Source organism: Ipomoea nil, unplaced genomic scaffold (genome assembly GCF_001879475.1).
Source record: "Ipomoea nil cultivar Tokyo-kokei standard unplaced genomic scaffold, Asagao_1.1 scaffold0642, whole genome shotgun sequence".
NCBI classification, from domain to species: Eukaryota; Viridiplantae; Streptophyta; class Magnoliopsida; order Solanales; family Convolvulaceae; genus Ipomoea; species Ipomoea nil.
The window spans coordinates 4520408-4664586 of NW_017617070.1; the positions used below are offsets into that span (position 1 = coordinate 4520408).

Here is a 144179-nt window from a genome sequence, read left to right on the forward strand (position 1 = left end):
AAAATAAAAATAAAATAAAGCAACAATTCATAAAAATTATCATCAGGACTTTATTTTTCTGGGGAGAAATGGCTATAGCCCACAGACGTTGGCGCAATTAGCAAAGCAATTCTCCAATTGTGCACCATCTGCCAAACAAATCGCAAAATAAATGGCAACTTTAATAGTAAAAAAAAAAAAAAAAAAGGTGAAATGATTTTCCTTCTGAACGTCATTTTCAATCACTAAAAGTTGCACTTCATTAACATGCATGGTCCTCTTATCAAATTGTTTAAAGAGTATTGTATTATACATAATTTCTACTGTCTGTACGTACGTTTAACTACACATTTTGATTCAACTTAAAGAAAAGAATGTGCTACCGTTTTTAATATAAGTCGCAGTTCATTTTTAGTACTTTTTCAAAACATCTCTATTTGGTCATGTATTAATGTGATATTAGACCTGGTAATTATGGACACGACCCGTTAACACGACACGAAACCGGACATGAAAATAACGGGTTAGTGTTTAGTCTTAACGTGTCCCGGGTCCTTAACGGGTTGACCCGTTATATTTCGTATCTTAACGGGTCAACCCGTTAAACCTATTAAGAACCCGTTTAACCCGTTAACACGAACTCGTTTACTGAACATGTTTGTAACCCGCTAAGAACCATTGTCATTTAGGTAAGAACCATGGTCATGAATGAAATTAGAAAAGATATTATGAACATGACTAAGGATGAATTTACTACATTAGGCTAAGATCCTACACCATTCAACAATTAGAAATTTGAATTTGTGTTGTGTTCAATTTGATTCTAAAAACTAGTATGGACTCCTTTAATTATGATTTTTCGATGTTATTTTATCATTTTATGAATGTTATGGATTGAATATTTTTTAGTTTGTTTGATGATTAAACTGTAGGTTTTATTTATTTTTTATAGAACTTAACTTTAAATTTTAGTTTTTTTTTTTAAAAAAAATATATTAATAGAAATAGCGGGTTTAAACTGGTTTCGTGTCATATCGTGTTGACACGACTTGAAATATGTTAACAAAACGTGTCTATCGTGTCAACCCATTTAACCCGTTAACAAATCGTGTTCGTGTTCGTGTTAAAAATTTAAACCCGTTAACCATAACGTGTCGTGTCCGTGTTTAGCCTTATCGTGTTCGTGTCGTTATCGTGTCGACCCGTTAACGGACCCGTATACACGAATTACCAGGTCTATGTGATATGATCATTTTTTATCTTTTGTCAATAAGATCGTTGACTCTAATCGACAAATGACTACAAAGAGATAAATTAACTTAGGTTGCTTATAGCTGAACGACTCAAATTAAGATGGCTAATAGGTCACTCCTGCTAGAAAGTCAAACTCGTAACATTGAACTTACCAAGTCACAACTTAACTAACTTGTCTCCCAAAAAAATGAACATATTTTTTTAAAAAAAAAAAATTTTGAGTTAATAACCAAAATCATCTATCGACTATGTCATAATTCACAAATTAGTACTCGACGTCTATCAAATTTCTCAAATTAAGACATCAACTATTATATTCTTACTCAATAAGGTCATCTGCCAGTCACTTTATTGAGTAAGAAATAAATAGTTGAAAATTTAATTTGGTAAACTTAATAGTTAAAAATCAAATTGTGAATTATTATAACATAATAAAATGAGAATTTTGGTTATTAACTTTTTAATTTGATATTTGGTAGACATGTACACTTTATGTGACGTTTTACAATGTTAGATTTTTTTTATTTATTTTTTTAAATTTCCTACTTTGCTTGTTTTTTCCTCGGAGTCATTATAGGCAAGCAATGAATTGATAGCAATATAGTGATGTTATTCCACCAAACGATGATGATGAGTATACTTTCCTTGCTTTAAAGATTTTGATTATTGATGAAAAATATATATATAGCCATATAGGTGAAAATTACCTTATTGGTTTTAACACCTTGATTATTATTAATGACAACAAGTTTACATAGAAAATAATAATTAATAATATAAAAAATTAAATGACAAATAGTATAGTACGTACTAGTGATGGATGGAAAGCAAAGTTGAAGAGAGCAGCCGATCTGGCAATAGTTCTGGTACTGCGCCGCCGACTGGGGAACGCAACTGCTCAAACAACCAATATAGCATGGAAAATTCCCACCGCCGGCTACGGCGGAGCTCCGGCCAAGCAAAACACACTGATTATAACATCCTCCCCAACAAGTATACAAATTACCATTCTCTGCAAACTGACCTTCAACCTGCTGCATCATCACCAACATCAAACCCTGTATGGCCATCACAATTAGAAGCTTAAGACTCATTATTCTAGCTCGCTCCCACATTCCACCACTGCACCTTTTAGTTTTTGTGCATGCATGCTTGGGATGAGGCCGGTGCATTAATATATATTGATCGAAGGCCGGGTAGCTAGGGGTATGTACATGCAACTGTTTGGCTTTGTATTGCATTATTGTTCCAAAAATGATGTGTTTGCCGTTAACGTATTTTGTACCTGATGGTAATTACAGATATATAAATTGTAAAATGCAAGTACAGAATAAAATATTAATTCCAGACGCATAAAATGTTGGTGTTATGTAGTTAATAGTTTATGTGTATATAGTTATCATGTTATGTGTGTGGAATTACCATATAATGTGACTTTGTTTATAGCTACATGCAGAATGGATTAACTGTAGGTACAGAATTTGATAATTATTTTGAACTATGGTCCACAATGCAAGATAGACATTGGTTTATGGTATAATTTGTCGTATACATTCTCCTTCTGAGCCAATTACTTTTGGTGGGCTTCAAGCAACACGTGGACCATAGTCTTTTGGCATGGGTCTGATTCTGATACCAAATTGAAACATATGTTCCGTCTCAACTAAATGACTAAGTTGATATATAGTTGGACTACACATTTATACCCAAATTCTACTCCCTCACTTTTACTCATGTCATCTCCAACTAACCCAAAACACCAAATTCTGCACCAAATTTTACACTAAAATGAATATTCTTAGCATATTCTTAAACCAAATTTTTTTCATCTCCAACCCATTTACACCAAATTCTGCACAAAATTTTATTTCATCTCCAATCTATTTACACCAAATTCTATTCATACACTAAAATAAGTTGTATTCTTATAATTTAAAACTTTAATTTTGTTTACTTTAATTATTTTAATATAAAATATAATTTTGATATAAAAAATAATATTTTGAAAAGAAATTTATGTTTTTATGTGTTTTAATTTTTTAAATTATTTTATAGTCGATATTGATCTCGTTTTAAATGTTTTAATGATATCTTTAAATCTTTATAATTTATTTCAAATAATATAAAATTTTAAAAGGAAACGATTAAAAAAAAATTAAAAAAGTTCTACACCAAAATGGCGTAATTGAATAGTCTTTTTACATTTATCAGCTCTTAGCTTATAACTTTTCAACTTTCAACTACTTTTCAGCTTTATCTACCTTTTCAGCTAGGTTTACCAATAATATTTTCTTATTATATGCTTAATACGGAGTATGTCTAGATCATTAATTAATTAACATTCACCCCAACTAACTTTATAAGCCGTATGCGCTCGCTGCATTTATGATTGCCTCTCGATCTTCTCTGAATATCAAATCCGTACCAGAGAGTAATAATTTCTTACTTACTTTCTCATCAGTTGCTTACCTAAGTTGTTGGTGAAATTAAAGCTTTAATGCTGGCCAAGCTAAGATGGACATTATATTCGACAATGAATTAACTGTGCCCCATGCTTCAACTTATCTTCATCGACCTAGCACTTATTTTCTTGTCCTTAATTGCAGAGATCCCATACACGTTGTCGTGAGAAACTTCAGGGCAGGCCCCCTTCAATGTACCAAAAAAAAAAAAAATAAAAATGGAATAAGAGTCAAATAGACTATCCAATTACACACTAAATTACAATTAGGTCAATGAACTAAAAAAAATAATAATTGAGTCCCTCAACAACACAAATTCTTACAATTTGATCTAAAATGACTTGTTTACCTTTTAATATGATGACATGTCGATTTTTTTTTAAACTAATTTTAAAATTTTTTAATAATTTTTAATTAAATTAATATTTTAAAATTTAAAATAAAAAAAAAAAAAAGCAAACAAACAGACACAGCCAGAGACCCCTTCGTCTCCGGCCAGCCATGGAGAACCTTTCGTCTCCAAGGCTGGCCGGAGACGAAGGGCTCCTTCTCCCCCATGGCTGGACGGAGCCGGAGATGAAGGGTCTCCGACTGTTTTTTTTTTTAATATTTATTTAATTAAAAATTATTTAAAAAATTTAAAAATTATTTAAAAATTATGAAACCGACATGTCATCATATTAAAAGGTAAACAAGTCATTTTAGATTAAATTGCAAGAATTTGTGTGGTTCAGGGATACAATTATTGTTTTTTTTTTTGTTCAGTGACCTAATTGTAATTTGGTGTGTAGTTAGATGACCTATTTGACCTTTATTCTAAAAAAAAAGAAAAAATAAACTTCAGGGCAACCAAGAGGATCCACATTAGTATGAGTTTTTTGTTGGTTTTTTTTTTTTTTTGTTGGTTTTTTTATTTTGTTGGTTTTTTTTTTTTTTCCTTATACATGTAAGAGAGAAGAAAATAAAGAAGAGAAAAAAGGAAAAAAAAAAATATTGGACAACCTTGGAAATTTTTTTTGGATCCATTTGGATTTGGAAGTCCCAATGGAGTTTGTTAATTTTACAAAATTAATTTCACATTATATACGTAAAATGCAAGTAGGCATGTGCATCGGACGAGTTCGGACGGATCGGATTTCTCAACCCCTAATCCGATCGGATTTCGGTTTTACAATTCTGCATCCAAACCGTTCATTTCAAACATTATAACCATCAGATTTTTTAATGTTTGGATTTCGGTTTAATTAATTTCAGTTTGACAAAAATATTTAAAAATTTAAAAATATACTACAAAAGCAAGAAAATATACATCCTGCAAAATGCAAATTACAAGTAACTTAAGCTAATATAAACCATATAAGCTAAATAGCTAATTAGCTAAAAAAATACAAAAATACAAAATACAAACTGAAATTACATAATACAGTTCACAGTTCACAGTTCATTAGTTTACACTTCACAAGTCACAACTGCACAATTTTGAAATTGCAACTTCAAACTTCAAAAATTACTTAATGTCTTCATTAAGCAAAACTGCAAAAGCAATAAAGCACCATTCAGTCACTCATGATTCACTAATCACCACAGTCTATAATTTCTCATCTTCCTGTTAAGAAATGCAAATAGGCTCAGATTGCTAATTTTTCAAATCAAGATACGATTGAGGGCAAATTGCTACTTGAGTTTTGGAACAAAATTCAAAACTCATGAGCACATACCAACCCAAAATCCTTTGATTCAGACAAAGATGGAAGCATCATCATAGCCAAAGGAAAATAACCATTGGGGAAGGGAATAGGGAGAGTGATATACCAGTTCAGATTACCATAACACCTTCACTGAATCAAGGCAAAAGGCTAAGGTCCATCGAACTGATAATCCGGGGATATTAATATACCTGTTTTTTCTCAATGATTGAAAGGGTCAATGATTCAAGCGCAATAAAAAACCAATTGATGCCAAGCCATTGTCAAAAATTCAGCATTGAATCACAAAAACATATGACCATATTATCCAACATTACCAACATATAGGCTTCCACAGTATAAATATTCATGCATTTTAATCACAAAAGTGATAGAATCACAAAATGAGAAGATATTTTTATCACTTTTTGTGATCAACAATTCATATGGCCATATATCCATATTATTATCCAATACTTTCAAAAAAAAAAAAAAATGAATACTTAGTGAATTGAGAAATCCGATCCGTCTGAACCCATACAATACACAGAACTATATAAGCTTCCACAATAATGCAGTATATATATTCATGCATTTCAAGCACATAATCACAGAATCAGAAGATATTCTCATCATTTTTTGTGATCAACAAATCATATGGCCACATTTTAAGCAGAGAGAACACAAATTTCAGATTATATTTTCATCATTTTGTGATCAACATTTCATATGGCAGTAAAGTCATATATCCATAAATCACAAATATTACCAAGATGTCAAGATGCATAGTAATTCAGATTCTTAGAGCAGAAAATACAAATCACAAAGTATGCAAAGTCTGATCTGATTTCCATTTCAATATTTCTGAATCATTCATTCCTCACGCTAATCATCCATTGAACTCATCTATTAGCAATACCGCAACAAAATAACATCAGAAAGGGTAATATACTTGAATGTAGAAATATTCAAGCCCTAAGCAGATTGGAGCATATACCTAGCATAAACTGCAAATACGAGTGTAAAAATCCTCAAGCCCTAAGTAGATCGGAGCATATCCCTAGCATAAATAGCAAAGCAGGGCAAAATCTACAAAATTCAGTTCCAAATATCACAATAAAATCAATAAATCAAAACTATAAAATTAGGGTTTGCTTTTCTCACAAATATTTCCCAGAGAACAAGGGCTTCAAGCCTTCAACAGTCACACTCGCTACGAGCTACGGGGCTAGGGCTTCCACTAATACCACCGGATCACTAGAACCAAGATTGTGAGACTGTGAGAAAATAGCAAACTCACAAAAGAAAGAACGGGAGGGTCGAGTTGTCGAGAGAAAAGAGAACTTAGATGCTCACCCTCACTCTCTCAGAACTCAGAGAAATCAAAGAATTAGGTCTGTGCATAGGACGGGGTCAGATTGCAAGAGACTACTCAAAGAGAGAAGAGAGAAGAGACTAGAGAACAGAGAAGAAAACACAGAGAGAGGATTATTGGAGAACCAGAGATTCGCGACGGCGCTCCACCTCCAAGGCTGAAACAATGGGTTATGATTAACACACACACACGCATGCATACACATACACAAAGGCAAACCCTAACGCCCTATCTTCTTTCAGATATTTCGGATATATATATATATATATATATATATATATATATATATATATATATATATATATATATATATATATATATATATATATGTATGTATATGTATATGTATATGTATATGTACATATACATATATATATATATATATATATATATATATATATATATGTATATACATACATATATATATATATATATATATATATATATATATATATATATATATAGGCTTCGAATCTGGTGCAACCCCTATACTAGATGAGATCATGAGATCTCATGATATCCATTGATTCATTTTCAATAAATGGTTGAGATTATAAGAGATTGTGAAAGTAATTAATGATATATTTAAATCAAAAGGATTAAATTGTAATTGTAGATATATGTTTAAATATGGATATAATTCAATTGGAATCTTAAGCATTATATTAGGGAGATTATGAATGGAAATTGATATTTTAAATTATTAGGGACCCTATCAATGGTAAAAATTAATTATGTTTTGTACATCTGAAATTTTAAATTATGGGAAATTTTATGGTGGTGTGTGCATGGGTGTAGAATGGTGTGTGTGTTTTATAGTTTGCCATGGTGTACACCTCCTGTTACAGAAAACCGCACACGTCATTCTACACCCGCGCACACACCATCGTAAAATTCCTCACAATTTAAAAAAAAAAAAAAAAAAAAAACAAACAAGTCCAATACTATATCTACTACGCACTGATTATCTACTCGAAATTCAAACGCCGATACCCAAATTAGATTCGTATATTTTTATTTTCTTTTTGATACGTTTCGCACACGCCCGAAACTAGTAACACACAAACCAAAATGTACATGCCTGTATCATGAAATGCACATACCAAAACGCATAATTTTATGAAAAAAAACCAGCACGCCATGGTGTACGAGCCTTGTTACAGTAAAACGCACACACCATTCCACACCCACGCACACACTGCCGTAAAATCTCAAAGAAAATCACAAAGAGAGAGAGAGAGAAATATTAATTAAGGAGAGCTGAAATAACGCTACAAATCTCTATAAAGATGGAAATAAATGAAATGGAAAGTATAAATATAGTGCTTAAGGACAAAAAGACCCATGCTTCATATAAAATCAGTATAACATGGATCCAAGTGGTAATCAATCTGAATCGTCAAAAAAATTAAAATCAATGATCAGGGAATGTGCTCAGGGGCTCGGCTGACTAGGGGGTGTGCACCGGATTCAAAATATATATATATATATATATATATATATATATATATATATATATATATATATATATATATATATATATATATATATATATATATATATATATATATATATATATATATATAGAGAGAGAGAGAGGGATGCACTCAGGTGCGAATAAGTGCCCAGGAAGGAATATGCGAACGAATTAGCGCGCGACACGTGTCCAGATCTAATAGATTAAAAAAACGCGGTGGCATTTTCGTAAATAATTAAACATCAAGTGCAAGTAAAATCACTTACAAGTGCACCTACTTTCACCTATAAGTGCATGTAATTTTGCCTTGTTAACATTCCCTTCCCGCAACCATTCATTCACCTAGGTGCACCTACTTATAACTATAGGTGCAACTACTTATAACTATAGGTGCAACTACTTATAACTATAGGTGCACCTACTTTCACCTATAAGTGCATGTAATTTTGTCTTGTTAACATGCATTCACTTCCTGCACCCATTCATTCACCTGGGTGCACTTACTTATAACTATATGTGCAACTACTTATAACTATAGGTACACCTACTTTCACCTATAAGTGCATGTAATCTTGTCTTGTTAACATTCACTTCCCGCAACCATTCATTCACTTGGGTGCACCTACTTATAACTATAGGTGCAACTACTTATACCTACAGGTGCAACTACTTATAACTATTGATGTAACTACTTATAACTATAGGTGCACTTCGTATTGATGCTCAGTGTACATTTTACTTGCACCTATAATACATTTTACTTGCACTTTGATGTTCAATTATTTACGAAAATGCCACCGCATTTTTTTTAATCCATTAGATCTGGACACGTGTCGCGCGCTGATTGGTGCGCATATTCTTTCCTAGGAGCTTCATTCGCACATGAGTGCAATTGTATATATATATATATATATATATATATATATATATATATATATATAGTGCCGGTTTTTTGATTTTGGTGGCCCCGTTCTAATAAATAAATGAGGCCCTACGACCCCTATCAAAAGTATAAGCAAAATATTTAAAACCAATACCGTAAAATATATGATTTTTATTTATATATTATTTTTCAATATAAAGAAGAAAAATTCAAACAACTTTGTTTATTATAAATAAAATTCTAACATAATGCAAACTAGAGATCTTTTATTTAAAAATAGATGTCCTTCTAGCATTCTTTGATGCAAATTCATCGATCAACTCTTCATAATCTACTTTATCTAAAAGATCATTTTCGATAGATATCATTGCTAATCCATTGAGTCGTTCTTGTGACATTGTAGAGCGTAAGTAGGATTTCAACAATTTCAACTTGGAAAATTTTCTTTCTGCAGATGCAATAGTAACATGAATAGTTAATAAAATTCTGTATGCAATAACCGCATTAGGATAACAATCAAACAATTTTAAATCTTTCAAAATTTCAATGGGTCCTATTTTTTTTTTTTTTTTTATGTCCATACAACTCTCTTCTTAGTTTTAACTCCACATACACCTCATCTCCATTAATATCTGAATGTCCATTATGCTTAAGAGCATTTTCAAGACGACTACAGGAAGACTTCAAACTCATATCATCTAAAGAATTTAACCTGTCAGAATTAAAGAAGAAACCAAATATTTTCTCATATTCTTGAAATTGCTCAAACCTACTTTTAAGAGAAACAACAGTCTGATCAACAATGAAAAGAAAATAGTTAACTCTAAATGAATCTACTGCAGGTAATGAAACTTCTAATGATGCATTTGAATTTTCATCAAATTATTTTTTTGCATGGATTTCAGAAGAAACTTGTGTTGTTTTAATTACAAACTTATCTAATGCTTCTCTTTGTAATCGTTGTAACTCTTCAATTTTTTATTTTATTTTTTGTTTCTTACGTTTTTTATAGCCAGATTCATGTTTTCTAATGTTGGGAGCCATATATATATATATATATATATATATATATATATATATATATATATATATATATATATATATATATATATATATATATAATCATGTTTAGGTGCGAACTGCCCGCTCAGGAAAGAACTCAGAATGCATGACATCCGTCCACGTGTCCAGATGTAACGGATGAGAAACACTGATTTAAGAAAAAAAAAACGCGATGGCATTTTCATAGATAATTGAACATTGAAGTGTAACTAAAATGTATTACAAGTGCAAGTAAAATGTATTACAAGTGTAGGTAAAATGTATTACAGGTGCAAGTAAAATTTACATTGAGCATCAATACTAAGTGCACCTAACGTTATAACTAGGTGCACCTAGGTGCATGAATGTAAACAAGGTAAAATTAGGTGCACTTGTAAGTGATTTTACTTGCACTTTTTACTTGCAAAGGTGCACCAACTACTTATACTTATAACACATTTACATGCACAAAAATTCGAGTTATTTACGAAAATACCATCGCGTCGTTTTTTTAAAAATCACATCTAATTTGTTGATATGGACACGTGGACAGCGCTGAATGGTTCTTATTTCTATCCTGGGCAGTCGTTCGCATGAGAGTGCACACACACACACACACACACACACACAGAGACGAAAAATGGAATTTAATTTTTTTAGAAAAGTAATTCCAACCAATGTTTGGTACGAAATCAAATATATTTATATAAAATATATAAATAACCAGAAGATGGTTTTAAAACATGAGGTTTAAACCCAACGAGAAGAAAGAGAAATTTGAGTCGTGTGTACTCACACCCTCCTTAAAATCAATTCGTTAGCTCCCGATGGTGCTAGAGACGTTGTAGCGTCAGTCTCCAAGGATAAAACAAATTATGACTTTAGTGTTTGAGAACTCAAACATAAAGTCCGACGAACTAAAATAAAGATCGAGCACTTTGTACAATTTACGAAAATGTTGGCAGATATTTTTCGTGTAAGGAAATAGTTGAGAGAGGAAGGAAGAAAATTTTAGATTTTGAGAGTTCAAAATCCACAACTTAAACACCTGCCAACAACCAGGCAATTTGTAGGAGATGATGGATTTAATAGCATTAAACCATGACATTAACAACTGAGATAAATTCAGCTTTGTAACCTTCGTAACTGGCAACTTAATCTAGTGTTTAACACAGCTGTTACGAACATTGATTCTCTGAAATTAAATTAGAATTAATTCGAAATTAATTCCTACAGATCAGAATTAGCACTGTCCAGAAGGTACTCTGAATAGTACTTCAAGCAGTACCCACGAATGGTAGTTCGAGCAGTTCCTACAAATAGTTGCATGAAGGTTACACACGACTAGTTAACTGTTTGGTCAAACCAAACAGTCATGTCTAAAAGGTAACTACTGACCGAATAGTCAAGTCCGAATGATGACAAAACTAAATGATGACTATTCGTTCAACGTTTCGAATGGTAAAACAAAGTTTACACTCGGACAGTAGCTCTGAGTTGGAAAAAGTATATGAAAATTTGGCATAACTTAACTTACAAGGCCAACCAATTTTCCGAACAACATTTCTGCCCGCATGTGTCGGTATACACGAGTCAAGTCTTTTCAGGCTCATTTTGGGATTTGATTTGCATCCCCCTGCACGCGAGAGAGAACCTTTATGCTATACAATTCAACATGCCTCTGAAAGGCTCTTGCATTTATAGGGTGCAAACTCACTTCCCAAACCAATATGAGACAAGTGCTTTTACAAAGCATTTCCACCTTCATTTCCAACTTAAATGAGTCTACTTTGAGAATCAATTTTTCATTCACCTATTATCCATTTTGAGCATACAATATATCAATCTCTTCGTCTTACTACGAAGAACCCGAATCCACTTTGACCTGACGCAAATCGAAAGTGGACCCGATATATATTTCTACCACAAAATAGTCACTTTCTATGTCATTTTATGCTAAAAATTCAACAATCCGCAACATGAATGAAAATTAATTTCCGAGATGTGGAAAAAACGACAAGAATGCACTCAACAGTCGATCCCTGCATAACATAGCTAGGTGTTACCCTTTGAACTTTGCCTTGTGAAGATATGTGTACTCTACTGGCTGTTCGGTAGAACTTAATGCCTTTGAACTGACTATCATTTGTGTAGACGATGGCATATCCCACACACAAATCTTCCAACCCTTATGTTCTCATGGGTGTGCCCGGTTTGATCATGGGTCACCGTTCCTAGTTCTGCAAGAGTTTCTAAAGAATTAAGCCCATCAATTCTCCTTTGAAGCGACCTCACTTCTCTCTCACGTAGGTGATTCTTTTATGAGTATCCCGCATACTCACACATGTCAACAAACATTCGAATCATTAAAGCATCAACATGCTATCTTCGTGCGGGACTCACTATTCTAATGAGAAATAGTAGGGAGTCCAGGACCCCCATAGTGACACACTTCGTTCCATAATTTAGTTTTCCCATTGAACCTAGGTGCCAGCAAGGTTGGGTGGCCACTATAGAACTTTCATTCCATGGGCTTTAAACCCATTCCTCGTGCCAACTTCTCAGCAACCTCTTTGCTCAACCCTTCGATTAGCGGATCTGCTATATTATCCTTTGGCCGTACGTAGCCAACGGAGATAACACCCGTTGTGAGAAGTTGTTTAATGGTATTGTGTTTGTTTGTCCCGGAAGGTTTGAGAACAAGTCTGGGAGAGAGAGGGGGGGGGGGGGGGGGTGAATAGACTTGTTAGGATTTAAAAATTTTAATGCTTCGTCTAAGTAAACCAAAAGTTACTTCAACGAATTGTTGAGAATGCACATCGAAAATGTTAACCCTTTTAAATGTTTGCACGTATTTTTTCTTCTTAAAACTTATTATTTGTGTGTGATAGAGTATGTAATGAGCAACAAAAATAAAGATAGAGAGAGATAGAGATTTTTATAGTGGTTTGGCTAACTCAGCCTACTCCACTCTTCTCCTTTAAACTCCAAAGGAGGTTTGCACTAATCCTTTAGTACAAAAGGGATGTTCAAGCCTTGAACACAAAGCCGGCCTTGAACTCCACAGGTTTTTCAACTCAACCGAGTTTACTCCGCCTTTTTCTACTTCAACTGAGTAGAGTTACCAATGGTTGAAGATAAAAAATTTTAATCTCCAACTAGAAGTCTTGGCTGTGGATGTTCTTGATCTTCTCGGTTTGAGCAGAACAAGTTTCTAAATCTGGATATAACTTTGTAGTTTTTGGATCTCTCTCACTGGTCATGAGTTGTAAAGTTTTTGAAACCTTGAATACTTAATAAAATTATTAGAATGACTAGCTTCTTCTTCAGTCTTGGAAGAGGGTATTTATAGGCGTTTATTGTCCAGTGAGTAAAGACCAATGTGTAATACGGAGGTTAGGTAGACTTGTCAGACTTTTCGGTCGTTAGACCACTTAATTTGTGCTGAACATATCTTTTTTGCTCTGCACAAAGTGTCTAGGCTTTTAAAGAAAAATCTTCCTTGGGATGTTAACCTAGAACTCTCTTTGCCTTGGTCACATTGAAAGTGTGTTTAAGGTTTCAAACTGTTAGCTCAGAGAATGTCATCGAGCAGTTCTTTTCGAATGGTTAACTGTCATTATCCTAATTAACGTTTCAAGCCTTAATGCTATACAACTTCTCGGGATACAGATGGCTGACCTTACCATTCGTTCCACTTTTTACTTCAAAAAGTAGGTCCTTCCATCATTCGGCATTTGCAACCTTTCGGTCTTGCAATCTTCTACTCTTCCCTCGAATCTTCATCTCGGACTCTTTAAGTCTTCAACTCTTTGAGGTCTTCATCTTCAAGTTGTTCGAGAGGTAACCATTCGAACTTTTGTTGAGATTGTCTGAAGCGTAACCTTTAGAGTTATCATTCAGATTCTTTTGTTCATCCAAAAAGTTGACTTCTCGAATTACTATTCGAAGTTCAGCAGAAATAACCTACATCTACAGGTAAAATAAATAGGGGACTGAAATTTCTAATTTTTTGTATCATCAAAATCTAATTTACAAATGTTCCTAACAATTTCCCCCTTTTTGATGATGTCAAAACTTATACCCAAATTATAAGGCTGTTTTTAAACTTGAATTGATTTTTCCATTACAATTCAACCCATAATTGAGTTTGACAAAGATTTTCTAAGGAATTTAAGTACTGAAAATTTAAAACACTACGCAACTCACACTGAAAAATCTTTTATTAATAATCTCAAAATCATTACAGATTATACTTAGTGCAAAAAGCATAAGTAAACATTACAAAATTTTAATTGTAGAGTCTTTCTTCTTCTCTTCAATTTCCCTTCTCATTCTTTCCTTTATGTTGTACAACATTGATGGCGATTCTAGTAGAGTATGTGTTGCCAGGGATTACATGAGGCTGACTTGAGATCCTCATGTCCAAGTAATTATGAAAAGCCTTAGTCATGGTTTCTCCTTCCAGCACACCGCATATCCACCAAGCTATGGACTTAGTGGATTTCATGCCATCATGTAAATAAATGCTGACATTTTAATAATGTCATAGAAGATTAGCCATGACTTCTTATTATCACCAAGTTTGTAGCCTTGGGTAGTAGGTACTATCCTCTCAACTATTCGTCTTTCAGCCGAAATGAACCTCTCGTTGAGATGTCTTTGGCCTTCAGCTTATTCAATTCTACGCTGCTTCTTAACCCGTTCGACTTCTTCAACTCTACCCTTTTCTTTGATGAACAGCTCGTTCTTGTGGGCGATGTGATCAATCTTTCACTTTGCATCCCACTTCTTTGTATACTCGGGTAGGTTCTTGGTTCTATATTCTTTGCCTTTATATGGCCTATAGGAGACTATTTCTCCGGTTGGTGTGATAGACTGATAGTAGTCTTCTCATGTCTAGAACTCTTATCACCACCGCCTCTTGAACTTCTGGTCATTTCCCCCTTTATGGCATAATCTGCCACAGATAAGTGCAATGTGTCGGCCAAGGCATGAATGGAGTCAAGCATTATCTCTTGATTTTTGCCCAAAATGAGCTAACTCTCAAGTGTTAAGTCAACATTTTCCTCAGTGAGGTAAACTTTAGCTTTCATCTCTTCAAGAGTGTCCATTTTCCCTTCAATATATGCGATCTTTTCTCCAATAACGTTGAGCGCAGTTTCTACCACGTCTATCTTGTTGGTGAAGGATTCGCACAATTACCACATCCTTTCCAACATTTTCCTTGCCCATTTGAGAGTCCGGTTATGATCTTCATGATTTCGGATTTGGGCAGCGGTTAGCTCTTCAACAGCTTTGTTTTGATTGTCAACCAGCGTATGTGTCTGAGAGGTGCTGGTTGCTTGTGCTTTGTAGCTCTTTTTCATCCTTTTGAAAAAGATCTTTTGTTCCTTGATGAGTTGTTTCTTTATAGCCAACGTCTCATACTATTGAGTCGAGTTTGAATCGTGAACATGTACCTGCACAGGCTCAACAAACTCAGTAAAAGTTTCATCCATGTGAGGTGCTTCCAAGTTTCCACCATCAGCATGGGTATCATCAGTGTCATCAGCCATGATAAAACTTGCCATTTCATCAACAACCTCTACTGCATTATCTTCTCAACGAGTGGGTAGTGACCTAATGGGTGTTGCTATACGAATGGTTGATCCAATCAATGATTTGGTCACTCCCTCAGCATTAGCCTCTCGGTAGAAAACTGTTCGTCTCTAGAAGCAACAACTTCATTAGGCGAACCATTCAGAGCATTTACCACCTGACCTTCTGGTTGAATGGTTTCTCGACCTCTCGGTTCAACATTGATTGGATCCTTGGCTGGCTTAGATGATTAACTATTCGGTTCATCATCCTCAACAACCCTTCGAGCTATCTATTGTAACCCTTTGCTACCAACCGTGCTTTAAAACCGTCAATCTCTCCATTTGACTTGTATTTCGTTCTGTAAACCCACTTTACTCCAATTGGTTTCTTTCCAGGAGGTAATTCTGTTAACTCCCAAGTACCATTCTTTTCAATGGCATGTATCTCCTCATCCATCGCCTTAAGCCAATGAGTTTCTGTAGCAGCCTCCTCAAAAGATAAAGGATCACAATCTGCAAAAAGAGCAAATTGAACAATTTCTTCATCAGACAGGTCATTATCATGACCCAAAACATAATCTTGCAAGCGAGCTGGTAAGTGGCGCTCACGCTGAGATCATCGAACTGACGACTCTGGCTGTGAAAGAGACTGGACATTATCTGGAATCGGTTGCTCATCAACAATATTTTCAACAACAGGAATAACAACTGAACTTTCATCTTTAGCTAACCAGTCCCAGACACCATATTCATCAAAAGTGACATCACGACTTATAACAACCTTTCTAGTTTCAGGATTGTACAATTTATAAGCCTTGGAAGCGTCACTATAACCAATGAATATGCACTTCTCACATTTATCATATCATCCAACTTCTTTTTCAATGTATCTGGCACATGTGCATATGCCAAACATCCAAAAACCTTGAGATATCTGATAGAGGGTTTTTTCCCACTCCAAGCTTCTTCGGGTGTCTTATCACCGACACTTTTAGTTGGACACCTATTCAACACATAGACAGCACAAGCAACAACTTCTGCCCAAAAAGGCTTAGGCAGATTCTTGGATTTCAACATGCACCTTACCATATCCATGATAGACCTATTCTTCCTCCCAGCCACTCCATTTTGTTGTGGAGTATATCTAGCTGTCATCTGGTGCTGAATACCCTTCTCCTTCAGAAAATTATCACAGGCAATATATTTTGTACCTCTATCAGTTCTCAAGATTTTAATTTCATAACCACTTTGCTTTTCAACAAAAGCCTTAAATTGTTTGAAAACATCACATGCTTCAGACTTTTACTTCAGAAAGTAAACACATGTTTTCCTACTGAAATCATCAATGAAAGTAATAAAGTACTTACAACCTCCATGTGAGTGAACCTGGACTCCAACGAACACAGGTCTGAGTGAATAATCTCCAACTGTTTTGTGGCTCTCTTTGACTTGCCCATGGGAAAGGGATCTCTATGCTTCTTCCCAATCACACAAATCTCACAGACACGATCAGGGGCATTCACAACAGGTAAATCAGAAACAAGTTCTTTTCTCGCAAGATAGTGTAATCCAGAAAAATGGAAATGCCCAAATCGCATATGCCATAACCAATTATCATCACAAACTTCAGAATTAAAGCAAGCAAGAAGTGTATGCTTAATTTTCAAAGAAAATAGTCGATTTTGAGACATATTTACCTTTGCAATCAAAACTCCTTTAGCATCTGCAATGGTACAACACCCTTGAGTAATATTTATCTTATATCCTTTTTCTGACAATTGTCTCATACTCAACAAATTTTGGTGTAGTTCAGGAACATAGAACACATCGGATATAAAATTGTGAGTACCATCCTTCAACTGAATAGAGATTTTACCTTTTCCCAAAATTGGCACCTTTGACTTATTGCGAAATGTCACTTCAGATCGAACTGATTCATCCAATTCAGAAAACAATTCTTTCTTCCCACACATATGGTTACTACACCCAGTATCCAAGAACCATATGTTCTTATCTGCAGAAAAACTATCGCTGGACAAAAGTAAGGTTTCATAACTCTCACCAGATTTTCAGTAGTGTTTTCAGCAATGTTTGCTTGATTTCCACGATTGTCCTCATTATACCAACAATCTGCAATCTTGTGTCCATACTTGCCACAATTGTAGCAATGAAATGGAAATTTACCTTGTTTGGTATTACCTCAATCTCTTCCTTGGTTGGAGTTACCACGTCTTCCTCCTTGGTTGAAGTTACCACGACCTTTTCTACTAGAACCTCCTCTTCCTCTTCCACGACCTCTACCAGATCCTCCACCTCTTTGATTAGTGCCAGTCACATTAAGGGTGACTTGGCTCTTCAAAGCTTCTTCTGCTAGTGGTTTCGACTTTGACGCAATCCTGTCAATATGACTTTCTACAATACCTTTCAGCTTTGCAATTGATAAGAGCTCAATTTTGTGTGACTCTGTGATCGAAGCCACCACATGGTCATACTTTATCGGCAAAGTTCGAAGAACTTTTTCAACCACTGCACCATCTTCAACCGTATCTCCGTACAACCTCATCTTATTCACCATATCAATAAGACGAGTGAAATACGTATCTACTGTTTCTACAGAGGTCATCTCACAATTATCGTACAACATTCTCAACGACTACAACTTGGACTTATGTGTCCGATCGACTCCTTTGTTTGACACATTTAAGATGTCCCAAGCTTGCTTTGCTGTTTGAGCACGAGCTAATTTCCCAAAAATTGAGTAATGAACACCTTGGTGAATCTGTCCCAATGCCAATTGATCTCGCCGGGTAACGGCTGCATCAGCTCCTTTGGGTAGACCAGGATCAACAAAGCTCCAAAGATTTTGAGCTTTCAAATGTGTGGACATCATAATTTGCCAATAATTGTAATCGAGTTTCCCGTCCAATTTGAGACCCGACCATACAATATTGAAATTTGCGGCCATAATTCACTACGAAAAATACCTTGTGGTTGAAAGGTTGACTGACTCTAATACCAAATGTAAGATATATTAAATAATACTATATCTATATAAGGTATATATATATATATATATATATATATATATATATATATATATATATATAATTAGAAGAGAGAGAGGGGGAGATAGAAGTAAATGTTTATCGATAATTGAAATGCATTACATCCTATTTATAGTGAAATAACAAAGCTAAGATTTAGGTCCATGAAGCCAAGAAACACTGCATCCATCCCACGTAATGCTAATGCTAAGCATGACCCATGTAATTTCTAAATTCTAACAAATTAATTTTTAATTTCAAACAAACTAATTACTACTTGATTTAACAATTATAATATTATTATTATTATAACAGCAACTAAGTTCGACGATCTAGTGACTAAACTAACTGAACAATTCATAAAAGAAGCCATGACTACTCTACAATCATTAATAGCAAAGTCAACATAGGAGAAGAGTTCAATATGAGTAGACGTTAAATAACGATGAAGATTGGAACAATTATTGAGCAATTCTACCGAAGACACTCCACGATCCTTAAGTCCTAACGCCTCTATACACTGCACGCCAATGTTTTTGCCATTAGAGGAGAGAAGTAACCTGATAAATGCCCGTTCATTGCCGTGATGAAGCCACAGCGCCCACCGTGGCTCTCCTCGTTGCTGGGATGTATCTTGCGTCGAAGTAGCATCTGGCTGCGCGAACTGGAGAAGCATCCACGGCGGATAAAGACCAAACTCTTTACCAGAGTTAATGAAAAATTAAGTTTAATTTATGTAGGATTTAATTTCATTTTTTGTCCTAGATTTATATGTGGTAGTTCATTTTTAGTCTTTTTTAATCAGAATATCCATATTTGGTCTTAGTATTTTTGTGGAATGACTATTTTTGGACATCCTCTATCAACAGAACAGTTTTAACGCTGTTAAATACAAAGATATTTCGATCTTCAATTATAAATTTTTTCAACAAAAAAAAAAAAAAAAAAAAAAAAAAAAAACCAAAAAAACATAAAAGTATAGCGGGGTGGGGTCAACTCACTTTGTATATAAATAATCAAAATGCCTTTATATTTAACAACATTTTAACAATTTTGTTGACGGATAACCAAAAATTGTCATGTCACAATAATACAAGAACCAAATGTGGATATTCTGATAAAAAATGACTACAAGTAAACTGTCACTTATAAATTTAGAATAAAAAATGGAATTAACTCTTTATTTACCACACAATGTAATTATATGTAATGAATTACATACCCGCATGGGCAGCTCAACTGGTCATAGAGGTGAAACTTTAGAAGAATGACCAAGGATCGTGTCTCACCAGCCACAACAATCTCTCAAAGTGAGGGGGTTCCTTGTGCGCAGTGACTTTCATTTGGAAGAATGTATTGAATTACATGAATTATAAGTATTACGTGTGCGCAGTGACTTCCATTTGGAAGAATGTAATGAATTACATGAATTATAACTATTACGTACTATGCCGACTTCAATTGCTTGCCTAAGTAATGCTGTGGAATCAATAATTTGCTCTCTACTAGTCTAATGCCCTTGCAAACCATAAAAATTTAAGTAGGTAGATTTGTGGATAGGAACTTTTGAATTAATGAGAGAGAGAGAGTGTGTGTGTATTAGAATGGATAACTTCTTTAATGGAAAGAAAATTTGTTCAATTAAAATCAAAGACAAGAAATGTCCTTTGTCTGCCCATTTCTATCTTTCATTTGCAAAACAAGCACATTCACGCAATATAATATACTATCACATAAAATAATTGAGAATTTCAATAATTTTTACACCTCTAAATATGTCTATATCAGATTTTGTGAAATAATCTTACTTGTTTCCCCACCACCCTCTCTACCTTCATAATTACATTGATATTGCTCGCATGGGTAGCTCAACTGGTCATAGAGGTGAAACTTTGGAAGAATGACCAGGGATCGAGTCTCATTGGTGACAGTGTGGGAGCAACTTCTCAAAGTGAGGGGGGCTCCTTGTGCGCAGTGAACACCGGTCTAGCCTCTATGGTTCATGTTTAGTTGAGTTACCATGATTTACATTCTCCCAAATGCTCTGTCGAGCCGGGGTGTGGCGGGCCCTTAGGGGGTTGAGGTTCTTTCTTTTGGAAGAATAATTAGATTTATAGAAGGGTTGATTTTGTAATTTTAATTACACATGAATATGCCAAGTACCTTTTAATTTGATGATATTATCGTTAGTTGTTATTATTTTAAATGAAAGATTGTTAACACGTTTTGAACCGTTGTTAGTACCTTATATTTTGATCTCATAACATGCAATTATGATTTAATTTTTCTAACAATAATTAGAAGTATGTAAGTGTTGATAGAAGTCACACTGAATAATTGATGTCAATCCTTCCCTTGAACTTTCACTAAAAAAGTGCCTACTATACAAGATATTTAATAATAATAATATTAATAACAATAACAACACACATGTAATATATATATATATATATACATATATATATATATATATATATATATATTACATGTGTGTTGTTATTGTTATTAATATTATTATTATGGTTAATTCAATTTTTTGTCCTAAATTTATATATGTCATTTCACTTTTAGTTTCTTTTTTTTTTTTATAACATTCCCGTTTGGTCCTATTATTATTGTGGCATGATCATTTTTGTCATCTATCAACACCTATTTAAATAATGATGTTAGATACAATGATATTTTGGTCTTTTTTTATACAAATTGGGTTGACTTGCTAGAGTCACCTATGTTCTTCAATTGCAATTTGTGCCTCTACAACATGAGCATTGCAACCGTGAAATGACACATATAAAACTAGGACCAAAAGATAAATTAGAACTTAATATACTTATATGCTCTCATATTAAACGTCATTTAAACAAGTTTTTTGGTGGATAACAAAAATAATCATACTAGAAAAATACTAGGACTGACAGGAAGTGTTCTGAAAAAGAAGACTAAAAGTAAAAAGTCATATATAAATCTACAACAAAAAAATGAAATTAACTCTTAAGGGGTTGTATTCAATCATGACTTTCATAGAGTTTTAAAGACTTTTATGAACTTTAAAAGTTTGGAGGTATTCAATTCAAACTTTTACAGTCTTTAAAAGTCAGGCGGTATTCAATCAAGATTTTTAAAGAGTCTTTAAAAGTCGTGTGGTATTCGTTTTTTAAAAGTCTTAATCGAATACCACACAACTTTTAAAGACTCTTTAAAAATCTTGATTGAATACCGCCTGACTTTTAAAGACTCTCTAAAAGTTTGAATTGAATACCTCCAAACTTTTAAAGTTCATAAAAGTCTTTAAAACTCTATGAAAGTCATGATTGAATACAACCCCCTTAGATTTTCAATGAGTTTTGTAGACTTTTTAAAATAAAAAGTTGATAAAAGTCTATGAATGTTTTTTATATAGATTTTTATAGAGTCTTATAAAGTTTTAAAAAATTTTGAACGACTCTATGAAAGTCAATCAAAGTTTATTAAAATCTATCATTTTAAAAGTCTTTAAAACTCTACAAAAGTCATGATTGAATACACCCTCCTTAGAGTTAATTTCATTTTTAGTCATAGATTTATAGGTGTCAACTCACTTGTAGTCATTTTTTTCAAAACATCCACGTTTGGGCCTAGTATTATTGTGGCATGACCATTTTTTGTCCCCCATCAACAAAATTGTTTAAATGACGTTAAATACAAGGACATTTTGCTAAGGACCTTGTGGTCCAATGACACCAAGTTGCTCTATCATATGGAAAGTTGTGAGTTTGAGCTTTAGTGGAGTCAATATTGACTCTTTGTGCTACATACTACTAACAATTTGGTCTATTTAGTATTAAGTCATTTTCATTTCATTTTTGGTCTTAGATTTATATGTATCATTCTATTTGTAGTCCAATTTTTTTTAAACAGCTTTGTTGGTCCTAACATTATTATAGCACGACTTGGTCATTTGTCAACAAATATATTTAATTGACATAAAAAATAACATAATTAACCACTCAAAATCCTTCGTTTTTTTTTTATTGTTGGTAATAGAACCACATTGAGTTTGTGATTTTTCAATTTTTTTTTTTAAATTTTACAGTAGACTTATGTATTGTAATGATTTTATTGTCACGAAGAAAAAAAGAGAAGAATTTTGAGTGATTAATAACATCATTTTTAATGCCATTTAAACATATTGGTTGGCGGAGGATAAAAACGGTCATGCCATGTGGTAGGGAATATCCCGACCGACATAGCTTTACCCCGACCGAGCTGCCTTTGTCTTTTCCTCTTTGTCTTTGCAGATAACAGGTCGGGCTTCATGTGAAGAACTCGGTCGGGGTCCGACCGGGAGTTGCCCGAGCGATAGTGTCGACCACCGAGCAGTAGCCCTTTGGCGAGAGAGCTGACAAAGGACAAGTGGCGGCTCCTTGCAATGACAAACAGGGCACCCGGGAGGGTGACACGTGGTGGCTACGTGGAGAGCATGCCGAACGACCGGATTTGTGTCTCCGGTGCAGCGGCTATAAATACCCACAGTAGCTACAGTGTAGGGGACTTTTGGACGATCGATAGGTTGTTACTAGAGAATCCCGACTGCAGTCAGTCGGCACTCAGAGCAACCAAGTAGATTGTACTTAGGGTCTTTACCGTGATCAATAAAGATATTTTCTTGCTTTAATTGGTCTCGGGTATTATTTAAATATTGCTTACGTAGAATTAGCAGTATCATTTTGGCGCCGTCTGTGGGGAACCGTGCAAGAAAGCAACGTCTTGACGAGCACTCGGTTCCTTTGCAACGATGTATCCGTGGGTGTACAACAATTTCGCTGACGACCAGGTGGATGCAGCGAGTTCATCCGATCACCACGCTACCCAACAGCAAGGTCAGACGGTGGACTTGAATCTTAATCTCTCACCACCACATCCATCCAACACATACCCGGCTGCCCAACAGCCGGTGAACTACATTCAACCGGGATACCCAACACCCGGTCAGCCGTATCCGCAATAGCCGGCGATGTATCCCGGTCAGTATCCGTACCCGGTCCCACCTCCGCCGTATGGGTACTGGCCTGGCCAACCGATGTACTACACTCCCCCGGTTGGATATCCACCATATACGCCTGCTTACACGGCTCCAGCCGCCGCCCCTCCAGTTTACCCGACCGCACAGGTAGAGCCGCAGCATCAGTCTGCTTCCCGGGCTCGACGCTCGGCTCGTTCGCGGTTGGGGTCGGGGGGTGCTGATGCGATGGAGGCACCGTGGCAGGCCCAGCAAGCGGCCGAGGTTCCCGCCCAAACGGAGGATCCCGAAGAAGTTGCCCGAGCAGCAGCTTTCAATCGTCTTCCACCGGAGATGCGTCAGCGTTTGGGACCCCAAGACCCGAACCGCCAGCAAGAAGACGTACAGATGCAGGAGGCCTGCCAGGAGGCTTCATCCGGGTATAGCGGGTCGAGATCTCACCGACGACGACGCGCTCGGGACACAGCTCAAGCTGCCCAAGCCGCCGAGCTCAACGAGACCCGAGGATTGCTCTACAACCTCTAGGCGAAGTTTGCGCAGTTCAGAAACGCGCACCCTGCAACACCCCCGGTCGACCAATCGACCTTGCACCAGACGCCTTTTACAGCGGCGATGATGGCGCAGCCTTACCCGCTTGATTTAAAGGTCTCTGGAGAGAAAAGTTATGATGGTCGGACGGACCCCGAGGTCCACGTTAATGACTTCTACAGCAATATGATGCTGAAGGGCGTGTCAGACGCCGTAATGTGTAGGGCATTTTATTCCACACTTACCGGTCGAGCGGCGGAATGGTTCCGGACCTTGCAGCCGGGTTCGATCGACAAGTTTGACACCTTGGCGATCAAGTTCGTGAGGAAGTTCGTCACTTCCAAAGTCGTAAGGAAGCCCTATATGTATCTGGAGAAGGCCAAGCAGCTTGAAGGGGAGAGCTTGACCGACTTCCTCGTCAAGTGGAAGGCGGCGGTCAGGGAGGTCGAGCCCATGGATGATGCGACCGCCACCCATATGCTTCATATCTCTCTCCGGGCGGGATATCTGTACCAGGACTTCATTCTACACCCCCCGGCCACGTATGAGGAGGCCCTTCGAAGGGTCACAGATTATGCCAACGCCGGTGAAGCGAATGCCGTAAAGCGCTCGCAGGAGGTCGGGTCTTCGTCCCGTAAACCGGCCGGCCGGGCGGAACACCGATCGGGCGATGACCATCCCCGATCCCGCACCAGGCCTAGTGAGTTTACGGCCTTGAACCGATCCGCAGCGGAGGCCATGCAGTACGCCCAGTCCTGCAATCTCATCAAACTCCCCCACCCCGATCGAGACGGCCCCGACAAGAGTAAGCATTGCGCTTACCACCGATGTGCCGGGCATGACACTGAAGAGTGTACCCACTTGCGCCAACTGTTGGAGGACTTGCTCAATCTTGGGAAGTTGGACAAGTGTGTGGGGAGGAGAGAAGACCCCAAGAGGAACACCGATCGGAGAGATCACCGGCGCTCCCATCACCGTTCCGATCGTTCTGATCATGAAGGACGCTCCGATCGGTCAGGTCAGGATCGAAGAGACGATCGAAGAGATGATCGTCGTGATGACCGACGGGACCCTGACCCTCCGTCTAGCAACCGACCAGCAGGAAAGCCGACCATCCACGTCATTTTCGGTGGATTGGAAGACGCTTCCCGACCGCGGAGTAATTGCCCGGTCGCCATAGTGGATTCCCGGGAGACCGGGAAGAGGTAGAAGATGGAGCCCATAACCTTCACCCTCGAAGATCAACCCAGCAGCGGTGACCACGGTATGGAGGCGCTCGTGGTCACGATTGATGTCAAAGGGACTGACGTCCAGAGGGTTATGGTAGACCCTGGCAGCAGTGTAAACGTCCTTTATTTGGACGTGTTCGAGAAACTTGGACTTGACAGGAAGGAGCTGACTCCGGTCGGTGTACCACTGTCGGGTTTTATCGAGGCTCTCATTTACCCCGAGGGAAAGATAACGCTCCCGGTCGAGATCGGCACGTCCCCGAAGTCGATCAAGACGGAGTTAGAGTTCGTTGTGGTCAACCTCCATTGCGTCCACAACATTATCTTGGGCCGACCCGCCATTATGAAGATCGGTGGGATAATTTCAATGCCCCATTTGTGCATGAAATTTCCCACCCCCAACGGGGTCAGCGTAGTCCGCGGCGACGTTCAATCCGCCCGGAAGTGTTACACCCGAGCGGTAAATAGACGTGATTCCGGTCAGTCTTCCCGGGTGAATACTATAGCCAAAGAGGAGGCTAAGGATCGGAAGGAGCAGCCTGAGCCTTCCGAAGAGATCGAAGAAGTTCCCCTGTCCGAGGACCGACCGGACAGGAAGATTAAAATTGGTCAGGCCCTCACCCCCGAGCTCCGAGCGGAGATCTTAGCCATACTCCGGGAGTACGCTGACATCTTTGCATGGGGGCCTGAAGACATGCCCGGGATCGATCGATCGATAATTTGTCATAAGCTAGCCGTCGATCCCGCAGCAAAGCCGGTCGTGCAAAAAACCCGGCACCTTTCTTCCGATCGCCGTGAGTTTGTTAGAGAAGAAGTTAAGAAGATGGCGGCGATCGAGCACATCCGACCGGTGATCTATCCCGAGTGGGTGGCCAACATTGTCCTTGTTCCTAAGCCCCCAGCTTGGAGGATGTGCATTGACTTTACCGACCTCAATAAGGCCTGTCCGCTCGACCCGTATCCTCTACCGAGTAACCACCAGATGGTCGACGAGACGGCCGGGGCCGAGTTGATGAGTTTCATGGATGCATTCAAGGGTTATCATCAAATCATGATGCACCATGAAGATGAGAGCAAGACAGCCTTCGTGACCCCGGACGGGCTGTATTGCTACCGAGTGATGCCGTTCGGTCTCCGAAACGCGGGAGCGGCCTACCAGAGAATGGTCAATATGCTCTTCGCCGATCTGTTGGGCCGAACGATGGAAGCTTACATTGATGATATGCTGGTCAAGAGTCGGGACCGATCCGACCACACTCGAGACCTTCGGGAGTGCTTCCAGATCATGAGGAAGTACCAGTTGCGGCTGAACCCAACCAAGTGCACATTTGCGGTTCAGACCGGAAAGTTCCTCGGCTACATGATGACCAAGAGAGGAATTGAGCCAAACCCGGCCAAAGTAAAAGCGATTCTGGACATGCAACCACCTTCTACCGTTCGGGAAGTCCAGCAATTGACCGGTCGGTTGGCAGCCCTCAGCCGATTCCTCTCCAAGCTAGCCGAGCGCGCTTTACCTTTCTTCAAGGTATTGCGGAAAGTTAATGGATTCGTCTGGGACGAAGAATGCCGAGCGGCTTTTGATGAGCTGAAGGAGTATCTCATGTCCCAAATCGTGCTCTCAAAGCCCGAGCTCGGAGAAGAGCTAGACGTGTACCTCGCCGTCTCCGATCGTGCAGTAAGCGCAGTATTGTGCCGAACCGATCCGGAGGGGGTCCAGCGACCGGTGTACTATATAAGCCACGCGCTACATGGTCCCGAGCTCCAGTACTCCCGGTTAGAGAAGGTCGTCTACGCCTTATACATTGCCGCGAAGAAGTTGGCTCCCTATTTCCAGGGTCGAGCAATTCGCGTTTTGACCGATCAGCCGATCGGGACACTCCTCCGAACTGCTTCATCATCCGGTCGCCTAGTCAAGTGGGCGTTGATGCTGACCCAGTACGCGATCGAATACCGACCAAGACCAGTCATCAAAGGTCAAGCTTTGGCTGATTTCTTGGTCGAGTGCACCGCCCGGGATACCCGACCCCCCCGAGGTCGCGGATCCCGAGGCTGAGTGGTGGTCGTTGGCTACTGACGGGTCGAGTAGCAAGAAAGGGGCAGGAGGAGGAGTGGTGATCACGAGCCCGGAGGGATTCAAAGTCTATTTTGCTCTCATGTATCAGTTCTATCCGACCAATAATGAAGCCGAGTACGAAGCCTTTGTTAATGGCTTACAGTGCGCTCGGGACTTGGGGGCTGAATACATTCGAGCTCAAACAGATTCCGCGCTCGTGGTCGGTCAGGTTCTCGGGGACTATGAAGTCAATGGAGAGCGTCTACAGCTATACCGAGACCTAGCCATGGAGAAGCTTGCTCAGTTCCGGGGGTATACCATCCGGCACATACCCCGATTGGATAATGCCGACGCGGACATCTTGTCTAAGTTGGCTCAAGACGCCCCGGAACACATGTCAAAAATTGCTCGGATTTTGGTGATCCCGAGACATAGCATCCATCGCCTACCGGTCAATCCAATCCAGCCGGTAGAAGACAATTGGATCACCGATCTGAAGGAGTTCCTCGAGCACGATCGACTTCCGGACGACCCTCAGCGTGCTCGGAAGGCCAAGCTTAGAGCCCCGAGGTTCCAAGTCTTGGACGGTCGTCTCTATAGGCGATCGTATGGAGGTCCTCTTATGCGTTGCTTGACCGCATTTGAGGCCGATCTGGTTATGAAGGAATTGCATTCGGGGATATGTTCTTCACATCAAGGAGGTCGATCACTAGCCCGTCGTATCATGCTGATCGGGTACTATTGGCCGTCCCTCCAGCTAGACTGTGAAAAGTTAGCTCGGGAATGTGAGACGTGCCAACTGTTTGCCCGGATGCCTTGACGACCGGCAACCTTCTATCAGCCGGTCACGACTGCAATTCCCTTCGCTAGGTGGGGGGTAGACATCTTGGGCCCCTTCCCTCAGCCATCCGGTCGGAGAAAGTTCGTGATTGTCGCCATTAATTATTTCTCTAAGTGGATAGAAGCCGGGCCTTTAGCCACGATCACTTCTCAGCAGTGTGCTCGCTTCCTTTGGCGCAATGTGATTTCCCGCTTTGGTGTGCCCGTGCATCTCATTAGCGACAACGGCCGCCAATTCGTAAGTTAGTATTTCTAAAACTTCTTGGCCACGATCGGGACGACTCACGTCCGGTCGTCGGTGGCTTACCCGCAGGGGAATGGTCAAGTGGAGAACGCTAACCGGACGATTTCGAAAGGTCTAAGAAAGAAGCTGCACTCGGCTGGTCGTAGTTGGGCCGATGAGTTGCCATATGTGTTGTGGACTTATCGGACGACCCCGAGGGAGGCTACTTTGGAGACCCCTTTCGCCCTGGTTTATGGAGCGGAAGCCCGACTCCCGATCGAGGCTTGGATCCCGACCGATCGAGAAAGAACCTACAATGCGGAGGAGAACGAACTTGCGATGGTCGTGGATCTCGATGGGGTCGAGGAAAGGAGAGAGTTAGCCGCTCGGCGGATGGCCGAGTATCAGAAGCGAGTCAAGAGTTCAAAGGACGTCCGGGTCAACCCTCATTATTTTCAGGTGGGAGATTACGTTTTACGACGAAGGGAGGCCAGTCAACCTTTGGAGGGCGGAAAGCTAGCTCAAAATTGGGAAGGGTCGTACATCATCAGTGCTATTATACGGCCGGGTACATACCGACTGGAGACAACGACCGGTCGAGTAATCGAGGGGACTTGGAATTCCGAGCACCTCGTTATGTTTAGGCATTAGCCTATTTTTTGTAATCTTTGGACGAAGTGGGGGCTCGACCTGTGAGTTAGTCCCGGTCGTCAGTTGTAATTAAATTTATGGTTGTAAATATTTATTCAACCGCCTGCGTGCGGGAGGTTTTAATGTATATACGATCGGTGATTGCTCGACCGTTTGCATACGGCGGCCCAGTCGGTTATTTTCTTTACCTACATTGCATGCAGTTTAATTCATCGTAAAGATACATCGACCGAGCGACCCTATCGACCGGTCAAATGCGCTCCTCTTCGACGGACATTCGAGTCACGCCACTGATCGGGGAAGCTAGGAGCTCTCAGCATAATTCCCCGATCCACTCAACTTCTTTACAGTATCGCACTCACTCGTGCCTCGAGAGCACAATAGTGTGGGGGCTGGGACAAGGAAGTATCTATAGGCCCGTCGCTCGGGAAAAACCCGACCGTGGGGGCTTACCCATTTTCAAAAATTTCGTCAAGGCCTGGAGATCGGGTTGGCCAGTATGATGTTGAAATTTCAGATGCACGACCGGGCCTTAAGCCCATAAGGTCGGGTGTCAAACGAATTCGATTGCTGCATGACCGGGCCAAAAGGCCATGAGGTCGAGCAGTTAGGGTCGGCGCATGTATGGCTAAAAGTTAAAAACGCGAAAAGAAAGACGAACGGCACAAGTTAAACAAAATACAAGTTTTATTGATTGAAAAGAGTGCCTGGTACAAATTCGGGACCGGGCTCCCGATTAAGATCATTACAGAATAACGGAGCCATAACTACTTCTTCGTCTCCTTCGCTTCATCCCTCTTAGAAGTACCCGCCTCGCTCGGGGTGGTTCCCGTTGACGCAGTCGGGTTGGCCGTAGTCTCCTTTGAGGCAAAGGGGGAAGGACCGGGATCAGCGAAATCGGGAGGGAGTGCAGACAGTACGAGTTGGAGGTCGTCTCCTTCGAGAGCTTGCCCCAATCGCTTCTGAGCTTTCTCAAGCATCTTCCTTTGGCCGGCCTTGAAGGCCCACCGACCAAAGGATAAAATTAGATCCTCCCCGATCTTAGTCCGTCGAGCGGCTGTGAGGAAGGCTGAGCCTATTTTGTCATCCTTAAAAGCTGACTGGGCCAGCTCGTCCGGATTCTCCAGTTGGGTTTTCAATTCCTTGTTTTCCCTGATCGCCCGTTGGGCGACCTTCTCCGCCAGGACCCGGTCCTCTTCACTCTTCTTCAAGGCCTTCTGGACCTTCTCCAGCTCGGCCTGGATGTCCTTAACCTCCTGAAGACGTCGAGCAGCCATCTTCTTGTGACGGTCGACCTCCTCGGCTAGCATTGCCCGACCTTGTAAAAGTTGAGCCGCTCGGGAGATCTGCAATGAAAAAAATGTTTATAATCAGCTCGATCAGAAGCACTTGCATAAAGTTTAGAAGAAGAAGGTGCTTACCTCGGCCAGGTCGTGGCCAATCCGTTCAGCCACTTGAGTTGGGGTCATCTTCCCCAGATCTTCTTTAACTGGCCCGGCGTTGCTGATACGGGCCAGTATGGACGACTTGTCCTTGTTTCGCCCGGTCGATGGGCTCGGGCTGTGCTGTTCTCGGCGGCGTTTGATACCGCCCACCTCAGTTACGCCCCGTTCCGGCGCTTTTTCTTTGCCCCGGGCGACTTCCACCCGGGTAATCAGTACGTCGCTCGGCTCGACTACAAAGTCCTCGGTCGTCGTGATGGTCGAGGTCCCCAGGGGTCGGGCCACCGGAACTTCCTTTTGCCCGGTTGGTTTCGCCTTCGGTTTTTTCTTACCGCCAAGGGAAATCTTGGCGGGTGGAGGAAGGGAAGTGTCGTCATCTCCGAATTCGGCCATTTCTGCCAAAAAGAAAATAAACAGTTAGGTTGGGAAGATAAAGAGCAGTCGGGATATTGAGGGTCGGGGAAAGTAATTAGCCTCGAACCTTTACCCTTCCTCTTGCCCGAAGCGGGCATCCTTGCAATTGTTACACCCGCCGGCTCGGGTTTGTATGAATTTTCGGCCAGGTCGTAAACCGGGTCGGGAAGCTGGGCCGCTTCGTAGCACTCGGGCGATTTGAAGATGCGATACTCGTAAATCTCGCTCGAGATCTTGGTCACAGCATCTATGAGGGCCTGGGTCTCGACTGGGATGACTTGCCTTCGAAAATGTTGGCTCCAGACCCTCTCGATCGGGAGGATCCACGGATCATATTTTACCGAAAAGATCCGGTTTTTCCACCCCCGGTTGTTCCCGGGCAGCCCCTCAATCGAGCACTTATCTGCTCGGGACTGCGTCATCAGGAATCCACCCCCGTATGCGGCTGCCAGCACCTTCACTTGGTAGACGAAGTTGAAGAGCTCCATGGTGCAGGCTAAGTTGTGCCGATTACAAATTTGGGGGAAGCACGCAATCATCCGATGCGCGTTCGGGCAGATCTGACCGGGTACGACCTGGTAGTAACCCAGGAATGCGGTGAGGAGGCTAGAAAAGGGGAACGAGATCGGGGCCATTAACGAATCGTAATGCATCTCGAGCCACTTCCCCCGGTGCCGCTCGATGATATTCCCGAGCTGCCTGCCGGTGTCGAATTCGACCCGACCGGCGAGAGTTGCCACGATTCTGCTTGCTTCCCCTTTCGTCAGCAGGCTCATCTGGCCTTCGACGCTCTCGCTGTTGAGGAATTCAAACCCGTCCCCGCTTGGTGCCGCGAGCCCGGCCGGGTCTTCCTCGACCGCTTTCGCTTCGTTTGCCCGGTGTCCCACCTCGGGCTCAACCTGAGGGTAATCCCCTATTACCCTCGTAGGCGTTTCCCTAACGCCTTCATCCGGGGAATTTCGTCCGCTCGTGGACGTCTCATTGCTCCCCGACCCGCTGGAGCTCGACCCCGATGTCCCCGACGAGCTCGATGGCCCTTCTGGCTCGGGGGCTCGGTCGGGTATGTGCTGTGGTCGTTGCTCGACCTCTGGAGAGTAAGACATGATGTCCACCTCCTCGCTGCTCTGCACGATCATGTTGTCGTAGTCTGCGACTGAAGCGTTCTGGCTATCCGAATCCGACATGTTTTTCTACCTAAAGGTTGGTCGGGGGTTAGTACAGGGTTCGGGAAGTTAGATCGGAGTTAGTTCTACCCTACTCCTACACAAAGCTAAAAACAAAGCAAGAGTTAAAAGAGTAGAGACGTTACCGATCGAAGAAACTTGGCTGAAATTTGTAGATGAGTTGCTCGGTTGGTCTGCTGAATAGCTCGCTCGGGACTCTTTAAGGGTGCCGATTGGATCAGAAGATTGAGGAAAGTTCAAATGAAGGCCTCAAGGGCCTATTTATAGGAGAGCATTTGGGCGGGAAACCAATCCACTTGCGCGATGTGACCCGCACTGACTCCGAGGCGACCGTTGCAGTCGTAGATGCCGGCAGTCGCCGACACGTGGCAAGAAGAGGAATGACAGCTGGCCGGTCGGTTGGGTAGCCGACGGTTGGGCTTCTTCATCCCGTCCCGTTTTTTCCCGGACGGTCAAAAAGGCCCGAGCTGGGGGGCTTTTGGTAGGGAATATCCCGACCGACATAGCTTTACCCCGACCGAGCTGCCTTTGTCTTTGCAGATAACAGGTCGGGCTTCATGTGAAGAACTCGGTCGGGGTCCGACCGGGAGTTGCCCGAGCGATAGTGTCGACCACTGAGCAGTAGCCCTTTGGCGAGAGAGCTGACAAAGGACACGTGGCGGCTCCTTGCAATGACAAACAGGGCACCCGGGAGGGTGACACGTGGTGGCTACGTGGAGAGCATGCCGAACGACCGGATTTGTGTCTCCGGTGCAGCGGCTATAAATACCTACAGTAACTACAGTGTAGGGGACTTGTGGACGATCGATAGGTTGTTACTAGAGAATCCCGACCGCAGTCAGTCGGCACTCAGAGCAACCAAGTAGATTGTACTTAGGGTATTTACCGTGATCAATAAAGATATTTACTTGCTTTAATTGGTCTCGGGTATTATTTAAATATTGCTTACGTAGAATTAGCAGTATCACCATGATAATGCTAGAACACGGAGATGTTTTGAGAAAAAGACTAAAAGTGGAATGATACATATAAATATAGGACAAAAAAAAAACTTAATACTTAAAATTAAATACACTAAAATGTCATTATATTTAATGGCATATAAAATGATTTTGTTATCGGATGACCAAAAATGATCCTACTACAATAATATTAATATTTTAAAAACAAATACCAAAAATAAATTGACACATATGAATCTAAGAAACAAATAATGAAATTAACTCTTAACTGTTATTATTATTATTGACACATTTAGAACGCCCCGAGTCAAATAACACAAATCAGACAATTTAAAAAAGCGCGCTTACCTCTTTATGTTTGACATCACTCCTTCCCTCTCTGTTCAATGGAGGCTTCCAAAGTTCTAACGGTGTCTCCGCCAGACGTTCAAATGGCTCCGACTTCGGACATCGATTCTCAGCTCAACTCCATCGTCTCAGGTAATCTCTCTCACTCTCTCTTAATCTATACACGCACTTGTAAGCCCTCCATTTATGCTTCAATCAGCGATTAACGATGTTGCTTGAAGTAAACATGTACCCAACAAGCTTTATTCCTAACAGTAAGCTAAAAATCTCCGTTATAAGTGTTTCGAATTCTCATCTTTTTTTTTTTTTTTTGTTTCTCCATCGTGTATGTGTAGCCTTTTCAATTCGAGCGATGATGTGCTCAATTAAGCTGTGATATTTTATTAATCACATTTTATCGGAGGATTTTATAGAATGTATTATTCTAGCTGCTATTTGATTGATAATTCGGTATCTAAAATTTAGGTTTTCTTTTTTGATTGGAATATTTTCCCTAACTTATGCCTACTGCATTATAATCTTTATTTTGTATTTTATTATTAAACTTTTAGCCTTGTACATTGATACATTTTGAGCATTCGGTTGAATAATTTGTATTGGATTTAGTTTCCTCTCGAAGTTATAGGTCATATTTTTGAGTTTTCGCGTACGTAATTCATAATTCTGTGTTCTTTCAGGGTTTCTTCCGTGTTTTTTTTTTTTTTTTTTTTTAAATATTTATTTTATTTTAAATTACCTCTGTGATATGAGAAATCAATAGATGTCATAGTAACCTTTTTGTGGTCGCTCAAATTAGTGTGTTATTGGCTGTGTCAATTTGATAATTGTGCAGATTCCCTCAACTGAGAGCTTACTTCTTATGTTAAAACAAATATTAAAAACAAATCTCATTAGGCTGTTTACTATCTATTTTGGTCATGTAGAAGCCGAACTATTTTGATCAGTCACCATTGAAGTATTGATGCCTAGTGTCATTGATAGCCTCTAGTTTTGCTTGTCATTCAAAACCTGGGAAATCGATTGTGGTGAATTTTCTAAAGACTTGTTATGTATCATTAATGGAATAACCAGGTAAAAAGGTGCTAAGATGGAGGGAAGTGTTCTAGATATTATGCAATCATCACTTTTTGCCCTGGTCTTGGCACTTCACTGTGGCATAATTCACCTGTCCTTTTCTCATTAATGTAAAATTAATAACTTTTAGTTACTGGCAGGCCTTGAGTTTTATGTTTTGTAGCTCAAATTAATTAATAGTGGAGATTACTTATAACTTTGATAGTTGGCAGCCTCTGTTCTTCTATGCAGGCTTTTAATAATGTAGTGTTTTTTGTGTTCTGTATTTTTGACAATGATATTTTGAATGTTATAAACCTGCAGATCTCTCACAACATGTGCAAGTTGTAATGGAGAACATGGTCAAGATGATAAAGTGAGCTGCCTCCACTATTAATATTGGTTCTGTTTGTTGGAACACAGAAACAGAAACAAAACAAAATGTTTAAATGAAAGTGATGGGTTTGAAAGTTCACCGGTGTCCCTCTTACATGTGCTGCACTGTATCTCCATAGTTCTCCAGCATCATGTTGTTCTATAATTGGCATTCTCTAGACATTAAATACTTATGCTGACTTTCTTTTTAGTTTTTGTGATTGAGTGCTATTCTAGTCTTGATTATGTATTTCACTTTTCTTAACTCTAAATTACTTATTCCTCACTTGTCCTGATTTAGTCAACACTATTTCTTCTTTGGCTTATCACTTATCTTCTTGTGTGCCTACTACAGGGAAATCGACCAGAACTCAACTGACATAGTGGAAGATATAGAAAAGTGCAAAGACACTGCTCTTGAGAGGAAGAGAAGTTTAGAAGAACAGAGGGAGCATTTTCAGAAAGCTGCTTATGCTGTTCTAAACATGCTGAATAATGAAGAGATCAGCTGATGCTGTAAGTTTTAGCCAACTTATATTTTTAGTCTGGATGATTGATAGTAGGACATATACTTAACAATTTGACGTTGCTAGTGCTACATGTAAACCACATGGAAATTATGTTCAGGGCAAACAAATTTTCTCTAATTCTTGACTTTCTGACTCCTAATAGTTGGCTCAAGTGTTGTTTGCTTATATTTTTTCTAAAATAGAATGTAAAGAATAGAGGAATTTATCATTGTCCACGAAAAACTTGGCCTCTGAAATTTTACTCCCTTCAGGACTCATATTGTTGTGTAGTTTCAAGAATATTGATGGCCAGAAGACCACTCTCTTTTATAGCTTGACCTTCTAGTTTCTATGCATCTAGTGACTTTGCTGCTAGAACTACAACTTTTATCAGGGAGTTTTGGGCACTTTAATTGTTTCAAGAAATACATGAATGATCATTACATTTTCTTGTAATGCACTTAAAGCCACTTATGCAGTGAGGACAATAGTTCCTCTTCTTCCCAAATTTTCTTTTCTGGGAAATATCCACACCTACCAGACCACATATAATATGTTATTTGATGTGGCCATATAATGGTTGTTTCTCTACTATGCCATTCTGATATTTAGTTTATGCATAATTCACAAATACATGTAAGCACAGACAAACTTAACTTGATGCTTAAATCTATTTAGCACTAGCAACTATTATTAATAATATTATTATTATTTTAATTTTATTTTTCTTTATTACCTGAGCAGATTTGTGTGACCTGTGACCTGTGACCTGTGACCAGACCTACCTTTTTGTTCTGGACTGATTTGCTGTTTCTTGAAATGTGACTGAGCAGCATAGGCCAACTGTGTAAAGAAGATGTAAAGTTGTTAAGTAGTGTTTCCTTGTTGATATTCTATGAGTGTAATGTTCATGGCTTCGACTTTAAACTTTCCACTTATTACATAGTGCTTTAGATCTTAAGTCCATGGTGTTGAGTAGCAGTAAAAAGGCCTGCTATACAAAACAGTTTGGGATTTTGAATGTTAGAGTAAAAGATGTAGTGATTGAACAAAGAGCTAAAATGCAAGGTCTTGGAAAGTATTGGTCTAACATTTAAAAAAACAATTGAATATGAAGTTCAGTTTTTAAACAGCTTCACATATTCTTGTAATTTGAAATTAAATTATAACTTTGCATCTTGGGTGCTATTTTAATGAAATTTGAGCCTTATAATGGGGCGTTTCACGTTTGGTTGCAAGGAGGGAATTATGAAGAATAGAATTGCGCACACATTCACATTGAAATGCACATATACACCATTAGCAAGGAAAGCAAGAATAAAAAATTCAGTAAATTCACATACTTGACTAGTGTACAAACACATAATTAGATACAAATAACACTACAAACAAATGCATATGTATATGTACTATAGTGTACACATGTCACACTTATACATTGCATTGTATACACGTTCACATTAAAATACACATATACATCATGCATCACCACTACCAATAAGGAAGACAGATCAAAAACCCTAATTGATTGACATACGTGATTAGTGCATAAATACATCATTAAATACAAATAATATCACAGGTAAATGCGTACGCATATGTATAATACTACACACACGCCAAGTTTACAATGCACTCACAAATCACATGAACACAAAGTGCACACTAGTCCACTACAAGGTGCATACATATGATGATAATCTAGCCGAGAGAAACCAACCGTGCAAATGCATACCTACGGAGGCCACAATGCACACTAGTACATTGCCTGTGAAAATTATACATATGTCAATCACAAATATAGATAATATTATACTCAAAAGGTATATAATTAAAAAAACACAAAAATCAATTTGATTCCATGGCTGAAAAAAAAAAACATAGAAGAAGAAAAACTCAAAATAAGATAGAAAAAGAACCTCACACAAAGGAGAGTACATTAGTAAGAAAATCTTAATTTATAATAAATTCAACTCTTAAAATCAAGCATAAAAGATTTAACATCGGTGTATAATTATTCCAACCTTCAAAACACAAACCAAAATTAATAAAGCACTCCTATGTAAATAAAATGGTGAATAAATTTGAAAAAAAAAAAATTAAAAATCACATGTCCAAGATCGATAGACCAAAGTTGTCCACAGTTCTCATGTTAGATACTCTATATATATATATATATATATATATATATAGGATCGCGTTCAGGTGCGAATAGCACGTCTAAGAGAGAACTGAGAGCCATCCAGTGCACGTTACGTGTCCAGATCAACGAATCAATGTAATTTTTAAAAAATGACGTGGTAGCATTTGCGTAAATAATTTAAATTTTGGTGCATATAAATATGTTATATGTGCAAGTAGTTGGTGCTCCTTTGCAAGTAAAAAGTACAGGTAAAATCACTTACAAGTGCACCTACTTTCACCTACAATTGCATGTAATTTTGCATTGTTAATATTCATTGATCTGAGTTCGTTCTGTTTGGCATAGTTTTTGTTCTTGCGGGGTAATTCAACAGGTAATTAGTACCCGTGAAAATCACCCGCAAGATGGCTTGAGGGAGGGGTTGGTGGGATAAGTGCACCTTGTTGATGCTCAGTACAAATGTTACTTGCACCTGTAATACATTTTACCTGCATTTGTAATACATTCTACCTGCATTTGTAATACATTTTACATGCACTGAATACATTTTACTTACACTTCGATGTTCAATTATTTACGAAAATGTCACTGCATTTTTTAAAATAATTAGTGTTTCTCATCCCTTAGACCTGGACACGAAGCGCGCACGGGATGATTTTCAGTTCTCTGCTGGGCACTCGTTCGCATGAGAGTGCGCTGGTGAGCTGTCGTAGGCTCCCAAATTAAAACCTTACAAACGTAGTAGCGAGAGTAAGGATCGATCCCACGAGGAGTAACTAGTTTAACTTTTGTGCTCAAGGAAATAATGGGGGGTTTGGAATATATCGAGAATAAAGATTAAGTAAAAGATAATTTAATAAACAAGAGATTAAATAAATCGAATAAAGCAATGAAAATAATATATCGAAAATACTTATAATAAGGAGCCTTGGTTAGTAAAGATCCACCACCGGAATTCAACACTGATCATTGATTAATAAAGTAATTAATATGCAATTGAATATTTGTCGTGAAATTATTTCATTTCTGTTTTCCCTTAGTTGTAGGTAAATAAAGCACAAGCGGTTTAATTACCCCTAACTACTAAATAACCTAAGACAAGCGCTATAGATTTAATTTAATAGCAGCAATAGGAACTGGGAAAACCGACAAACTAAATAACACAAGCACAAGCGGTTGCATTTAATTTAGGAAAATATTCTTCCCGAGTCCAATTATCACTAAGCCGTCAATAATTAACCCAGTTGCTACTGAATATTAGAATAATTTGTAGCACAACATTATCTAATATAGCAAATAATTATATCAAATAAATAACTAGTAGGCCTCCCTAGCAATTAATTGACACAATTATTTCAAATAACTTAGAAGAATATTTAATACTCAAATGCATAAAAAAATATATAATAAAAATAAATAAATAACCTTACAGCGTAATGAACTCCGGGGCTTCAATTCACTAAACCAAACAAGAAATTAGCCGCGAATGGGCATTGATAACAACCTTAAAGAATATTCGAGAGGGGAAGAATGAACGTGAAATTGTCTCCCAACAACATAATTCATCTTACTATTTATACATGTTTCTAAGCATTTTCCTTCCACTAATTTTCTATGTTTGCGCCATGATGCCGAAATGGTCTTCCGGACAATTGCACGCCATTTCCTCCTTCTTCGCCCTTGAAAATTCTTCACGCCACAAAAAAAAAGAAGACAAAATATATGTTTCATTTGTTGTTCAATGCTTTGGAAATTAAAGTGAATGTGGGCCACTTAAATAATATATAATATATAGATATACATGTATAATGCATATATATATATAGTAGTACATAATATATATGTATATATAAGTATAGTACGTAATATGTATTATATATTATATATATTATATATTATATATTAAATATTATATATATTAAATATTATATATAAAAAGAACTAATTATTAGATAATATTAAATAACTAATGCAAAATTATTATAAAGATGTATCTAAAATATGAGTGTAAAATGTGCCCATCATGCGCCCATATATATATATATATATATATATATATATATATATATATATATAATAGTGCGCTCAGGTGCGAACTGTCCACCCAAAAAAGAAATGAGAACGCATGTCATCCATTTACGTGTCCAGATTCAACGGATGAGAAACACATTTTTAAAAAAAATACACGGTAATATTTTCGTAAATAATTGAATATCAAAGTGCAAGTAAAATGTATTACAAGTGCAAGTAGCACTTTCATATATTGCACATATATGCAAATAAAATGTATTACAAGTACAAGTAAAATGTCAATACTAAGTGCACCTAATGTTATACCTTGTTGCACCTACCTTTATAATTAATTGCACCTAGGTACATAAATATTAACAAGATAAATTACTTGTACTATTAGTGAAAATAGATACACTTGTAAGCGATTTTACTTGCACTTTTTATTTGCAAAGGTGAACTAACTACTTGCACTTGTAACACAATTACTTGCACCAAAGTTTGAATTGTTTACGAAAATGTCACTGTTATTTCTGAACATGTGGACAACGATAAATGGTTCTAATTTCTCTTAGGCAACCGTTCGCATTATAGTGTGCCCATATATATATACTAGTTTTTTACGCGCATTGCGCGATTGGGATAATGCCCAATGCTTTTTTGTTAAATAAGTACTTTAAAGTATATTAAAGCAGAATTATATTGAAAATTTTCATGCATAGATAATTGAAGGTTAAATTTGCGTATTTAAATAGGTAATTCTTCTCCCAAAGGTTGAGTCCCCAACACCAAGGGCCCCCCATACTCCGACTGGATAGAGCATTGTGGGAAGTTGTAAATCACGGTGACTCAATGGTTCAGCAGACAGGATCAAATGCTGATACGCACAAGGAATCTGCCCACTTTGGACATAATTCCCACACTGCCGCTGCCGAGGTTCAAACCTTGGTCTCTTCTCCCAAATACTACCCACTATACCATTGAGCTAAGCCCGTGCGAGTTAAATAGGTAATTCTAAGTTTACAAATGCAAGATAATATAGTCAAGATTGATTATAATTGTCAATAAAATAATTGTATAGGTATAGTTGAAACCAAATACGGGACATAAGGGAGAACAAATAAAAATTAGGGCATAAAATATTAAATATATACTAATATTGTTTGAGGAGATTCCGACATTAGGATTTGTGGTTAAGTTCTGTTAAGACTTTAATATTAGAATTAGATTAATGGTGTAGTTATAATACTATAATAGACTTTAATATTAGAATTAGACTAACGGTGAATTAACGGAAAAGTTAAATGGATAATCATATAATTAAGGATAAATTAGAAAATCTTAAAAGAAAAAAATTAAAACCTGAACAATATGAACCATTCATTTATTTTAATAATTTGGCGGTCATTTTTTCTACCCAATGTTAATAATTAAATAAATTCGCTGGTCAAATCCGCTAGTATAATCCGCTAACGCTAACCGCTAACTGTTGATTGTCAAACAAGGACATTGCGAGGTAGTTCTCACTTCAATTTGTTTTGTGATTTGAATACTCTCTTTGTCACAAAATCTCTCAAGTAGTTAATATGGTTGGCTTTATTAATTATATTTTTTTAATTTTTTCATGGTATTAATAAAATACTTGGTAAATAAATATATAGCATTATTTTGTATTATAACTTTGATATTTAATTAGAAAAATAGTGCACAAAAAAGATAATAGATAATGTAGTGAATATAATCAATTAATGAATTTGAATGTAAAAATTTTTACATTTGAGAAAAATTAAGACAATATAACTAATGAAAATATTTCTTTTAATTAATTTATTAATAATTAATAATGTTTTTTTCACTGAATAAAGACATTGTAAGGACAATGTAGCGAATATAATCAATTAATAAATTTGAATATAAAGAATTTTTTTATTGAAAAAAAATAAAGACAATATAACTAATAAAATTATTTCTCTTATTTAATTTATTGATAATGAATAAATTTTTTTTTTTGAATAAAAGCATTGTGGACACATAATTCTAAATTAAAGAAATGCATATGTATTATTTTTTGTTGTAACTACTAAATTATTATTATTATTTATATAATTTAATAAGAGTAAAATAGAATACTAATTATGCCGCATTCAAAAAAAAAATAATAATAAAAAAAGAATACTAATTATGCCAACTTTAATTGGGATGAGGTTCGAACCAAAGACTTTTTTTTTATTAAAATCAATGAGTAAGTTAACGGTGAACTAACGGCAATTCTTAAAATTTTAACGGAATTAGTAACGGTGTGTGGGTATTTTAGAAAATTTTAGTGTAAAATTTAAATCTGATCAATCTTTTAATCAATCTGAGCCATTCATTTGATTGAAATCTGTGACCGACATTTTTTCTACCCATTATAGGTCTAAGTCTCTTGGACTCTTATTAGTATAGTAGATATAGTAGATATATATATATATATATATATATATATATATATATATATATATATATATATATATATATATATAGAGCGAGAGAGAGAGAGAGAGAGAGAGAGAGAGAGAGGCATGTGGTGATCAAAATGATTATCATTTTATTATCCAATCCAAAACTTAAATTATAATATCAGATGCTCTTGAGTTGCTTCAAATTTTCTGTTCAACTCATATTCTGCTTTCCACACACAAACAACAAACATTTCATAGTACGTACTACAATTTGTCTCCCCTCAGCTTGGGATGGAACACAAAATCACCTATCTTTTCTCCCATTCTATGATTTCTATCCTATTGTATTACCATTGAAGCAGTCCAACAGATGAGTAATTACATGGAGAACAAAAAACCCTACAAGAGCAGGAAACCAAACCATTTCCCTGAAAATTAAAGAGGGAGGATCAAATAAAAAAAATGAAGTCCACCCCATCCCTGCCTGCCCTGCCTGCTTGCTTCTACACATTATTACTGTTATTCATCATTCATGTATATTGTGACAAAAAGTACACAATCTTTTGTTTCAGCCCCAGTACTTGAGCACCTGTACATCAAACCTCGACTTCATTCATTCATTCGTGTCTTCATCAACTACGCCGCTACAACATGCAACTTCACAACTGATCGAAATATTAGATGTGGAGAACAAGTGAAATTTTACTTGAGCCATAACTACATGTACTGCGCTAGCCATTGTTTGCACATATCAAGAACAGGAAGTGCATTAGCATGCAATGCCTGCATAACACAAGGCCAAGTGTGAGTCGATTTGTTTTGCACTCGATTAAAAAACAAAACATAACACTGCATGAAAGATTGAAAGAATAAAAGTGAAAGGATAAAAGGATTGTCAGGCAAGCTGCCAAAGATCCAAATTTCAATTACTCAGGTTTGAGAAGAAATGGACCTGGTGTGCTACATATTGAACATCAGCTACACTTCCACTTCTAGAGGCAATTTGGAATGCACTTTTAAGACGACCGCAAACAACGCAGGCCAGTACCTTTCTGCAACAACCAAGCCGAAATGTGAGAGGGTACTCATATAATGAGAAAATAAGTATGCACAATTGTATGATGGCAAACTATCATAAAACCACAATTTTCAGATGATATCGCTCAAGTTTAATCTGCCACTTTTTGAAGTCCAGCTGTTGCAAGTCTCCAAAACAATTGTATTATGACAAGCTATTATGAAGTCAAAATAATTCAGATATTACTTTAAAGATACTCAGTAATCTTGTGTTTTAACTTTGTACTGGTGATATTAAGACACTTCAATAAGGGGCTATGTAGTATACCATTTTGTAAAACCTTGGAGAATGCAAAAACATAAAATACTCTTTATGAATGAACAATTGAACATGCCAAGTGGATAATGAGTATTTTATTCTTTTTAACAGACTGGTTCCTTCATTTTTTATTTTAATTTTGGATGTCAATACTTTATCACAAGAGGCATTTTTGCACATGGACTCCAAAGGAGGCAAGCTGTGCTTTGACTCCTTTGAGTTTATAACTTCATGAACTACTAAACCAAAATCAGACTCTTTGAAACACCAAAAAACCTAATCTCTCAGACTAGTACATATTTTTCTTTATTATTTCCAATTGAGTTTGGATACACAAAAAAAAAAAAAAAAAAAAAAAACCTCTCAAACTACCATTTCCAGTTGAGCAAAAAAATTGTTTGACTGGGATATACTAGTTTCTCACTTTCACTTAATTTTACGTAGCATGATAACTGTTTCTCAAAATTTATATCTTGACTTTTGATTTCACTAGTTTTCTACCGTTGTTTATTGTTATGTTTTTACAACTTGTGACTTTATTATCAAGAGGATACAGAAGCTGGCTAATGTTGATTTAAATCTATGGGAAAGATGAATATCAAGGTATTTATTCTCTACTGTAGAGCAATATTATAGAGTACATATTATGTGCATACATATTTTATTAATATTGTTGTTAATGTTATTATTAATTGATATTAAACCATGTTTGCACCATACATTTTTTAAACTTGTCCTGTTTGCGTATGTTGCATGACATGTATTCACATATTTGAATTTTGTTGCCCACGAGCACTACATTATTCCCGTTTAATCTTTCTTCTTATCTTTAATTATAGATGGCACATCATATGCCGAATATGAGGAATCCAAATGCACCCAAAAAAAAAAAAATCATATGCCGAATATGGTTCACATGAACTGCCCTAGGCAATCAACCTGTTTTCAGGAGAAAATCAGAATACACATAAATTGGTACCTGTGGCTACTAGTCAACATGTCAATAAGGCGGTCTGGACGCTCTTTGTGTTTGTTTGCATAAACATTGATAGCAGCCCCCAAAACCTGCAAAGTCCATGTATAATAGATTATCAACTTAATGATAATTGAATAGCTTGAAAGACGTATAAAAATGCCATATTGATACCTCATTTCGTTAAATTATAAAATGCTTCTATGATGGATGCGTGGGACTATAGGGAAGACATGATAGTGCAATGGGTTCGGATCATATATGGGCTAAATATAATCCATGTAGCCAATCCAAACTAGATTAAGACCTAGTTAAACTTCCATCTTCATTTTCAAGTTAACATATAAATTTTCCCTTCAAAGTCAAACTCTCAGATTGCTGATACTATTTCTAAATTTTAGGATCACAGGTGGGTGTGTTTAATATCTCTAAAGTCTAAACAACTCACTTCAAATAAATAAAGAACAGGGCTAATTATATTAATCCATAAACCAAATTAGAACTATGAAATCTAGAAATCTCTTAAATATTTATTTTTATCCACCATAATTCCGGGGCATTTGCTTCAATTTATTCCAAAGCTTTGAAATTTTCTTTTGGCAAGTGTTAAGTTGAGAAAACGGGTAAAAGAGATAATATTTTATAAGTATAGCATAGACAGCACTAACATTACCAACAAAGAACAAATTGAAGAGTACCTGATCCCAATCATCATCGTCAATTGTTCCTTTAATGTTTCTAAAAAATTCTGTTAATTGCCCTCCCTTCTTCCTCTCAGCAAGTGATGCAGCAACTCCAGCATATATGTCGACAGCTAGAATCATATTCCATAAACAAGGCGTTGTAAGACAAAATATTTGATAGTCCATTGCAATTCCATAAAAGATTAAGAAAGGTTACCTGGAAGATTGAATTCGTAGATCACTTGAAATGCTAAATCAAAACTCCTCTCAGCAAGAGTCTCTGCAATCACGCACCTCCTCCTGCATGAAACACATTGTTAAGTTACTAAAAATTTGACTCGGAGGCACTTGGACAGAAGAAATTCTTCACCTCCTACCCCCAAACCTCTTTCTAGGGCACACTATTATCCATTACCTTTATCACATTGTTACACTTACTACAACTTCAAACTGCTCAAAAGTCACCATTAAAAGATTTATTTTACTTCTAATTGTTAAGGCTTCTAAAGTAAGACCAAAAAGAAAAAGAGATAGAGGGTGTTAATAACACAGATCTAATCTAAGGCAGAGTAACTGTTAACTAATACAGAGTAATATGTCGAACAGTCCAGCTAGTGATGCTACTCCAAGGCAGAACCAAGAAGTAGTAGGAATTAGTCAAATTACAATGGAGCCCAGTATTTATAAAGCTTATTTATACAAGTCAAAAGACTCCTAGATATGCTAAAAGTTTCCTAGAGATATATAAAATGTATTTAAATATTAATCACATTCTCTTTTAACTCACTCCCACTTAAGTTGGAAGGTATCCAACTTGCACAAATAGGCAGTTGAAATTCCATAAAAAACATCCCATACTCCCCCTCCAAACATAAGAAGTTTCACTATTATAGAGAACCACTCAACAACACTATTGTGCAACCAACTTGCCTATCTCCATTCACAGTATGCCAACATTACTCTCATGGACCACTCTCACCAAACACTCACGCATCACAACATAGTCTCTGTTTGGTATTCAACCATCCATCAAGAGAGGCTCTACCAAGAGCCAAACCCTGATCACCAAGAATTCACATAACATGCATAGACTTTGTAACGACACAATCTAAATATCTAATTCCCTACGGTCCCCATATCTAAAGTCTCAACCTGAGCCCTTCTTTTTTAATAAAAACTACATACTTTGTAGACAAATATCCAATATTGAGCCTAAAATCAAAATGAAATTCCAGCCCAATTCATGAAATCAAATGCACTTCTCTCTGTGTTTTTCTTTGCACAACCCCTCAAACACCTTCCTCTTCAACAAACTCATAGACCACAAATATACAAAGCAGACTTCTTCCTCAACATTTGATCCAAACCAATAAAAGAAAACACCACACACATCAGCAGAACTGACTCAAGATTCAAGAAACAAGCCCACCCATACTATTTTCAATTGGAGCTCCATTCTCTACCATCCTCATGTGCAGGTACACTGCCAGAGTACAATGCCCAGTGGCACCACTTAGGGTTCCGACCACAAGGAGGTATAATGACCTTGTAAAGCTCTAATACCATGTTGAGTAATACAAAGTAATAGATTGAATGATTTGGAAACTTCCAGCCATCCGTAAGGTGAAAGCAATGAGCAGTAGACAAGAGAAAGAACTTATATTGATATAATCTGCGATATAAAGATTACAATGGAACCTAAAATTTACAGGCTAATCAAAATGAGTCAAATGACCCCTACATAAACTATAAATCTCCTAAAGATATATAAAGGCTCTCTACATATTTATCACATTCTCCTTCTTCAAAATAACAAACTTGTTCTCAGCAATGTTTAAAAAGGTGGTTTTGAGGCATGGCTCAGTCTGAGGCGATGGTGTTACGCCCCAAGACCTATGCCGTTGTCTCAAATCAAAGGGCGTACGCCTCATGCAGGTGAGGTGCACAATGCACACAAGGAGGTTTTTGAGGTGTCAATGCGTGGGCCGAGCAACTCTACCCTGAATGGCGAGTTCGAAGAAAGGGATATTAATAGTTTGAACTACTACGGAAGTCTAAGAGACAAGAGACGTTAATTACGCATTCTAGAATCTCTCAAAACTAAGAGTTAGAATTCTAGAACTTTATAACTATCTCAAATATTAATTATATAATTAATAATTGATAATAACATACACACACACACGTACACATAATTTAATAAATCACATATTTTAAGTTTAATTATTGGGTCTATTTTGAGGCTTATGCCTCAAAGCACCTTGTGGCTTACGCCTCGCCTCTCCAATACAAAACACCCTAAGGCCCGTTTACACCTTTTTAAACCTTGGTTCTCAGTGGGTGAGTGAAATCGTGAGGTAATAGAACAAAAGTCCTATCCATTTGTAATGTAACTATAGATGACCAATTCTTCGGAATGAATTGTTGAAAGGCTCTAACATTCATGATTAAAAAGTACTTATCTATCCCATTTTACCTTTTACCTGACATGTTTACTATTCATTAGTAATACAAACACTTCCTTTTTCAATTATTTTCTTAATTTTTAAAAATAATTTTTAAATTCAGATTTCTGTTTAATAATACTTCTAATATAGTTTCTAAATATATAGATTTAATATAATAATACTAAACTAAATATTATGAAAAATTAAATTGTAAATAACTTGAGTCAAGCCTCATTAACTGAACTAGACACACAAAATGGGAGAGGGAGTAATAATTAGAGTGAAATTAATAAAATGGAAAGCATGAGTGTGATTGAGAAATGACCAAATACCATATGCTCTATACATGATTCCATCCATCTTGTGCCCGATGGAGAATAGGCACGTGACAAATTTCTTTCACATTCACATTTAAATTAGTCTAAGTATACAAGTTGGAAAAGAAGTGTATGCAATTTATCCTTACCCACCTTCATGGCTTGGGAAATACATCACGATTTTCAATGTTCTAAAGAGGCCCGGTTGAAAGTTATAGATAAAAGTGAAGAATAAAGAGATGAAAGTAAAAAAGACTCAAACCTGAAAGTTTCAAGGTCATTTGGATTCCCAAAGAGAGAATGCTTCCACTGCGGTCCCTCTGCATCATTAAAGCATTTCACAACATCTATCTGCAAATCACACAGCATGCAACAATTTACAACTCATTCAAAAAATATAATCTATTTATCTCTAAGAGATACCAAATAACTTCCATTGATAAGAGTTTATTCCACTTTTGGTCCCACTATAGTGTCATTTCAACTTTTAATACTCAACTTTTAAAACATTTTACTTTTAGTCCAAAATATCCAAAATTCCCATGTGAAAATCTCAAAAAAACTCCACCCTACTGCAGTCAAGGGCATTTTAGGTATTTTGGAGTAAAAGTGGAATGTTTTAAAAGTTGACTAAATGTAGAAAAAATCAAAGTTGAAAACCAAAGTGAAAAAACCAATATAGTTGAGGGACCAAACATTGAATAAACTTCATCAATAATTACAAGCAAATTAAACAAGCAACAAGAAATAAAAATGAAAGAAAAACCAATTGTTTAATTATCTAAATCATTGTGCTATTATGGCAGTGTCGGAACTGCACACCCTTGGGAAATAATCCGACATATTGATAGTAAACAAGAAATCAAACACAACAATGCCAAAATTGAATACCATTGGGGAAATAAACACAGCATATCAAAATCAAATGACTGGAAAGGCAACAATACAGGAAATGAAATTACTCGTTCAAAGAGGGCAATATGTGGTGCATGTGGCAGAGTCTAGCAGTCAAACTACAGACATTGAGTCACCTTGGCCCACTCTTATATTCTAACAATAATAAATAGATTTATTGGAGTTCTCATGGGCAAAATTTGGCTGTTGAAAGTCTTGTGCTATATCCCCCCTATGGAGTATGGAATACTAAATGAAGAATTGTATAACACCCATTTCCCATTGCCCACCATATACAGAGCATAGCACATAGGATTTATGAGATAATAGACTTGAACAGCAAGAGCAAGGCACACTTAAGAGGTGAAGTTTTATCCTCTCTATGCAGATGTAACACACATACATACATAGCATGCGTACTAGCATGATATAATTACCTGCATGGAAACTCTAGCAGCAAATTTGACAAGTCCTTCTTCAGTAAGCTTCTCAGAGGCACTTTTCCCTCTTACACCCTTGGTAACAAGTTTAGTAGATTCTCCTGCTTTAGATCGAGCTGACAGACCATCATCAAAATGCATCTACGTTACACAAAAGGATTAGAATCCACAGGTAATTTAAAAATAATAATAATAATAATAAAATAATAAAATAAAAAACAAAAACAACAACAAAACACAAAAAACAAAAAATAAAAAAATAAAAAATGAGAACTATACATGTTTCCTTCTGTAATCCATATGAAAAATAATTGGCTATATTGTTCCATTCTGGTAGATATATATGTATCTTAATGTTGTGAACAACCGTTCACCCCAGTATTTTAAAAATGACCAGTGTAGTCTTTCATAAAATACTTCTTGTTAAGCTAGCATTTCCAAAGCCTTCATATATATATATATATATATATATATATATATATATATATATATATATATATATATATATATATATATAACCCCAAATCAAAAATTGATTTTACTAATTGTTTATGTGATTCGTGATTTTGAAAAATTGATGATATTAGTGTTGTAAGTTATTTGATTATATTATGTGGTTAGATATATGAGTTTAGATGTTTTGAAATCCCTGCATATGTAATATGGTGATTTTGTGGTGATTAAAAAGGGAAAAATTTTACTCTATCTGATTATTGCCTGAAAAATTCTGACTGGCGCAGCTGGAAAGAAAATTTCGTGAAAAATACTTTCTAAACATATTTTTACTTTAATATTTTTCTGGAGAACCTAGACTTGTTATATTTGATGTTTGTAAAAAGTTTTAGTTAAAAATATGTCTCCGTTTATATATATATATATATATATATATATATATATATATATATATATATACACACACACACACGACCATTGAAAGTACAGTAGAAAACATTGGAATCTAGGAGATCATATGTGCAGCAGTTAAAAGGTGCATAAACTGTGGTATCTAAAATGATAACCAACCTTGGCATGTTCTAAATGTCTTATAGCTTCCTCTTGAGAAGATGAATTCATAAATAACTGAATACAGCAAAGCCCAACAGCTACATGGTCTTTCGTGATTACCTGAGTAATTTTCAATAATTACAAAATGGGATATGAAGCAATATAAAATTTGATGTAAAAATTCCAGAGAAAAATAAGACAAAAAATGTAAGATAGAAACTAATAAATTCATATTTCAGTTGTAGCAGCCTAACAGGTCTTTGAAACACTTGGGGAACTAGGCTTTACAAATTTAAATCAGAAGAGAAAAAGAAAATGTCTTCTGTTAAGAAAATGGATAATAGAATCTATTAAAGATGTAAATTTGTACAATATATTCAAAATAGAAAGAAAAAATGTGATTACAAGATGCACACAATAATCTATTGATTAAAAAAAAAAAAAAATCATTTTGTGAATAGATAGCAATTAGAAAGCCAAACATGATTACATGATTAACATCATTGACAATTTTTCTAACCCAATCAACTGATAGTACGTAGTAGTAATCTATAGCTTCTTCATGATAACTTTATTTTAGGAAAATGCAGACACATTTTCCATGGCAAACAGGCAAACTATGGGAGCCATCTAAGCAACGTATTAAATTGACCTCCAACCTCAAATTCATATATTGGGTCAATTTGGAGCATAAAAGCTTCCTACAGCAACATCTTGAAGTCTTTTTTTTTTTTTTTTTTTTTTTAAAATCAAAATGTATAAAATAGAAGTGGTACTATGTAAGAGATTCAAGAATAATTCACCCATAGTGGCATATACTTTCCCCTTTGTGATAAGTTTATTTTAGGGAAAACGCTAAAAGCACAAGACACAATAATAATAATAATAATAATAATAATAATAATAATAATAATAATAATAATAATAATAATAATAATAATAATAATAATAATAATAATAATAATAATAATAATAATAATAATAATAATAATAATAATAATAATAATAATAATAATAATAATAATTATCACATTTGCCAAAAGCTAATCTCTGGTAGTTTGTACCAAAACATGGAAAATTACATTCGACACAAATAATACAGGCATTAATGTAAATTTTGGTATCCAAGCACATTAAGAAATCCCATTTGATATCTAATCTTAATTCAAACAGTGTTATTCAGATGCATAAACTTTGCTCATCAGAATTCACAACTGTTTATTAATTAAATGCAGAGGCAAGTGGTAATCTCTAAACAGATTCAAGCATGCAAGTGAAGGATCCTGATAAGAGTATGATACATATCTCATTAACAGCAAAGAGTCAAAAGAAAAAGAGACGAATTATACCTGAAAATTGTATAGATAGTTGAAATGTTTATGAGTCTCACAATAGTTACAAATGCGGGCAAGAGCAGCAACAGTGTGCTGATTCACTAACGGGTCTTCTGATGCTGTCTTTGAGGTTCTTGCTGACAACACCTCCTCCAATACAGGCATGGCCCCATAAGCAATGCACAAATCACACAAAACATCAAGGGTACCATAATCTGTTGCCAGAGAATCTTGTCTTTGAGGGGAAGTAGATGAAGTAACCGTGCCTGAAGATGGCTGAGGTGGTGGAGGAACAGAAGTCGGAGGGAAAAATAACAAGCAAGCATCCTTGTAATGGCCATGCCTAAACATGAAATCAAGCAAAAGCTGACGAGCATACTGCATTGTTTAAATAATTTGTCAGTACTGTAATAGAAATTGAATATCCCCTTCTCTCAGACCAAAACATTTGTAATTGTCTATAAAAGTTGAACACTCCCACATTCTATAACCTCTCCGTGTGTATGTATTAATATATATATTAATATTTTGAACATATTCAGAGACACCAGAGCTGACAAGAAAGTAGAATAAAAGAAGTAGAGAGCCACAAAAGGATGAGTAGAGTGATCTAAAACTCATGCATTATGGTCAGTGGTACATACCCATATTACAAAAAGAACACCAATAGCTGGATGTACATAGAAGTAATGTTCACTTTCATAAAATAGGAAAATATGTTCAGATATCAACAAATCAAGCATGCTTCAATTTCAATTTTCTTCTTTTATAGTCATGATCAGGATAGTTTCTTGTTAGGGATGGCAGTTGTATTTCTCTGTGAATAAATTTCTGTGTACATGAGTTGCACCTCCGTTTTGCGCTTACAGTAATACATATTTTATTCACAAAATATAATCTAATCAAACATTGCATATTTGCATAGCAAAAAAGGATGTATCAAGATATATGAAATGACAACAACATACATCCAACTATATTGAATGATGTGTTCCATGACAACTAAAAGTTTAAATAATTAGTGAGGATAACAATTAATTATTTACAAACTGATCTAGATACTTAAACTATTCATGCCAAGAAGGAAGGAAGACAACTGAGAATTAGAGAATAAAAAGAGAAATGGAAAAAGTAAAAAGTAAAATGAAAAGGCAACTCCAACTTATGATGAGGTAACTTTGAACTTACTTCTTGAAAATAATTTACACACTCAAGGTATCTAACACTATCCAAGTTGCTACGAGGTCCATCTTCAATGGCAGCATCATTAGCAGCAGAATCATTTGAAGAAGGTTCCTGAGATCGCCTGGATCTCTCTGAACGTGGAAATGTTGATGGCATATACAATATATTAAGATAGGAATCAGCAGAAAGAGAATCATCTAGAATAGCAGGCGCACTTCTCGCCAAATGTTCATACCTGTACAATATTAAAAGATTAATGCTACAGTGCTACACATTTACTGATTTTTCAAAACAGTGCAATGAAGCAGTTCACTGGGTTTTCAAAACAGCCAAAGATATATGAAGTAGTGAAGTACTATATCATTTTTTAACTGTGTACATATATTGACAGGCAAACAATACTGATAAAAAATTCAGAAATCCTTGTGAGAACATATATCGTCAATTTTTAACCAGGTCGAGCAACTTTACTAACAAGCTAGTCTTAATACTTTAAGGTAATTCATGTGATTTATGCATAAAGAACGTTTCACAGTGTTATCTTAAAACATATAGTGACCATATAACTATTAACAAATGCTAACCCAAAGGGGTAGCTCAAGTGGCAAAGGAGCTTCTTTGTGGGGACAATCCTAGGCATAACCTGGGTTCGATTCCCACAAGTGACAATTCCCTTGGGCCAGCTCCCATGCCTCCCGGAGTGGGATTAGTCGGGTGGACCTAGACCCGAAACACCTCGTGGTTTACACCCAAAAAAAAAAAAAAAACTATTAACAAATGCTTCAAAAGCAGCAAACAGAACTACATAAGAGTTTTCAAAAGCCATAAATTATCTGCTTTTTACAAGAAATCATCACGGGCATAATCATCCTATACACTGTTCATATTCATGGCTACAGCACTGTTGTAATGACAGTACACAATCATTTGATGTTACATTCTGTATTAAGCCACCAACCCATATTCTAATAAGGATGCAATACATTAAGAAAGATGTACTTATCTGCTTCTATTTGACCGTAAAATAACCACCATATAATGGATGGATAGGGAGAACAGAAAAGTTTGGTGAAAGATGAAATGTATGCAACTAAAGTTTTACTATAATAAGGATTTTTCAATAGTAAAAAATCATAATGCTGTAGAAGATTTGACATCTTACATTGACCGTGCAGATGAAACATCAGCAGGTGGGCCTCCTTCTATTGTATTAATAATCTCTAGAATCACATTTGCAGGATCACCCTTGTGTAATTGAAGAGCTTGCCTATACATTATGAGCTAAACAGTAAGGAATACAATGCTTTCCAGAATACAAATTATTCTTCTATTAAAAAACCATTTTGCAATTATCTTTGTGAAGCAAGAAGAGGGACCAAAATACATACTTAAATTTTACTCGAGCTTGTGCATAGTGCTCCATCCGGATTAGTGCATGGCCCCAGGAATTCCACGCGGGAAAAACATCAATCTGATGGTGATTGATGTCAGTAAGCACTAAGCAAATTAAAATATATAATATGGCTGTAACACAGATTCAACTAAACATGAAAGGCAATATATCATGTACCTTGCACTTCTTGGCTGCGTATACAGCCATACTGTACTTTTCATCTAAAATTAGTCTGTTTCGAAGATGTTCAGATGACTCTTTATCAGCAATATCATCAAGTGACACAGCTATTCCAGAACCAAGAAGGCTCTGCAGCAATTCAGCACGTACTAGCCAAACCTCAACTTGTGACAGTGCCTCTGACAGCTCATCTGTTGATTGACTACCCACACTAGAGCTGCCAGCATCAGAAGATGCATCATCAGTATCTCTACTTCTTTCAGAGTTAATTGACATGTCACTACCCCCTGCAAGCTTCCTTAGCAAGGATTTAGCAAAGAACAGGCCCTGCAAGAGCAAAATTGAAGACATTATATCAGCAGTCCATGAATAATTTAATTAACAAAAGTCTCAAAGGAGTACAGAACAGATACCTGTACAAAAGTTTCTGTCGCATGATATGCTTGACCAATAGTTTCCATAGATGCATTTTCAGGTACTTGTTTGGAGGTTAAGACATTTTTCATTTGATTAACACACAAGTCAAGAGCCCCTTTGGCAGATGCACTCTCATCCGAACATAGTGAAAGCAGTGCCTTAAATACAAAGTGCAAAAATAAGAGTCAAACCTATAATTAAATCAGCACAACTAGCATGCAAGTCATGAGTGTTTTTGGAGTTCCACAAAATGCATATACATAATGAAAACATTAAAATAGTGAAAATACATACATTGTGATACGAGCAAAACCTAACACAATATAAGCCCTTCTACATAAAAAACCTCAATAACACTACTTATTCAACATGGTAACATGAGGACATCGTTCATTTGATATGCCAATGCGGTGCTATCAAATATCATGACACTGAACAGAAGATGAAGCAATGTAGACAATATTCTGTTGAATAATCAGAAAAACCTCTTGATGTCTTACAATGAAAGAACTCCCAACTATCTAATCCTGTTTTGGCAACACAAAAAGCAAAAGACTTTAAAGCTGTTAAGAATGATCAACCTAGTGTTGTGTTTAACACCAAGACATGTGTCATCACATGTTACCGGTAAATTAGGGAACACCGGCCATATAAGCACAGCTCACATCATAATGATAATAGCATAACTCAGACTTGACACAATTATGTGCATATCCCTTGGGAGTGAATAGTTGAAATATTTTAGTCATTTTATTTGTTCTGAAATAATATCATTGATTGCAAATTGCAATTAAATATTGTTTACTCATGACTGAAGTAAAATTCAAGAATAATCTCTAAGTAATTATTCTTGAATATTTTCAATTGTTCTAGTTGCTGATCAGTCTATAAACCCAGAATGTTCACCAAAATGACTATCAGATCTCAGTAAATGGCTACATAATAACTGAAATATGGAGAGAAAATAAGTTAGAATTCGAAGTGACTAAAACCTCTGGAATGCTAAGAGACATTTACTCTAATAAATATCCTTATATTCTGTCTCTTCATATTCTAAAGGGTTTTAGATTGAAAATAAAAGATAGAGAAATGTTCCCTCAACCATCACATGGTCAGGTGGACTGAGTGGAGGAAATCATGTGGTAAGATGGATGGACTAAGGTAGAAAACTTGGACTGTCATTGAGGCTACACAATTCAACACTGAAGGACTTGTCACAGTACATGCAATAAGCATTTACCCCTTTAACTCAATGAAAAATTAATTGAAAAATCAAGAAGCCTAATTTATCTTTCACACTTTTGTATATTGTACTAACTCAACAAAAACTCTAATACCTTAAAGAGTGTAATGTCAGGAGCACTTTCATAACGATGAGAAGAACGAACAGCTTCATCCTTCTTTAAATCACCTGTGAGCATCCACTCCTCTGCAATAGCAACGGTAGGAAGTCGCTCTTGACCATCTGCAGAAAATGATGAAACACGATCTTCTTGAATACCAGTCATTGCCTCCCAAGTCACTCTCTCAGATTGCACTAATCCAGAGGTCTTTCTCTTCCTGTATGTATCTTTTGGAGCAGATTTATCTCCACTATTGCGTGGAGTCCAAGAAAAAGCCCTTCGAGCTTCTTTTTGCAAGTTACTTAGGCTACTTGTAAAGGATGACCGTGCAGGTGTTACATTTTTTGTCTTCTGCCTAGACCTTTGCGCTGTTACTGAAACTCGGGGCTCCCTAGGTATATTAATGCTGATAGCAATAGCTTTGACAGCATATGCAATAATCAGACTGTTATCTCTCAAAGAGGGGAACTCTTTAAGAATCTACAGATGATTAAAAAATAAACCATTTAACATGTTATTTGATAAACTGTAAAGTAACAATTTATTAGTGAATGAACTGTAAAAATGAATAATCAATAAGTAACATTATTACCAAAGAAGCAGACTGGAGTTGCTTCCTCATCAGTAAAACTTCCAGAATCAAATGAGGGTGCTCATGCAGAGAAGAGCACCTTTGCTGCCATGGTAATGGTAAGGCAGCCAAGACCCGAAGACCTAATGCCCATGAGTTGAGCCTGGAAACCTCCACCTCTGATAAATTATTATCCTTTCTCTTCAGAAAAAAGTGAACCTTCAGAGAAAAAAGAATTAAAAATACTTGGTAAAAAGTTTCAAAACAATTTAATTATAAGGGAATGAGCAGTAGAACAATGTATTACAAGAAGCTGTTTTGATCGAAGGTTTGGCAAAAGCTGCATTGCACTCATTGCAACAGGTAAAGCATCAGCTGTGTCACACAAAGAAGAAAGAAACCGTGATGCTTCTGCAGGACCCCCACCATTTAAAGGATCTGCAGTCAAAAGCTTCACAAGTTGACGGCCCTGCAACTCTCTCCGTAGTTCAATGGAAAGTCCTTCACTTTCAGCAACTTCTAAAGCAGCGGAAACAGCTCCTTTCTCAGCCAATTTAAGTGCAAGGCCCTCGGGATCTTCCTTGCAATCTGTCTCAACCTGAAAAGGTCAACAGAGTTGTTCCATAAAAACTGAAGACAAAAACCCCAAAGCTTAATATCTCTCCACCTATTTTACTATCATGAAATTTATTGAACAAGAACTTATTACCTGCTGCCAACTGGTGTAGTGGTCATCTGCACATAATATATGGTTGTACCTTAGGAGAGCACGCCTCATTTGAACCACCTTGGCATATGAGCAGTATAAAGACAAATATTAGTGTATTCCAGATCATGTGACATTTGGAAGTTAATCTAGAGTCTTTCACTTAAACTATTTTATCGTAAATACAAGCAAAATCTATATTCAGCTATTTATATCCATATTCTTCTATGTTTCTGTTATTCCACACTCCCTTCTGCTTTAGCAATTCATATGAACTCAAAAGTACCTTCAAAACAAAGGGGGCTTAACTTATACAATGATTTTAGAAGGCCTTTGACTTCACTAAAGGAAGAGATGCTTTTTCTTTGGCAATTTGTGCTAACTGCTAACTTTGCACAAGATTTTCTAGGCTTCAGTAGGATAGCTTTCTATGATCTTCAAAAGATATGTGTACATGCACAAGAAGAGAGTGAAAACAGGGAAGCAATAGGAAGATGTGATAAACAAGTATGCCAAAACATAGTTTGATGTCAATAAGAATTCTAATTCAAGGGCACTCGAAGGATTTAGCACTTCATAAGTTCATAATATTGAATGAGAAACAAAATGCATGATTCCATGAAGATTATCCAACAAGAAAAAATAAAGGATTAGGTTGAGTTGAGATAGAAGTCTACATCTAACTATACACTATCACAACTTAGAGCAGTAGAAGATAAATCTGAAGTCTAGTTCTAAATATGCACCATCACAACACTTCACAGACCTTATCTTTTAAAGAATCCTTGTCATGCAAGTGGCAGCTGCACATAGTAAGGACATCCAAAGCAGCATCTAGCTCCCATTTGTGCAAATATCTGAGACCAAAAAAAAAAAAAAAGTAATTCTTAAGAAAAGTCGGTCAACATTGACATAAATTGAGGAAAAAAGTAGCACATCAAAACAATTAGAAGCATTTTTGTAATCCCCATCCCAGTGTTCAACAAGGCAACTTGAAGTAAAGGCAATTAAAGAATGTAAATAAAAATGTAAAATATCAATTGGATAGGTGAAAGTATCAATAAAATACTAAACAGGCCCTTAACATTTAATATGTCTCTTTATCAGGGAAAATATAAAAACATGCACATATGGCTTGCAGTTTGAATTTTGAAATGAAAAGAGTTAAAGGAACCCAGATCCTTTCCAGGTATACAAAGAAGCTACTACAAGTTCTAAGAGAAAGTAAAAACCAATGAGTGTAGTATACAACTATACATTAGTTCAGAACTAGAGAATAATCCTCTCAAAGAATTGGCATCCAAATGTTTATAGTTGAAAGAACCATAATTCATTTCAGAAACCAATTCTGGCAGTCGTAACCCCTGAAGCTGAAGCCAAAGAAATTTAGCCGTATCAATCCTACTAAAATGTACATTACATAAAAACTCATAGCCAAAGTACGCATTCACATCTAATGATCCTAACAGTAGATAAGAATGAGAACCATATGCCCAACTCTTCCAAACTCTCCATATATCTCATTCAATATCTATATAGATCACAAATGTAAGAATAGGAAAGAGAGAGAGAGAGAGAGAGAGAGAGAGAGAGAGAGAGAGAGAGAGAGAGAGAAATAGAAAATACAACAGCAAGACCTATAATACTCCCACCAAGCACATTTAAATCATGAGCTTACCATCATCATATAAGTCGTTAACAATTATTTTCCACAATAGAAAATCAACTTCACATGCCAGACACAGAACATTAACAACAGGCAATACTTTTGAGTCCATCCCATAAGATATTCTAAAAATAGAAGTCTGGTTCAGATTTGATTTTGTTGAGTAGTTTAAGGGTTGGACAGTACTGTCCAATCATCCAGTTGATATGTTCTCACTTAATTGGATTTGGTAGCCTTGGAGTCTTTTCTTGTTATATACACGGATATATGTGTAAGTGTGTACACTAGTACTATTGTTTTTTATAGTGGTACTGTGTATTTTTTTGTGGTAATTTGACCTCATTGAAAGGAAAGACCGAAAGAAGCTGCTGAACGTCAATAAATGTCACTTGGAACATGTGAACTAATAGGGTTAAAGTGCCTTCTTAGTTCTTAGAGCGTTAAGATTTTGTGAACTAAGTTCGATCATTTGTGACAATCAGGCAGCACTAATATTGCATCTGACCCAGTCTTTCATGAGAGAATAAAATATACTGAAGTTGACTCACTTTGTTCAATAGGAAACCCAAGGAGAAGTCACTACCTAGTCTATTAGCTCAAATAACAAGTTGGCAAAAATATTCAATTAATCTCGTAGGCGGCCTAAATTGAATACATCTGTATCAAGCTTGGAGTTGATATACCACTCCAACTTGAGGAATATAACCATACAACCATCCTGTTTGTTGAAACACAAAAGTTGTGTCTGTAGAAATATAGCTGTTGAAGTTGTTTAGGGTTGTGTCTATTAGGATTGTGTCTCTTAGTCTGTATATATTTATCTATTGTCTCCTCATTGAGACAAGCAAGTAATAAAAACTTCTTCTACATCTTTCTCAACATGGTATCAAGAGCCAAAAGTCAAAATTTGAAAAAAAAATTCCGGTGAACAGTACATGCTACTGTTCATTAGAAACTAATTTTTCAAATTACTTGCTATTGGTGAGATATTTTATCAAATTAGTACTACAGCCGCCTTACCCATCCTCCGGCGACCATTACCCATTAATTCCGGTCGCCGGAATCTCCTCCACGCGCCACCGCGTCGCCGGCGCTCCGACACCACGCGCCGGCGCGTGAGGCCATCTCCGGCGGCCTTTTCCGGCGATATTCTCCAAATCGTATCGTCGGCTCTTCTCCTTTCCTTCCGTGCAATCAGATTTATTTTTGGTCACGATGTCTTCCGACGGAAATTCTGATAATTCGGGTACTATTTCTCCTGCCAATAATTTACCTACTTCTTCGAGCTCTGTTTATGTGCATAATCTGTCTGGAAATCCGGTAATCACTTCTGAAAGATTATGTGGTTCTCAAAATTACCACTCTTGGTCGGATGCCGTAGAATTATGGTTTATGGGCCAAGGTGTTGTTGACCACTTGCAAAAAGAAGTGGATATGATACCGGAAAAAGAAAAGACAGTTTGGCAAAGGTTAGATGCTCAACTTTGTAGTCTCCTTTGGCACACACGAGATCAGTGTTGGAAACTTCATGGGAGACCGGTACGTACGCAAACAAGTGTTGCTCAATCTCAACCTGGGGAACCAAATTCTCGAACCATTTCCGCTGCTGAGTATGAAGAGTTTATTCGATTTAAAGCCACTCCCAAAGCTTCTGGGGTTTAACTCCTGCAGCCTACACTGATGGAACTCATACTGCCCTTGTATCACAATCTGGCCTGAGCGGACCATGGGTTATCGATTCAGGTGCCTCTGAGCATATCTCTGGTAACTCATCTTTATTTTCTCATTTCACCAAGTCTAAGTCCCTTCCATCTATTGTTTTCGGTAATGGGTCCAAGAGTACGGCTACTGCAATTGGAAAGGCTTCCCCCCTTCCTACTTTGCCTCTCTCTTCAATTCTTTATATACCTAACTGTCCTTTCAATTTAATTTTTGTTCATCAACTTACAAAATCTTTGGACTGTACGGTCACTTTTTCTTCTGATTCTGTCATTATGCAGGACCGTCATTCGGGGAAGATGATTGGCTCGGGGTATGAATCAGAAGGACTTTATCGATTATCTACCCCAAACCCTTCTACAGTTTGCACTGCTACCATTCCTCCTTCCCTTGCCCATGACCGACTAGGACATCCTAGCCTTAAAAAATTACGGCGACTTGTCCCTAGTTTGTCTCACTTATCTACCCTAGAGTGTGAAGCCTGTCAGCTTGGCAAACATTCTAGAACATCGTTTCCTAATCGTGTTAATAAAAGAGCTGCTTTCCCTTTTTCCTTAGTTCATACTGATGTTTGGGGACCTTTTCGTTATAATTCAATTCTTGGTTTTAAATATTTTGTTACCTTCACTGATGATTTTTCTCGTTGTACATGGGTCTTTTTAATGCAAAACCGTTCTGAAGTACTTAATGTTCTTCAAAAATTTGTTAATGAGATAAAAAATCAGTTTGGGGTGTCTATTAAAACTTTACGAAGTGATAATGCTGGAGAATACTTTACAACTTCTTTATCTAACTTTCTTGATTCAGCGGGCATCCTCCATGAGTCATCTTGTCCCGATACTCCACAACAAAATGGGGTATCTGAACGTAAAAACCGACATCTCGTTGAAACAGCCCGCACCATGATTCTCCACTATAAAGTTCCTCCAGAATTCTGGGCAGATGCTATCCTTCATTCCTGTTATTTAATAAATCGTATGCCTTCATCTGTTTTACATGGTAAGATACCTTATACTATTTTATTTCCCGATAAGCCCCTTCATACTTTTCCTTTAAAAATTTTTGGGTGCACCTGTTTTGTCCGGGACACTACCCCAGGGCGTGATAAATTTTCTCCAAAATCCTTAAAATGCATGTTTGTTGGGTACTCTAGGTTGCAAAAGGGTTTCAGATGTTATTCCCCTGATAAGCATCGATTTTATGTATCTTCTGATGTTACTTTCTTTGAATCAACACCTTTCTTTTCGTCTAGTTTACCGACCTCCATCTCTCATTTTCCTGATGTTCTTCATGTTCCTACTTTTCAAGGAGGGACCGAGGTAAATTTACCTCAAGATCCGTCATCACCTAGAAATCTTAGTCCCTCACCTACTGAACCTCCTTTACAAAACAACGGTGTTACCCCCTTTCCTTACACTTATCATTGCCGCTCTCGACCACCCGCGACAGTTCAAATCGATGAAATCCCAACTGATTCATCTCTCGAGCTATCTATGCCCTCGAACCCGGTTCCGGCAACAAGCTCTCCTATTGCAAGTCGTGTAGGTAACAGGTCATCACGAAATCCCTTTCCCATATACAACTTTATTTCATATGATCGTCTCTCACCTTCATATAATGCTTTTATCACATGTTTATCTTCTGTTTCTGCCCCTAAATCTGTTAAAGAAGCCCTTTCCCACCCTAGTTGGCGTCAGGCTATGGTTGATGAAATAGCTGCTCTTCATTCATCGGGAACTTGGGAGTTAGTTCCATTACCCGAAGGTAAAACAACTGTTGGTTGCCGATGGATCTATACTGTGAAAGTTGGGCCCAATGGACAGGCTGATAGACTTAAAGCTCGACTGGTAGCTAAAGGATATACACAGGTTTTTGGGATTGATTACACTGACACCTTTTCACCAGTAGCTAAAATTGCTTCGGTCAGAATCTTTCTTTCTATGGCTGCCGTTCATCATTGGCCCTTGCATCAGTTAGATATTAAAAATGCCTTTCTGCATGGAGATTTAGAGGAAGAAGTCTACATGGAGCAACCTCCTGGGTTTGTTGCTCAGGGGGAGAGTAACTTGGTTTGTAAGCTCAAACGTTCTCTCTATGGTCTAAAACAATCTCCTCGTGCCTGGTTTGGACGGTTCAGTATAGTAGTGCAAAATTTTGGTTTAAATCGAAGCAAAGTTGACTATTCCGTCTTTTATAGACATCAACATGGTAAGAGCATTTATCTTGTTGTATATGTTGATGATATTGTCATTACAGGAGATGATGTTGAAGGAATACAATTGTTGAAACAACATCTATTCCAACATTTTGAAACAAAAGATCTGGGGAAGTTAAAATACTTTTTGGGAATTGAAGTAGCACAATCCAAGCAAGGAATTTGCATATCACAAAGGAAGTATGCATTGGATATACTAGAAGACACAGGTATGATGAATTGCAAACCTCTTGACACTCCTATGGATCCAAATATCAAACTCCTACCAGACCAGGGGGAGCTTATCCAAGATCCGGGAAAATATAGACAATTGGTTGGAAGATTACTTTATTTAACTGTAACTCGACCTGATATCTCTTTTGCGGTAAGTGTTGTTAGTCAGTTCTTGGCATCTCCACGTGAAAGTCATTGGGAAGCTGCCATTCGGATTTTACGATATATTAAAAAATCTCCAGGCACTGGTTTGTTATACAAAGACCATGGAAACCTTGAAATTATTGGGTACACAGATGCAGATTGGGCAGGTGCATGGGATAGAAAATCAACATCTGGATATTGTATCTTTCTTGGTGGCAACTTAATCTCTTGGAAAAGTAAAAAGCAAAATGTTGTTGCTCGATCAAGTGCAGAAGCCGAATATCGATCTATGGCCGTTGGAACATGTGAACTTGTGTGGTTGAAAAACCTCCTTACCGAACTGCAGATTTGTACAAAGGAGTCCATGAAGCTCATTTGTGATAACCAAGCAGCTTTGCATATTGCATCAAATCCAGTCTTTCATGAAAGGACGAAACACATTGAAATTGATTGCCATTTTGTTCAAGATAAAGTTACTTCTGGAGATATTACTACATCTTTTATAGGCTCAAATAATCAATTAGCTGATATATTTACTAAAGCTTTAAGAAGTCATAGGATTGAATACATTTGTAACAAGCTTGGTGCATATGATATACAGGCTCCAGCTTGAGGGGGAGTGTTGAAACACAAAAGTTGTGTCTGTAGAAATATAGCTGTTGAAGTTGTGTAGGGTTGTGTCTATTAGGATTGTGTCTCTTAGTCTGTATATATTTATCTATTGTCTCCTCATTGAGACAAGCAAGTAATAAAAACTTCTTCTACATCTTTCTCAACACTGTTGATATGTTCTCACTTATCTAGATTGGGTTAACAACAATAATGATAAAAATGAAAATTTAAAGCAGTAAATATTCCCCTAAATTCCAACTGAAATATATTTTTGCAAAAAATTATTTCGGAGAAAATAATCTGTTCCAAAGAAGTATATGTATGCAACAAGTATTAGAAGGAAGAAACAAAGTGTGATATAAATAAATATCCATGGGGAACATAGCAGAAATAGTTTAGATGAACCAACATTTAGTGAAACATACTTGAGGGCAAGTCTAGCAGCTAGTTGTTTATCCTTCAACCTTAGACAGTACTGCCAACTGTTGCTCCAGATGCGGTTGCCTGAGTAACTGTATGACTGCCCTGAGTTATTTTCTTCTCCCCGTTCAACTAGGAGTTGAAGCAGCCGGTCAGAGGCACCATTGCGCAAGAAGCGATCAGAAATAGCAAGCGCATCCATTAACTTTCCTTCATCAATTAAGCTGTAGCAGAAAATAAATATGAACATCGAATCTATAATCCCCAGAATTTACAGTTATGTAATCTATGAAATTTTGACACCAGTTCAGTTTCTTTCAAAAGAAAAAGAAATAGCAATAATAATAGAGTTTCGCTTGACACCCTTCATCCCTGAAAGGCTGAAACACAAAATGAAACTAAAACTTGAGGGGAGAACCACAAGTGACTAGATACTCTTCATAATAAAAAGAAAAGACCATCATGGATTCATGCTTGGGATGAAAAAGACTTCAGTAAGCTCATTCTTATACACTAAGATGAAAAAAAAAAAAAAAACTTCAGCAAGAAAAGGACTAAAATAAACTTCTACTGTTGTGAAAGTGCTGAAACAAGGTAAGAACATACCGCTCCACAGCTTTTTCATAGGGACCTTCATTTTCCCAGTCAAATGAAAGGATAACTGAATCACGTTCAGCAAGTGCAGACTTTGGAGGTTCAACCCAAGCATCAGAAGAAATAGTTTCCTCATTTTTAACCTCTGGTGATCTTTTTATGATGTTATTGCCTACTGCATTTTCATCAACTTCTGATTCAGTATCACTTTCACAGTCACGAAGCCGTTTCATAGATGCTCTACTTTCAGTTTCATCTTTATCATTCTTTGATGCATGCTCAGCCATTACAGCAAATTCTGACACTCTATGAAGGTTGGTTTGCATCTGTATCCAGCGATTCAAAGTTGGAAACCTGTTTATCAAAATTGCAGAGAATTACATGCATAGCATACAAAGCAGCAAACTAGTACAAATGTCTATAAGTTATGCACTAACCTCTCAGATTGATCAAGTGCAAACTCATAGAATAGTCTATTTGCATCAGATGGTTGTAACAAGCCACCATGAAAAGATCTGGAAATGGCATTTTCGCTGCCACGGTGAAGTATACTACTACCAAAGACACATGCCAAGACAGCCCTTACTGGGGATAACTTAATAAGATGCTTTATTATATCTAGATGTAGAGGGTACAAAGGTAATCCAGTAGTGGATGAAGACTGGCTGAAAGAATCAAGCTTAGCTTCTCTTGAAGGAGAAATTACTCTGCTTTCAAAGTAACTCTTAGGATATGTAGGAACCAATGCGATACTAGCCCAGCCATGACCATATCTTGGAGGGTACACTGGAGGTACAGATGCAGAAATTACTTCATGCACAAAATCGGCAGACATTATGTTTGCAGCCTTTTCAGCTGCATCTGTGCTGCCTCTCTCAAAAACCAGACGAGTTAAAAGCTGCAGAAAATAATCATGAGAAAAATTAAGAAATAACCACCTAGAAAAACAGAATAGACAATCATAGAAAATCACATTGCACTTTGTTTTCTTGTTTACCATGTTGGGAGGAGAAAGGTTGAACCCTCCCATGGACCATGGTGCAAAAAATATAATAAATAAATAATAAATAAATAAAAATAAAAAAAAGCCAGGCAAAACCTCAATCAATCCTCCTCTTATGAACATGCATTTAAATATCATTTCCAAGACTGCTTACTTTGCTATAAAAAGAATCCAGACAAAACCTCAATCAATCCTCCTATGCACATGCATTTAAATATCGTTCCAAAGACTGCTTACTTTGCTGAAAGCATCCTCCTGACCCAGTTCTAAGTTTGGTAATCATTGTCACAACATTTCAAACAAAATAGCCAAGCAAGGAAAATATGGTGCTGCAGTATTTCAAAAAAAAAAAATAAATATTCATTTGTGCCTCCCTCCTCTTCTTCTGTTATACCTAGCATGATGGTTGACTTGCCAAACCAAAAAAATAAGGATTTTCCCAAGCAGTAATGTAACAAGCCACACGTCTCATGCATACATAACAAGTTGGACCGAAAAAGTCAAAACTATTACAAATTATGGAAGTGTATATATTTCTCCATAAAATATAACCAGCAAAAGTGCTTGTTAATATTTTACACTGGAAAGAAAAAGGAAAAGATGATTGGTGTAGCACATTAGAAAAAGTCAGAATAAAGATAAGCCATTTAGGTAATGAAAGTCAGCAGAAGGGTAAGAATAGACTTTGTTTACAGATCAATGCTTTAATCACCTCCACCATTAACAATTCCTTGCAGGACTAGGATTTGAAAAAAAAGATTGGTAAGACTCATACTGTTCTTAGCTTGATTTCAGCAGCTGTGAAAGTAAATCAATATTTAGCCAACATGAATGATGTTTACATGAACTATATTACATCATTCTATTGGACTGCCCAGATAATAGAAACAAAAAGTAGCTCATCTACAGCTGGTTATGCGGGAGCTTCCCACTTCTACCCATCGATTGCATTTTGAATGTATTGAATACATTTACCAAATGGACTAGATTTATAAGTAACAAACTGGCAAGTCAAAAGAGTACCGGAACAGAAGACCTTACAGCGTAATCAATTAATGACTAACTGATGAGAGTGCCAAAAAAAAAAAAAAAAAAAAACTCACATCTTTAGGCCATTCATAAACGAGTGAGAAGTAATTGAAGTCATGAGTTGTGTCAGTCCCATCAACAATGTCACCAATTGCAGCAATATAGAGAACAAATTGTGAGAGATATGTTACTGCCCTGGCGCTTAAGGGGCCAAATAATCTCTTCCCTGCTTCTTTGCCATCATAGTTGCCAGAATTTATACTATTTTCACCAGCTGCAAAAGCTAGTGATACTTTCAAGGATTTCAATCCAAGCCCAAGAACACCATTTCTGTCACACATTAGAGACCCTTTCCTCTCAGAATATGAACTTTCCCCTGTAAAGTTATCTTTTTCTGTTTCTTCATCTGCCACTGCTCTTGCAAGATTATGAAGCTTACCTGAAATCCAAAATAAGTGAGTATTAATCATGTCTACTCTTGATTAGCACATAAACAAGAAAGGAGTAAGAAACTTACCACTAAGAAACTGCCTTTTTCCAATATGAGCATCTTCAATCATTTGATGAAGCATAACAAGAGCACGTTCCCTATGCCCTTGCCGGATAGACTCCTTTGAGAATAAAAGGAGCATCTCTCCAGAAAAAATAACCTGAAGAGCTGAAGATTTATCCTGAAATTAAAAAAAAAAAAAACTATCACCCAAGTATTGCCTTGTAAAGCAATCTACTATCAAAGAGATATAAGAAACATTGTCTGAGAAGCAACCAACAAAAAAAGGTAGCCTCAGAATAATGGGAGTGCATAGCAACAGAGAACTGTTTAACCATTCTGATAACATAATTTCACTGCTGAATAGGCCTGAATGCCTAGCAGCAAAAGAAGCTTAAAGTGAAATATTATTCTCTTTTTTTTTTTTAAATTAAAATTATAGTTTGTGCTAATTACTGTTTACTAACCATGGTGTCCACATTTCAACGCTAGAAAAATCAGCAATTCAGCAACAAAATGTTACTTCAGTGTACTTGGATTATAAAATCTAGCCCCATTCCACCCCAATGGCATTCCTTTGGTGTACTGGGATAAAAAGGAATTGAATTTCATGATATTTAGAATAACTATTTCTTTTAATAATTGGCGTACAAATAAAAGACAACCTATTCTCGGTTACAATAAATCCTGCTAAGATACACCAAATAGAAGCCATAGAGATCACACTACTGTACACAGTCTGCAACATGTGAAGAATTCAACAAAATAAACAGCTTTCCCAGTTCAAGTATGAGCATAAATGGGATCTCAAAGTGCTACCTGTTCAAGTAGCTCCTGTAGATGTTTAAGGACGCGCTTAACGACAGATATCATAGCCATATCATGAATATGATCCCAGTACTTTGACCCCATTCTAGGGGAGCTACCAGGATAGATATCTGAAAGGATAATCTGAGCCTGCAAGAGAATGAAATCATATTCACAATCTAAACCCAGTTTGAAATTCCATGATTAGTATCAAGATCCAGAGCACCTAATCATAAAGCTCTATGTTCAAAGAGTTTCCAGGGCTTGAGCCCCCTACTCAGAAGGCACGGGGTCCTTCAAAGCATTCAAATCATGCAAAACAACATATCTCACAACTTCATTAACACATACAAGATTGGGATACAGAAAGGGTGTGCGATAGTTCCTTCAATGAAAAGCAGGAGCACTACAAAGAAAGTCACTAGACATAGTGACACAAATGCTTGTTTCAACGCATAAAAGAAGTGGCTTTGATAAAAGGAAGGAAGAAAAGAATAGTCATGGATGATTTAGAGAACTCCCTAAAGAATTACCTAAACAATAACAGCATGTTTGGTTCACGGAATGAAATTTGGATGAATAGAAATCCTATTTCAAAAGGAATGGAGGATATTAAGAATTCTATTCCATTGTTTGGTTCGCCAAAGGAATAGACCTCAAGAATTATATTCTAGTGTTCTGTTGGTTTAAGGAATAGGAATGGAATAAGCATTCAAAGACAGAAACACCTCTACACGTGTATTTATTTATTTTATCTATATACAAATATATAATTACATAAATAAATAAATATAGATATGTATATATAATAACATATATAAGCAATATATGTGCATGTGTGTATACAAAAAGGGTATTTTCAGTTTTATGATCAAATAGCTATTTGTAAGAACTCGAGAATAGCTAATACCAAGCCCCCTCAAAATGGATATTCCCCTTACAACGGGAATAGCTCATTCTCAAGAACATTATTTCCAGGAATAAAAAGCTAAACAGCTTAAACCAAAAGATGGAATAGGTCTGTTCCGAGGAATAAATATAGCAAATAAATTTAAGAAGAAAGTGAATTTGAAGGCTAACCCCTAAAAACAACAAGAAAAAGAAAATGCAAACAGAACTCTTGACTGTAAATAACTAGCTATAATATCAAATCAACGAGAAATATAAATTCCTTGAAAACTCTCCAACAAGATATATTCAAGTAAAAATGTACAAATTATTCATGATTTAGAAAGGAAAAATTATCTAGAAATTAATCACCTAATTAAGAGCTGCATTTTCCGAATTCTCAAAAGAAAACCACAAAAAAGTCACAAAAAGAATTTATACATGTTAGAATCTAAGATTGGACCAAGGACACTCAAGTAGGTTGTAATGCACATGGGCCAAACCACACTAAAAGATTGAATCCAATCAATAAGCTAGTCTAACTCAAGGTCTTATAAACTCATATGTTTGTCTCTTATTTTATAAATGTAGAACTCTTAACACTCCCCCTTGTTCTAATCTCTGTATTCCATACAATTGAGTCAAGAGGATACACATATTTATACTAGGCTATGCACACTAACTATGGTAAGGATCAATAATATCCCTAAGATATTATACACACTATCCCTAAGATATTATACTGAGATCATATCAAATATTCTTCTACCATATAATGTCTAACACTCCCCCTCAAGTTGGAGCATAGATATTGATAATGCCCAACTTGTTACATAAGTAATCTATTCGAGGCCCATTCATAGCTTTTGTAAAAAGATCTCCTAGCTGTTCTCCTGTCTTCACAAATCCAGTAGAAATTAAGCCTCGTTGTATCTTTTCACGAATGAAATGACAATCAACTTCAATGTGCTTGGTTCGTTCATGGAAAACAGGATTGGCTGCAATATGGAGAGCCGCTTGATTGTCGCACCATAGCTTCGCAGGAATAGATGCCTTGAGCCCTATTTCATCGAGAATGTGATATATCCACAATATTTCACAGGTTGTCTGTGCCATTGCTCTATACTCTGACTCTGCACTCGATCGTGAGACAACATTTTGCTTCTTGCTCTTCCACGAGATCAAGTTTCCACCAAAGAAGACACAAAATCCGGTTGTAGACCTCCGATTCTCCTTAGACCCTGCATAGTCTGCATCTGCAAAGCACTCAATGTTCATATGTCCATGGTTTTGATATACAATTCCACGTCCTGGAGCACCTTTCAAGTAGTTCAGGATTTGTTCAACAGCTTTCCAATGATCAATAGTTGGAGATGCCATAAATTGACTTACAATACTTACTGAGTAAGCAATATCAGGACGAGTTACAGTCAAATAATTTAGCTTACCAACCAATCTTCTATATCTTTCTGGATCATCAAATAGCTCCCCCTCTGATGTCAACTGTGAATTAGGGATCATTGGAGTATTGCATGGCTTAGCTCCTAGTTTCCCTGTTTCTGTCAATAGATCAAGTATATATTTTCTCTGGGAGAGAAGTATACCTTTCTTACTCCGTATTACCTCAACACCTAGAAAATATTTTAATGTACCAAGATCTTTAGTCTGAAATTGACTATGAAGAAAGGTCTTAAGAGATACAATACCAGCGGTGTCACTTCCAGTGATGACAATGTCATCCACATAGACAACTAATAAAATAATGCCTTTCTCAGAGCGTTTATAGAAGACAGAATGATCAGACTTTCCTTTTATCATGCCAAACCTCTCAATCGCTTGACTGAATTTCCCAAACCATGCACGAGGGCTTTGCTTAAGGCCATACAAAGATTTGCGAAGTCGACAAACCTTACCATACTCCCCCTGAGCAACAAACCCAGGTGGTTGCTCCATGTAGACTTCTTCTTGAAGCTCACCATGTAGAAAAGCATTTTTAATGTCCAGTTGATGTAAAGACCAATTAAATGTAGCAGCCATAGAAATAAGCAATCTGACAGAGGTCAATTTTGCAACAGGAGAAAATGTGTCAGAGTAATCAATACCATAAGTTTGTGCATACCCCTTAGCAACTAGACGAGCCTTCAACCGAGCTACAGATCCATCAGGGTTAACCTTCACCACGAACACCCACTTGCACCCAATGGCCTTCTTCCCTACAGGTAAATCTACCAAGTTCCACGTACCATTGAAATCCAAGGCATTCATCTCCTCAATCATAGCGTTACGCCAACCAGAATGGGACAGTGCTTGTTTGACAGTTTTAGGAATTTGTATAGAGTCAAGAGAAGCAATAAAAGAGCAGGAGATATGGGGTAAGTGGTTGTAAGAAACAAACGATGAGACAGGATAAGTACAAGTTCTTTTACCTTTGCGTAGGGCTATTGGCAAGGTAGCTGGATCAGACGACGAAGAATCCGGCTCAGGACATGAATCTGGCGTATTGTCAGGAACCAAAGTAGTGTCGGGATTCGGGTTAACCTCTTTTGGAACAAACTGGTGTTTACGAGAATATACCTGAGTGATTGGTGGTCGTGAAGGTGGAATAGAAGCGGAAGCGGTGGTAACTGTATAGATGAGAATATCATCATCACTGTCGCCATGGCTTTCTGAATTTGAAGAAGGTGAGAAGGAAACATCTTCATGGAAGGTTACATCAATAGACACGAGATATCTTCCCGTTGACGGACAATAACACCTATACCCCTTTTGAACACGAGAATATCCCAAAAAGATGCACTTTAAAGATTTAGGATCTAATTTCGTGATATGGGGCCTTACATCTCTCACAAAGCAAGTACATCCAAATGTTTTTGGTGGAATAGGAAATACAGATTTGTGAGAGAAAAGACACTGATAGGGTGTTGTACCATGTAAGACCGAAGACGGCATACGATTGATCAAAAAACAAGCAGTAGAGACTGCATCAGCCCAAAAATGTTTTGGAACCCACATTTGGAACAGGAGAGCCCGAGCAGTTTCTAGTAAGTGCCTGTTTTTGCGTTCAGCAACCCCATTTTGAGATGGGGTGTCAACACAGGAAGATTGATGTAAAATTCCATGTTCAAGCATATAAGAGGAAAAGGGTTCAGAAAAATACTCTTTAGCATTGTCACTTCTCAATACACGAACAGGTATATTAAATTGTGTTTGTATCTCAGCACAAAAAGCACGAAAATGGGAAAATAATTCAGAACGACTTCTCATAAAATATAACCAAGTCATGCGAGAGAAGTCATCAACGGAAGTAACAAAGTACCGAAACCCGGTTTTGGACATAACACGACATGGACCCCAAACATCAGAATGAACTAACTCAAAAGGAGCACGTGCTCGTTTATTGACTCTAGGACTTAAACTAACTCGATGATGTTTAGCAAATTGACAAGACTCACAATTTAAAGAGGACACCTTACTAAATTGCGGACACGTCTTTTTCAACAATGGTAAGGATGGGTGCCCTAAACGACAATGGACTTCCAACGGAGTACCCATCCCAAAGCAGGCAATAGTTCTCGGTATACTGGAATCAAGAATATAGAGGCCACCAGACTCATGCCCTTTACCAATAATCTGCTTCGTCGTAAGATCCTGGAACATGCAGTGAGTGGGAAAAAAGGTTATGGAACAATTTAGAGCATTAGTGATTTGACTAACAGAGATCAAATTAAAAGACAAGTTGGGAAGGCTCAAGACCGAGGATAACGGGAGATCAGGAGTCGGATTAGCAGTGCCAATCCCAAGCACCCTAGAAGTGGATCCATCAGCTAGAGTGACATGGGAAGTTGAAGGAGAAGATTGAAAGGTAGATAGGAGGCTAGAGTTACCTGTCATATGATCCGTGGCTCCCGAATCAATAACCCATTTGGAAGCTGAAGAGACGAGGCAAGTGTTGGGATTACCTGAGGTGGCAGCCGCTACAGTTGAGGGAGATGATGAGGATTCTTGGTACATCAAGAACTTAGCATACTCATCTGCAGAGAATACAACCGTTTTCTCACCATGAGTATCAGAAGACACCATATTGGCAGACCGATTGCCCTGATTTCTATTCTGAAGCTTTCGGCAATCCTTCTTCATGTGCCCCGGTTTCTGACAGTAATGGCAAATGATTGGATTATACTGCTGGCCATGAGGATCCCTATTGTGATATGACGACTTCACAGGCTCCTCCTTTGACTTCTGACTGACAAGAACACTACTCGACTGAGGGGGTTGATAGGTCTCTGTGCGTAATACTCTAGAGAATACATCAGATAGGGATTTGAGCTCCTCACTGGACAATATCTGGGACTTGGCTGGTTCTAGTCGAGGATGAAGACCAGCCAAAAAACTCATGATGGCCATTTGTTCTCGCTGTTGTTGCTGCACCTTTATATCCGTTGTGAACGGCATTAATTCATTAAGAGCCTCATATGTTTTCTTGAACTCCATAAAATAAGTCTGCAGAGGTTTGTCAAGCATGTCGGCCCTATAAAAAGTCTTACAAACATCATAGATTCGAACAATGTCGCCCTTACCCGAATACAAAAAATTAAGATAGTCTAAGAGCTCTTTGACAGTTTCACAATGACTAACAAAACCAAATATTTCAGATTCAATTGAGTTCCGTATTTGAAGAAATAATTTAGCATCATCACGCAACCAAGTTTGCTTAGCTTTGTCATCCTCGGGTGGGGTGGCAGTCATATGGGCATCTTTGTCAATACTACGTAGATATATTTTAATGGTTCGTTTCCAATCCAAATGATTTGTGTTCTGTGATTCTTGCATTAAAATACGTCGAAATAACCATGGCGTGGACAGCCGGCGATGGACGAAGGCGGCGCGTGAGGGCCACTCGCCGGGCGAAATTACGTCGAATTCAGCAGTCCGGCCTATCGGCGACTGGCGACTCTGCTCCTGATGGTGGTGACGACAAACGGCCGGCGACAATCCCGACCCAAACCTCCACCGTGCGCAGAAGCAGAAAGAGGAAAAAAAAAAAAATTCTGTGTTTTTTTTCTTTATGTGGCTCTTGATACCATGTTCTAATCTCTGTATTCCATACAATTGAGTCAAGAGGATACACATATTTATACTAGGCTATGCACACTAACTATGGTAAGGATCAATAATATCCTAAGATATTATACACACTATCCCTAAGATATTATACTGAGATCATATCAAATATTCTTCTACCATATAATGTCTAACACCCCTCAAGTGGACAACCGGGCAATTCCAAATCTAACCGGTTGACCACTTGGAATTGGATTGGACTCTCCACTTGAAATAAAAGCTTTGGACGCCACCAATACCACAAACAAGCAAGTGACTCAAAGTGGACCAAACACAAGCTTGGGATTGAACCCTCCCCCTGAAACGGAAACTTGGATGCCACCGATATGATGAGCAGACAACCGGATGAAAACTAAGTGGACCAAACAAGCTCTGATACCATGTTAGAATCTAAGATTGCGCCGAGGTCACTCAATTGGGTCGTAATGCACATGGGCCTAACCATACTAAAAGATTGAATCCAATCAATTAGCTAGTCTAACTCAAGGCCTTATAAACTCATATGTCTCTCTCTTATTTTTCATGTACTCTTAACAGTATAGAAAAAGTAAAATTCTAGTGTAATAAAAATGAAAGTGTGTTATAATTATACGGCACTATTGAAGTTCCTACTATAGAAGATGGTACATAATAGCAAATTAAAATTGTATGCACAATTCAGTGAAAAATAATTAGCCTACACAACTTCACAAGATATGAACCAGGACTGCAGGACATACTAGTAGCAATAATGGCATGTAGAAAACAATTGTCAGAAAGTTATTGCTAACAAAACAATCTGATAGTGAAATCCATCTTCATGCTTTCACAGAACACTGGCAAATATGCCAACACACTCAATTTCAAGAACAGAATGAAAAGAACTCAGGGCCTCAAAATACCCAACTATATGGCCAACCGGATGGGCAGGCACTAAGGCCAAAAGAATGTCGATGATAGCACTATAATTTGATCACAACAAAAATGAAACACAGAATCTAAATTTATCCCTATTATTTTTTGACAAGAAATTGATGTATCAAAGATTCTGGGTGTCAAATGACTTGAAATAACAATCTCTCAAGGAAAAGCAGAATCTCTGGATTTCAAGGTAGGATATAAAAGTTGTTGAGAAAAGAGAATACAAAATCATAAAACTAATCATGACAGTAATACATATCAGTTATACTACCTCATTTAGCAGTTTCAGAGATATGGTCTTTGACTTTGCCAACGTTGCAGCTACATCAATGCACAACAAAATCTGAAAGTACAGTTAGGCATATCATGATACAACTTAATAATAAATAATAAACACAAGAAAGACTATGAAGGACACTCAGAGAGATGGAATAGTGAGCAACAGAGGCTTACAGCAGGTAGAGGGCCTAATTGAGCACGCAAAGAAGAAAAATCTAAATTCTGAACAGCAGAAGCTCCATCAGCAGCACGGGTCACAGCATCCTCCACCTGAAAATAGATAATAACCAAAATTTGAAAACAGTAAAACCTATCAAGTTAATGTAATACTATGCCACTGAAAATTCACCTTTTTGGTATTTTTTTAATAAGTCATGCTTCATATTAAAAGGTACCCAGGGGTTACCACCCATAGACACCACAGCTAGAACAAATGAGGGGATTCACAAAAAAAGTCCACATAAGTTTAAGACTCTCTAGACAAGTAACCAAAAGAAAAAGCATGATTAGGAAACTTCCCTTGTAACAGTAAATGTTTATAAATAATTTAAAAAAAAATAAAAAATAAAAAATAAAAACAGAAGATCTTTAAATCTATCATTTGGCAACTGTACATCTTTAAAGAAATTTTTACTTCTCTAAATTCCAAATCAATCAAAGTAAGGGGCTTACCTAAATCTATCAATAGTCTACTTAAAGTTATAAAGGATCACATATCAGCAAATAAACGTTTAAAATTGCTCTGGTAAAAGAGGAGCATACAGTTGCATAGCCATCCCAAAGACACCAAGAATCATAATCAATGTCCATACCTGTGAACTGTGAGACATGAACCTTCAAAAAAAAACCACTACAAAAAGCCATGCCCAATATCCCACATCCTAATAAATAAATGAAAGAAGAGTTCCAAAATTCAGTAGGAAGCATCCTACATTAAAGGATCTGCCTACAAAAACTTATAACGGATTTCATAAGTGGTGGAAAAGGAACAAACATTTATGATCTATCCCTTGGTAATTAAGAGGGTTTTGCTTCCCTTCACGTTTCAGCTAACCATCCTATACTATTACAACACCCTAGTACCCTACCACTTCTACTATACATAAAACACTATTTAATATCTAAATTTTTCAGAAACCTTTCTCCATTCAGGAAAATACCTTTAAAATTTATACCATTGTGATAAAGTCCTGCCATCATGAAGGGTCTAGCAAATACAAATATCCATGAAAAAGATCATATGTTTTATACTAAAGAATCAAACTCCTAAAGGATTTCATAACCCTTTAGGACGTTATCTGCAGCTGCACCAGCACCATAACCTACTTACCCACCATCATAACATCTGAGCAAATATACATATCCTCAAAATAAATAAATAAATAAATAAATAAAATCATATGTTTCGACTCTTATATAATCTAAGATTGGATCAAAGTCACTCAACTGGGCTATAATGCACATGGGCCAAACCACACTAAAAGATTGAATCCAATCAATTAGCTAGTCTAACCCATGGCCCTATAAACCCATACACTCTTATATTATCAATGTGGGACTCTTAACATCTACTAATGAAGCAAACTCCTAAAGGATTTCATAACCCTTTAGGACATTATCCATGCTTAAACCATAACACACTCACCCACAATTGTTGCACACTAGCATTTTATACATATCCTTGAATAAAAAGGTATATGTTTGCTACTAAAGAATCAAACTGATAAAGGATTCCATAAACTTTTTAGGAGTTAGGAAATTATGCATACTTACACCATAACCCACTCATCAAAGTCGTAGCATCCATATATTTGCTGACAAAGTTTATAAAAAAAAAAAAAAAAAAATATATATATATATATATATATATATATATATATATATATATATATTTGTTTTTTTTTTAAAGTATACAACTCAAGAACATCCCAAGAACTTCAAGTGTCCCAAATCATTTTTAACTTAACTAGCCTTGACTTTTTTATGTTGTCTAGATTCCAGAAGGGAGGGTTGTAAAACAGAATTAGCTGGAGAATGCTACAAAGATTGCTGAGGGAAAACAGTCAACACATAATCAACCAGAATTGGATTATTGGAAGGCCTAGTAAATAAAGGATCTAAATAGTGTCCAATAAAAAGCAGCACAATATTATTGTTATTCTAAGATCCTACAAGTAGTTAATAAACCGAAGTGCAAGTATATAAGGAACATACAGAAGCTCTTTTGAAGGCCCCATCTACCCATTCAACTAAGTCTAGAGTAGCTTTGTCTTCTGGAGGTAAAGAGAAACGGTTAACAGCCTCTCCTCCAATGTCATACTTTGCCCTCTGCATACAACTGTAAAATTAAATAAATAAATAAACAGGAAAGGAAGAAAGAAAATTTCCATTCAAATCTGATGTATCATGTATGTTACATCATGTACACAACACATGATAGAAGATAGCATCAAAATATAAAATTATCATTAATATTTAAACAAATATATACTTAAAAAGGAGGGGAAAAAAATAAATAAATTAAAAAGGAAAGAAAACATAGTGAATGATGTGACTATCTCAAATAAAGCTGATAGAGGAGACATTTACTAGAGATGATAGAGAGAGGAGACATTATTTTAATATTATTCTCAACACACCCCTTCATACATGGAAACATGCACCACATAAGAATAGTTAGCCCTCCCATGAAGCATGAATATGGGCATGAGCTTCATTAGTCTTTTGCCAGGAACACAAACATGATGATACAAAATTACCCAATAAAGGGAAATGCACATAACAACATAATTTTTGTAGTAATAATTACACCAGGCATTTATTACTGAATGCAGCCACCTCAATTTAAGAAGCACATAAGTGTCCTTTAAGCAGACAGGGCTACACATTTTTTGGTCATCAGGCTTTTCAAAGGACGGGTTCAAACTGGACTGAAGGGAGGAGGAAAAAAAGACTCCGATCCTCCTGGGGTTTCATCACTGGCTAGTGTTTTATAGGCCATGTACCAATGCTGACAGTACCATAAACAATGAGATATCATGTACATCAACAAAGAAAACTTCAAATAAACAAAATTCTTGAATTTGTTGAGCAAATCTGTCGCGGGCGAAAACAATTCCAAGTCCTAAGAAGTAAGATCTCATACATTCAGCACTAAATTCCATTTATCAGCAGTAATAGCAATATAAGATCCACAATACCCTTCTAATCTGAATCAAAATAATGATTATTGAACTTAATGAACCATCAGAACAACTTTCTCATTTTAAATTAACAGAAGATAGCTCGGTTTCTGACTTTTATTTAATAATTACTTTCAACAAAAATAAATAAATAATGCTTATGCACCAAAATAACTAGAAGAAAATAAGAATTGCAAATTAGGTAAATAAAAATATTTAGGGGGCGCTTTCAATATATATATATATATATATATATATATATATATATATATATATATATATATATATATATATATATATATATATATATATATATATATATATATATATATATATATATATATATAGGGGGGCATATAAAATTCTCATTGTAGGGATAGGTGCAGAAGGTACCGGAAAGATATCAGCCTTAGCCCTACTCAGTTTAGAATAATCAGAGAACCATGTTAAATAGATAAGTATATATGTTAAGGACATGTGTAATACTAGACATGTAAACAGTACTTTGGATATCCGTATGTGTCTCTTGTTATGCCGTAATGCTTAGGCTCATCCTTTCGGGTACATATATGGGTCCTTGTACCTTAATATAAATCAAAATTCTTCCTTCTCTATCAATTTCTACAGCACACATATATTACTAATTATATAATGATAGAGATATGTGTGCTGTAGAAATTGATAGAGAAGGAAGAATTTTGATTTATATTAAGGTACAAGGACCCATATATGTACCCGAAAGGATGAGCCTAAGCATTACGGCATAACAAGAGACACATACGGATATCCAAAGTACTGTTTACATGTCTAGTATTACACATGTCCTTAACATATATACTTATCTATTTAACATGGTTCTCTGATTATTCTAAACTGAGTAGGGCTAAGGCTGATATCTTTCAGGTACCTTCTGCACCTATCCCTACAATGAGAATTTTATATGCCCCCCTATATAATATATATATATATATATATATATATATATATATATATATATATATATATATATATATATATATAAATTCTGTCAAGCTTGCCATAGAGAAGGGAGGGGGGGAGAAAGTGAGGACAAAGGTCCTCCAGAAAGATACAAAATCATCTCTAAGTAGATACATAAAGTTGGTAAATAAAATGATGACCAGCTTTTAAAGCTTTTATCATGCTATGTCAAGAAAAGGAGACAGGAATGTATAAAGCTGTTGGAAAATATTGTGTTGGGAACATTTGTCTTGGGCAGCCTAAAATTTACTCTTATGCCTTGAGAAGGGGATTAGGTTTCTTGGGCTGATTAAGCATTTATTGTGTACTTTTCCAATGCCTTTTTATTTGCCTATATATTTGGTGTGTAATCTGAAGCTTGATATGGAAGTATAATAAACAACTTTTCTATTTTTCCCTTCTACTATTCAACATGGTATCAGAGCCACCTTTTTGGGGCCTGAGAAATACTCCAGTTTCATACTCTACGTTGTTCATCTATCCATCTTCAAGAAAACATTTCCTTTTTGAGCTACATTGACGATATGGTTCAGCAAGCCTCTGGAAAAATCTCCGGCGACCCTGGCCATCATTTTCCGAGCACCAAGGACCTCCACATGCTCCACCGCAACGAAGCAGCTCCGACGCCACACGCCGGCGCATGAGCTATTTTCTGGAGACTTTTTCCGGCCAAATTTCCAGATCAACTCGCCTTGTTCCTGCGACCCTACAGTGTTTTTCTCACATTTTTATGACAACTATGGCAGAACATAAAATTTCAAGCAGTGCACTGAAGTCTGCCTGGGTCACCAAAAATCATACTCAGTTTGGGTCTTGGATTCTGGACCAACTGATCACATATCTGGTAACCTTTCTTTTTTCTCCCATATTAATTTCTCAGACTCTCTTCCTGCTGTTACTTTTGGTGATGGATCAAAAGGGAAGGCTATAGGAATTGGAAAAGTCACCATTCATTCTTTATCTTTATCCAATGTCCTTTGCATTCCCGGGTGTCCCTTCAATTTGATTTCAATTAATCAACTTACTCTCTCAAATGCCTTGTTACCTTTTCTTCTAATTCTGTGATCATTCAAGACCGTCAAACAAAAGAGACAATTGGTGAAGGATATGAATCACAAGGTCTCTACCACCTTTTATGTTTTACCAATACCAAAATAGCTTGCACTGCTACTGCTTCACCTTTCCTTAACCATTGTCGCTTAGGACATCCTGATCTCAATAAATTAAAACAACTTGTTCCTGGTCTGTCAAATTTAAAAACCATAGAGTGTGAATCGTGTCAACTTAGGAAACACTCAAGAGCCTCATATCCTAGTAGAGTGAATAGGAGGGCCAATACCCCATTTTCTTTAGTTCACTCCGACGTTTGGGGACCATGTTGGGTCTCATCCACTTTGGGTTTCTCATATTTTGTTGTCTTCATTGATGATTTCTCTCGGTGCACTTGGGTCTTCTTATGGTAGAAGAGCTTTGAATTATTTAATATGTTTCAAAAATTCTACAATGAAATTGTGAATCAATTTGGGGTATCTCTCAAAATCTTACACAGTGATAATGCAAGAGAGTATTTTTCTGACCCTTTCACTTCTTTCTTTTCCTCACATGGAATACTTCATGAATCTTCATGTGCTAGAACTCCTCAACAAAATGGAGTTGCTGAACGAAAAATTTGTCATCTTGTTGAAACAACTCGTACCTTGCTTATTCATAATAAGGTTCCTATGAATTTTTGGGGGCATGCTATACTTCATTCTTGCTATCTCATAAATCGAATGACTTCTTATGTTTTGCAAGGAAAAATTCCCCTTCATATCTTGCACCCACAAGAACCTCTCCATAAGTTCCCGTTGCGAATTTTTGGATGTACTTGCTTTGTTCATGATAATTCTCCAAGGAGTGATAAACTTGATGCCAAGGCAATAAAGTGTGTTTTTCTTGGATATTCTCGCCTCCAACACACCATTTTTATACCTCCTTCGATGTTACCTTTTTTTAACACCCTTTTTCTCTTCCACCTCCGTTGAATCTGATTTCTTAGGGGAATCCATTGAAATCACAAAAACCCTCCCTCTTCCTACTTTTTCAGAACCTTTTATCTCCCACTGTTCCTGAAAGGACCATACCTATTCCTGAAAGAATTATACCAACTCCAAACATCCAAGAGGAAGGACATCTTCCACCATCGTTGTACACCTACCAACGACGCAATCATCAAGATTCCCAAGAGGGTAGACACCCAGTTGAGTCATGTACTACATAATTGATACCCAATGATACAGTCCAAAACACCACAACACACTCTCCCATTGCCAGTCGAGTAGGTAAAAGATCCACTTGAAATCCTTACCCTATCTATAATTTCCTTTCACAAAAACGTCCGTGATCCGTCTTCATCATATTGTGCCTTCATTACTAGTTTGTCAACTATTTTTGTTCCAAACAATGTCACGGAGGCATTAACTCATCCAGGGTGGACTCAAGCAATGGTTGATGAAATGGAAACACTCCATTCTTCCGGGACTTGGGAGTTAGTAACTTTACCTCCTGGTAAAATTGTGGTTGGTTGTAGATGGGTGTATAATATGAAGGTTGGTCCAGATGGACAAGTTGATAGACTCAAAGCTCAACTTGTTGCTAAAGGATACACACAAGTTTTTGGCATTGACTACACAGACACCTTCTCACCAGTAGCCAAGATCACTTATATCCGCCTCTTACTCTCAATGGCAGCCAATCGCCACTGGCCATTGTATCAGTTGGATATAAAGAATGCCTTCTTACATGGTGATTTGAATGAGAAAGTATATATGGAGCAGCCCCTTGGATTTGTATATCTTGTTTGTCGCCTTAAACGCTCTCTCTATGGGTTGAAGCAATCTCCACGTGCCTGGTTTTGGAGATTTAGAGATGTGGTCCAACAAGTTGGCATGATTCAAAGCAAGGCCAACCACTCTGTCTTCTATAAACATCTACTTGGAAAAAGCATATATCTTGTGGTTTATGTTGATGATATCGTCATTACAGGGGATGATAGTGAAGGAATAAATCAGCTTAAGAAACATTTATTTCAACATTTTGAAACAAAAGATCTTTGAAAATTGAAGTATTTTCTTGGTATGGAAGATGCTCAATCCAAACAAGGTATCTATGTGTCTCAAAAGAAATATGTTTTAGATATTCTTGAAGAAACAGGAATGACAAATTACAAACCAGTTGACACACCCATGGATCCAAATGTCAAACTTCTCCAAGACAGGGGGAGCTCTTATCCAATCCGAGTAAGTATTGGAGATTAGTTGGCAAACTACTGTACTTGACTGTAACTGGACCAGATATCTCCATTGTTGTAAGTGTAGTTAGCCAATTTTTGCAAGAACCATATCAAAGTCATTGGGATGCAGCCGTCAGAATATTGAGATATGTGAAAAGGTCTCCAGGTACAGGATTGCTCAATAAAATCATGGACATACAGAAATTGTTGGCAATACAAATGCAGATTGGGCTGGATGCCCTTGGGATAGGAGATCAACATCGGGATATTGTATTCTATTTGGAGGTAATCTTGTTTCTTGGAAAAGTAAGAAACAAGATGTGGCTGCACATTCAAGTGCAGAAGCAAAATACCGAGCTATGGCACTTGGAATATGTGAGCTAATTTGGGTTAAACAAATTATTACAGAACTCAATTTCTATAAGCCCGGTACTATGAAATTAATTTGTGATAATCAAGCAGCGCTGCACATTGCATCTAATCCTGTCTACCATGAAAGGACCAAACATATTGAGGTTGATTGCCACTTCATACTAGAGAAGATCACATCTGGAGATATTGTTGCCACATTTGTTGGGTCAAATGACCAACTAGCTTATGTTCTCACCATCCTGATTGAATACATTTGTAGCAAGCTTGGAGCATTTGATTTATATGCTCCAGCTTGAGGGGGAGTGTTGGAAAATATTGTGTTGGGAACATTTGTCTTGGGCAGCCTAAAATTTACTCTTGTGCCTTGAGAAGGGGATTAGGTTTCTTGGGCTGATTAAGCATTTATTGTGTACTTTTCCAATGCCAATTATTTGCCTATATATTTGGTGTGTAAATCTGAAGCTTGATATGGAAGTATAATAAACATCTTTTCTATTTTTCCCTTCTACTATTCAACAGTAGCAAAAACAATAGTACTCACAGATTCAGTAGCTTAGAAGGTGCTGCACGTAACACAGTCAATGCCTCCTTCCATCTCCATTGTCGTTCAGACAATGGCAAAAGGCATTGCAGAATAGACAACCGCCACTCCCAATCTTCAATAAAATGCCTGGCATTCAAAATTCGCCATTCAAGGGCTTCTTTTCCACCAGAAGAAATATTCTCATCCCGGGCATTCTCCTTCTCAGATGATGGTATATTGTGCCGCAGTATGTCAAGTAGCTGTCTGATAAACAACACAGCTGTCTCATTCACTGAATCTTGGGTTGGAGCCTCCGATTGTTTTCCAATGGATGTAGTGGGCATTTCAGATAAATTCCTCGATGAGGTAGAAGATGCTGAATAGAGAGAGAGACCATCCATATGAAGAAGAGAGATGATAATGTTCACCATAAATATCTGCATTTATTAAGATGAATAAGACATAGCATTAATACAAGAAAGTTGGTATTTCAGCCTTATTGCAACTCTGGCAAAAGCAACTAGAAACACCTTAAAATTTTTCCATGAATATACAATTACAACTGTACAAAGTAAAAATATTTTCTTCTGGAATTGTTTCTATATTTGCAAATTCTGACAGCTAAAATCTAATATGTCATATTACATAGAGCATTGTAGATATTAAAAATGCAGGACATCATATTTGATTTAATTTTGACTATTTATATATTGCTAAATTTGGATTCCTAATTGAAAACTAACTGCCAAGGAGAAGATAACATTGAGTGTTTCATGAGTATTCCAAAGACCAATAGTAACCACTCAAGTCTTAGCCTAAACCAAGCCCTAGTTATGTAAATATAAAACCATTATAACAAATTAATTGCATAAACAATATATATAGGGGGGGGGCGAGAGAGAGCAAAAAAATAAAAAGAATATAACCTTCCGGGGAACATTATTGATGGCATCCAGATGGCTCTTCAGGTCTTTCAAGTAGCACATATTAGCGTTCCCCTTTCCCTCTCCTACTCTTGTGTCATCTTCCATCGCCCCCAGAGAAAGAACAGCAGATTCCAAAGCATATCTCATGTGCATAAGTTCAATATCTTGGACCCTACCAACGAAATATAAAGCAGAAAACCAAACTGTTTTTGTGAGCTTATCATTCTCCAAACGCTCACGCTTTAAAGGTTAAAATTCTCACCTTTTAGGAAGTGAGAATAGGAATTTTATGTTAGGTTTGCCAATGAATAAAAGAAAATAGAAAGCAACAAATCAATAACTCCATGCATGTATACAAAGCTTAAATTTAGGAATTGCATAAAGTATGAAAATTAGTAACAGATTACTTTAATAGAAGAAAAAGAAGTATCCAAAAGAGTAGTCATGAAATGATGTGAGCACAATAAAACTCTCAGAAAAACAAGTAAACTCAACTGGTGCTTCAAGGGAGCTATAAGATATCAACCAGCAACGAGGAAAACAAAAGTAAATATAGCAAATCAGATCAACAAAACCAGCGTCATATTGCAGGAGACTCATAATCACACCTCTTCCAGGCTGCTAGTGTTGAAGTAATTGGCTGCATGCTAATCAGCTCTATCGCATCTTGAAATTTAATGCTTGGAACAACATCAAATAATACCTATAAAGCCACTTCAATTAGTCTCCAACACTAGCAGAAAGAAATAAAAAAGAAATTAATTACCTAAGAAGAAATTTTAAATAAGATGCATGGACATCATTTTTAGATTAGCATTTTGGCAAAAAAATGTTGGTGCATCTTTCTTGTGAACTCAGAGATTCAGCAGACCATACAATTCAATGTTGGTAAGTAGTACTATAGGCCTATAGCAATCAACAGTTATAATTTCTTTAATGCACCTTATAGTAAGCCAAATCATGTATGCAGCAATAACAGATAAACTCATACTGGAGAAGTGCTCCCACAATTAGGATAGACCAACAAATTCATTTATCCATAGAAATCCACCACACACCCTCACCCCCACCCCCAAATTAAAAAAGAGAAAATGCAGTCCCAATCCAGAAGATATTGTTTTTCCACTCAAATCAAAGGTGCAATACTATGGAAACATAAACATATTTATCCTATTGATGAAAACTGTGCACATTTTTCAAGACAAACTAAAGCCTGACATCATACCCGAAGTGGACTCTGCACAGATAGCCTTTCCAGCACAAAATTTTCAACAAAAGGATCCCATTTGATGCCTTCATTTCCTTGTTCTGAACGCTCACTTCCATACAGAAGTAACGAGGATTTAGAACTCCATGATTGACCAGAATTCACAGATGAAGCAAAAGAAGCAAGATCAAGCCGGTAACATAATAAATCGCAAAGATGTTCAACACAAGACACCTGCCAAAATGAGGGTTGACCGTTAATCAAGAAATGCTAGGACGTGTTTATGTACAAGATATTGAGGGAATCAAGATTTCCAAAGCATGTACCTCATTTAATTTGGAACAATAACGAGGAGAGTCTTGTAAACGAAATTCTTGTGATTTGCTAGTCCACAAAAGTTGCATCAATTTTCTCCTCAATGTTGTTCTACCAGACAACAAGTCCCAACCAAGCACAGCCACAAGAGGCTGAAGTCGGGGAAACAGCAAGAGAACCTGTCATAAGACAGATGAACGAAACTGATGAGTTATTACCAGGTAGTTGAAAGCAAACTGATGTGCCAATATGTTGCACCATAGTACTTTTTAATCCAAATACATATATGTTTCCTCCCACCAGGCCACAATTCATTCGACGGTCTGAACTCTTGACTTGACACCTTTGTTAGTCTGATGATCTCTTTTAAGAAACCCAAATAGATATGTTCAAATTATGATACACTTTTTCAATAGGTAAATCTAAATTTACAATACATACACTGCTAGCTTCTTGAAGTTCTTCCTTCCGCAGAGCAGATAATGCAGTATGCATGACACACTCCAGCACATGCAAGCCACTAACACGAGCATAATGATACATTTCTCTCATGCCTGAACTCACGGCAGTGTCCAATAATCTTGCCCTTTCATTTGAATCTGTATCAGGTTTCAGTTCTCTTATAAAATTTTGAAGGCGCAAAAGGGGAGGAGTAATGTGTTCACTATCACAAGTTCTCAAAATCTCCATCTCTGCAAAGAGCAACTCATCTTGAATGGCCTGTTTAACACCACATATCAACTACGTACATCAGTATTTTATGAAAAGTTAATACTAGTACTCACAGTTAATTGCTAACCAATTGTACAAGCCATCTGCTGCATTTTCTAGCTTAGCAAAGATTAACTTCTTCATATAACACCAAACTCTAGAAAACTTTTAGGCAACTTAAAATGATAAGTTGAGCTGGTTACAATGGATATGGAAGTATTAGTAGCATTGCCACTCTGAATTAAGAGATCCCATATATGGGGAAGGAAATTGGAATTTCATTATACTTTCCTAACCAAGCAATTTGAGATGTTAATTAGGATCAATAGTATTAATTGTGGGAAATTTAGTGATTTACATATTTTCATTGTAAAAGGAAACTGAAACTTTAAATGACTCAACCAAGGTACACAGATCATTTAAAAGCATTGAATTATTATATCAGCAAGAAAACTTGCAAGAATAAACACTTAGCATTATCAGCACCTGAATCATTTGAACTAGGCGTGCACAACATGATGAAAGTGCTTCTCTAAAAACTGACAACAGCTTATGTCTGGATGCAAGCCAGGCATCTCCATAATCATCCTTCACTGGCAAAACCCTCTTGAGAATATCATGCAAAACCAGGCTATTTAAGACATGAAAAGGGGGAACATAAATAGAGATGCAACAATGAGAAGAAACAAAATGGAAATATGCATAGCATGCTTCATTTTTAAAATACAGTTTCTTCTTATCATGTCGCAGGCCCAAAATATTGGATTGTCACAGTGCAACACACCAGAAAGATACATAACATTGCTTCAATTTTTAAAATACATGATCTAAAAGCCTATGACCCAAATATTGTATAATCTCAATACAACTCAACTCAACTAAAAGCCTTAATCTAAACTGGTTGGGTAGATTATATGGATTCTATTTCACCATTGAGTTCCTTTTACTGCCAGTTCATCACACTAGCTTTGGAAACTAACATTTTGGACATAGAGCACTATGCATCATTCATTAACAGTAGTTCATACAAGAAAATCCATCAGCATAAGGTGCATCTGAATGTTAGAAGGTTGGTAATTACCTAGTACATTATTGAGTGCAAGGAAAAACACACTGCACTGTACATTGAGAAATCTATTATAACACCCCCCCCCCCCCCCTCCCCACAAAACTAAACAAATAAATAAGAATTTGAATTTGCTCAAAATAAAAGCTATAGGCAGACTTCTCCAAAATGTTTTAAACAAAGTGAACCTATCAATTAACAATTAGGCTAAAGGAATATTATAGATCAAATAAATTTAATTTCATATGCATATTTCCATATTCACCTTAGATTAATTATCCTTTGGGATATTAGGTTCATAAAACTCCATGTATAACCAGATTCACTTTAGATTGATAATCTGTGGGGACAATAGGTTTGTAAAACAGTCAAGCAACAGCTATGCAACAATAGTTAGGCAAAAACCTCAGAAATTTATAATTTTAACTACTGATGAGAAGAGTCAATCTTATTATGACTGAATCACAGTCAAAAGTATATTTGACAGAGGTGGGCTATTTTACTAAGAAGCAGACTATGTATTTATAACTGCTAATGAAGAGTAAGTGGTGTTCCATTGACAGTGGGATTGATTCATTGGCTTCAAGATCTAAAGTTATTCCCTCCCCTGTGCTTATTTACCCTGGCCAAACGACACAATGGAAATAGTATTGCACTTACTCTTTATGAAGGTTGCAATTGAGAATAAAGGACCAAGTATAGCTGGAGGCAATATTGCATGACTGTCTATGAGATACATTCATTTGTGTGCTCTTAAGGAGTTATGCAACTTCTTTTAACAAGTATAAAGAGTTTATCAAAAAAAATCTCAACCCTTCTGCTCCATCGTACATGGTTCAGGAAAGAAAAAACAATATCTTTGTTTACTTCATAGTAGATGCAAACTATAGATAACAATTAACCACCGAATTCACTCTAGTATTTGTTTAATAACTGAATTTATAATAAAACAAACTACTGTATAATAACCACTTCCAGCAATTCCATTACATCTATCCTTAAGAAAGCTATGTAATTGCAAGAACCATTGTAGTTTGAAACAAAAGAACATTAATATTTAGTGAAAAAAAATTATATTTTCATCACAATTCAGAATGGCACACAAGCCAATACTCCACCAGGTTTCTTGTTGAAGACTATTAGGATATGAAATAAGCAGATGCTAATACTATGTCAATGTTGTACATACAAGAGTCAAATGACTCAAATCTCATTAATAATTCCTCAATTTAAAACTTCAGTGAAAGGAATTACTTTTTCAACACAGTCAAATTTAGTTTAACAATCAGTATGACACATGAACCCCTATCCACCAAGCTTCCTGTCAAGAAGGTCCATTACAGGTTAAGTAGTGAACCAATGTGTTACTGTTGACTGTTGTACAGTGAAGAGACAAATCCTATATGCAATTCCCAAATCTTAGATCAAAACATCCACAGGGAATATTACATTGTATCGTATAAGATAAGGCAGTTAAATTGTAAAGGTAAAAGGCACATTAAGCATTTCAAAGGAAGAATCTTTTAACAGAATACCTATACAGGCATGGATTCTATTTGTTAATGATCCTTATGGGCAGCATTACATTGAAAAAGGAACAAAACAAATTGCAAGTGGCTGAAGTGACAACTTATTATAGAACTGTTTTGCTCATTGGAAGAGAAGTTGTCCAAATAGAATGTACATACCGATGCTCCTTCTCCTCAACTCCATAATCAAAATTGAGATACCGAATATGCGAAACTGCTCCATCCACATCATCCTTCTCCAGGCATTCCTTCATGGCATCCAAATGTGAAATCTGAACACTTCTTTGGATCAATTTTAGCACCTTCTCCCCAGCATCATTATGCTTCACTGTTGTCCTCAATGCAAGAGTCATTGCTGAATTTTCACCCTCAATCCAACTAACCTGCTTTTGAATATTCACACACAAAGCATCAAAAACATCAGCATTTTCAAGAAACATCCTCCGTAGTCTCATAATTTCCTCTTCCTCTACCACAATATCACTTCCAGAAGTCCCTTCATTCTCCCTTGTATGATCTATTTCAATCAAATCCGGTTTCAACCGGGTCAAACCCACCTCAGAAATCCTCTCTAAAACACTCAAACAGTCCTCTAGCTCAAGGACACCTATTCCCTTTAAACCCTCATCTTTCCCCTCCCCATGAGGATCGGGATTCATTCCATTTCCTCCACCGTCCTCTACGTCCGTGCCCTTCTTAAGGCTCTCGGAAACCCTAAAAATGACAGCACGCAAATACAGCAAAAACTCAGCCCTCAATTTCAGCGTGTCCGCATCAAACGACCAGAGGTTGGACGTAGGGTCGTTGAATTCGAGGAGTTCAAGCGTGCAGAGGAAGGTAAGTAAAGGCGGGGATGGGCAAGAGTGGGACCACAGGATTGAGTCGAATCGGCCGCCCTGGGCAACGATCGTCTGAAGAATGGCTCGGGCAATGTCCGGATTCCGAGCTCGGAGACTACGCAGAGTGGCTCGGAAAGGTTCGAATTGAGCCAGGAACAGGTGGTTTGCTGTGACTTTACAGAGGAGCTCTGTGTCTTTGTCCTCCATGTTGATTCACAGTGATTACTAAGGGTCCCTAATATCTACAGCTATATTATGAATAGAAGATTGATGTACATATATAGAGAGAGAAGGGAGGGAGAGAATTGGAGGTTTTAGGTTCAGTTCTTGCAGGGATGAGGAAGACAAGATCGGTTGGAACAGTTGAAAACTGAGAAAGTAGGCCTTTATATTACTCCCTATTTCCTTCTATTTTTTTCTTTTGGAGTGCGGGCTGACGCATAATGGAACTAAGGGGTGTTTGGTTGGACGGAAAATATTTTTCATGAAAAATGTTAATTTATGTTGTTTGGTTGGATGGAAAATATTTTTTATTGGAAAATGAATTTTTTAAATTTGAGGAAAATGAATTCTTTTACAAATAGGTGGAATTTTGTTTTTAACAAAGATTGGGAAGAAAAATAACATAAGTGTACCATTTTATTCTTGTAAAAGTTTCTTAATTACATAGGCAGCTATTTATTCATTCATCTTTTTAAGGGTACGTTGGTCTTTATATTCATTATTCCTTATCTTTCTAAACCCAACCAAACAATAGAATACATATTCCTAGTAATTTCATTTCCACCAACCAAACAATTGAATCAATTTTCCTGGAATTTATTTGCCATGGAATTTCAATTTCATTTCCCTTCAAATATTTATCTCCTAAAGGTGTGTTTGGTTCACAAATGGGAATCGTAATCAGAATATGAATCAAATACTTGATAATGGTAATAGGTTTTGGTAAAAGTATTTTGCATGTTTGGTATTAGGGTGGAATTGGAATGATTACCAATATTGTTGATTGGTTATGTATGATCCTATAATGAGAATAAAGGTTTAAAAATACAAAAACAAAAATTAAGACAATTTATTATAATATAAAGACATCAAAGCACCAATATAAATAAAAAATAAAAACAAAAATCTAAAAGCATTAATCCAAACTTAAAAATTAAATTACCAATTAGGTGAGGGAATAATGGAATGAAATCCTTATTTTATTAGGTAATAGGTTTTCTAATTAAGGGGGTAATCAAATCTCATAGTAGTGTTTTATAAACCTGTCAACCAAACAATAACAATGACTTTGATTACCATTCATGATAGTTGAACATATCAACCAAGCACACCCACGTATAATTCAAGCAATTTAGGAATGGCAATAGTCAGGTTTTTTTTTTTATTGAAATAAGAAGATTTTAAAACATCAAATGCGTGGCCAAGCACCTTATGCTCAGATGGCATGTAGTGACCTCTCCCATGTGGGAGGTTATGAGATCGAGCTTCAGTGGAGGCGTTGTTGACTCTTTGTGCTTCATTAGGTTGAGAAAGTGTGTTTGACCTTCAGTAGAGGCGTTGTTGACTCTTTGTGCTTGATTTCTTTGTGTGTTTGAGCTTCAGTAGAAGCGTTGTTGACTCTATGTTTGCTAGTACTTGCACCAAGTGGGAGAATGTAAGATTTTTCCTTATAATATATATTGATATTATATATTAGGGTGGGAGAATGTAAGATTTTTCCTTATAATTTTCCTTATAATATATATTGATATTATATATTAGGGCCTTAATTAAGTTTTTTCCTTATAATATATATTGATATTATATATTAGGGCCTTAATTAAGTGGTGCAAGTTAACTAGGCTTATTAAGTGGTCTGGTTGGACTTAATAACTAGTAGTTGTTAGTCAACCAAACTCTGCCTAATATAATCCTGGATTGATGGGATACAGGATGATTGATGTTAGCACACTCAGTTACGGTACTCAGACTACTCAGTAGACACCAATACACCATCTAGGGTTCTGAGTCAGGTCTGAGGCAAACCATGGCTAACGGTCTACCGTTAAGAGGCAACACAACAGGAACATCAACTATGGCTAGAGATCTACGGGCTACGCTTCCGCTATCATACGAGGTCAGGTGCTTCTGATTGTTATAATATGTAAGCGCACAGAGTCAATCACAGTATAAATTCCTGGAGTATTCCAGGGTCGATCCCACGAAGAACACTATTAACTGTTATCTTGAATAATCAATTTTGATGATAATGAAAAGTGCAAACAAATAGTATTAATGTAATTAAAAAGAATAATTATGAATCTAAAGTTAAGAAAAATTCCAATTAAGAGAAGACTAGGGATTTGGGTTCACCTATTAGATAATTAACTAACTCTCCTAAATATTAATTCTTGTAATTATAGTGATGATTGCTCCAATTATATCCTAATACTCCGTCGAGCTACTAGGTTGTATCCAATTAACTGTGATCATCCGTCGATATCTCACCAACATTAATTGAACCCATTAAGCAACAATCAAATCTCACCACAAATACCTAAAGCTATGTCTAGTTTAGGTCAATTGTGTTTATCTTATGAGTTCTAGGTTCATAATTCACCTGTCAGTTGTTCTTATGAACCCTAATATTAGACTTATGCAATGGCCAGTCACACAATCCACAATTAAAATACATAAAATAAATATAATCAAGTTCAATTATTGAATTGAAATTGGAAGAATCAACACATAAAAAATAGTCAATCAATCTAATATAGGCTAATCCAAATCACTAATTAAAGTTTTAGCTAATAATCATAACTAAAGGTAAGGAAAGTTCAATAAATAACATTCTGGAAATTTGAACAAGAATAAAAATAGAGATGAAAGAAAGTAATTCAAGCCTAAGAAGAAGGTAGCCGCGATTGAAGCTCAAGAATTCTGGCGATGGAATCTTGAATAATCCTTTGCTTCCTCGCTGGAAACTCCTCGCCGACCACACTACTGCTGCTCCCAGGCTTCCGTTTTATTCACTCCTTTCCGTCTCGTCCTTCCTCTGCCGACTCCACAAACAAAAAAACCATTTAAAAGGGTTGTTTTTCCCTTTTTTTACTTCTACTGCCGTGAAAGAAACAAACCCCCCTTTAACCTAATTCCCTCTTTTTCCTTTACTGCTGCGCAAGTCCCTAAATAAAAAACAAAACAAAATTAAGTTAAAATAAACTAATTATAACTTAATGACACATCCTAATAAAACATGGTAATAACATACTATTTATATTAATAAAAATGCAACATTATTCTAATATTTATTAAAACCAATCTAAACTAGTAACAAATAAATAAATATAATATTTATAATAAGACCAACCCTAAAACTTAATTTATTTATGCAAATCACTCACTAAAATTACTCTAAATAATGCCTAGAAACTACGCTTATCAAATTTCCCCACACTCAAGGTTTTGCTTGTCCCCAAGCAAACTTATGCAATGAAATCAAACTACCAACCATAGCCATGTCAACTAGGCATTCAATTCAAGGGAATTGGTAAACACATAATACTTCATGAGAGTTCAAAGTCATATGCACACAAGATAATAGAGAATAGTAGTCCTCACGGTTGTTCACTCAATCTCTCATATAAACATGTATAAGAAAGGTACACACCATCCCCTATTGAGAGTGCACTTGCCATAGGCTTGCTTTTCCACCAAAACTCCACTACCCAAATTATATGGAAAACACGAGTCAAAAGGTCTTTATTTATGGGTTGTAATGGGGCCAAGGGTATGTGGTTTAAGAAAGAAAGGATATAAGGAAATACAAATAAAGTCCAAGGAATCAGTAGAGCCATAATTTCACCATATCAAGAGCAAGAACTTGTAAACCAATACAATGAACTCTACCAAAACAAACCATCGTTTCTTCATTCTTCCTCATCCTTTTCGCTGATAAACTCCCAAAACAACTTCAAAATCTCATTTTCCATTTTTTTCCTGTTTCTTTTTTTTTTTCTTTTTTTTTTTCTAGTAAAACCGAATAGATTACTCCTCATTTCACACAACCCTCAATGGTACTCTTCCCATAATCACCAAATTTCTACCATGCCTTCATTGCTCACAAAATCATTTTAAGAATAAAATGAGAACAAAAGTTTGGGCATTCAAAGATTTTCCAACCCACAAACTAGAACATATCATTTTGTTATTTTTTTTCTTTTTTTTTTTCACCCCTTTGATCACAACCAATTCCTCATCCAAAGCAACTCAGTTGTAGAATCACCTTTCAACTCCAATCTCACCCATACTTCATCACTTTTGGTCATCTTGCACAGATAAATGAAATAATGACATCCACTGACTCAAGGACGGGTTAAGAGGCTTATTTTTATGAGTTAAGGTTCTTTGGAACTGGCTAATGAAGAAAAATGTCTTATATTTCTTTTAATGCTCAAAAATGGTTCACTAGGGGAAAAATAACATGTATAAGGATGTGGTCATTTTTAAGGCCATAAGGCTAAATCCTAATGCCTGAATCATTCTCGTGTCAACATATAACATGTAGCTCTGAAATGGTATGAAGCAAGTTCTAGAAGTAACACAATCAAAGAGGGCACATAAACACTCAAAATGAAAATAAGTTGCAGTGGGCAACCTCTAGGCTCAACAGCTCACGGTGTGACAGAATTTGACTACCAACTCTATGCAAGCATACATATAGCCAAACACATTCATTGATATTATGCACTCCCAAAACACTAGAACTTATCTCCCAATCAACATAGTCATTAGATGGCATTTTTTAAAACTTTATTTGCTAAGAAATTGCAGAAAAATGAAGGAAAAGATGCTAAAAATCTAGAAAAATGCATAAAATGCAGAACTTTTTTTTTGATATTGCCTATTTTGCATAAAACTTGCAGAAAACATCCCCTAATCTTACTTTCCCTTCCCCACACTCAAACTCAACATTGTCCTCAATGTTAAATATAAAAGCAAGTATGAGAAAATGAAATAAACAGGAAACTTCCCTGTTAGTTGTCAGTTTCTTCCGGGGCTGCCTTTTGGTGAAGCAACCATGAATGGTCTCTTTTTCTCTCTTTCAATCTCTATGGCCTCATACGAACAAACTTTAGTGACCATGAAATGACCAAACCATCTAGACTTCAATTTCTCTAGAAAAAACTTAAGACAAGAATTAGACAACAAAACTTCTTGCCCTACATTGAATTCTCTCCAAAAATTATTTCTGTCATGCCAAGCTTTAGTCAATGTTCTCCACAATCTCTCTTTTTTTGCATGAAGTAAATGAGCATAAGAAAACATAAGAAAAGTATCATTGTTACTCAAAAATTCGTATTTGAACCGCAATGATGGTGGTTTAAGTTCAAGTTGATGTGGTGTTTCACTAGGTGAATGCTTAACAAATTATTCTTCTAAAGGTTTCTCAATAACATCAACAAAAAGACATGATTCATCAAAAGTTGGTAATTTTACAGCCTTAGAGATAGAGAATTCCTCTTTTTCTTTACCTACTCTAAAAATCAATTTCCCTAAAGGCATATCAATTAATACTCCTCCTGTCAACAAAAATGGTCTACCAAGTATAAGAGATGTATCTGTGTCACTACCCATATCAAGAATCAGAAAATCAGCAGGAAAATAAAATTTACCAACTTTTATCAAGATATCCTCCACTACTCCAAGCGGGTATTTGATTGATCTATCAGCAAGTTGAAGAGAGATTGTTGTTGGCTTCATTTCAGCTATTTCCAACTTCTTAAAAAGAGTTAAAGGCATAAGGTTAATACTGGCACCTAGATCACATAAGCATTTATCAATGACAGTATTACCAATAGTGCAAGGAATAGAAAAACTTCCTGGATCCATTAACTTAGGAGGTAATTTGCTTTGCAAAATAGCACTACACTCTTCATTTAGATGCACAGTAGCAAACTCTTCCAGTTTCTTTTTATTAGACACAATTTCCTTAATGTACTTGGCATAAGACGGCATATTAGCAAGTGCTTCTGCAAAAGGAATATTAATTCGCAATTTTTTAAAAATCTCTAAAAATCTTTGAAAGTTATTGTCCTGGTTCCTCTTTTGTAACCTTTGTGGATATGGAATGGGGGGTACATAAGGTTTTACTGTAGAGAAAGTGAGGTTTTGATCACTAGAATTCTCTTTAGGCACTTGCTCCTCTTCTTCTTTATCACTCTCTTTTTCAACACTCATGGGTTCATTTTCTTTCATAATTTCATTCAATATCTTACCACTTCTCAAGGTGACAGCCATAGCTCCTTCCCTAGGGTTTATTTCAGTGGTACTAGGAAACTAACCTCGATCTTTTTTTGCAACCAATTTAGCCAACTGACCTACTTGCACATCTAAATTATGAATTGATGCTTGGCAGGATTGAGCAAACTTATCAATTTTTGCATCCATTTTTTTCATCATCGTGTCCTGGCTAGCCATGTATTGCATAAACATCTCCTCCAATTGAGGCTTTTTCTCCTGAGCAGGAAGTTGAGACTGTTGTGGCGCATGTGGCTGCTGGAAAGGTCTGTATTGCTAATGTTGGAATCTTGATGGTCCCCGTTGCTGGAATCCAGGTGGTCCCATTGGTCTTGCATTACCTTGATCTCTCCATGAGAAGTTAGGGTGATTCCGCCAACCTGGATTATATGTATTAGAAAATGGATCACTCCTAGGTTGTTGCCTACCCATATTGGATCCCATGTAATTAACTTCTTCATAAGATGGTTGTGAGGACTCTGCATTCATACAAACAGAAGAATTATGACCATATGTATTGCAATAAGAACAAAATTCTCTATTCGAACTATCACGAGTCATCAATAAGTTCATCTGTTTAGTCAATTCAGCCACTTGTGTTGTCAACTCAGATTGTGTGCTAATTTCATGCACAGCAGTTCTTCGACCTCTCACTGCCTTTTGTCGAGAATTACTAGCTAAGTTCTCATAGATAGTTTCTAATTCATCACTATTTTTATCGCCTGTGTATCCACCTGCAGCAGTATCTACAAGAGACTGACAATTAGGAGTTAAACCATCATAAAAGAATTGTGTCAACAATAACAATGGGAATTGATGGTGTGGACATTGGGTCAAAAGCAATTTAAAACGATCCCATGCCTCATGAAACAATTCACCCTCTCTTTGAGTAAAAGTGCATATTCTACTCCTATAGTCCATTGTCTTTTGAGATGAATAATATTTAAACATGAAAGCATTGTAAACATCATCCCAAGTTCTTAAAGAACCCTCTGGTAAATTTAACAACCACTGCCTAGCATCACCCCTCATGCAATATGGAAAACATTTCATTCTAAGCTCTTCTTCAGATAAATTATTTAATGGTAAAGTTTGTACCGTACTATAGAGCTCTCGCATGAAACCCAAAGCATCTTCACTTCCCAAAACGTTAAAGGTAGGGAGCATATTCAGATGGAAAGTCTTGAGTTCATAATTCCTAGTTGCATCAGATAATTGAATGCAAGAAGGGTTAATAGCTATTACCAGTCTTTGGATGTCTCGAAGACGTGGTTGAGCTGCTTGATTTTGAGGAGGTGGAACTATTGGTGGTACGGGGTCATCCAGTTGACCCACTCTATTGTTCTCAGCCATTTCAAGTCGCCTTCGTACCCTTTTTTTTTCTGCAAGTACGCTCAATTTCAAAATCAATAGGGAATAATTCAATATTTTTATGCCTCAGTGATCGCCTTAAGTTCATAAACAAAACAAAATAAAAACAGAAAAACAAAAATTAAATAAAAATAAAAATAAAATAATAACGAACCTAACAACTAAAATAAATTTGAAAAAAAAAACTTAAAGAAAACAATTTAATAAAGTGTTCCCCGGCAACGGCGCCAAAAACTTGATTGCTATAATCTGCAAGCGCACAGAGTCAATCACAGTATAAATTCCTGGAGTATTCCAGGGTCGATCCCACGAAGAACACTATTAACTGTTATCTTGAATAATCAATTTTGATGATAAGGAAAAATGCAAACAAATAGTATTAATGTAATTAAAAAGAATAATTATGAATCTAAAGTTAAGAAAAATTCCAATTAAGAGAAGACTAGGGATTTGGGTTCACCTATTAGATAATTAACTAACTCTCCTAAATATTAATTCTTGTAATTATAGTGATGATTGCTCCAATTATATCCTAATACTCCGTCGAGCTACTAGGTTGTATCCAATTAACTGTGATCATCCGTCGATATCTCACCAACATTAATTGAACCCATTAAGCAACAATCAAATCTCACCACAAATACCTAAAGCTATGTCTAGTTTAGGTCAATTGTGTTTATCTTATGAGTTCTAGGTTCATAATTCACCTGTCAGTTGTTCTTATGAACCCTAATATTAGACTTATGCAATGGCCAGTCACACAATCCACAATTAAAATACATAAAATAAATATAATCAAGTTCAATTATTGAATTGAAATTGGAAGAATCAACACATAAAAAATAGTCAATCAATCTAATATAGGCTAATCCAAATCCCTAATTAAAGTTTTAGCTAATAATCATAATTAAAGGTAAGGAAAGTTCAATAAATAACATTCTGGAAATTTGAACAAGAATAAAAATAGAGATGAAAGAAAGTAATTCAAGCCTAAGAAGAAGGTAGCCGCGATTGAAGCTCAAGAATTCTGGCGATGGAATCTTGAATAATCCTTTGCTTCCTCGCTGGAAACTCCTCGCCGACCACACTACTGCTGCTCCTAGGCTTCCGTTTTGTTCACTCCTTTCCGTCTCGTCCTTCCTCTGCCGACTCCACAAACAAAAAAACCATTTAAAAGGGTTGTTTTTCCCTTTTTTACTTCTACTGCCGTGAAAGAAACAAACCCCCCTTTAACCTAATTCCCTCTTTTTCCTTTACTGCTGCGCAAGTCCCTAAGTAAAAAACAAAACAAAATTAAGTTAAAATAAAATAATTATAACTTAATGACATATCCTAATAAAACATAGTAATAAAATACTATTTATATTAATAAAAATGCAACATTATTCTAATATTTATTAAAACCAATCTAAACTAGTAACAAATAAATAAATATAATATTTATAATAAGACCAACCCTAAAACTTAATTTATTTATGCAAATCACTCACTAAAATTACTCTAAATAATGCCTAGAAACTACGCTTATCAGCTTCAGTGGAGGCGTTGTTGACTCTTTGTGCTTGATTTCTTTGTGCTTCATTAGGTTGAGAAAGTATGTTTGCTTGTGCTTCATTAGGTTGAGAAAGTATGTTTGCTTGTGCTTCATGCTTCATTAGGTTGAGAAAGTATGTTTGCTTGTGCTTCATTAGGTTGAGAATGTATGTTTGCTTGTGCTTCATTAGGTTGAGAAAGTATGTTTGCTTGTGCTTCATTAGATTCAGTGGAGGCGTTGTTGACTCTTTGTGCTTCATTAGGGTTTGCTTCATTAGATTGAGAATGAGATCGAGCCACAGTGGAGGCGTTGTTGACTCTTTGTGCTTCATTAGGTTGAGAAAGTATGTTTGAACAGTTGACTCTTTGTGCAGATACTACAATCTAATAGAGTAGTCCAATTCAGGATAGCTTTAGGTGCGTGATTTTCCTTCTTAATGTGTGTGGTTTATGTGTTTAAGGTGCGTCAGTTGTTGAAACTTAAGGTGTGCCGGTCTAAAGCTTTAGGTGAGTGGTTTTCCTTCTTAATGTGCGCCAATTTTTACAGTTTGCTTATTTAATTGAGGAATATAGATTTTATTGCTTATGAGCATAGTTGCAGTAGGTGTTTGGCGCTAGTCGGACGGTAAAGTAGCGCCTAGATGGCCTAGGCGGCTAACTAAAAAAAACAATGCACATGTGTGGTGTATGTCATAATATATATACCAAATTGGTTGTCGATCAGCTTGACGAAGGACCAAATCGATTACGAAATTAATAATTGAGGATTTAATTGGTCAAAATTGATAGTTGATGACCAATTTGATAATTATGTCATAGTCGATGGACCAAAACAATCATTAATTCTTGATTTTGATTTGGGCTGGTGCCCCGTGAATTCAACCATGTTAACTCTTGGTGTCATCTTGCTTTTTATTTTATCTATTGTTCAATTGCTGTGTGGTATAAATGTGATACCCCAAAATATTTTCCTCAAAAATCTAGCCCCATTCCACCCTAATGGCATTCTTTTGGTGTACTGGGATAAAAAGGAATTGAATTTCATGATATTTAGAATAACTATTTCTTTTAATAATTGGCGTACAAATAAAAGACAACCCATTCTCGATTACAATAAATCCTGTTAACATACACCAAATAGAAGCCATAGAGATCACACTACTGTACGCAGTGTGGCTAGGAAAGGTTCGAATTGAGCCAAGAACACGTGGTTTGCAATGACTTTACAGAGGAGCTCTGTGTCTTTGTCCTCCATGTTGATTCACAGTGATTATTAAGGGTTCCTAATATCTACAGCTATATTATGAATAGAAGATTGATGTACTCGTCTAGAGAGAGAAGGGTGGGAGAGAATTGGAGGTTTTAGGTTCAGTTCTTGCAGGGATGAGGAAGACAAGATCGGTTGGAACAGTTGAAAATTGAGAAAGTTGGCCTTTATATTACTCCATATTTCCTTTTACTAGTAGTTGGCCCGTGCGATGCACGGCTATAATATTATGGTGCAATATATAAAAGATTTTTATATTGAAGATATATTTTATATATATATAAAGTTGGAAGGGGGCAACCCAAAAAACGAACTACAACAGATAGTCTGTGTTGCGGCACTCACGCCATCTAGGAACACCAGATATGTCATCTTCAAGCAAACCTAGAATTTCATAAAGAGGCTCACGGAGGACATGTAGGCCAATGGGATATCTTGTAGCAGATTTTGCTAAAGCATCTGCTACCTGATTTTGCTCGCGAACAACTGGCTCGACCTGCCACACTTCAAGATTACGTAGCTCTCTTCTGCATGCTTCCAGGACATTATGTGCTGCAATCCTTGGTCTACTATTGTTGTTCATGTACTTAACAACTTCCTCAGCATCGCTTTCAAACACAGCCTTGCTTAAACCCATTGATATCACTAGTTGGATGCATTTCAGAAGTGCCCAAGTTTTCGCTTCAAAGGGAGAACAGTAGCCAATTCTGTAGACGAAGCCCATCTTCCACTCCCCAGAGGAATCTCTAATAGAACCTCCGCAGTTAGCTTTGTCCGTGGCCGGATTGACAGCACCATCCACATTCACTTTAACAAACTCATGTGGAGGAGTTGCCCAGCACAGCTGCTTCCAGCAGGAACGGTCGCCTTGAGGGGGGAGTCATTTAGCCCTTCCAAAAGCTCTGCAAATTTCATCAAATTATGATCTAATCCACATGGATTTTATATTCACTGGCTTCCTCGAGTTATTGAAGACCGCTTCATTCCTCCACTTCCATATCCACCATGCCGTTAATGCAAAAAGAGTATTACTGTCATAGGGATGACGGTCATTCCCTTTGTCAGTTAGCCCTTTCTCGAGCCACCTCCCAAACGGTAAGGTGGAACAATTTATGTAAGACGAAGGTGGGAATACTGATCTCCAGACGGCCTCTGATTCAAGACGAGATCTCAGTACATGTTCAACATCCTCCACGGCATTCATGCAGCACCAACATCTGTCAGCCAAAGAAATCCATCTCTTAACTCTGGCACTATTCGTCATGATCCTACCATGAGCAACAAGCCACATGAACGTACGAATGCGGTTTGGTACTTTCAGTTTCCAGATGTTGTTCCACTTAGATGCCTCGATCTGCTCAACTTCCCCTATTCGCAGAGTTTACAGAGAAGGAGCCTGAAGCTTCCTTACTCCAGCCTTACTCCAGCAGAGAGTGTCGTGTGCCTCTTGGTCCTCATTCAGCATGATGGCGGCCAATCTGCCTAGAGTCTCGGCAGGGAGTAAATGGTCAAACTGGTTCCATAGCCAACCTGTTTCCCCATTCCAGTAACTTGCAACATTTCTGCTTAGCTCGTTGGTAGGAACATTACCAATCGTTAGTTCCAACATAGGCCTATCACATACCCACCTATCAGTCCAAAATGAGGTATTTCTACCATTTCTGACTTGCTTAATGCTGCCTTTTTGAAGAATGGGTACCGCTTTACGTATTCCTCTCCATGCATTGGATTGGTTGCTCTTCTATTTCCACTTTGAACACTCAACACCTGCAATCGCGTATTTGGCTCTGAAAATCCTTGCCCATAAGCTTTCATCGTCCTGCATAAGCCTCCACCCTAGTTTGGCTAGAAAGGCTAAGTTCATTTGCTCTAATTTGCAGATACCCAGTCCCCCGCATGCATTGCTTTTGGTTATAACATCCCAGCTGACAAGATGGCATCTTCTCTCGCCATCCTTGCTACCCCCACAAGAAACCCCTTATGAGTTTCTCGATGGATGATACCACTCCTGCAGGTACCAAAGTCATTTGCATGGTGTAGAAGGGGATTGAGGTGAGCATGGATTGTACCAGGGTAATTCTACCTGCCATAGATAGTGATTTGGATTTCCATCCAGCTAGGCGAGACTGGACTCTTTCTAGTATACTGGCAAACGAGTCATTTTTAAGCCTGCCATGAATCGAGGGAACGCCCAGATATCTGCCCATATTTGTGACTATTGGAAGTTCAGTAACAGCTGTTATCCTTTGCTGCAAGCCGACCTCTGTATTCTTTGAGAAAAATAGCTCAGACTTCTGCAAACTGATCTTCTGTCCAAAATAGGAACAGAACAGCTCGAGGCATTGGTTCATCTCCATTGCTTGCTGCTCCGTTGCCTCGCCAAACAACACAAAGTCATCTACCAAAAAAAAAGGTGGGAAATGTAAGGCCCTTGTCTAGCTAGTTTTATTCCTTTCCATCGTCCGTTACTAACAGCAGATTGGATTATATGGCCTAGCCTTTCCATGCATAATATAAAAATTAGAGGTGAAATAGAATCTCCCTGACGAATTCCCCTCCCTGGTTTAAACCACTCAGTTCTCTGACCATTCCATAGGACTGCCATCCTTGAGGATGAAATGCACTCCATAATATTTCTCCTCCAAACGCTGCTGAGCCCAATATCTTTTAAAGTATCGTCAATAAAGTCCCAAGACAGCCTATCATAGGCTTTTTCCAAATCAATCTTCGTGATCATCCATCCTCCTTTGCCTTTCTTATTCCTCATAAAATTGAGCACCTCTTGATATATAAGGATGTTATCTGAGATCTGTCTGCCTGGGACACAACTGGTTTGGTGAGGACCAACCAACTTCCTCGAAATATTCTTTAACCTGGATGTCATAATCTTCGTTATTAGCTTGTATGAGACATTGCAGAGACTTATTGGACATAATTGCTTGACACTACTCGGGCTAGGAACCTTTGGTATAAGTGATAGCAAAGTGTCTTTGCAGTTTGCCGGTAGTACCCCTTCCTCAAAAAAATTTTTAATGAAATTAAGTAGGCTTTCGCCCATTACTCCCCATGCTTTCTGATAAAAACTAGCCGAGTATCCATCTGGACCTGGAGCTTTACATGGCGCCATTGCGAACAAGTTCTTTTTGACTTCATCCAGAGTGAGAGTTCTCATAACACCAAGCCAGTCTGCATCACTTAGTGGTGGAAAATGGCCGTGGGGCAAACGCTGGATGCTCGTCCCTTCTTCTTTCGAGAAGAGACTAGCAAAATAGCTGCGGATGTGTTCAGTTAGACCGCTATCCTCCGTAATGAGTTGTCCCTCTTCGTCTATCAAGCTATTAATTTTTGCATGATTGCTTCTAATCGAGGTTGCTGTATGGTAAAACCTTGTGTTTCTTTCCCCCGACGTTACCCAATCCTCTCTTGAGCGTTGGAACCAGATTAGTTCCTCCTGGTAAAGGGTTTCATCCAATTCCAAACGTAGCTTCTTATCCAATTTGATCAGGTCAGCTCTCGGATTCTGACTAATCTTACGCTGGACCCCCTCAATCCTTACTATGAGCCTCTTTTTCCTTTGGAAGATGTTACCAAAGGTGTCTCTATTCCAACTAGATAGAGCATCAGCCACCATTTTTTTATTTAACTCTAAGTCACAATCATTTTTCCAATTTGAATCCACCATAGCTTGAAACGTGGTGTGTGTTGCCCATGCAAGGTTGAACCTGAAATGCTTCAAATTACCTCCCTTGTGCTTAGTTCCAATATCCACCAACAAGGGAATATGATCTGATCCAATTATGGGAAGATGCTGCACATTGGCATCGGGGTATTGAAGCTTCCAATTAACATTGTAGAGGGCTCTATCCAAGCGGGCACCTTTGAAGGAGTCAAAACTGTTGCCCCTCCTCCACGTAAACTGCGAGCCCTTGAATCCTAGATCCACCAACCCTTCCTTAAAGATCCAGTCATTGAAATCGGAGCATCTAGAACGATCGAAACTCTTCGCATTGCTAACCTCTTCCCGCATGTGACAGAATTGAAATCCCCCACTGCAATCCAAGGTCCTTGGGGCTCAAATGAGTTCCCAGAAAGATCATAAAAGAGTCTCCTCCTTAACTGTTGGCTCGGACTCCCATAGACCATAGATATGTACCAAGGTTTCGCATCGTTGTCTGCAAGCTGCATTGAGATGAACTGGGGGTGCGTGCTAATGATACTAATGTTTATTGACTTTCTCCATAGGAGCCAAATTCCACTTGAGAAGCTTACCGCTTCAACCCTGAGCCACTCATCAAAGCCAAAACTTGAACAAATTTTGTTAGCATGAGCACCCGAAACTTTGGGTTCTAATAAACAAACAACAGAAGGATTATGTAAACACAACAGATGTTTCAGGGTGCGCCTAAATGAGTTAGAGGCAACACCCTGACAATTCCAAATGAGAAAAATCATTGGATACCGGCTGGAGCAGCAGGCGCGCTTTGGCGCTGCCGGGCTACGGCATCGTGGTCACTCTGAACAACATCCTCAGGCACTTCCTGCATGGTCTCATCTGGGGGTTCCCCGAAAGTTCTATACTCACTACTATGGCATGTCTGCTCGTGCCTTAGATCACGCTCCAAGGTAGACCTGGCAATTATGGACATGAAATTGGACACGAAATTAACGGGTTAGTGTTTAGCCTTAACGTATCCCAGGTCGTTAACAGGTTGACCCGTTAAGAACCCGTTATGTTTCGTGTTTTAACGGGTCAACCTGTTAAACTTATTAAGAACCCGTTTAACCCGTTAATATTATCGTGTTAACCCGTTAACACGAACCCGTTTACACAACCTGTTTATAACCCGCTAAGAACCATTGTCATTTAGGTAACAACCATTGTAATGAATGAGGTTACAAAAGATATTATGAACATGACTAAGGATGAATTTACTACATTAGGTCAAGATCCTACACCAATTGTTGATGCTTAACAATTTGAAATTTGAATTTTTTTGTGTGTTCAATTGTATTCTAAAAACTAGTATATTCTCTTTTAATTATGCTTTTTGGATGTTATTTTATCATTCTATGAATGTTATGAATTGAATATTTTTTAGTTTGTTTGATGGATTTAATTGTAGGATTTTTTAATATATAACTTAACTTTAAATTTTAGTTTTTTTTTTTAATATATTAATAGAAATAGCGGGTTTAAACGGGTTTCGTGTCGACACGACTTGAAACCTGTTAACAAAACGTGTCTATCGTGTCAACCCGTTTAACCCGTTAACAAACCGTGTTCGTGTTCATTTTAAAAATTTGAACCCGTTAACCATAACGTGTTGTGTCCGTGTTTAGCCTTATCGTGTTCGTGTCGTTATCGTGTCGACCCGTTAACGGACCCGTATACACGAATTGCCATGTCTACGTCCAATCCAATCAAAGGGTCTGGGGTTCATGTCTATAGTCTTTTTCCAAGCCATACATGGGATCTGGAGGTTCATGTCTATAGTCCTTCTCCAAATCTTCCAGAGAAGCATGGTTTCCGCACTCCTCATTCTGGTAAACCACCGTAGTCGAGATGTTACGCCCTCTATCAGAACCATGAACAATGGTATGTTCTAGTTTCGCCGCTGCTCTGTTGGGATCGCCTCCCCTTCCACCTCGTTCACGAAATCCTCCACGCATATCCGATTGCCTTTGCCGCTGGGAATCAAGCTGTTGGACAGATTCCTGGCCTTCCTCTACACTTGCTGGCTCCTTTTGTGGACGTCTGTTACGGTAATTGGTGCGAATCGGTGGGAGTGTTGCATTGGGTTGTTGGAAATCTACTGGCGCAGGGTGGGAATTCTGTCTCTGGGTGCCCAATTCATCCTCAAGCCCATCTAAAGTTGCAATCTTAGATTGCGTTGCGATCCCTCTGTCTATTTGCCCATCATTTCTGGGAGGAGTCTGGTGGTTACCCTTAGGAGGGGCATTCACTGGACGGTTTGGATTCCTACCATTGTTGCGTCTGTCCCTTCGTGTAACAAGCATCCACCTACCATACTTCTCCGGCGGCATTGAGCTGGCTTTTGCAGGCAAATCCGAGGGGCCCGGCTGATTGGTTTCCTCCCTCCTTTCGTTCTCACCGCACTGCTCCTGCCTGTGACCATAAACTCCGCACTTGAAACACACAAAGTGGATTCCTTCATACTCTACGGGCCACTCAACCTCATTTAGGACAAATCTTGATGGTAGGGGCTTCGCAATATCGATTTCAACGCAAACTCTAGCGAAGTTGCCCTTGGAGGCAAGACTGGTAGTGTTGTCAATCTTGATAGGGCGGCCAATACTCATACCAATCTTCTTGAGGAAATCCTCATCGAAATATTATATCGGAAGTGATAGAAATCGAATCCACGCTAGAAGCTTCTCCACCTTACCAATTCTTGGGTCGAAATTTGGCCTCCACTGTTGAACCGTCAGATAATGATCGAATACCATCCAAGGGCCACCAAACTTGGCAGCATCGTAGTCTCTCAAAGACTCGAACTTGGCGATGAAGAAATCATGGGTCAGTGCTATCAGTTCGAACGGAGACTCTGGCCTTCACATTCGCTGGAGTCTTTGAAGCAGATAAGAGTAACTTACAGACCTTCCTAAGACTCGAATGATTACAGAGCGGCGCCATAGTCGCCTCAGCCTTTCCTTCTCCTCCTTGGTGACCTGAATGACCGGGTACTCGTATTTTGCTCCATCCTCGTCCATTACATCGTCATCTGAGGCCTCGTCTTCTATAATCGGTTGCTTGCCTTCACGTCGAGACCAAACTTGCCCTGGAGTAGCGTCAGGGGTTCTCCACTGGCTGGAATTTGGGGTTTCAACACCCTCTACACTGAAGCTATCTTGAACAAACGCTTCCAATAGTGGTGAAGTTGTTGTTTCAAGCACCTCACGCCCTCTCTTCGTTTTCTTGGTACTCCTTTCCAGGAGGTCTTGATCTTCCGGCGACCGATTGGTCGCCGCTGCCAGAGAGGAAGTCAAGAGAGAACCGGGGGTCATTGCGACGTTCACGGGAGATATTGAAGATATATGACCAATAAGGTTTTAGATGTAATAAGTAGACAAAATATAATTTATTGGCGTTCCATAAATAAAACAATTACACATTATTAAAGATTTCTTTGTAAACTACATTTTGAGTATTGTTTAAAAGACCTCTAGATTCCCCCACAAATTAAGATTTTAAGACCATTAGGATTACTCACCCTAGAAACTACTACATATAATTGGCCATGATCCCTCTAACTTCTGGTAATTTAACCTTACTGCTCTTTTGGTGTGCAGTGAACTGATCTCCTCAACAGATTCATAGGAGAAGACATATTTTTGCATAGTATTACTTATTCTCAGAGTCTCAAGTTGTACTTCTGCAAGTCATTCGACCTCTTTATATAGAGGTAGAATTGAATCCGAATCAGGACTATTATAGAAAAATGAATAAGCAAGCTTTGGAACTGTAAGCATTAAAATTTTGAATGGACCGATTTGCATGTTACTCGGTAGTGGTGGATAATTGATCATTAAATTAATTACTTTAATTAGGCTAATTGGACTAATATTTATTTAATTGGGTTAATTAAATGGCTCAATAAATAATTAATTGGTCTAATTACTTAATTAATTGTAATTGAATATTGGATTGTTCGGCCCAAGTTGGTGGAATATTTAATTGAGTTGGACAATGCTGCTTGGATGAATTGGGTTGCCTAATTAGCGGGTTTGACTTGGTCTTGGCCCATCAAAATTATATGTGGATTATATAATTTTGAGAAATTTGAATATTTGATATTATTTGGAAATTTAATGAAATCATGAACCTGGACGCAATGGTGTCCCGATACATTCCTTAATTTAATTAAAGAAATTAAATTAAATAAGGAATTAAGAGTTGGTTGGAGATTTTCTCTCACCCTCACCACTATAAATAGTGGTTTCATTTTCAAAAATTGGAGCTCTGGAAATCTGCATATCGAAGCTCTGCCGAAATCTCGCCAGGATATCGTCTGGAACACGCCCACAGTTATATATATACTACATATATTGCGCTAAGGAATACGCCATTTGAACACCGGAAGCCCTTCTTTGAAGATCAAGCTGCATATTAGCCCTTCATTGAAGAACAAGCTACATAACTCCGGAGGCCAGTAAGGAACTACTTCCAGTTCGGCATACTCCCGAACTCGGCATACTTCCAGTTCGGCATACTCCCGAACTCGGCATACTTCCAGTTCGGCATACTCCCGAACTTGGCATACTTCCAGTTCAACATACTTTGAACTCGGCACACTTCCAATTCGGCATATTCCGAATTCGGCATACTTCCAACAAAGAACTACTTCAAGTTCAACATACTCTGAACTCGGCACACTTCCAATTTGGCATATTCCAAATTCGGCACACTTTCAATAAGCATACTGCTAGTAGAGAATCAGAGGACTTCTCATATACAGAGATTGTACCCCTTCCTGTTTGATATATACTTGATACTACTTGTAACCGATACTTTGAATTTTGAATATATACAATTCAAGTTTTTCGCGTTTACAGGAACAATGACAAAGAATAACTACGTTATTTAAACTTAACATCCTTTCAGAAATGATGTCTTCAATTAGATGTCAACCACTTCAAATTTGTAATTAAAAAAAGCAACGATTCGTTTTCCCAGATTTATTCGAATAATGTGCTTCATGAATGTTTATTAATCGGGAGTTTCGAAAGGCATTTTTCACAAAACGACATAATTTTATTTAGGCGGGAAAATGGAGCAATGTGATTGGCCAAAAAAATTACGCTTTATTATATAGTATGATAGGATTAAATTAAATTGAATGAAATCATAAACCGAAAATTAAATCAAATTAATTCCACATAAACGAAAAATTAAATTAAATCATAAATGGAAAAACACAAACGAAAAATGTTTATTAAATTAAATTAAATGAAATAATAAATTAAATAATTAATTCCACATAACTAAATTTCATATAACTAATTATAATTATAATTATAATATATATATATATATATATATATATATATATATATATATATATATATATATATATATATATATATATATATATATATATGCTGGGGTTCTAATGTGTCTAAGGGCTTAGGTGAGGATTACGGTCAAATCAAAACCATTGAATCAGACCATCTAACGGCCAAGATTGCACAACAGATTAAAATGAAAAGCCTGGTAAAAAAGAAAAGTAAAGGAAGAAGTAATAAATATGGGGTAATATGGTAATTTCAAAACACCCTGTGCGCGACCGGAAAAGGGAACGAGCTAAAGAAACGGGTATCCTAGGGTTAAGAGGGGACAGATGATTAGGAGCTCCTGTCCTGAACGCACAAACGGCAAAGAGAGAACACATACGCACAAGCCATTGACCGAAGACTTTGAGAAGACGAACCGGCTGCTACAGAATCGAAGACCTATGGCCCACAACACAGCAAGAAGAAGCCAATGCCGGGCATCCATTGAAGCGACGAGTACACTGAGTAAGCATAACCTTGATTATTGTTGTGATTACAGTTTTGATTTTGAGCGAATGCATGCAAAATGGTAGTCAAAGTATGTGAAACTGTAAGTTGCTAGTCATTGCTAAGGTTTATTTGATATATGGTTTTTGGTAATGTTTAAAAATCGTTCGGTGAGAGTGAAAGAACACAAACTTGACTGTGGTTAAACAAAGGGAACACTACGGGTCTACGACGAGAGATTTCAAAATGGGTAGGTTTTATAAATTAAAATTGGGGGATTTCTTTAATCGTTGAATGTGAAAGCACAACACAGTGGTGGGTATTTGTGGAAGGAGGGTGATGGCGTGAGAGAGTGTAATAGCACTGGCAGAGAATTACAGAGTTGTGCGAGAGTTGGGATAGACAGTATGCTCAACTACAAAAGTGAATGTATAGAAAGTTATAGATTTATAAAAAGTGCAAAAATGATAATGATGTACGACATGAATAGAAGACACCGTAAAAGACAAACAAACAACCTTTAAAAGAGGACTGCACAAAGTGGGGAAAAAGATAAGGTAGACCACAAAATGACATATGTAGAGAGTTAGGTTTGCATATATTATTAAACATGATTCTAGATAGTTTGTTTACTACTGAATTTGTTGCCAGAGTAAGCAGTTGAATAAAAAAAATGGAGGGGACCACGAAAAGCAAACTTGTATTGAATACTGCATTGTAAAAGGTTAGAATCAAATATGGTATGGTGAAAGTGTTAGGTGGGGCATGAAAGAATGTGCATTTATACTAGTTGTTAGTGGTGCAGATATAGTACATATTTAGATTGTAATTTATTATAGTGTATTAGTGTGCACATGAATGTAAGAAATATGTTGGATCTGCAATAGAATTTAATAATGACCACCCATCACCAAATTAGAATGTATTGTGGTGAAAATGTATTTGTGTAACAATGAGTTGTTTTTTTGTGCATGTAAGATAGAAATTAAAATAGTCTAGTGTTTGTAATGTTTGTGATAACATTTTCCAGGCAAGAAAGCGAAAACTACGAACAACTATAGGGCAATAGTCATGGACCCAGACCCCGATGATGACTTTGTTAGTCCACCGGTGTAAACACATAGACAAGAAAGGACGGAAACAAATAAAGAGTATGAATACGAGTTGCTACCTAAAGAGGAGCAAAGGTTCCTAACATTCAACATACGTGCATCTGCTAGGAATCTAGTCCACCCAATGAAGAAATTCGGTTCCCTCCAACGAAACGCAGTAAGGGAAATTGGTTTTGGAGGTTTGCTAGAGCTACAAGTGGAAGACACACCACTTAGAATGAGAAATTGGTTGTTGAGCAAATTTGGCCACGAAAACTGTTAACTTAGGACAAGGCCGGATGTTGGAGATTAGAGAGGAAGATGTGCAAAGAGTCCTAGGATTCCCACGAGGAGAAAGGGTGATTAAAAAAAGAGGTAGGAATACACAATGCAAGGAACTAGACTCATGGAGAGCAAAATTCAACAAGGCAGACCATAAAGTTACACCGTACATGATTGCTATGAAGTTACGAAAGGAAAATGACGATGGAGAGTGGTTTAGGAGACACTTCATAGTATTGGTGGCTAGTGTGCTGATATGCATCCAATCAAATGGCTATGCCAATCAAGACATCCTACACGAACTGAAAGATGTGACCAAGATTAGAGATTTTAATTGGTGCAAGTTTGTTATTGACGAACTTGTAGAATGCCACGGAAAGTGGGCTCCAAAGAAGAAGGTATTTGCTGGACTGCTATTGTTTATAACGGTAAGCTTCTAAGTTTAAATGGTTTCATAGCTATGTACTTTTGATCATTTGTGAAAACAGTCCCCATTACATGCGTACTCTATTTGACTAAACACAAAGTAATATGGTATTACAGATGCTATATGTAGATAGGGTTGTCATCCCCATTCGATATGTGGAGCGGCAAAGGTCGTCGTTCAAAGGTTGGACAACGAAGTTGTTAAACGAGCAAGAATTTGCAGAAATTAAAAAAGGTGGTTTAGGGAACATTGAACAGCCCTTGGACATGCAGGAGGATATGAATGAGGTGAGCATTGCTGTTTTTTTTTTTTTTTTTTTTTTTTTTTTTTTTTTTTTTTTTTTTTATAGAAAAACAAAATGGTTTTGGTTGCACAATTTATATAGTTAACTGTGCACAGTTAAGTAATACATAAAACGTAAGATTGTGTTACAAACTTGATGAAACTAGGATGGGGGCGAGGCTGCGGATGAGGAAGATATGGAAGCAAACGAAGAAGATGCGGAAGAGGATCCAGTGCAGGTAAAAAGTCAGAATATTATTACTAATGATTAGAATGTGAACACGTAAACGTATTTGAAGTAGAATATGCAACTGAACAACTACCTACTGTGCAAATCAAAGTAAACATCGAAGAATGTATTCTTGTAAGGAAAAAATTCACAGTTTGCAAAATTAAATTACATGTCCAATTTTTATATTGCTTCTGGTTGCACAGTGTAGAAAGATGACTGTGCACGGTCAAGTAAAAGTGGAAAGTAAAGAGTATATTGCATGCTTAATGACACTAGGTTGGAGGCGATGGTGATGATGAGGAAGATATGGAAGGAAACCACGAAGACGAAGAAGATGATCCAGTTAAGGTAAAAATTAGGAAAATTAAATTAGAATTTATAATTCGAAAGTAAAAAAATATAAAGTGCATGCAATTTCACAAGCTACACTTATTAAATTTCAGGGAATAAATTTAGATAAAAAGAATAATATTGCATTCCGCTTGGTAATAGTGAGTGCGTGTATTAAATAATTGCAGGAAATGGAGGTCCGGTTTGCAAAGGAGACAAAAATAGTCGTAAACAACATCAACAATTTGACTAAACTGGCGGATGAAGTAGGTCAGTGCACAATAGGACATGAGACATTTGAAGAGCTAGTGGGGGCAGCCAAAATGCTGCTAAGAATAGAGCAGCGATACATTGCAGCAAAGTCAGAGTGCACAAACATTCCAAATCTAAACGAAGTTGAAAATGAAGAAGATTCATTGAGCACCGGATCAGAGAGTAACGAAGAAGATGAGAGAGCAAGAAATATGCAAGAAAACGAGACAGACACTGGATTTCCATCCTTTAGTTTAGGATTAACACAAGAGCTGAACAACTTAAGCAGGGACTTGAAGCTATGGTAGCCGTTGATTTTGTAAGTAAACATGGGAAATAAAAAGATGTCATATTTGTTATATCAAACATGTATATACTTGATTTAAAACATTGGGTTAGAAAATTGTTTTTAATGCTGGAGGACGCAGTGCGAGCAGGAGACGCACACCGATGATGCAGGCGAAGATGGTGGCCTACCAGAGGTTGAAGGCACCGAAAGCGAAACAACAAGAAACCTGCAGGAAGAGACATTTGTCACACCTACTGAGGTATGTTGCATACTAAAATAGAGAGTAGTTACATTTGAGATACTAATATAGCGAAAGAAAATGTGCAGTGTTATGATTTCTTAAAATGCGTTACTGATTGTTATAATAGAAATACATGGGGAAACAATGGAATTTGCATATCCTGTGAAACATATGTGACGTTAGATACCATGCAGTAAATCGCTTAAAAGAGTTGGCATATTTAAAACAAACTCTGCAAAAAAGGAAATATATATTTGAAAAGATATTGTGCAGGCATTGATAAACCCTAATGGAGCGAAAGAAGGAGGGGAAAGAAGACAATTTGAAAAAGCACCAATCAAAGCCCCAAGAAGAGAAGGCCAAGCTTCTATGACACCACAAAACCCTGTTACGCCTGCCGAGAAGATTCGTGTTGGGCGAAGAGAACTTGCAAAGTGGTACTCACCGAAAGGACGTGAAAACCTGGCTCACACAATCTGACAACGCTGATTTGTAAAAACAATTAAATATAAATACAATATAACAGTTTGGGTAATGACTTTAATTATATTTGACATGTGTTGGTGATAACTAAGAACGAGGAGTTGTTCTACTTCAATGGACAGTGTGCATTAAGGTCGGACATGATCACCCTGGGCATGGACAAAGAAGTGAATGCGGCAGTGATTGACATCTGGGCATGCATTCTAAACGATAAAAAACGCAAAAAACCAACCACCCAGCCCTCAAGGTTCTTTGCATGAACAAAAGTCATTGTATACGAACTTAAAATAAAGGAAATGTTGAAATGCAAAAGTATTAATAATATTGTATGGATGTAATATGAATATCTACGAATGTGCAGATGCATACGGTGGTGGAATACGCACGGACCCGAGCACTTCGACTCAAGCAATTTAAAAAGAATATGAAGAGTGAGTTCGTGTCGAGCCCATACACGTCATGGTCCGAGATTGACTTGGTATGTAATAGTAAGACAAATACGTGTAAGAGGTGTTAAATTTCATTTGTTTTTTTCTGAAGAAAATATTTTGCTAAGCCATTGAGTTCAATTTGAAACGCAGTTCATCTTCCCAATTCTAAACAAGTCTCACTACTACATCATCTTCGCCGATGTGAGAGGAAAAAGCATGCAAATCATAGACAATTCATCAGCAAGAAACAAAGACGAAATATACGGCACAATCCCTAACGATTTGGTAAGGACCTCGCATTATATGTTTGTATAAATAGTTGAGTTACAAAATGAAAAAAAAAAAAAAAGATAAACGTACTGTGCAATGCTGTAATGTAATAAACTGCATAACTGTTTGGTGAAAGAGTAATGGTTGGTGTGTATAAGGTTTGGAATATACATTGAAGATGTGGGGTAAAAAAAGTGCACATACGTAGTAATATAATGTGCATTTGCAGGAGTAAATATTTTGCATTTAAGATACCATGTAATGTGCATTACAGAGCATGATAAGGACCGTGACCAGAAATTAGAGCGTGCCTACTGTTATACATAATGAAAGACGGTGACCGAATCTCAGTTACTAACTACTGCTATTTTATGTCAACAGAAAGACATGCTAGGTTGTTTCCTAGATGATACAAAAGACCACAAGAAGGGAGCTGAAATACTACAAATGGAGCAAAAAAGAATGCAAATGCGATGGAGAGATGCAAAGGAAAATATGGATAGTGGGGTGTATGCAATGAAGCACATGGAGACATTCCTAGGACAAAAAGCAAAAACGTGGGAGTGTGGCCTAAGGAAAGGAGACAAATCCGTAATAGAGGCATTGCGAATGCAGTACATGAAAGACATCCTACTCACCATCTACAGCCTCCCCACGTTGAACGCCCAACAACTGTCGAACACAAGCATCTCTAGTCCACCGTGCAACTACGTACCGAGAGGGAATAGAATCAACCCTACGGTCCTTGAAAACCCAAAAAATATGACGACAAAGTAAACCCCTCCGTGTAAACAAGTTACACGTGTACTCAACACTGGTAATAGAGCAGTCAAACATCACCATGTGCACCAAATCATCATCATCTTTAACCTCAAAACGGGTTACCATCCCATCAACATTTGAACTCACCAAGCGACACGAAAAAGAACTTGCAACAACCTCAGCTTGCATATCGTAAAAGACATTTATAGTATAGACTGCAGCTGCATGCCTCTCTATCAACAATGATGTCTTGCACAAAGGAAAATTGCCCTCACAATTCGCATTTAGTTTGGCCCGCGCCTGACGTTGGGCATCAATAGCTCCTTCAAGATTGTTGAACAACTCCGACAGGCTAGCATGGTGGTTTGTGAAACTACTAAACACACTATTTGCAGCCTCTGACCTAGATGTTGTGCGCATCAAACCACCCATGAAAACATCATTAAAAAATACAGGGATCCAAAACGATCTCAAGTCATACATAAGACGAAACCACCGGTGCTCAACGAGGTTATACTTTTCCATTACCTCAAGCCACCCGTGCTCAAACTTTTCCACGGACAACATCTCATTCTAAATAACATCATTCAAAGCAGATCGAAACTCCTTGTCATTAGCTAAAACATTACCCACCTTCTCCCCAACCTTTGACATTATATGCCACATACAAAACCTGTGGCGAGTAGTATCAAACACCCGTGGGACCGCAATACGCATCGATGGATCTTGATCAGTGATAGTACAACTAGGCACACGGCCCATTACACTCTTAAACTATTGTAAAACCCAAACATAAGAGTCCATATCCTCGCGAGAAATCAAGCCAATTGCAAATAGTCACACCTTTCTTGTGATTATCGACACCAGTAAAGGGGACGAACACCATACCATACCTGTAAAAAAATATAAAAATAAAAAATGAAAAGCTTAACACCATCTATAGAAAAAGAAAACATGCAGACCAATAAAAAACAAAACTAGAAAGACTAAAAGCATATTAAAATTGAACAAACTTACGTAAATATTTGTTAAAAAAATACGAAGCATACCTATTTGTCCCATATATATGTCGCATCAAACGACACTACATCACCAAAAGCTGCAAAATTATGCTTCACAAAAGGGTCAACCAAAAACAACCTCCGTAACTGATCTTCAGAATCCAAATCATATTCAAAGAAATAGTCCGGGCAAGCATCAACCTTCTTAACATACTTGTTCACAACAACATTAGCATCAGAACTACCAATATATGCCATCAAATCACGTTTAAAATTTTTAAAATCAACACATGTCACACCAATATTAGAATACGACCCAACAAACTCCCTAGACAACCGAAACGACCTATTAGGCCCAACGTTTGCCCTTGCACAATTAACAACAAAAACTTGTTGCTAAAAACTCATCTTACGGTTACCCCGAAGAAAAGGCTTAGCAACATCCGAGCACAAACAATTGAACCATGTGCTCCATCTCAACTAAAAGCCTACTCACGTGTGCGGTGGGTTTCAAGCAAGCGTTGAGATTTGAACCCATGACTTTTGGTCTGGCTCTGATACCAAATTGAAACATGTGCTCCATCTCAACTAAAAGCCTAAGCTGATAGTTGGATTGCACATTAATGGCTCAACACAAATAATGATTATGACGGAGTTCAATGAAATGAACAATAAAAAAATTATTGTCAACCATCTTGAGTAACAACCTCGCTTTACAACCCACCCTATTAGAAACACGACGACGCTTTTGAGCCAAACGCGCTTCACCAGAATCTGCATCCCCAACAACCAAAACATCAGCCGACTGCTTGAACCCCTCACGGGAACAAACCAACAGATTTTTTACGACAACACCGTCCATATCCTTACGCACCGAATTACGACGTACGTCAAACCCAACAACAGACGCATACTGCCTATAGAAAGCAATGACATGACCAAGAGAAGGAAAAACCTGACCCTCAAAAGGCCTAATAGCCTCATCACACGAAGGATTCCAAAACTTAGTCCTATCGGGAGACACGTCCATAACACAAGCCTGTAGAGATCCCGACCGAACTGCACAAGCATCAACCACAAAAACTAGGTAAAAACATGATTAAAAACATGTGAATAAAATGCCCAACATACCAAAAAAAAAGTGAAAAAAAAAAACAAACTGTGTGCACAATGAAAACGCTTATACATGCACACTGCGTACCCAACCACTATAGCAACAAACGCAAAAAAAGAATGATAATAACCTAAAAACAAAACTAAAGCCAAATAGGTACAAAAAAAGACTATAAACATGTAACAAAAATGCACACCATACCGGAAAAAAAAAAAAAACAAACAAACTGTCTGCACAATGACAACTCTCATGCATGCACATTGCGTAAGCAATCCTAACAGCACCAAATGCAAAAAAAAAATAATAAAAGGAAAACGATAATATCCTAAATAAAAACTAAAGCCAACTAGGTACAAAACAAGACTACAACCACGTAACAAAAATGCACAACAAACCAAAAAATAATAATAATAAATAAAAATAACCTACTGTTTGCACAATGAAAACTCCCATAGAAGCATACTGCGTAAACATCCCCTATGGCACCAAATACAAAAAAAAAATGATAAAACTTAATTAAAAACTAAAGCCCACCCCCCCCCCCCCCCCGCCACACACACACACGAAACCGAATTTTCAATATAAAAAGCAATATCAAACACAATATACGTATTTAACAAGAAAAAAGAAAAACAAAACACAAATGAATACTAATAACCAACGAAATTGTTCAAATCAACAACCTAGTAACAAAAAATTGCAAAAAGATGAAAATTAAAAAAACAAAAGAAAAAAACAACAACACACACGCCACACACGAAAAACATTTTTACCCAAAAAAAAAAAATACCCATCGTATATGTATATAAAAAACAATTTCCAAGCGCAAAAAGAGAGCATAAAAATAAATACATTTAAAAAAAACATCAGCAATAGGATACAACACGATGAAGTTAAATAGTGCAAGCATCAGAACACCAAACCCAAATGAACCCACAACACACACACCGAAAAACTAAAAAAGAAATACATAACTATGTAAAAAAAATAAAAAACAACGATGCACAAAGAATATAAATTGGAACAAACCGACACCTACACCGGATGGTCAATAACACCCACACGTACAGAGATGAATAAAAAATAAGGAAAAATGAAGAGTCAGCACCCATAGCAACCCCAACAATAACACACCAAAATAACTAATACAGGAATACAAAAATATGCACAAAAACAGCAATTAACGGTGCACAATAAATATATATTGGAGACAACGAAAATACACACCTGGATAATGCATAGCCCCAACCCCGAAAAAAAACACAGAGATAACGAAGAGACAATAGTGAATGAGAAAACACAAAGCAACACAACTGAAACCAGTGAAATAGGCGAACAATATAAAAAGACACGGTAAATAACTCATGGAATCAATAAAAATCTTAAATACTATATTTAAGTCAACTACAGACATGCAATCACCGAAAATAAAATAAACAACTAACAGGGCGTTTGGTTGGAGGGGGGGAATTATGTGGGAAAAGAATTGTAATTCCATGGGAGTTGAATTACTGGGAATACCCACATCTCCTCTAACCATTCATCAATAGACTCCACATGTCCGAGCCTCCACTGATCATTCAACACAGTCCAGCACTTATGAGCAAAAGCACAATTAGCAAACACATGAAGAATACTCTCATAAGCTATACCACATAGACCACACACAGGATCACACTGAACACGTTTTACCATTAAAGCATCGGTAGTAGGCAAACGTAAAGTACACAAATTCCAGAAAAAGCATTTAACTTTTGGTGGGATTTGTAATTTCCATAGTCCCCTCCATACCACCTCAACACCCCCCCCCCCATCTCGCCAGTAGCAATCCTATACCCACTTCTAACTGAATAGCTTCCATTCATCTCCTTATACCAATACATAGAGTCCCGAACCCCCGCGGATGGAATAGGCACACTCATAATCTTTTCCACATCCCGGTCACAAAAAATATCCCTCACCACTCCCAAATCCCATTGGCTATCGTTGACACACATAAGGGATTTGACCTTAGGATTCTCTAAATAGTGTACTATTGGAGTTTCAATACACGGGTTCAAGATAGACATGAGTAAGGCATATGATCGAGTTGAGTGGGGTTTCCTGGGAAAGATTCTGGAGAAGATGGGTTTTAGTGAGCATTGGGTGAGGTTGATGAGGGAATGTGTTACTACGGTGAGATACTCGATCCTGGTGGAAGGGAAGGAGTGGGGGCCGGTGGAGCCGGGAAGGGGTTTAAGGCAGGGGGATCCGTTATCTCCGTGTCTTTTTATTCTCGTTGCAGAATGTCTGAGTGCTATGTTGAGGGCTAGGGAGGAGGAGGGAGTTCTTAATGGAATGAGGGTGGCAAGAGTAGCTCCGGTTATATCCCATCTTTTTTTCGCCTATGACTGTCTTTTTTTCTTCAGAGCAAATAACTTTGAGGCAGGGGTTCTTAATGGGGTTTTGAAGGAGTATGGAGCTGCGAGTGGTCAAGAAGTAAATTTGGGGAAGTCTTCCATTGTGTTTGGGCGGAATATTCATAGGGAGGATAAGGAGGCTGTTTGTGAGGAGTTGGGCATTCACGAACAGCAGGGGCAAGGTAAATATCTGGGGTTGCCAGGGTATGTTGGTAGGAAGAAGAGAGAAATTCTGGGGTTTGTTCGGGATAGGGTCAGAGCTCGGGTGATGCAATGGGGCAATCGTTTTCTGTCTAGAGGGGGACGGGAGGTCTTGTTGAAAACAGTCCTCCAAAGCCTCCCAAATTATGCTATGAATGTTTTTTTGCTTCCTCTGAGCCTGTGTGATGAAATAGAAAAGACTATGAATTCTTTTTGGTGGGGTTGCGAGAGAAGGGAAAGAGGGGGAATTAGGTGGAGTAAGTGGAGTGACTTGTGTGTGCCAAAAAAGTTTGGGGGGATGGGGTTCAGGAGAGTTAGGGAGATGAATCTAGCTATGTTGGGAAAGCAGGGATGGAATTTTCTTACTAAGCCCGATGCTTTGGTTACAAGGGTGTTTAAAGCGAGGTACTTTCCAAAATGTTCCTTCCTTGAGGCGAAGAGGGGGTCTAATCCATCTTTTGTGTGGTCCAGCATTTGGGAATCACAAACGATGGTGGGAAAGGGGGTGAGGTGGAGAGTGGGAAACGGAGAATCAATTAGAGTGTGGGGGGATCCGTGGCTTCCGGACGACTTGAATGCCCCCTAAGGGTTAAATAAGAAAAATACTATATGTATTCTCATTCTACTCTCAACTTTTACCCCACATTTAAAAATTTAGATGTAGACACTTTTACAAGGGTCCACATAAAAAAAAAAAAAAAGCCACCAATGCCTGCTACATCAAAAAGCAGCAATTATACTGTAATTGTGCACCGCGGTCCAAAAACGGTGCCGTTTCTTTAAGTAAAGAAACGGCGAGCCGTTACAGTTAACAGAGCGTGCGTGTTTGGTGTATTAATTATCAACTGAAATTACAGTGTATCTAATTAAACTGACACTGCCTCACGTATTATATATTTTTATATTATCAAGTGAAACTGCAATTGAAATGAAATGAAACGGTAGTTGTGTTGAAATGACACTGCAGTGTATACAAATGAAATTGAATAATAATTTCACATATTTGAGTGTATATTGCCCAGCGAAACTGTAGTTATATCAAAATAATATTGTAGTTATGTTGAAATGAAACTACAGTGTATATAAAATGAAACTGAATAACATTTCACATATTTGAGTGTATGTTGTACAATGAAGCTGTATTTATATCGAAATGATCATGCAGTTGTGTTTTAATGAAACTATGGTGTATAAAAAATAAAATTAAATAACATTTTCACATATTTGAGTGTTATAATATCGAATGAAACTGTAGTTATATTGAAATAAAATTGTAGTTATATCAAAATGAAACTACAGTGTATATAAAATGAAGCTGAATAATAGAGTTACTTTTTACGAAACGGCGCGAACCGACACAAAACAGTACCATTTCTTTTTAATTTTCATTAAATAAAACAATGTCATTTAAAAGCTCCATGCATAATGAGAATTATGTATCACAATACACGGTATAATTTACCATCAAAGTAAATTTGAAAAAGTAAGAATCGTTGTAAGACTCGTTAAATAATATTCTGTATTTTAAAAATCGCGGTGTACGAGGTACTAGTTCATTGAAATTCCAGCAGTAGGGTTACCCTAGGGGCTAGGAAATTAACCACAACTAAGGCAGCAATACAGTGAAAATAGTTTTGGCGGGAAGGGTACAAAGCAATGTAACCCCAAATTCGAACTCCCACCAATCTTCATTCTTTCTCTGCACTCTCAATTCTCAAATCGATTTATCTCCCTCTCTCTCTCTCTCTCTCGCTATAATCGCACTTTTTTCTCTTTGGAACAATGGTGGACAGAGGCCGGCGACCGACTGTTGCTTCCGGAAATGGAAATGAAGACCACCCTGAGGTTATTTCGGATTCACCTGCAACGGATTCTGAACTCGCTCGGCTTCAACTCCGCCAACGCTGGGAGTTAGCTTCCATTCTCAACTTTCTCAACGTAAGCTCTAATCTTTTCTAAAAATTCGGTCTTTTTTCATCCAAAAATCAAATTTTCCTTTAAAACTTTTGATCTAATATACTCTTACATTTACAACTTAGAACATGCAATGGGTACATAACTGGGTATACACTTTATATTTGTGGGTATGAATAGAATAGCGTTTTTGTGATCTTGCTGATGTATTGATTAAGTATCTTGCATAGTAAATTGAACGTTCGCGGGTTATTGATAGGTTTTTGAGCCAGTTCTTGGGATCGATTTTAAAATTTCAGCTGAAGAAATAGAGACAGGACTTATTGAGCCAAATAGGTCACTTGCTCAGCTTCATGTTGCACTTCTGAAGGTAGGGTGCCTGTACATCATGGTTGCTTTTGTTTATATGCATCATTCTCTTATTATTTTCAGCATTTACTCTATTATGTAGTATACATGAATAGCCCGTAAGGCAGTATTTTATAAGTTGTGATTTTATAGCCAAAGGAGGCGCATGTTAAAAGTCAGATAGGATAGTTCTATAATAGTATGCAGGTGGTTCCTTCTGGTTTAGGCAGAGTAATTATATATAATATTGGATTTATCTTTGCATTAAAAAAAGAACCGCTTGAGGAATCATTCAATCACTGAATCACTAATGTATTAACTTTGATACACAGTTCACTTAAAAGTAGTATTTACTTTACTATTCTTTGCTTTATTTCAAGTTTGTTTTTAGTATCATGTGATTGTTTTGTACTGTTAATAATATGCTATTGAAGCTTTACTATAACTAAAAGCACAATGCTATATGGTGAAGGAGTGATATTGGAGAATCATTGTAGCACTTGTCCAAGAGAGAAACATGCATTTCCCTACTTTAAAATTTCTTCTCAGGTGTTATTTCTGAATTGTAGAAAATCAGTTATCAGTTGATTATTAGGCACCAAATGATTATAAAACCAATGGAAAGTTGGAATTGAACATGACCACTGTATAAACTAGGCTTGAATGAGTAGGAATTATTTAACTCTTGTTACAGCTGCTTAATTATACTCCTCTAGTCTCTAGAGCTGATAACTGGAAAGAAGATTGAGATAAACTGTACCTAAAGTTTTAAGGAGAACAAACTCCATGGTCCTTCCATTAGGAAGTTATGTTCTGTGGTGGTGGATATAAAATTCTTCTTCCTCTGTTTATTTACTAACACTTTTAAGTGCATGGATATGCATGTATACTTATTAGTTCACTCTTCATCTTTATGAAAATTTTTGTTTTACTGCCAAAAGACAAGACTGCATTTAGTGAACAAGGCTCCCATTTTATTCATTGTTTTGGAGGAAGGAAGATGCTTCTGACCTTACCTCTGTTTTTAGTTTAAGTTTCATTTAAAAAAAAAAAAAGATATAGAATCTAGATAGTGCAATATGATGCGGTCTGGGGACATGAATATGATGCAGGAAGGCAACAATACTTTTATCAAATATTTAATAGATGTTTTAGATAGATTAGAAATATATTGTCATAACTTTGTAGTGATTTTGTAGCTGGGTAAGATCTTTCATGCTGCAAGCTGACTATGTTATTAGGTACAGGTCAAGATATGTAGTAACTGCAAATGCATAGGCAATATTAGGCATACATTTCTAGGTTATAGGTGCAGAAGTTATGAAAATTGAGCTTGTTAAATGCTTTTAATCTTAAGAGAAATTATTTGTTGCAATACGTACACTATGAATTGCAAATTTGTATGCTTGAATATTGCCTTTTACTCTTGTGTAATGTGAGTTATGTGTGTACAGGGAATACCCCCTATTAGCAAACTACTGAAACAGTCTGATGGTTGGGTGACTGTACTATGTAAGAAACTCATAGTTTGGTGGCCATGGGTAAGCCATTCCAGGTCTGGTTGTTACATGTTTCCTGCATATCTAAGTATACTATTGTAATCCATGGTACTCTATTGCAGGTAGCAGAAGGGGATTTTCCTCTTAGTCCAGCCAAAGGGTACTCTCTCTCTGTAACAATCTTACTGTCTATCCACCATTTATCTCAGTGGATGTTATATTAGTCTTTTGACGTCATTGTTTCTTTCAGAGAGGAAATATGCACATACAAGGCAGTCAATCCAATAATTCGCTTACTTCTTCTTAAAGCACTTTGTGAAATTCGAGCTGATGTATTACACTACCCCCTTTCTGTCTTTACTCCTTTATTTGTTGCCTGTCTTGGTATGCATTGGAAAAACAACTGATTTCGCAGAGTTTTAAAAATATTGAACTCAGAAAGTCATCATTGAGGACTTTGTGAACCTTATCTTTATCTGTTCATTTGTGTTTTGCTGCCCATAACAAATTGTTTTCTTTACAGCAAGGTGATGTTTTGTCTTACATTAATGATTCAATAAAAAATGGAACTGCTCTATCAACTTTTCGGAAAGATAAGCTTGGCGGAGATGGAGTTGGAATTTCCTATTGGTAAGTTTCTCCTTTATTGTATTTTGAAGATGCATAAAACCATAAATTCAATTTTGATGGCTGTTCTTTTCTGTATCAGGTATGATGGAAATGAGATTATTGGTCATAGATTATATAAGGAGATTCTAATTGAGTCTAAACCAAAAGTTAGGGGGATGGAAAATGGACTAGCAATTGGTTCTCGATGGGAGACGCTTGCAACTAATCTTGAAGAATTCCGTACCTTTGTGGTAAGAACTAAGAATACATTTTCTGTTCACTTTCAAGCACTTAACTGTTCATTGCCTCACGTTTTTTTGTCATCACTGTCAGGATAATGTTTCATACAGTGAAGTTAAATGGGAAAATGCTGTGGGTAAGGCTGTTCAAGCTGATGTCATTCCTGTGCTTGAGAAAATACAAAAGGTCAATACCAGTGATTCAATTGCAGATGCACATATATGACTTTGTTTTGTTTCATAAAATGCATGGAATTTAGTATAAGGTCTTTGTACTGTACTTAATACATCTAAAGTTCTTTTCAACAGAAGAAAGACAGGGCTCTGAAACGAAAAAGGAGTCAAGATACGGTTCTTTACAGTTTTAGACCGTCTGCTGTTACTCGTTCCTGCCGAAATCGTGGGCATATCAATTATACATTTGGTATAGTACTGATTTATATATTAAATTTCAGTATTCTGTTTATAGTTTTTATTTTTTATAAGAGGGGAACAGTAGGCATATTTATTCTTTCTGGGACCAACACACTTTGCTTGCATTTGTAAGAGCAAATGTTAGTCAAACTGTTGTATAATATAGTTTTGTCATTTTATGAGGTTTTAGGGAGGCATGCAAACCATTACAGAACATAGAAAATGGAACGGGGTAACCCCGCCCAAGATGGCTAAGGATACAATTTGTAACCACAAGGTTACGAGTTCGAATCCTAGTCCTCTTGGTTTGAGTCGGTCAGCTATGGGCAACCTAGGCTGGTTTACCTTCTTGTGGTCCTTTGCCGGCTAGGGTCACAAGGTGGGGTTTACCCAGTGCACATCCTTGAGTAGTGGCTGGGGGTTTTCCTCGTCACTCCAAAAGATAGAAAATGAAACTCTATCTGCAAGCATGGGAAAATTTAGGGATTGTGTAAATTGAGGAAGAACTTTAGTGAACTCAGATTTTACTTAAATGCATCTAATACATTCTGATTGATTTTCATTTTTATGTTCCATAACCAACAATGATCTTTTCTTCTTTGCCAATTCATGCAGATGATTATGATAGAGCCATTAATGAGGCCATAGAAGTAACAAAGTAAGTTTTTGATTATACATCTTGCTTTGCAGAATATAGATGGATGTCAAATATCAAATAATGAGGATTTATGCATATATAAATGGTTCCCATTTCTGTTCCTAGCTAGAATGCAGTTCTATTATCACCCCATATAGCCTATCTGGCTGGTTCTTGATAGACTTCTTGTTTTATGTATATATGGTTTAGCAATAAGAGGACTACCAAAGAGCAAAGCCACACAAAACAAAATAGCGAGCATGGCACCGTTAATGGAACTGTCGATGACCACGAGGATTCTTTAGCAACTAGCTCAACTGGCGATGAATCCACGAGAAGTGACACAGAGAGTGAGCAGCATCCCGGGAGCGATGTTGCTGATGACACGAGTGATGAGAACGATGGGGAAAAGGTTGCTGATGCTAGAGAAGAAGACACGATTACCAAACATGATTACCCGACAGAGGAAAGTTGGTTGGAGAACGGGGATAGGGATCCTCACTGCAGCAAGAGAGGTTATATTCTCAGAAGAACTAATCGAAGTGCAAAGGATAGGTCGATACAGAGGCCTATCCTTACTACTGCTGAGTGCGTGGTTGTTCCTGATTCAGAAGACGAGGAATAGATGGTGCTGAAATTGTGATGGTTAACTGAATGATGACTGTAGATTAAGGTTGTAGTTTTATTCTCAAGTATGCTTGAATTTCTTCCCCATTTCTAAAGAAGGGCAACGACTTCATGAATGATTAAGGCGTTTTTGAAAGCATCCAAGTCAAGATTGTTTTCTTGTGCTTGTTTCTAATGTAAGAAAGGTTTATTACCTTCAACATTTGGGCTCATAGCCAAATCATGAGAAATGGTATGAAGTAGAAAGCAGATGAGATGCGTACCTTTTATGCAGAAACCATCCACACCTGCAAATGCTGCCATTTATGCTTGCCCGAGAGGGTACATGGAAGGAAAACAATACTGACATTGTGAACCAAGCTACATATAACAACATGGATTCAACACATCTTTAGGCGAAATGTCGCTTACGAATCTTTACTTGTGAGACATATCTATCATGCTTCTCATAAGTAACTATTTAATCTTTAAATATTTTATTTTAATTTCAAAGTATTATATTTTTTGTCAAAAGTATTACACTTTCTTTGATGGGTAGCAAACAATTTTTTCATAATTACTACGGAATATTATATTTTTCAACATAAGTGTTACAATTTCGTCTTGAACCGATCTGATTTTCTATTTTTTCTCTTTACAATTTTTTCAACTTAAGTTTATTTTCTCTTTTTCTTTTTGTATAAACAGAATTAATGTATAAAAAAATATATCATTATAATAATCTAATTGAGATTTTCAAATGACATGCATATTGAAATATTTTAATTGTTTTTTTTTTTTTTTTTTTTTTTTTTTGTAAAAATAAATTTATAGATATGTAAAATTATTACTTTAGTGTAATATTTATGTACATTAAATTTTGTTTTTAATGAAATAGATATGTACATGCGGTTTAGTTTTTATGTACATTAAGGTTTAGTTTATGATTATATAGGAGTATAGGGTAGGTCAAATATTATATATGTTCATAATACATGATTAATGTTATTAAACATGATTTACATGTAATGTAATTTTATGTGCATTAAACTTTGTTTTTATGAATATATAGAAGAAATATTATGAACCTACTAGATACTAAATAGAAATAGATATGATGTACTTATAGTTTAGTGTTTATGTATATTAAAGTTTAGATTTATGATCACATACAACAAATTTTATAAGTATATATAGTATATGATGAATATTATTAAACATAATACATCTGTAATGTAATGTTTATGTACATTAAAATTTGTTTTTATAAATTTATAGAAAGAACATGATGGATATAATAGGAAATGGTTCGGGGCAAACCGACCCGGAGAGGGGAAGGTGCGACATGGGAGGCCAAGGGCAACCCTGGCTAAGGTCAACCCCGGCTGGCGTCAAGGTTGATGTTGGCTGGGGTCGGGAGTTTAGGGTCGGCCCCGACTGAGGCGTCCTCGACCACGTTTGCGTGTAAATGGACCCAGTCAAAATCGTGATCCAACCGCTCCACGAGAATAGGGTGGGCGGTTGGGAGGTTAGCTAGTATAAAAAGACATGTTCTTGTCTTGTTAGGACATCTACTTCTTGGTCTGAATATTACATTCACCTTGTAATTCTCCTACGAATCATTACCAATACAAAAGTTGTCCCTGCAACCTATATTCATTGTCTTTTCCTATTTATCCTTTATTTATCGGGTTTAGTAATTCGGGCTACCCCAGGTTAATTAAATCCATCATTAGTGTTCTTGTTGAGAGATGGCATACAAGATCGAGCGTGCTCCATATTCCACTAGCTATGGCAGGGTCGAGATCCAACTCTCATGGCTCCCGTAATACCCGTGCTTCCCAGACAGGGGCGGCCTCAACAGGACTGCTAGTTCGCAACGAACCCTTTTCGTGAGGTCGGCGGGTGACCTCAGGGATCGTCTCAACCACAACCGCGACGGTAGGGTGGTTCATACCACCACTCCAGGAGGGGGTGGTCGCCATCTCACAAGTCGCCACCGCATCAACCTACCTCGTGGGGGCGGCTCAATGGAGGTGTTCAAGACCCACATTCGGCCTCGAGGCCCTCCAAGGAACGCCGACATCCACCTCGCCCACCTTGAGGGAACTCAGTGGGCCGGGTTGCCCCGAGCACTAGCGCTCAAGTCCGGGGGGAAGTCAACTCACCTCGACCATCAGGTAGGCGAGGAGGAAAAGGTGGTACCAGCCAAGGTGAGTGAGAGGATAACGGGTGGCGATCAGCTCGCACCAAATCCGCCTTGGGAGATTAGGCGCCCGCGTACCAGCTCGTGACTTCCTAGGGCCAAAGACGACTGCGAGCGATCCACCCATGGAGGCGTCCACATTATTAACTCGCCTCGAGGATGAGCTCTAAAGGGGTGTCAACCTCCGCAATGGCACGCCGGGACCCCCAGCCGGCCCTCCTTCGAATCTCGCTCTGTTCCAGGAGGGGGTGACTGCCCTTCAACAAGCTTCCGTGACGCTAGCCCGCCTCGCGGAGGGGCTCCAGGGAGGTACACAAGTCGGCCCGGAGGCCGCCTGGAGGGTGCCGACCCCACCCCCACTCCCCTTGTGGGGGCACGGCAGCCCAAACACCCGACCACCCCGTGCACTCGGCGCCCAGGTCGAGGGGGAGGTCAACTTGCCCCGACCCTCGGACAAGCGGGGTGGCACCTATCAAGATCGTCGTCGAGATGGCGATAAAGGGATGTCAACCCATGCCCAAACTTATTAAAGCGAAAAAGCGCACTAAAGCGACATGGCCGGGCTTTGCTTTAAAGCGAAAGCGCAAAGCGAAGCGTTGCTTTTTCATGAAAAGCGACACTTAATATACATACATACATATATATATATATATATATATATATATATATATATATATATATATATATATATATATATATATATATATATATAGTCAAAAACTCCAATTTAATTATTTGAGAATTAAGATTGAATACAATGTAAATATGTAATTGAATTTGAAATTTTAGTTATAATAATAATAATTTTATAAGTAACAAGTCAACTTAATTTATGAAGGGAAAAAAGAAAACTCACTGCCTCACTGTACAACTAGAGTCACATTAAAAAAAAAAAAAAAAACTCTTAAAGTCAGCTGTCAGCTAGCTACTGCATTCATGTTCAACAATGATAATGAACAATCAACTTACCAACCATTCAACAATATGTTATTAGTCAATAAGTCAAGGCTTCAACAACATCTTCCTTCTTTACGGAAGAGAAAATAAAAAAATAAAAAAAATAAAAAAATAAACAGAGAAGAAGAAGTGAACGGCTGATTCCAGCGAGGAGGAGGACAGCGATCTGGGCTGGGGCCTGCGGTCGACGAGCAGCGAGCAGGGAGAGGCGGTCGGAGTCCGGCAGTCCGCTATCAGCGATGGTCCATGGTCGGAGTCGTGTAGAGAGAGGTAGAGAACAGAAGCGGCAAAGAGGGTTTGTGAGTGTTGGCTGCTCCCAAGTCGCGATAATAGCTTAGGTTTTTGTTTTTGTTTTTTTTTTTTTTAAAAAAAGTTATGATCGTTGACCATGCGCTTAAGGTGACAAAGCTGCGCCTTTATCCGCTTCACCGCTTTGACCTAAAAGCGCGATTATGCGCCCGCTTTCTCACAACCTGCGCCTCGCCAAGGCGAGGCGATACAGCATCGCTCGCGTCGCTTTTGCGCTTAAAGCGCAAAAGCAACCGCTTTTAACAAGTTTGCCCATGCCGTGCCGGCCCTAGACAGGTGGGAACCGGGCTCACTCCTGAGCTCCGGGCCCGCATTGTCGATGCTATCAGGGCCTACAAGGAGTTGTTTGCATGGGGACCTGAGATATGTCGGGCCTCAACATGGACGTCATCACCCCACAGGCTCGCTGTCGACCCCACAATCAAGCCGGTGCAACAGAGCAAGAGGTACCTCTCCGCGGATAGGAGGGAGTTCGTGAAGAGGTAGGTCAACACCCTCATCAAGATAGGGCACATTGAGGAGGTCCTATACCTCGAGTGGCCCGCCAACGTGGTCCTCGACCCCAAGCCCCACCTGGAGGATGTGCGTGGACCACACCAACCTCAACAAGGCCTACCCGGCCCATGGACTCCCCGAGGGGATTGGGCAGCGACTAGCAATATCATTGTTCCAAAAAAGGGGGCACCTGGCGACCCCACCCCTAAACCCCAAAACTATTTTATTTTTTTCAAAGGTAAAGGGGGTGGGGAGGGGCTTGACCCCGAACAGCGGCATATGTTCTCCCTAGTAAAATTGGCGAAGTCCAACCTTGCCTAGCAGGAAGAAAAGTTATCAACCCATGACCGCGGTCGTACGTGCCGGCCCTACCTTGAAATTTCCTAACGGTAGTATAGGGGGGACGCCCACGCTCAGTACTACCTAACGGAAGAACCTATTATGGGTTGCTTGCCCATTGACAGGCCGAGGCCAAGCAGGTAGGGAGAACCTACCCGTTGCTCGGTGATACCCTCTACAAGAGGTCCTATAACGGCCCCCCATATTACGCTGCTTATACCCCAACGAGGCAAGATCAGACATTGAGGAGGTCGACGCAAGGGGACCTTGCGACAATCCAAAATTTATTTTCCTAAATTCTATTTTATAAAATCTCAAATAAATTATGTTTACTCTTATGATAATTTTCTAAAAAGGTGTATGAATTAAATATTTTTAAATTCCTTATTTCAAATAATTCAACACCAAATATTCATATATTTTAAAAGACCTATTAAATTGGTATATTTATGTACCACATTTTGACCTAAAAAGTCAATCTGAGTGAAACCTTAGAGGAACCTGTAAAACTGATAATAAAGTTTTGACCCAAACTTTCAGCCCAAATGCTTTTAATCTCTAAAGTCCAAATGTATTTATTCTAGCCCAAATGTTCAGCCCAACCATCATCATTTAACCCTAGCCTAATTTGAATCTCACCCTATTATAACATGTGTATATGTAATGAAGCATTAGTTCATATCCTTTCTTCATCTACCAAAATCAGAGCCTCCTCTCAGCCTCTCGTGCCTCTCTCCATCTCTATCATATTCTTCTTCATTTTAGAGATTCTTCTAGCAATGCTTAGGTTCAAGACTTGAGTTTCAAGCTTGGGTAAGTTTCCTACTCCTTTCTTTCCTAAAATTCATTCTATTCCTTTGTTCTTGAGGATATCCTATCTCATAGATGTGTTTATGGGTTGTTGTTGTGATTGTTGCCTGAGAAATGAAATCCTAGATAGTGAAGAAGGAGACTAAGCTTGAGGTCATAGAAGAGAAGTTCTTGTTTGTGAAGCTAGAAGCTCAAGGTATAACCCATGGATTCCCAAATCTATTATTTTGCCCCAAATCATGTGATTTAGTTGTTTATGGGTGTATACGTGTTTTGGGTATTTAGAATGATGAAATGTACGTTATTTGATATTTAAAATGATGAAATTTGATGTTGTGAAGCTATATGATTTTCTGTGGAATTTTGGGTATCTATTGTGTTGATGTCGAGGGGACAGAATGCAGTAAAGAGCAAGTCACGAAACTAATGACACGTTTGGTTCATGGAATAATCCTGGAATAGAATAACATTCCTAGTAATAGACCTATTCCGTTGTTTGGTAGAAACTTATATTCCCAGGAACATTGTTCCTAGGAATGACCAATTCCCTTTGCAAGGGGAATAGAAATTCCTAACCCCCCTTAGGTATTAGGCTATTCCTGAGTTCTCAGGAATAACTTAAAATTGATATTTCATATTTTACCCTCAACTAAATCTAAAATTTATTAATTTTGTTTTATAAATAAATAAATAAATATATTAATTAATTTTATACATACATACATTGTAAAACCTCTATTTTTCCTTACAAATTTTCTCTTTCTCGAGCTACCACCGTCGGAAACTGCCTTCGTCGGACAAGGGAGGAGCCACGATGCCATCTGCCGTCACTGCCCACGCCGGAGGCCGCCGCAATAGTTCGCCGGAGATGAGGACTTGGTCCAGATCTGCTGCCATCCGTCGGATATGCTGCTGCTCGCCAGTCTACTACTTGTCGTCCAAGTTCACGCCGGAAAAAGGTCAACCGCCTTCGAGCTTCGCCGATCTACTCATTGCTGTCTAGATCCACCGTCACTGGAACTCCACCGTGGTTGCCGTCGCTGACTGAGGAAGCAAGAGAGGGAAGAATTGGGGTCGCCTCCTCTCAACGATCATATTTTTCTGTCCGATCATTGATCGACAACCAGCGAATGATGGTGATAGCTGATTCTCGGCGAGTGGAAGCGGCGACAAAGAAGCAAAGGGTGGCGATTGTGGCGGAAACTAACTTTTGATTCTGGATCACTATTGGATTATTATTTGTATATTAACGTGGTGGAAGCTTCTTATGTAGCTAGGGTCTGCTTACCAATAATTCAATTCAAGTGGATAATAATAATAATAATAATAATAATAATAATAATAATAATAATAATAATAATAATAATAATATATTTTGTACAAGGGCATTTATGTCTTTTACACATATATTTCATTTCTATTCCTTAACCAACCAAACGTTGGAATACCATTCCTAAAGTCTATTACTTCACCGAACCAAACGACAGAATACAATTTCTATTCTATTCCTTACATATTCCATTCCCTATGGAATAGCATTTCTATTCCCTCCAAATTGATTCCGTGAACCAAACGGGCCATAAGAGTAGTTCCGTGAAAAGCTCCGTGATGCACCCACGGACCTTAGTCACGGAACTAGGCTAGTTTTATCATAATGATCTGTGGTGGTTCATTGGTTTGAGTTTCAACATGTTTGGAAAAGGTTATGAGGGTGAACCCTTCGGTTAACATTTTCTTACAGTTTTGGTTATATGTTTGATATGCTTTGGAAATAAATTCTTTAAGATAAGATTTAAACTCTTAATCTTCTACTCTAGTTATTAATAATTAGAGTCCCTTCCATTTGAACAACTTAAACCTTTAAGAAATTATTTTGGGTTAATTAAATTGTTATTTGGGTTTGAATTTTTATTTATATTTGAAAGTATATTTATATAGAAAATCATAAATATTTTGGGAAGTACTATGTATCTTTAGAAATGTTTAACTTAAAGAACTTTTGATCTATAAAATGTATAAACCATGAATTTCCAAATCTATTAGTTTAGCCCAATATTGATAGATTCTTGAGATTTGATGTTTAGAAATGAATAAGAATGCATGATAAGGTGTTTATTGTGTGTTGATGATGTTATGTGATTTTTTCATGGTTGTTTGGAAGTATTTTGTTGAGGTCTGAGATGTAAAAATGGAGTTTGTGTCATGGTGCATTTTAGAGAAGCTCTCTGTCTCAGACCCTAGTTTGGCCTTGAGGGCCTAGCCAACGGACCCAAAGGGAATCCGTTGGCCTGGTCCGTTGATCAAAGGACCAGAGATCAACGGACCCAAAGGGAATCCGTTGGCCTAGTCCGTTGATCAACGGACCAGAGATCAACGGACCGTGATCCGTCACTCTAATCTGTGACTTGGCGGAGCCAAGTGGCGGGGCTCCTCAAGACCTGCCACTTAGGCCCACCAAGGCATTTTGAGGAGAGGCTGGGTCCTTGAGGCTTAGCTATGTGTTGTTTTGGATTGGGATGTAGGAACCGTTGGTAGAAAAAACAAATAATAATCAAATAATAAGATTATTATTTTCTGGAAAACAAGGGAAGGAAAGATGGAGAATTTTGGTTCGTGTTTGGTGTTGGATTTTTGCAAGAGTCGAGTGAGCACTCTTTCCTTAAAACCTTATTTGCCACCTCCCAAAGATGCTAGGAGCGTTGTGGCCCAGGCTTCCTAGGATAAAACTTGCTATGATCCAATGTTTGAGCATTCAAACAAAGAATCCGGCGAGCAAGACAATGACTATGAACACAGTATAGCTAAAGAAAGAGTAGAAGCAGAGAGGTTTTGAGGCTAAAAAGATGAACTTTCGTGTTCAATTTTTTTTTTCTGTGTAAAACTCTTCTGCCTCTACCCTCTTTATATAGGGTTGAAGGAGCCAATAGCTTTTATTATGGCAATTAAAAATGACAATTAAAGCTGCCTTCCAACAGCTATAACAGCAGGCCACTACCTGGGAATTGAATTCAGAATTGGAGTTAATAGGATATTAATTCCATAACAGATGAATTCAATCCCCATAACAGTCAGAACTTTCGCGTTCCAGACCGTTGGCGTACAGGGTTCGGTCTCAACTTTCGACCTCACCCAGTTTCGGCCTTGCTCCGCAAAGCCAATTTCCGGACGACATTTGAGCCCGCAGGTGCCTCCGCACACGAGCTCGGGCTTGAATCAAGCCTTTTTCAATCTCGTCTAGTTGGAATTTGATTTGCACCCCCCACCCCCCCCCCCCCCCCCCCGCGCGAGAGAGCCTCTATGCTATACAATTCTACAAGTTTCAAAAGAGCTCTTGTATATAAGGGGGGTAAATCTTCATTCCAAAGCAATGTGGGACAAAAGCCATTTTTTCCCTTCATTTTCCAACTCAAATGGGTCTACTTTGAGAATCAATATCTCATTCACCCATTATCCGTTTTGAGCGTACAATATATCTATCTCTTCGTCTCACTACGAAGAATCCGAATCCACTTTGACCCGACCCAAATCGGAAGTGGACCCCACTGATAATTGTACCACAAAATAGCCACTTAACATGCCATTTTATGTCATTTTAAGCTATTTTTTCCAACAATCCCCCACATGAATGAAAAATTGATTTTCGGGGTATTTTGAAATCGGAAACAACTGTGTTCAAACGGTTGATCCCTGCATAGGATAGGTAGGGAGTCACTATACCCTTTGAACCTTCCCTCGTAAAGACGTATTTACTCTACTGGCTGTACGGTAGAACACGATGTCTTTGAACCGACTGCCGTTTGTGTAGACGATGACATATCTCACACAGGAATCTCCCAACCATGCTCTTGCTCTCATGAGTGTGCCCGTTTTGGTCGTTGGTCACCGTTCCTGGTTCTGCGAGAGTTTCTAAAGAATTGTGCCCAACAATTCTCCTTTGAAGCGACCCTCACTTCTCTCTAACATAGGTGATTCTTTCTCGAGTATCCCGCATACTCAAGAATCATTAAAGCATTAACATGCTAGCCTCTTGCGGGAGTCACTGTTTTAACGAGGAGTGGTAGGGAGTCCGAGACCCCCACAGTGACGCGCTCCGTTCCATAATTTAGTTGTCCCATTGAACCTAGGTGCCAGCTAGGTTGGGTATCCACTATAGAACTTTTTAGTCCAAGGGCATTAGACCCATTCCTCGTGTCAACTTCTCCACAACTTCTCTTCCTAACCCTTTGGTCAGCGGATCCGCTATATTGTCTTTTGACTTAACGTAGTCAATCGAGACAACACCAGTTGTGAGTAGTTGTCTAATGGTATTATGTCTACGACGCACATGTCTAGACTTACCATTATATATATGACTCTGTACTCTCCCAATTGTGGCTTGACTATCGCAATGCACACATATTGGAGGTACCGGTCTTTCCCAATTAGGAATATCCTCTATAAAATGGCGTAGCCATTCAGCCTCTTCACAACCTTTATCCAAGGCTATCAGCTCAGATTCCATCGTGGATCTAGCTATCACAGTTTGCTTAGAGGATTTCCACGCAACGGCTGCACCGGCTAGTGTAAACACGTAGCCACTCGTGGACTTAGAGTCCTTAATATCAGATATCCAATTCGCGTCGCTATACCCTTCAAGTACAGCGGGATATCTCCCGTAGTGCAGTCCTAGATCACGAGTATACCTCAAGTATCTCATAACCTTTTACTATTGCCTTCCAGTGCATGGCACCGGGGTTACTCGTATATCTACTGAGTTTACTAACCGCATAGGCAATATCCGGCCTGGTACAGCTCATAAGATACATCAAGCTACCAATAACCCGGACATATTCCACTTGTGAAATACCTTCTCCGTGGTTCTTGGTTAGATGAATATTTGTATCAAATGGTGTCCTAGCCACTTGACTATCATCCTTGTTAAATTTCTCAAGGATTTTGTCAATATAATGTGATTGGCTCAACACGAGACCATCAGGTCTTCTAATGATTCTAATCCCGAGGATTAAATCAGCCAAACCCATATCTTTCATGTCAAATCTCGCATTTAACATGTTCTTGGTAGACTTTATCATCCGATCATTACTACCAATGATGAGAATATCATCGACATATAAACAAAGAATGGTGTAGCCGTCTATCGTTTCCTTAACGTAGACACATTTGTCACTTTCGTTTATTTTAAACCCGTTAGTTAACATCGCATGGTCAAACTTCTCGTGCCACTGCTTAAGCGCTTTGTAACCATAGAGCGATTTAACCAACTTACACACTTTCCTCTCTTGGCCAGGAACCACGAACCCTTTGGGTTGTTCCATATAGATTTCCTCATCTAATTCACCATTTAGGAAAGCGGTTTTCACATCCATTTGATGAACTTCCAAGTTCCGCAACGCGGCTATGGCAAGTATCATCCTAATGGAGTTTATTCTCGTCACGGGAGAATACGTGTCGAAGTAATCGAGGCCGTCGCGTTGCCTGTAACCCTTGATTACAAGCCTAGCCTTATACTTCTCGATGGAACCATCCGGTTTCATCTTCCTTTTAAAGACCCACTTAGATCCTAAGGGTTTACTACCCGGAGGAAGATCAACGAGTTCCCAAGTGTGATTCTGTAGGATAGAATCTACTTCACTTTTTATAGCCTCTTTCCACATTGGTCCCACAGCTTCTATATACGTTCGAGGCTCGTTCTCTATCAAACAAGATAGAAAATCGGGTTCATTTTCTAATAAACAAGTTAGAGTACCCGAATCGTACTCTAACAAGTAAGTTAGAAAATCAGGACCGAATGATTTTCCAACTCTCGCCCGCTTACTGCGTCTCGGCTCGAGCTCAGGTTCTATCTCAGATTCCCCACTATCATTATCCATAGTTTCGTCAAACGTTCGTTTTGACGTACTTGGTCCCTCGTTGGACCTACAAGGAAATATATTCTCGAAAAAATATGCATTATATTCCTTGATTCTATTATCGTGTTCTCGTGTACGTCCGGATTATGGGACTCGTGTACTAAGAACCGATAAGTACTACTATTATGTGCATAGCCAATAAAGATACAGTCCACTGTCTTAGGACCTATCTTTACTTTCTTAGGTGTTGGCACCAAAACTTCGGTATTTATGATCCAAAGCTTGCCACAACGCTTTTGATGTGCTTATCTTTCGATATACATCATATAGCGTGTCAGACAATCCATTCAGGATGTAGTTTCGGCAAAGGAAGTCTGAATCCTTCCAATAGCCAACTGCCATCACGGATTGTGCATCTTGTTCCTTCAACTCGGGAACCTTCTCGGACAAGAACCTCGCCAAGCCGAGAGTTGCTAGGTAGAACAACATTTTATGTTGCCACCTCTTGAAGTTCGAACCAACACCGGTGAACTTCTCCGGCTTTTCAGCCGAACCACTCGGTACCGAAGGTACCCGAGACATGGGAATATATCCCTCAGTGCTCCCACCATCCTGTGAACCAACGTTCACTGGTGTAGCTTGGGAATTGGCAACATTATTGCCGTTTCCTCCACTATTATCCGCAACAACATTATTGTTGCCGTTTCTTCCATTGTTGTCCGCAACAACATTATCCTCCCCATCAATTGGCATTACGGGATGCTCCATTTTCTTCAAGGAAATTCGGAGAAGACCACCAACGGGAAAACAAAAGATAAGGTTTTAAGACTGTAGGAACCGTTGGTAGAAAAAACAAATAATAATCAAATAATAAGATTATTATTTTCTGGAAAACAAGGGAAGGAAAGATGGAGAATTTTGGTTCGTGTTTGGTGTTGGGTTTTTGCAAGAGTCGAGTGAGCACTCTTTCTTTAAAACCTTATTTGCCATCTCCCAAAGATGCTAGGAGCGTTGTGGCCTAGGCTTCCCAGGATAAAACTTGCTATGATCCAATGTTTGAGCATTCAAACAAAGAATCCGGCGAGCAAGACAATGGCTATGAACACAGTATAGCTAAAGAAAGAGTAGAAGCAGAGAGGTTTTGAGGCTAAAAAGATGAACTTTCGTGTTCAATTTTTTTTCTGTGTAAAACTCTTCTGCCTCTACCCTCTTTATATAGGGTTGAAGGAGCCAATAGCTTTTATTATGGCAATTAAAAATGACATTAAAGCTGCCTTCCAACAGCTATAACAGCAGGCCACTACCTGGGAAATTGAATTCAGAATTCAAAATTGGAGTTAATAGGATATTAATTCCGTAACAGATGAATTCAATCCCCATAACAGTCAGAACTTTCGGGTTCCAGACCGTTGGCGTACAGGGTTCAGTCTCAACTTTCGACCGACCTCACCCAGTTTCGGCCTGTTCAGGACATTTCGGCCACAAGGCCGAAACTTGCTGCTGAGCCGAAACTCGAAGTTTGGCATAACTTAGCCCGCAAGGCCAGCCAATTTCCGGACGACATTCGTGCCAGCGCACACGAGCTCGGGCTTGAATCAAACCTTTTTCAATCTCGTCTAGTTGGAATTTGATTTGCACCCCCCCCCACCACGCGCGCGCGCGTAAGAGACCCTCTATGCTATACAATTGTACAAGCTTCAAAAGAGCTCTTGTATATAAGGAGGGGGGGGGGGGGGGGGGGGGAAATCTTCATTCCAAAGCAATGTGGGACAAAAGCCACTTTTTCCCTTCATTTTCCAACTCAAATGGGTATACTTTGAGAATCAATATCTCATTCACCCATTATCCGTTTTGAGCGTACAATATATCGATCTCTTCGTCTCACTACGAAGAATCCGAATCCACTTTGACCCGACCCGAATCGGAAGTGGACCCCACTGCTAATTGTACCACTAAATAGCCACTTAACATGTCATTTTAAGCTATTTTTTTCCAACATGGGATTCATGGGCCCTTGAGGATCGGACACTCGGGCTTGTAATGACACGCTAGTGTGAGTTGTATTTGTAAGATTGTTGAGTAGAAGTAAATTATCCAGACAAAGTATGATATTTAGTCCCTGAGTATTTGATTGTATATTTGAGTACAAAATTATTAATTATTATGTTGGCATCTGCTTTCAAAGTATTTGATTAAATGTGCTAATTGCATTGCTTAGCTTATAAATAGAAGAATGGATGAGATTATTGAGATTTCTTGCATAAGTCAAGGTTTTCCAAACTTTGCATTGAAAAGTCTATTTTGTCACTTTTAAAGATTATTGCACAATAGAAGGCTTAAAGTGAAACCCTAAGCTATTTTCAAATCCCTATATCTATTTTGGAAAATCTATATCTATATGCATTGAGAAGCTTGCATGATAATTATATTTTCAATATGAGAAAGAGAAGTTATATGAGATGTATATGTGCATTGAGAAGCTTGCATGATATCTAGATTACTAGCATGAGAAAAAGAAATTGCATGTGATATATATATGCTATTTATATAAAGTGAGGAAAATCTATGTTTTGCAAGTTCCCGTTAGGACTATGTCCTTACGGAAGAAAAGAGATAGAAACGGTCAAAGAGGACCGACAGAGCATTTTAGAAGTAACTTGGTAGAACAATCCCGAGTTGTTAGGTTCGATACTACCCGCTAGGCTTGTAATCCTAGTTAGGGGGTGTGCACACTGAAGGTACGATACCTAATTCTATAGAGATTAAGAACCACGAGTACCGATTCTGTGGGCGAGATGAGCATTAGGCCGGCCAGATTTGCCGAGCCCGGATAGGTCCATTCATGATTCGTGAAGTTCCTACCTCCCCCACAAGTTCAGCAAGAAAGCAAGAAAGTAAGAAAGAAGAGAAAAGTGAGTCAAGTGACTCAACAGAGATCCTCCACAGAAAAGTATTTTTTTTTTTTAAATAAAGAGCGAGAGTATAAGTATACATATAGCATCATATCCTTATTTATAATTTATATCATGGCATAGCATATGTCCTATAGTGTTTATATGAGAAGTAAAGTATCATTCATTGCTTGAGTATTAGCATGAAAGCATGATCATATCTGTTAGCATTAGTTCATGTCAGTATCTATCTTGAAAGTATCAGTATGATTGTAAGAAGTGCATAGTAGCCTTACAGAAGATTTGTATATATTTTCAGTACATGTATGTGAACAAGTATGTGTTATGAGTTAATGTCTGTTGACATGAGAATATAGGTTGTTGAGCATATAGAAGTATATAAGTATATCTATTGAGATCTTTTGACTGAGTGTCTTGATTGCTTACGTTCATACTTGAGAATGTGTATGAATGCAAAATGTTTTCCAACCTATATCTATAGTATGTTACAGGGTTGAGTGGCTTTATACTTAGCATTATATGCTAACGAGTTTATTTTCCTATGTGTTTTATAACCCCTTTCCGGTGGACCCAGTGTATGATGAGAGCGCGCAATTTATAGTAGTGTGTAGCTCTAGTTTCATGTTGAGGCTAGACTAGTTTTCCCTCCTGTTTAGACTTTGTTGACTATGGTTGTAGCTAGACTACAGTTGTTTTGGTGGTGCGTAGACACCGTGGATTGCTTCCCCCTTTATGATGTTTTGATGAGCTTTGACTCCAGTTTAGTAGTTCTGTTTGCCTGTGCAGTTACTCGAGAGTGGGTAACTGTGGCGGTAACATTCCCCTCAGTTTTTGGGATTGGATTTTAAATCCTAGTTTATCTCTAAATTCCCTTGTTTTATTCTATTTAGAATGATTATTTATAGGTTCTAGAGTTTAGAAAAAATGGGTGTTACAGACCTACTCGATCAAGGTTGACCCCGACCTCGGCCACAAGCACATCTCCAAGATAGCCTGAGTGAAGGTCCCCGGGAAGTCCAGTTCGGAGGCCTAAACGGTCCTCCCCGTGCAAGCTCAAGCTCCCCACTGGCTAGACCACCTTAAGGAGTACAAGAAGATAAACGTCCTCCCCCAAGCGAGGGGGAGGCCAAGCTCGTGAAAAGGAGGGTCCCAACCTGCCTACTCCTCGAGGACACACTCTACAGAAGGTTCTACGACGGCACCCTGATACTCGACCTATACCTCAAGGAGGGCCACCGGAGAGACCCAGTCTCCTCGTCCTACGGCTTTGAAGCCCGGACCTCCTCCGAGGTAGCCATACCTTCCCCCTGGGCAGAAGAATACGACCCTAACGTCAACGGGGACAACCACTGGACCTCCGCGCCGAGAATTACCAACGCCAAGCTAAGGCTTACCACGACCGCATTATCCTCGTCCTATTATTATCGGGTTTAGTAATTTGGGTTACCCCGGGTTAATTAAATCCATCAGAACATTATGAACCTTTTATATGAACCTCTATTAGTGTTTATGTAAATTAATATTTAAATTTATGAACATATAAAGCAAATATTATGAACATTATACATTATAATGTTATTAAACACATGATACATTATATTAGTTGATATTTAATATAAAATGATATTATTTTGAACTAAGACTCACCATATAAAGTGAATCATGCTCCATGATATAATTTGCCGTAGCTCACCCAAATATCTAGATTTCGAAATCATGCATTTTCATGTAATGTGCGTTTGCACTATGCAGATGCACCAATACACCATTATTTTGTTTTGTTTTCATTTTACATATGCAGTATATATTTTATATTTATTGAGATTCCATCCTATAATCACCTATTTGAAATGGTAACAAATGTACCATCACACTACATAATAATTGACATTTTATTTCATATTTAATTGACATTTTATTTCATATTTAGTTACACGCATATAGTTATATTGAAAATCTGTTCCACTTAATTTTGTGTATTTTATTTTGAAATTAGAACATTTCTTATTCGTAAAAGAAAGAGTTAATTCTACTGGAGGTCCCTTGTCTTTGGTGGCAATTTCAAATTAGTCTCAGACTATCGTTTTTTGGACAATTTTAATCCTTCTCATGATTTTTTCTATTTTTAGTAAGGACATTTTTGTCTCTTCATATTTTTCTTTTGTTATTTTTCGGGTTTCAACCAGTTTAATTGGTTTAGGACTTTACTAAAAATTGGTTGAAAAATGTGGTTACTAAAAATCACAGGTTACCTAATGTCCTAAACCAATTAAACTGGTTGAAACCAAAAAAATAACAAAAGAAAAATATGAAGAGACAAAAATGCTCTTACAAAGAATAGAAAAAATCATGAGAAAGATTAAAAATGTCCAAAAAACAATAGTCTGGGATGTAAAATGACAAAAATGATAGTCTAAGACTAAATTTGAAATTGCCACAAAAAACAAGGGACCTCCGGTGGAATTAACTCTAAAAGAAATGTCTAAATTTGTTAAAATAATTTAGAACAAATTGCACTTTTGGTCCTGTGACTATTAAGGTACTGATAATTTGAGTACGTGACTTTCAAAACTCTCAATTTAAACCTTTAACTATGCAATTATTAGCAGATTTGGTCCTGCCCGCCAATTTTGACCGGAAAAATGTAATTGGGTTTGAATTTTTTTTTTGACGAGGTTAAAACAGTCATTGCAAGGGAAAATAAAAGGGGGGAAATTTCATCTGGTCGCTAGGCGGCGGTGAACTCGTCCTGTTTTGAGAAGTCCAAAGTTTTGGCCCTTGATTGTAATATCAGCATCTTGCTTCTGATCTTCGTGGATTTCAATGACCCTCCCATGAAAATCCCGACGTCGGATTCTTGTAACGACGGGAGGTGTCGGATGGAAGTTGCGCTGACGGTGGATGCTACCACCTCCCCCTTTTGTCTCAGGCGCTAAATCAGAAGCAATTGGTCGGCCGGAGAAGAATCTACAAACACACAGTACAACTCTCATCAATCATATTAATCCCTTTAACCACAGCTCCTTCGATTCCAGAATGGAAAGCCATTATTATGGAAGTCTTGATGTTATCTTCAACCACTAGCTTCAATTTCACCCCAAGATAGGATACATATATTTAGTTATTTATTCGTGATTTTTGATGTTGACTTCGTTGGTACTCGGCTGTGGGAGTTGAAATTGGTAGAAAAGAAGAATTGATTGCGCCCAGGAATTTGTTCTTTAGCTATGTAAAAGTTCAGTTTCCTGCTGGGTTTTGGCTTATTTGGTTCATTTTTAGGAAAAACTTGATCTGCTCGTTTTGGTTCGAGCTCACTCGCAATGACTCGTGGTCGAATCGATTGTGCGGTTCTGATTAAGCATTTTTATTTAAATGATTGCCCAATAATAAAAATAAACAAATAAATAAAAGAAGAGGTGTATATATGCAGAATGGATGTGTCTGGCCTTGAGTGAACTGAGATGGGACAAAGCCGCCGTTAGAGAAGGCGGCGACGGAATATTGGCAAAAGCTACGGAGTCATCCAC

The 144179-nt window shown here is 37.6% G+C and overlaps 7 protein-coding genes and 1 long non-coding RNA gene across 9 annotated transcripts in view; 4 read left to right on the top strand and 4 right to left on the bottom strand.

The window, feature by feature from the left end:
- Nucleotides 1–2394, bottom strand: part of LOC109174368 — a 2396-nt gene extending 2 nt beyond the window's left edge. The window contains exons 1-2 of the mRNA XM_019323602.1: nucleotides 2045–2394; nucleotides 1–128 (exon numbers count right to left, since the gene is read on the bottom strand). The exon at nucleotides 1–128 is cut by the window's left edge and continues 2 nt beyond it. Of these exons, the coding sequence (XP_019179147.1) occupies nucleotides 73–128; nucleotides 2045–2348 (360 nt within the window). The 5' untranslated portion in view covers nucleotides 2349–2394 and the 3' untranslated portion in view covers nucleotides 1–72. The remainder of the gene's footprint in view (nucleotides 129–2044) is intronic.
- Nucleotides 2395–33640: 31246 nt separating this feature from the next.
- LOC109174523 lies at nucleotides 33641–36665 on the top strand. Its single transcript, XM_019323750.1, has 4 exons — nucleotides 33641–33787; nucleotides 35033–35084; nucleotides 35439–35599; nucleotides 36337–36665. Exons 1-3 carry the CDS (start codon nucleotides 33694–33696, stop codon nucleotides 35593–35595), a joined length of 303 nt encoding a protein of 100 aa, XP_019179295.1. The 5' UTR covers nucleotides 33641–33693; the 3' UTR covers nucleotides 35596–35599; nucleotides 36337–36665.
- Nucleotides 36666–42336: 5671 nt separating this feature from the next.
- On the bottom strand, nucleotides 42337–90830 carry LOC109174561. Its single transcript, XM_019323778.1, has 36 exons — nucleotides 89771–90830; nucleotides 87503–87647; nucleotides 86747–87025; nucleotides 86317–86484; nucleotides 86009–86224; nucleotides 85392–85486; nucleotides 84784–84955; nucleotides 83876–84294; nucleotides 77725–77848; nucleotides 75685–75780; nucleotides 75503–75574; nucleotides 68335–68472; nucleotides 67543–67696; nucleotides 67100–67464; nucleotides 65431–65891; nucleotides 65006–65347; nucleotides 64405–64623; nucleotides 58177–58267; nucleotides 57414–57491; nucleotides 57012–57302; nucleotides 56726–56923; nucleotides 56128–56613; nucleotides 54787–54948; nucleotides 54371–54700; nucleotides 54189–54271; nucleotides 53963–54067; nucleotides 52804–53035; nucleotides 51631–51993; nucleotides 50300–50401; nucleotides 49274–49417; nucleotides 48205–48293; nucleotides 45396–45478; nucleotides 45194–45309; nucleotides 44502–44587; nucleotides 43139–43238; nucleotides 42337–42969 (listed from the first exon to the last, which is right to left on the bottom strand). The coding sequence occupies exons 1-36, from the start codon at nucleotides 90655–90657 to the stop codon at nucleotides 42904–42906; spliced, it is 7557 nt and encodes a 2518-aa protein (XP_019179323.1). The 5' UTR covers nucleotides 90658–90830; the 3' UTR covers nucleotides 42337–42903.
- Nucleotides 90831–95862: 5032 nt separating this feature from the next.
- On the bottom strand, nucleotides 95863–96732 carry LOC109174461. Its single transcript, XM_019323698.1, has one exon. The coding sequence runs from the start codon at nucleotides 96730–96732 to the stop codon at nucleotides 95863–95865; it is 870 nt and encodes a 289-aa protein (XP_019179243.1).
- Nucleotides 96733–100827: 4095 nt separating this feature from the next.
- LOC109174562 lies at nucleotides 100828–102345 on the top strand. Its single transcript, XR_002053110.1, has 3 exons — nucleotides 100828–101037; nucleotides 101732–101733; nucleotides 102334–102345. It is a non-coding gene; the product is annotated as an uncharacterized LOC109174562 (long non-coding RNA).
- A 13317-nt stretch (nucleotides 102346–115662) lies between these two features.
- On the bottom strand, nucleotides 115663–119604 carry LOC109174462 (protein FAR1-RELATED SEQUENCE 1-like). Its single transcript, XM_019323699.1, has 6 exons — nucleotides 119422–119604; nucleotides 118335–118386; nucleotides 117503–117854; nucleotides 116875–117036; nucleotides 116636–116687; nucleotides 115663–116367 (listed from the first exon to the last, which is right to left on the bottom strand). The coding sequence occupies exons 1-6, from the start codon at nucleotides 119602–119604 to the stop codon at nucleotides 115663–115665; spliced, it is 1506 nt and encodes a 501-aa protein (XP_019179244.1).
- A 372-nt stretch (nucleotides 119605–119976) lies between these two features.
- Nucleotides 119977–121095, top strand: LOC109174463. Its single transcript, XM_019323700.1, has one exon. The coding sequence runs from the start codon at nucleotides 119977–119979 to the stop codon at nucleotides 121093–121095; it is 1119 nt and encodes a 372-aa protein (XP_019179245.1).
- Nucleotides 121096–122064: 969 nt separating this feature from the next.
- Nucleotides 122065–127073, top strand: LOC109174360 (DDT domain-containing protein DDR4). 2 transcript variants are annotated; one of them, XM_019323600.1, is made up of 12 exons: nucleotides 122065–122447; nucleotides 122683–122793; nucleotides 124226–124312; nucleotides 124393–124430; nucleotides 124521–124602; nucleotides 124794–124900; nucleotides 124980–125009; nucleotides 125052–125130; nucleotides 125213–125305; nucleotides 125428–125542; nucleotides 126148–126190; nucleotides 126380–127073. In XM_019323600.1, exons 1-12 carry the CDS (start codon nucleotides 122292–122294, stop codon nucleotides 126792–126794), a joined length of 1356 nt encoding a protein of 451 aa, XP_019179145.1. In that variant the 5' UTR covers nucleotides 122065–122291; the 3' UTR covers nucleotides 126795–127073. The 2 variants fall into 2 exon arrangements, with proteins under 2 accessions (XP_019179145.1, XP_019179144.1); XM_019323599.1 differs by having other exon boundaries at nucleotides 124980–125130.
- The last annotated feature ends 17106 nt before the right edge of the window (nucleotides 127074–144179 follow it).

Bases quoted from the DNA above. Each gene is read 5' to 3' on its own strand.
- LOC109174360 (XM_019323599.1), top strand. From the start codon at position 122,292: ATGGTGGACAGAGGCCGGCGACCGACTGTTGCTTCCGGAAATGGAAAT. The intron at 122,794-124,225 runs GTAGGGTGCCTG...ATGTGTGTACAG, and splicing joins TTCATGTTGCACTTCTGAAG to GGAATACCCCCTATTAGCAA. The intron at 126,191-126,379 runs GTAAGTTTTTGA...TATATGGTTTAG, and splicing joins GAGGCCATAGAAGTAACAAA to CAATAAGAGGACTACCAAAG.
- LOC109174462 (XM_019323699.1), bottom strand. From the start codon at position 119,604: ATGGTAAAACGTGTTCAGTGTGATCCTGTGTGTGGTCTATGTGGTATA. The intron at 117,037-117,502 runs GTTGTTACTCAA...ATATATTGGTAG, and splicing joins AGGGTGGGTTGTAAAGCGAG to TTCTGATGCTAATGTTGTTG. The intron at 116,688-116,874 runs GTTTGATGCGAC...ATTTTTTTACAG, and splicing joins GCTTTTGGTGATGTAGTGTC to GTATGGTATGGTGTTCGTCC.
- LOC109174461 (XM_019323698.1), bottom strand. From the start codon at position 96,732: ATGGCTGTCACCTTGAGAAGTGGTAAGATATTGAATGAAATTATGAAA.
- LOC109174523 (XM_019323750.1), top strand. From the start codon at position 33,694: ATGGAGGCTTCCAAAGTTCTAACGGTGTCTCCGCCAGACGTTCAAATG. The intron at 33,788-35,032 runs GTAATCTCTCTC...ATAAACCTGCAG, and splicing joins GCTCAACTCCATCGTCTCAG to ATCTCTCACAACATGTGCAA. The intron at 35,085-35,438 runs GTGAGCTGCCTC...TGCCTACTACAG, and splicing joins AACATGGTCAAGATGATAAA to GGAAATCGACCAGAACTCAA.
- LOC109174463 (XM_019323700.1), top strand. From the start codon at position 119,977: ATGAGTAAGGCATATGATCGAGTTGAGTGGGGTTTCCTGGGAAAGATT.
- LOC109174561 (XM_019323778.1), bottom strand. From the start codon at position 90,657: ATGGAGGACAAAGACACAGAGCTCCTCTGTAAAGTCACAGCAAACCAC. The intron at 56,924-57,011 runs GTAATACATTGT...TTTTCTCTGAAG, and splicing joins TTCGATCAAAACAGCTTCTT to GTTCACTTTTTTCTGAAGAG. The intron at 45,310-45,395 runs GTAACCTTTCTT...ATATGATTCTAG, and splicing joins CTACGAATTCAATCTTCCAG to CTGTCGACATATATGCTGGA.